Consider the following 143,302-nt stretch of genomic DNA (forward strand, 5'->3'; position numbering starts at 1 on the left):
TGGTTGCTATTGAGGTGTGAGATGCTGAGGGACTCTCTGGGTCTCCACACACATACATAGCTGGGAGCAGGGGAATTAATACTCAACAGGTAAACCATTCCCCAGTGGAAGACAGGGACCAGTGGATGCATTCTTCCCCCTTCCTTTCCCTAGCAGATGTTCTTGAGTAGCAGGTGTTTATATAGCTGATGAAAGTTGGAGATCAAGTGCACTTTATATATCAGCTGGTGGCCACCTTGAGGACAAACCCTCATACTGACTTTCCCCTGCTTTCCTGCCTCCTTTCTGCTGCTCCCTGGGATTACACCGCTGAATAAAGTCTTTGCACATAAGCCTTTGCCTCAGATTCTGTTTTCTGGGGAGCCCAGGCTAAGGCGGATGTTCTGTGAACCAATTCCTAAAAAGAGCATCCAGAGGAACATCACATGCCCAAGGAGGGGCAGGGGGTGGCTATACAGGAGGTAGCAGGGTGGGATGGGTGGAGGGGAAACCAACCCTAACGTCTATGAAGCAGCTAAAGACTGTGTCAGTCTTGCCCAGGCAGTAAGGGTTTACTTCTAGTTCCTTAAACTGTCTCTTTTCCAGTTCTGTGGGGTTGCTTCTCACGATTTATGACACCCAATAAATGTCTTTAAAAGCAGAAGTTTTGGTACAAGTCAAATTCAACATTTTCCATTTCAGTAATCCTTGTTTTCACGAGTGTGACCAGGAAATGGTGGCAGATACGGATTACAACCATGACCTTAGGCAGAGAAGAAATGTTATAGAGCTTTTACTTTAAATCAGTTCTGATCCTGATTCCCATCCCTCTGGATTGGGGGAAAGTTCATTCTCAGAAATTACTGGAGCTTCCACCCAGTGGAAGTGTCCCACGTAAAGCTTGAGAAGTCTGATACAGAACAAAGCATTCGGGGAACCTTCTGGTCTTTGGTCTATGCTGGTTACTCTTCCCATTTGCTCAGGCTCGAGGTGGTCCTGCTGCTTTGTCTCTCCTTGCAGGGTGCGGAAGTCTGCGCTGGGCCTGGAGCCCCTGCCTGAGTCCAGAGAGAGTGGGCCTGGTGCCCCACTCTGTGGGGAGGCCTCAGCCTCCACCCCTGCCTCAGTCTCAGGTGGGCACTGCTCATCACTTGCTCCACCCCCACCACTCTCACAACACAACACAACACAACACACAACAGCACTACTCATCTCTCTCCTCCCAGCCCAATCTCAGAGTTTAGGGCAAAGGTCTGGAGTTCACAGCCTGCTGCCCAAATGCTGCTCATGGCCCTGTTGTATTGTTTTACTCCTGATGTTTTAGAAAACAGGGAATTTTACATATTAATGCAGATTTCTTGCTTCTCTGGGACAATCAGAATATCTGCCAATGCTGCGTTGCGTCGGTAAAGACAACAAAGGGGTCTCAGGCCCCATTGCCTGCTTTAGGTGGGGCATGTTCTCCCCTCGGGGATGGTCCCTACTATCCCCTATTCCTTCACGCTGGCCCCTATAGGCATTTTGGTTCAGGCCTTAAATTTATTTCATTAACTCAGTACATGTTTATTGAGCCCCTTTTCAGTGCCAGGCTTTGTTCAGGCTCTGGGGATACAGAAGTGGCAACAAGGACTAAGGATCCTGCTTTGTGTTTTTGTTCTGTTGTGTTTTTTAAGGATCCTGTTTTGATGGAGCTTATATTTTGATTGGGGAGAGAGATAAAAGAAAATGGTCACATTAATACTGAACATGTCTGTTGGTGACACTGCTATGAAGAACATAAAGCGGCAAAGGGTAATAGAAGGTAATGAATGGCAATGGGGACAGGTGAGGAGCTCTTCTCTATAGGTGATTCTGTAAAGTCTGTGGTGAGGCAGAATTTAAGCAGAGACTGAAGATGGTGAACGCAGGGAGAGAGGTTTTGTCTTCTTGGAGTGATCCAGGATGAAACAAGAGGCCAAAACCCAGAGAGTTCTCATTTGTACTGATTTTTCCATTCCAGCAAAAGCTAAGCACAAATGAATATCTTAATAAAATTTCCAGTCTCACTTTGTTGTAAATGTTTTTAATAAATAAAGCTGAAATTCAAATACATTATTTACCCTTCCAGTAGAGTGAATCAATCCTATTTTATTTCCTTTATTTGGGGGAGCTTTCCTTTCTGCTTTAGTCATAGGACTCATAGAACAAGTTTACTAATTTGATCATTGGATGAAGGTGTGGTGTCTTCCTTTAGGTTCTTTTCTTGGGTTATGATCATAGCTAGTGCTAAACTACTACACGCTGCCTGATCATACACTAGGGTTTGGTCATCCACATAAACACGATGCTGTTGTGAGTTCACTTTTCTATTTAGAGAAGCATGTCAGCTGGAAATACCTCCACCTCATTTCCCAGACGCATGCGTGCTGAGTGAGTTGCCAAAATTGTCCCTTGAGTAAGTGGCAGCTTTAAAAACCATGCAGGGGCTGACTTCAAACTAGAAGGTCAGCAAAGGGAAGTGGACGTTGGATTTTGAATCCCCTCAGGTGGCTCCAGGGATTTCACAGTCGTTGGGATTTTGGAGACTTGAACAGCTAGTTGTCTTTGGATTTCTTACCTGTTGCCCATCTTTGTCTTGCCTCCTCTGACCACAAGATGAATGTGCAGGCTTGCTCTCGATGTGGGTATGGGGTTTACCCTGCTGAGAAGATCAGCTGTATAGACCAGGTCAGTGGACATTTTTTGGCCTTTGAGAATAATGAAAATGGAAAATTTATCTTCTCACATATGGACATGTATTTTTATGCAACCACAGGAAGAAGATATATTTCCCTACCTTTCTTTAGTTGTCCCCATTTCTGTCTTCTAAGTCTTCTTGAAAAAAAATTTAACATATTGTTGCCATGTGTTTTAATTCACCATTTTATCACTGAAGCATAATTTCTTACCCTGAAATACGTAAGAGTCCTGAGTCAGAAAAAAAAGGTAATTTTGCTAAATCTTTTTTATATGATTTGTAGATATGGCATAAAGCATGTTTTCACTGTGAAGTCTGCAAGATGATGCTATCGGTTAATAACTTTGTGAGTCACCAGAAAAAGCCATATTGTCACGCGTAAGTGTTTGATGCCCCTTTCCACCAGCTCTTGGGTTTTGTTTGTTTTTTATCAAATAACCAACTAAAGGTTCAAATTGTACTCTGCAGTATTAAGTCCAAGAAATGGCTTCCCCAAAGTTTTCACTTACATTCTACCTCTAAAGAGACCTACTTTGGGATTTTATGCAATAAAGAGACAGGTTTGAAAATTCTGTATTTCTTATAATAATGTCAAAGATCAAATCTCTCCACTATAATCTCTAATGTCAAATTATTAAATGCTATGATAAAAATGTAATTGCTACAGATATGCATATAGAGTTTTATATTTTTTCTTTTAAATAATTTCAGAACTCCTTTTCTGTTTTTTTTTTTTTTTCCAGAAAGTTTTTAAATGACCATTTCCAGTTAAATTTGGTCTTAAAGTTTCATTTGTGGGATTTGTTTGGTTTGCTTTGTTTTGCTTTTTATTTCTTCAAAACGTATAGCCTGGAAAATCATCCAACCTTATTATTATGTTTTATGTTTATTTATATTTATATTTATATTTATATTTATTGATTTAAAATGGCTGTACCTTTAAGAATAGCACAATCATCTTGGATCATATGCATTTCTAATTTTGATTCCTATGTATTTTTTTTATAGCCATAACCCCAAGAACAACACTTTCACAAGTGTCTATCACACTCCATTAAATCTAAATGTTAGGAGGTCTCCAGAGGCCATCAGTGGGGTAAGTTAAATTTGATTTCCCATTTCAAAATAGCCTTTAAATAAATCCCTCCACTCAGGCACCTATTATGTTTTTAAGAGCCTCAGTCTAGATGTGAACCTACCCACTTCTCCACATCCACGGGCAAAGTGCATTTAAGTAACAAATTTTATTATTTGTCCTCCCACAATATAGGGCCTCACACACAGGATAATCTAGCAGAAATATTTTGAGTCCCTGTAGCCAGGATCATCTCTGTGTCTGACCTGCTCTGGACACATTGATGGAAGTTCTACAATAAACCCTGTGTACACATGGTGCTTAGTGCATAAAACAAAGTTTATATAGTCAGAAAATGTTACAAGGACCTTTCCTTTCTTACTCCTAAAATATTCTAGTGTAGAAAATTTAAAAACAGCTAATTAAACACTCTTAAAACTCTCAGAATTCAGTAGATCCCTAAATCATTTGCAAGCCCCTCCTTCCCCTTAGGGTAGGGGCAGGTCAAAGATTCTTCTATTCGGAAATTATCTTTTGTTTGGGGGGTGTGGGTGGGATAGGGAGGTGGACAAGGGGGCCACGTTGATAAATCCAACCCCATTTGAAAAACCAACAGTGGAGTTTTGTCAAATAACCAATCAAATATTGATTGAACTCTTGCATCAATTAAAATGATGAATCATTTGAGTTGAACTTCTCTCCCCCATACCCTACAAGAAAGTGCTCTGTGGGAGGAAACTTGAGCAGCTTTCTAAAATTAGAAAATTGCACAGGAGGTAGAAGGCTCTCTAGTAATCTCTCTCACCAGAGATCCCTTCCCTAATATTCCTCACCTCATTCTGACTTGTCTGCCCGCCCAGATCATCCTCTTCCTCAAGAAAATGAGGATTGAGGGAGCTAGTGTCCTCACTGCAGGACCCCAACTCACACTGTGAAGATGCCTCATTTTGCTAATTGCCTTGCAGTGTCATTGTGAGTTCATTATCTTATTGTTTTTAATTTAACACATTTATGAGGCACTCACTCATTTAATCCACATGACAACCCAGTGAAGTAGATGTTTTTATTATCTGCATTTTATTGGTGAGGAAACTGAGGCTCAGAGAGTTGCTCATGTATCATTGATTTCCAAGAATTCACAGCCTGGAGAATTCACAAACGATCACAGATTATTGGGATGGCTGATTCTTACAGCTTGCTTTCACTTGTTGAAGTCTGGTGGCTATTAATTAAATTATAATAAATCCTGAGTTTAGCTCTTACTTTAAGAGAGTGTCAAGCATTCCTCTAAGCTCTGTAATATCATCATAATACAGGTGGGGAAGCTGAGACTCGGGGAGGTTGAGTCTTGTTTTTTTTTTTTGTTTTTTTTTTTAATTACTTTATTTATCTTGAACTTGCCCAGTTTTACCCAACTGGTAGGGAAGGTGCAAATCCTGGTCTGTCTGACTTTGGAAACTATATCCTGTTCCACTGGCCCACTTCCATATGTGCAAAGAGGGGGAAACTCTCCAGAAGAAAACAAGTACCTGCATATATTTTCAAATATCCAGGTATTTCTGCTGTAGTGTAGCCACAGAGCTTGACACATTAAATGCAAGGAAATGCCCTGATACATCAGAGTACTATTTGCATATATTACACTTTCTACAAAAAGATCCATATTATCTGTAGTTCTCCAGTCAACCCTAGGCCATGGTAGTCAAGCTGGGGTGACTCTATCTTACAATCATGCAGCAGGTCACACAATATTTACTTACCTTGTAGGTGGTAGTATAATTACTTTTTTTAACTGTGTGTGACAGGCCCAGCCTGGAGTGATCCTAGGATTACCTCTGGTTCTATTTCCAGCCACAGACAGTCATGTGAGCTTCCCAGGAGGCCTGTGTGTGTCTGTTTGTTTTCATGTTTATAAAGATGTGTGTATATGTATATATATGTATGTGTGCATATGGGGACATGCCTGTCTGTGTGTGTGTGTAGATGTGCGTATGTGTATACATGTGTGCATATGTGCATATATGCAGTACACCTGTATATATATCTATATGTGTGCATGTTTACGACTGTTTATGGTGTGTATATGTATATGCATGTATATGCAGATGTGTGTCTGTGTTTGTCTGTGGGGTGTGTCTGTGTGGATATGTGGATATGTATGTCCATGTGTGTATATGGTGAATGTGCATATGTGTACATGGTATGTATGTGTGTATGTCCGTATTAATGTCTACATGTGTATGTGATGTATGTATTATGTGCACATGCATATGTGTGTACAACTGTGTATATGTACCAAGCAATTGACTGCTGAGATCACTTTCCCCTCCTTCCCCACCAGGGAAAAATTCAAATGGACAGCTGTGTCCCCTATAGGACCCAGATCTTAGAACCACCCTAGGGGTTGTGATAGATGACTTCCTTACCCCTTGTATCTCTGAGAGACTTTGCCAATTGAGTAAAAAATAAATTCATTATGCCTGTGCTGAAATAGAAAAGGGGAAAGAAAGGGATACTGCTGTGATGGTACTTCAGTGAGAAAAGAAAATATTTCAAGCTGGCATTTGAAGCAGATTTACATTTTTATGTTTCTGAAATGTCATATTTTCCAAAAAAAAAATTTTAGTAAGTCAGAATTTCCTGTTTAGTGGGTGTGAATTGAATTTTTAGAATAAAACATCTAGGTTCTCTTCTATTCAGAGAATGAACTTTAACCCTAATGCTTCCTTACCCCGCTAGTAACATTTGTGCTTCCTCAGTGTAATCACGAATTCCATGAATGGTCTTGGGGGGAGGCAGACGCTCCTCGCCAATGGTAGATTTGTCCTGTGGGAGGAGGACAGCAACTGCAGCTCCTTGGAGGTGGGGTAGAATGTCTATTTTTGTTGTGTGTTTCTGATTCCTTAAGTCAGTCGTTTTCAACTGAGGAATATTTGGTGATGTCTGGAGACATTTCTGATGGTTACAAGTCAGGGGAGGGTTTGCTTTTGGCATCTAGTGGGTAAAGGCCATGGATGCTGGTAGATATCCTACAATACACAGGATGGTCTCCCACAACCAAGAATGTCAGTTGTGCTGCTGTTGAGAAGTCCTGCCTTGAGTCTGAGTAATGCTCATGGTCGTTTCTCAAAATACATGGAAATAAGCATGCGCAGATGTCTCGGTTTATACACACACACACACACACACACACACACATATTTTGCATTTAGTGGGAACAAGTCCAGAAAGTCAATGACTGAAAGTGTCCTTGATAAGAAACTAGAATTCCTGGGCTTGAAACTTGGCTCTGCTAACCCAACAGTGTGATTTTTGTAAGTTCACTTCTTTTCTCTGAGCCTGTTTCCTCATCTGTAAACGTAAATATTTAAACCTCATTAAATTCTAAGGCAATGAAATCAGAATCACCTGTCCGGTCTGTTAAAGTTGCAGATTTCTGAGGCCCATCTCAGACCTGCTAAATTATGATTCCTGGGTTTGGAACCTAAGAACTTCCATTTTACTTGTTTATGGTTAGTCCTTCTTGTGTTCAATTTAAGAAGTCTTTGCCCATGCCAAGGTTGGGAAGATATTGTTGACATGCTAGTTCTCCCCCAAATTGATCTGTAATGTGATGCAATCCCAATAAAAATCCCAGTGTTTTTTGTAGAAATTGACAAGCTGATTCTAGAAGTGATATGAAAATACAAAGGTCCTAGAATAGCCAAGAAATTTTATGAAGAACAAATTTGAAGGACTTAAACTATCAGACTGCAAGACTTACATAAAAGCAGTGGTGATTGATACATGGGCATGAGGATAGACAAATAGACCAATGCAACAGAATACAAGGTCCGGAAATAGAGCTGCACAAATATGGCCACTTGAATCACAACAAAGTCACCACTGCAATTTAATGTAGCAAGACTGATTTTTCAATAATTGGTCTTGGAGTGATTGGATATTTGTATGGAAAAATTAACCTTGACTCCAACCTCAAACCTTACACAAAAATTAATTTAAGATGTATTAAAGTTAGAGATGTTACAGGTAAAACAATCAAGCATAGGAGAACACTTTCATGAATTTGGGGAGCCAACATTGTGACAACTCCCTGGGTGATTATTCCACAGATTAAAGTGAAGCCTCTTTAGCCTGACATTCTGAGGTTACTCTAAGCTGAACAGTTTGTGTTATGTGATGAGCTCATAGGGAGCTTATGGAGGTCTTAATAATTGCACTGCTGTGTTCTTTTGAACTTTGTAAACAGCAGGCACTCTATACTTGCTGCCTGGCTGGTGGTATATGTGAAGCCATGGGGAGACTGACAGCACAATTTGTATCATATTGCAGTTAAGATGCTTTGCGGTTAAGACTTAAGAAAATTCCAGAAGTTTAACTGTATACCATTCGTTGTTTTTCTTTTCTTTGATGGAAAACATTGCTGACAACATCTTCCTTGTGCAGATTGATGACCAAGAAGGAGTTGAACGATTTCAATCAGCTTTTCACTGGGACATGAAATCCAGGGATGGGGCAACTGCACCTAACAAGCAGCCGATGGGGAATGAGGTGAGAGAAGAGTTGTAAATGGGTTTGGAAGAAGAGAGAACTATGCAAATGAAGTGTGTCATCATTCTTCTAGAGAAAATCAATTAAGTTTTCTTTGATCAATTTGTCATTCTGGCCATCTACATGAGCCCTCCATCAACCTCCAGCAGCTTCACAACGATATGGGCTGCAGTCTAAGCTCCTTGACTTCTCCCACTGGCTTTTCTGCCCTGGTAGCAGTTGCCCGGACTTGTCACCAGGCTGCTCCTCCTTTCTCGGGCACTTCATTCAGTTCCTGACTGAATTGAATGTTCCTGACTCATTCTTCCCCCAACCCAAGAATTTATGGTCACTCTCTTCTGACAGGCTCATCATTTCAAAATTCTTCTGCCATTGATTTTTAACCTACAGATAATACTTGAATTTTTCTGATGGTTAAAAAATCCAAACAATACAAGATTAACCACTTGTCCACCGTCTCCAATGCCAGCCCCCTCTAAAGAGGTACCCACTGTCCTTCCAGATTTTTCTGTTAGTTTACAAATGAATATCATATATGCATGTTATTTGGCATCATACATATGATCATACATATGTTATTGGTGTATATATATCTTAGTACTTAAATTTGGACATGCCTGCTGCCACTTACTGAGGGACCTTGAGTGACTTACCCATTTTGTGACTGTTTTGAGAGTTAAAAGAGCACATACATGTAAAGATCTAAGAACAGTAGCAGGCAGAATAAATATCAGCTATTATTATTCTTGTATTGAAAATTACGTATATATTTCTATTGAGTATATAGAATTTATAGTTTTGTTTTTACATGGAACAAGATGCATTGTTTTGCAGCTTGCGTTTTTCACTCAACAAACATCTGAGAGATATTCTCACACTGACATCCTTTTAAACTGTCATGAAGTGTATCACGTTATCCTATTGACAGGCAAAGTTACTTCCAATTTTTTTTAATTACAAAGGTACATTGAATACCGTTGTTTGTGACTCCTTATAGACATAAGTATGTGTTTCTCTAGCTAATGAGAAGTAAGGTTGCTAGGTCAAAGGGTGTCTGCATTTTAGATTCTAATGGACACTGTAAAATTGCTCTCTAAAACATCCATACATTGCATACTCCCAGAGAAGAGAGCATGAGAATACCTGTTTGCCTGCACTCTCACCAACACGTGGTATTACCAGATAAATGTCTTGACAATCTGTATCTTATTTTAATTTAAATTTCACCATTTGCTGCTGTGGTTGAACATATTTTCATGTGCTAATTGTCTGTCTTTCCAGATATCCAAAGGCTGGCTCTGCCCAACCAGTCTCACTAGCCCTACCTGGTTCCCTTCTCTTCCTCTCAATCCCAGTCACACTCAGCATTCCACAGTCTTTTACACTGAGCCAGTCACTATCTTCAGCCTTTACCCATGTCATTCCCTGCCCCCAGCATTTAGTCAATAAATAATTATTGCATCTGCTATGTGATCACTGTTCCAGAGATACATGTCTTTGGGATACATTGGTGAGCAAAACAGATGATAATCCCTACCTGCATGGAGCTGGCCTAGAGTGGACACTGTTCTTTTCCCCTTTTCCCCTGTTAACTGACCTCAGCTGCAGAGGTTCAGCCCAAATTCCGTCTTCCTGCCCAAAATGGGGTTCACCTCCTATAGTTTGGTTTTTTAAAAAACTTCTGTTTTATTCATCATCAGTACAGTATACATAGGCACACGAATGTTTTCTAATTGCTAATTGTTTCATATGTTAGTTTTGTCTTCCTAGATAAGTTTCTTAAAAGTAGAACTTAGTCTTCCCTTTTTATTCTTTTCTTTTCCCAATGTTAGGCAAATAATGGGTAGGAGGTTTTACAGCTTGTCTGAATAATGCTGATTAACCTCAGATTGCCTGTTCATGGCTACCCCCCGCTCCATGCCCAACCTTGGTGCAATGATGATCAAATAAATCTCCTAACAGATAAGTGACTCTCAGAAAGTTCAATTATTCAGGATATTAGGTCATTTTCTAATCTGGAAAAATGTACATTCAGATTAGCTGAAGACTGCCTCAGTTTTATAGTTTTTAGCCAATTTCTATCTTATATTGACAAGATACGTGAGCGTCGTTGGGAGAGGTAGGGGGTCTTAACAAGCAACTGTGTGGGGAATGTGTCTGTACGCATTTGTGTGCTTCCTTTGTAGACAGCTTATTGGACTGGACACGGAGGAGGGAATGCTTGGTACCCAGGAGCTCTGCCAGACCCTGATATTGTAAGGATGGTTGATGCTCAAAAGGCTGTTGGTGAGGTAAGGGCCCTAGAAGTTATTGTAGAACTTAGTTTAGCGTTAGTTCTGAAAGTTCCTTTATTTTTGATACTGTGGTAGACAGAATAATGCTGCCCACCCCTACCCTTAAGCCAAATCCTAATCCCTGGGACCTGTGAATATGTTACCTTACATGGCAAAGGGGACTTTGCAGATGTGATTAAATTAAGGATTTTGAGGTGGGAAGGTGTCTTGAATTGTTAGGGTGTGCTCAGTGTTATTACAAGAGCCCCTATAAGAGGGAGGGAGGTGGGAGAAAAGGTGATAGGACAGTGAAAGCAGAAGTCAAAGAGATAAAGGACCCAAAGCCAAGGAATACAGGTGGCATCTAGAAGCTGGAAAAGGCAAGGGAGCAGATTCTTCTCTAGAGCCTCCACAAGCAATACAGCTCTGATAACCCATTTTAGACTTCTGATTTCTAGAACCATTAGAGAGACCTTTGGTAGGTTTTCATGTATGAAAGGCGGTTTTGTGCCAGACTGTAGAAATTCTCAACAATTTGCACCCCCAGTGCATCTACCTTTTGAAGCATCTACTTTGAAAAAGACTGTTAGTCTTTGGTGACTTTTCCTTTAGAAAATGGAAGGAAAAAATAGAAATGTAAATGCTAAGGTAATATATCTCATTAGGAAAACTAATCATCTGAAACGAGGTGGAAAACTTAACAGATATGTTACTCCCACAGCTATAGAGTTATCTCTAGCAGATGAGTTATAGAAGTCTTTTGTTTTTAATTGCTGGGTTATCAAAAAAAACTTTGGGTCAAAGAGCATCCCTTGCGTTGTGCCAGGGGCCACGTAATATGATATTATAATTGAAGGGGAAGCCCTTTGACCTGGGAAAATGCTGTTTTTACAGGTCAATGGTGTTATTCAAATCACCAGTTGAATAACATTTTCAAATTTATTCCAGATGATTGAAATATTTTCCAAACCTTATCAATCCATTTTCATTGGTTCTGATGGTGCTTGTCATTGCAGTTTTGTTAGTTCTCATTTAATATTATGTTAGTTCTCATTCTGATGTTGGTTCTAACCAGCAGGAATATACAGAAGACTATGAGCAAAGGAGGGGCAAGGGAAGCTTCCCAGCCATGATCACACCTGCTTATCAAAGGGCCAAGAAAGCTAACCAGTTAGCCAGCCAGGTGAGTGTCTCAGTGCTTATTCGCCATCGATGAGGCCATTTTTTCCATATTATCCATGAACTCCTGTGATTCAGAAAGAACAAATAAGAGATCGATTTGGGACAAAAGGTACTGTTAGTGTAGTATTATGGAGAAAATTGTGTTTTTATCCTCTCCCCATCACTTATCATTGTACCTTGTTTGGCCCACATCTATAATGTAGAGAGAAGACTATATAACTAACCCCAAGTCTGGATCAAATGATTTCTTGAAGTCGCTTTAGCCTTAAGGACACTGATTTTTGTTAATTGGATGTCAGATCCTCATGAAGAGTAGCATAGCTTGTTGGTTGGGAGCTCACATTCTGGAGCCAGAATGTCTGAATTTGAATCCTGGCTTTTCCACTTGCTAGCCATGTAACCTTTGTCAAATTACTTAACTTCTATGTTTCTCAGCTTCTCATTTGTAAAATGGGGAAAATAATAGTCTTGCCTCAAATGATTTTCATGGAGACCGAGTTAGCAGTATCTGGTGGTCTCTTGGACTTATCACTTTGGCATCCATGCTTTTTGAGGAAGAGCCCATAAAGCAAGCCAGGCAAGGCTTGCACAGGTGTTTGTTGAATGTAGCCCAATGGAAGCTCCTGTCCTTCAGCAGAGCTGCAAGGAGAGGTCCTCACAGAGACCATGAGGTGGATGTGACCTTGACTCTTGTGTCTCTTCATCAGGTGGAATACAAGAGAGGGCACGATGAGCGCATCTCCAGGTTCACCACAGTGGCGGATACCCCAGAGCTGCTACGGGCCAAGGCAGGGGGACAGCTTCAAAGTGACGTAAGAAACGATGGAGGCCAAGACTCAGTGGTTCTTGTTCCAGATTCTTCCTTCTTTCCTTACCTAGCAGTGGGGAGGGGGAAAACATAAGAGGCATCCCAGTGCTGTGAGGGTGCCAGGAAGAACCTTCTAAGATCAAAGATGGGCAAGTCAGACAAGTCAGCTAGCATAGACTTGAAAATCCTCTTCTTTGGAAAGAAAACTTTAGATTGTATTAGTACCAAACCATATGTATCTGATTCATCTGGAAGAAACTTCTTTCTGCCACTGCAAATTGGAGGACCTAATTTCTAAAAAATTTCCATCGCTTGCCTTTTCAAAGCTGAAATAATCTATAGCATAATAAGACCAATAACAATGGTGTTCTGAGTGGACTTGGGTATAAATCCAGGTTTAGCATTAATCCAGGTTTAGCTTCCACTTGCCTCAGCCCAGATCCGGTGTTGAGAAACCTCTTCTTTCCCTACCTGACTGGCAGCCCCTAGCAGACCTAAGCCTTGTTCCTGCCCAGCCCCATAGCCACATCCACACCAGGTGCTTAACAAATGTGTTTTGAATTCTACATTGAGTGCCTCCCGTGTACCAGGCCCTGCGTTAGGTATTATGAATAAAAAGGTGACTAAGTTGCACATGGTCTGATCCTTAGCAAACTTAGTGTTGCTGGGGAATCAGACAAAAGAGCGGCCATTTGCATGCCATAAAAACTGTTTCAGGGACATGCAAGATGTTGTGGGAGTCCATAGCAAAACATCTCACTCCAACTGCCTGGGAGACAGTGGGATTGTGGAATGTGATTTTCATTTTCATTTTCATTTTTTGATTTTCATTTTCATTTTCATTTTTTAATTTTCATTTTCCAGGTGAGATATGCCGAGGATTATGAAAGGCAGAAAGGGAAAGGCAGTTTTCCTGCTATGATCACACCTGCTTACCAGATAGCCAAAAGAGCCAATGAGCTGGCGAGTGACGTAAGTGTCTACTGCTATGTTGTCACGTTAGGGGAGGAGGCAGGAAGTACCTGGGCCTGCGTAGCCCAACTTCCTGTCTAGTTTTGCATGATCTCTGGGGCCAGGAAGTAGTTTTCCTTCGTAGTTTGCAATCAATTTTACAAAGACAACTATTTGGCACTTTTATTCTAAGACATACTCCCTGGACCCAAGCCAAAAAAGATGTGGCAGAGAACATTCCATTAGACTTTCATTTTTACCCTTTGTGCCCTGTGCATGGGAGGCTGTGTTCATAGGCCTGTCTTTTCCCTTCAAACAGGTGAGGTACCATCAACAATATCAAAAAGAAATGAAGGGAACGGCGGGTCCTGTCATTGGAGCTGAGGGCATGGACCGGTATCACCAGGTATGTGATCACATGACTTCCTGAGAGACTGCCCGTTTCCATAGAAAGTTCTCAGCCTATGACCATTCAATCAGGGGTCGAACTCAGTTTATCTTTGCCCTGTTTATGAAAGGCAGATTTGATAAACCAGCAAGTGGTAGACATGCAATTTCACAGGGCTCAACTTGACCTACTCAGGAAAACAGATTTCAAGTACTTTTTGTTTATAAAGAAACTTTACCAACATGGTGGATCTGCATTCTCACCTATTCATTGTAGAACAGTCTCAAGACTGCGACTGGCTACAAGTAGTGCATTACTGCGTAAGCACAGAAAGGAATCACGTTGTGTATCTTGAAAAGTATTGAACAGTTCATTGAGGAGCAGAACTCATTTCTTAGTATGTGAAGGTTGTGAGATAATGCAGTATGCCAGAGAATGCAAATCCTTTTCCCAATTTCACTTCTCAAATGAATTACATCTTGACAGGGAGTAAAAAGTTCAAGCTGACATTTACAAGCTATTTTTTGTTTTCACATCTATTTTCTTGTACTAACCAGGTATTGTCAGGGAGAAAGGACATTTTTTTTTTTTTTCCTTCACAGTTATAAGTAAAGAATATTGGAAGAGCAAGTGTGTGTACTGGGGGAATATATTCAGTGGATTTAATTGATTTTTTCCTTAATCAAACAGTTCAATTATCTGACATTGGATAGATTCTCTACAATGTATATGACTTATATAAGGAAACCACAAATAAACTTACTTCTGTTCTTCAGGAAAACAAGTTGTCTCTATTGGGCATACATTCATAAGTCTGAAGCTAGATTGCGTGAAGGTAGATTGTGTCCCATTTGCAAATACCTGTCTGAGAAAAATGCCTAGTCTATTCTATGAAACTCTAAGATGAGTTAATTAAATGTCTCTCAGTGCTTTCAACCCAATGAAAATATGTTTTTACTGGCTTCATATTTTAAATATAGTATAGACTTAGAACAACATTTACAAATCAGTTTTATTAAAAAATATTTACCTTAAGCTTTGTTCTGTAGTTGAACGGGTCCTTTGTGACACTAGTTGTATATAACCCATATACATACAATTTCATATTTGCATCTAGACATGTCTATACACAATAAAAGAAAGTTGACTTCATAGTTTCACTGTTGATTCTTGGTTATTGGGACATTTTGATAAAAGTTTCCAGTCCTGAGAATAACAAATATGAGAATCAAAGTGGGTGTTGTTTGATAGTACCATTACCAGTTGGTGAGAAGATTCAGTCTGGTGTGACATTTCGCTACGTGATTTGGCATGATTCCCCGGGACATGAGTAGGAGGGAGGGAGAGAGAGGTGGGCAATCAAACAAACTATAAATATCTCTAGTACTTAAAATGCCCAACAGTTCATTCTTCTTTCTAACAAGTAACTGTTTCTTTTAGGCTAATAGAATATCTCATGTAACCAACTTATTATTTATAATCAATCAATTTCCAAATACGATTAGGTGATTTACAGAATGATTTACATACCCAATGCATATGTATATAAACAGAGAAGTTAAAACAAAGCTAGAAGCAAATCCAAACCATAGAACAGAATGGGCTCCATCCTTTCATTTGGCCAAGAGCATTCTGGCTGCCAGGACAAACAAGGGGATCTCAGATTCAACAGTTCTCATTCTTGGATAAAAGGAAGGCTGGATATTCTAATTGTTTAATTAGATGTTTAATTTAAGAAAATGTGGGTACCAGACTTGAAGCCCAGGGCTGAAGCAGGGCAGTCGCAGGGAGTGGGAGTCGAGAGCTCAAAGAGGGCACAACAAGGGCTGTTGCAGATTTGTGTGCAAAATGCAGTGGGAACACAGGTGAGGAAGCAGCTGATTCTGCCCTGAGCGGATCCAGGAGTGAGGAGGACTCAGGACTTCCTTAGAAGGTGGCATCTGAGCAAGGTCTAGAAGTACCAGTCATGTGATGACAGTTTCATGAAAGAAAAGGTTTTCCTGTTTTTGTGAGTGGGTGGGTTGCAGCGGGGTGGGGAAAGGTGGAGGAAGGAGGAAAGGTAGATTATAATACTTTAATCTGAAATATATATTTAGTTCCATTTCAGATAATCTTATGGCAATTGGCATTTTCCCCCCAAATTACGAAATAGTTATGTAATGTCCCCTTCCTTGTTCAATGCACACATCACTGAGTGAGACAGTATGTGGGATGTCAAAGCACCTCTCTGCGTAGATCTGGTCCCAAATAAGTTAGTCTCCAAAACTGCCAAAGGACGAAGGGACTGTCCTGATGTCAGGTAAGAACCCAGTACTCCACAACAGCGGGAGCCTGGGAGACTGGTGGTGTCTTAATTTATCTGGTGGAAACAGTAATGATGATAATAGTTGCCATTTATTAGGTGTTGGGTGTGAGGACCTCCCTCCAGGGTTTACCATCTAAACCACCACATGCTACTGCTCCTCGGGTGATCACTGCACGGTCCAAAGTGGACAGGGCATTTTTGGAAACAGACTCCATGGGAGACCATTGCTTTATTCCCCTGACTCGAGGAGGAGGGCGCTACCGATTTCAGTTTTCCATTGACCCAGCAGGGTTACTTGGAGGAGTATGAAGAGCACAGGGGAAAGGGCAGCTTCCCGGCCATGATCACCCCAGCTTATCAGAACGCCAAGAAAGCCAATGAACTCGTGAGCGATGTAAGTACCATGGAGGGACAACCCACACGGCCGCAGAAACAGAGGAGAATTGAGACTTTGAAGGCTGTGCTCACTGAAACCTACCCAGAGATAAATTTATTAAAATGAAACCATAGTATGTTAACGAAGCCCTCAATTAGTATCCAAATTTTTGACATCTTTTGTTTGGACTATTTGGTTACATTTATATGCTTCAAAAGAGATTGATATGAGCAAACAGCCTAACACACTTTAGGTTAGCACCTGGGGGGGGGGTGGTTGATTAAAGCCAGTCATATCATTGTCAAACTGCATATAACCCAGTTGATCACTGGATTCTTCTTTGTGTAATGTTAGCCAGCTGGCAGTCCTTGAAAATAGGCTGTAATTAAACTTTGTGAGGTGAAAGCCTCAGTGCTTTGCTCACTGCAAATCTGAAAATACCAGCGTGAGCTCAGTCTATAATCAGGAGCCCAGCGTTGGTTTCACACCCACCTTTCCCTTCTTTAGCTGCTGCTTTTTATTACCCATTTACCCAGAACAGTGCTACCTCTGCCCTAAGAAGGGAAGAAAAAGACAAATTACTCATTTTGCTTCTCAGGAGCTAGCTAGATGAGAGATGATGTTAAAACCCAGGGCAGGATGGGTTTGAAATTACTCCTTGTGCTATGATGACCGTTTTAAGACCTTTTATTCATGCAAAACCAGAGTGTAAAGTGTAAAAAAGTGGGAAAGGGATCAGTAAAATTTTCATACAAAAAGGATCGAGTGGTATTTATAGATTTAATGGAGGCAAAAAAGCCACATGATTTTTTCTTTCAGAAAATTCCCAAGTAAATGTTGGCATTAAATGTGGGATAACTTGGGAGTCATTTCCTTCTTGGAGCTTGAAAACAACAACTCCAGTCCCTCTCTGTGTGTTTCTTTCAGATAAAATACAGGCAGGACTTCAACAAGATGAAAGGCGCGGCACATTATCACTCCCTTCCAGCGCAAGACAATTTGGTCCTAAAACGGGCTCAGAGTGTCAACAAGCTCGTGAGCGAGGTGCGTGCGGGGGGGATAACCAAGCTTCTGTGCTGTCACCTCTTTTCTCTCCTATAGAGAGTGATTGGGGTGACCCCATAATAAAACAAAAAAATCTGGTTATGAGTGTGGCACCCCATATACTAGATATGGGTTACCGGTTTCCAAAGAACAAAGAAATGTGCAATAAAATGGTATTACAAAGAGAGCTAGAATCCAACAAAATTAAATCTTTCTCTTGCGTTTCAGAAGTTTATTCCAGAGCCCTCGCTGGGCTGTAGCCATTCCTAAGTGCCGAGCAATAGATTTCTAGCTGCTGGCATACTGGTTGATCCAAGTTTTATAGTGATATGTAGTTATGATACAGTAGAAATCAAAGGTAGGAAAGAGCTTTTCCAACATCGACCCTCACTCATTCTCTTTGGTGTTGTAGCCAGGTTTTCAAGAAGCTTGAATGTACATGGTAAATTCTGACCTTTGAGGGTGGTTTTGCTTGGCCTACCCATTTTCAAGATTTTCTTGAATTTGAATCCTATTTTGGCAAGGAAATGTCCCCTGTGTTTTCTCATATCCTTTCCACTCCCTGGTGTCTCTTCAAAGCAGTTTCTATTATTAGCGTCACCCCTCCAGACTCTGAGGGCGTTTGAGTTGGCAATACTTCCAACTGGAAGAATTAAGGCTATTAAAAGTACTAACATATCAAGCTATCTGCAATTCAGAAGCAGATATGCAAATATCCTAAAATCTTTCTTCTTTAACCTCTGAAGTGCAGTCCTTCACCCAAAACTGTTAGTTAACTCACAGTTCTCTAACTTGGAGATTCTCAGAATCACCAGGGGTGACATTCCTGAGCCCCATCAGGAGACTCCGATATTTTGAAGTAATAGGTGGGTGCGCAGGGCTTGGAATCTGAATTTTAGACAAATACCGCAGATGATTCTGATGGTCAGCAAGGTACAAGCAGTTTATCTTTGCCTTGTTTATGAAAGGTGGATTTTCCAAGCCAACAAGTAGTAGACAGGGCTCAACTTGACCTACTCAGGAAAACAGATTCCAAGGAATTTTTTTTCTTATATAAAGGACCTATATCAAATAGTGGATTTGCATTCTCAGCCGTTTATTGAAGAACAGTCTCAAGATTGCGACTGGCTACATTTAGTCCATTACTGTATAAGCACAGAAAGCTAGAGGTCAGCAAACTACAGCCTGAGGGCCAAATCTGGCCTGTTTTTGTAAATGAAGTTTTATTGGAACCCAGCCATGCACGTTTGCTTAAGTATTGTCTATGTCTGCTTTTAAGCTATAGCAGCAGAATTGAGCAGTTATCCCCGAGTCCATGTGGCCTCACAGAGCCAAAAATATTCCTCTCTGACCTTTTAAAGGAAAAGTTTGCCTACCCTGCTCTAGACTCACAGAACGTTAGCTCTCAATGGGACCTTTGCCATCTTCAGGCCCTCCCTTTGTAATAGGCCTGAAAAAGTGAATTGCCTTGTTCTGGTTCATGAAAACTTTTGGGGACAGAACTGGGACCAGAGCACTAAGAGTGAAATCCTACCAATCAGGAATTACCACTGTTAACATTTAACATTTTAGCTTTTTTGTTATATGAATAGAATATAAATGAATATATAAGCATATTCTTATAGAATTAGAATTCAACTGTATGTACAGTTTTGTGCATTGCTGATTTTACTTTATATCCTATTGTGAGCATTATAATGCATTTTGCATACTTTAAGAGGCATACCTCCACCATATATTTTATAAGATATGATATCAAATTAAGTTGTATTTCCTTTGGTAATAGATCATAAGGGAAGCTTCCATTTCTTTCTGCCCTTGTGGTTATTGAGTAAGACTTAGCAGCCATACCTCTGTGAGTGGTCACTGGCCTTCGGCTGACTTCTCCACTTACCTGTGGCGACTTGAAGTCTATTTAATAATTACAGCCCCACATCTTACATTCAACCACCCAGGGGAGCACAAATAGCCAACCCATTTTAGATCAGAAGACACTTTCTGCATCTGTGAGTGGTCTCATTTGTTATACTTCTTTGTAAAGTAAGTTTTTTTGGTTGTTAAATTGTATTGGAGTATAATAAATAGAGAGATGAATATATCATGAAGGTACAATTGGAAGAATATTCACAAGTGGACACATCTGTGTAACTAGCATCTAGATCAAGAAACAGAAACTGACCAGAATTCCTGAAACCTCCCCAGAACCCCTCCTGGGCACTTCCCCCCAAGAGTAACAGCCATCCTGATTTCTAAAATCAGTTATGTTATATTCAAGCTGTGTGAAACCTTACAGACAGCTGGAAAAGGACTACGTATTTTTAATTTCCAGAACCAAACTGCTTATTTATTTCTTTATTATTTTTACAAAGGGAAACGTACTTTTATTTACAGTATCTTATGCCTAGTATTTTTAAATCTTGAGTCGAAAGTTTTGTAAGAATGTCCTACTCCAGTCCTGGAGATGTTTTCAAGAGTGACTCGGGTTTGGTTCTATTGTGCATGTGGTGTTTTGGTTTCCAAGGTGGAGTATAAGAAGCATCTGGAAAGTAGTAAAGGTCACAGTATCAACTACTGTGAAACACCCCAGTTCAGGAACGTGAGCAAGATCTCAAAATTCACCAGCGATGTGAGTGGTTAACACCTTAGCATTTGTTTGGGCATTTTTGTGAACTTAGCTTCTAGGTCTCCTAAGAGACAGTCAGAGTGAATGCATCTATGTGTCTGGGAGGAGCATGGCCTCGTAGGCACAAATACCTATGAGTTTTGATTAACTCTGCCTGCCGACTCGTCCCTGGAGTGTCAATTCTGTCCCTTTCCTCCTTCACCTCCTACTTGACCGTGAGTCCTTAGGGCTGGACTGGTCCTGTTGCATCCCTGCATCGCTTGTGCGCAGCACAGTGTCCGTCTCCTGGTGGTGAATGCCGGTGAGGGTGCCTGGCTGCACGCAGCTTTGGGCTTCTTAATTAACACACGATCTACCTTAATCTCATGGCCAGCTGGAGCAGATGAATGGAGACATGCTAGAGTAGCATTTGCAAATCTGGGAATTCTCAGAGAAGGCCTATGGATGCCTCCTTGAGAACCTCCAGGAGCTGTACTAGATTGTGTGCTGTTACTTCTGCTTAACTGCACATCATAGTAGAATTTAAAATCACAAGGGACCTTGTAAGGCTCAGCTTTGGAGCAGACAGACTTGGTTCCACATTTAGCCAACTGGCCAACTCTGGGCAAGTTGCTCAGCTCTCTGAGCCCCATTGCTCCATCTGTAAGATAGAATGATAATAGTTTTTTCCTCCTCACAGAGAGCTTGTAAAGATTAACTGAGATCATGTCTGATATCTAGTAATAGTATTCTGTTTATATGCTCTTGGCACCTGGAGCTCAGTGGCCTCCCAAGGTAGGTGATTTCAATATAACTGCATTAGAACGTTCTCCCTTAGGGAGTCAAACACAAATCTTCCTCCTTGTGACTTCTTACCCTTCTGTTTGGGTCTTCTCTTTATTTGATAAGCCGCATCTGAAACATAAGGGACACATGGTCACAGTGTTGACTGGTTTTTACACCACAGAATTTAGCAAAGCTTATGTTTTATTCTGTATATATTTTCTCACTGACCATTTAGAAATGGAGACAATGGCATGCAGTAATTTGTATAAGCCCCTAACCTGGGGCTACGCACTTATTGCCTGCACAATCAGTGCTTGTCAGCTGGAGAAGCTTCATGCTCTTGGTGAGTTCTCACACTAGAAAAATCTGCTATATTTACAAATGAAAATGGAAAAAAAACAAGTCTGTTTTGGGTTGTGTATGCTCATTGGATCCCAAGTTTTTCTTGTGTCTTGTCTGCCTGTCTCTAACATCTTATACTCACTTAAAATTTTAAGTTTTTTTTTAAAATAATTTGCATTGTTTTTAATGCAGTGATACATTTAAATAGGTTATATTTAATCATTTATATTTTGGGTTTAGTACATTAAGAAGAGTAGTTTATCTTCAACTAGTTGGGAAGAGATTGCTTTTGTTGAAAGTTTTGTGTTTCCATGTAGAATAAATATAAAGAAAACTACCAGAACCAAATGAGAGGCCACTATGAAGGAGTTGGTATGGACAGACGGACTCTCCACGCTATGAAAGTTGGAAGTTTGGCAAGCAATGTGAGTCCTTTTGTGCAAGCTCCTGTGGGTCCCAGTGACCTACGGGTGCAGGGGGTTAGGGCATGAGGAATTCAGGAAATTCTTTTCCAACCCTTCCCTGCTTTAAAAAAACACAGTGTTCTATTGTGTAAAAATGGACCCATAAGGGTTTCTAAATGTTAAGCAATACAAAATCAAACCTCAGTAGATCCTTGAAAATTTCCAAAAGCTTCAATAAATTTCTCTCACTTTTTCCTGGTTTGAAGAGCCCTTGGATCTATTATTGACCTAGTGTGATAAAAACTTCTAATTTCTGAAAGATAAGGAGAAATGGATGAGCATGATTCTTACTTGAAATTCCTAAACTTTCCAAAGGTAGAGTAATTTATTTGGAGTGGGTTGGTTGGTTGATTGGTTCATTTATTCATTTATGGTATTCATGAAGATCTACTGTGGTCAGACCCCGGTCAAGGCAAGGGGGAGCAAATTAGATCAGGTTCCTGTTTTTCCATATCATATGTAATCTATTAATCCCCCTTGGCTTTTTCAATCCAGTTTATAGGTTTGCAAATGCCAGGCTGTAAATCTTAGAGTTAAAGAACACTTAAAAGAAATAGATTTAATTATCAAAACATACAAATGTCTCACTTCCTCTGCTTAAGAATCTCAAATTTCACCTTTAGAAAAAAATTTAAGTTCTCTGAAGACTCTTAACTCTTCGTTTGTTTTCTTGGAATTAGCAAAGAAGCTCTTTTTGTATAGTCTCATGCAAATGCTTCTTTTCAACAAAAAATATAAGGAGGTCCATAATTAATAAGAAAGGTAAAATAAGTGTGCTGCAGATAGACGTTAACTCATTTGGACTAATTAAGGAAAAGAATTCAAATTAATTAACCACAAAAGTGTAAGCATAATTTAATTCTCCTTGGAGGTAATGAAACTGAATTAATTTTGTTTCTGGTTATTTTAAAAATATTTCTTATGACATTCAAACACAGTCAAAAGGAAGTGGGGACTGATTTCTTTTCTCCAGTTCTTTTCTTTATTTTTCAGATTGCCTATAAGGCTGATTATAAGCACGATGTTGTTGACTACAACTACCCAGCCACTCTCACTCCTTCCTATCAAACAACAATGAAACTGGTTCCCTTGAAGGATGTAAGTTATTTTCCAATAGCCCTTTCTGCTCTGTTATTTATTATTTATTGGAGTGATTCTTAGGCAACAAAATGGAAAGAAACAAGAGACAACAATTTGTAGGAAACAGAGGGGATTGAGAAAGGGGAACTCTTTTCCACTAGTGAGTCTAGTTATGCATGGTTGGAAGCTCTTAGATTTTCAACAGAAAGTGGGGACAACTCTGGTTTTCATCTTCAAAATTACCCAAAGTTCTCGATGAAGAATTTTGTGTTTTCTTGTTTTCAGCTTTGGTGTGCTGTATATTTAAGGATTGAAGGAAGTACAACAAAATTGGTATAAGTTGAGTGGAAGTGCTAATGTTGACTTAATTTTCTTTCTCAGGAACACTTGGAAAAGTATATGCATCCCTTAGGTATTACAGTGGTGATTTTATTTGTTTATAGTTTGGCTTGTCCCAAACAAAATATGTACAATTAATTAAGTTCATAATATTCTGGTTACAAAAATTTTAATACATGTTTATTGTAGGAATTGTAGAAAATAAAGAAAAGTATAAAGAAAAAGATGAAAACCACCTTGTATCTTTAAAACTATTTAAGGTGGTTTGGAAGCAAGGTGGTATCATGGTTCTCCATCAGTGCGGGTTATTTCCAATCAATCAATAATTTAACAAATAATTCAACAAGTGTTTGTTGAGCGCCTGGTGCTGACGTTTCCCTTGCATCTCATTTCTTTCTAATTGGGTTTTGTGAGTGGTAGACAGCTCTTCACATCTATCTCTCTTTTGCTAAATGGTGAACCTTCTGAGACTAGAAGACACGTCAAATTCAGCTGGGTTCTAGTGTCTAGTATGGTGTCCAGGATGATGAGGGACAATCATTGGCAAATGGTAGTTTAATGGATGAAAGAAGTTAGTCAAACACAGAATAAAGCAGGGATGAAGAACAGGGGAGTATAAGGGTCTCAACTTTGCTTCTCCTGTCCCAGGAATTTTGGTTGTGTTGACTTGCCTCACTTTAATGTAATGCAAGCTCAGACTTGACCAGTGCCCAAGCTACTTTATTTCTGTCTTGGTTGCACAAGTTACCTGGGAATCATGAGAATCAAGAGCACCTCATGCAAATTTGTACTTTTGCAATAGAGCTGTGCTTAATAGCCCAAACAAAATGAGATAGATTCCAGCATCTCCCATTGAACTCCCTTTATAATATGACTTGCCATTATAGTTGTCTATACAGGACTCTGATCAAACCATGCTCCTGAAATATACTCTCCCCACCCCCTGACCCGGGAGGTCTGATACAAGAATTAAACTAAACTGGATCATAAATATTATTCAGAAGCAGAGGTTGGTTCTAAACTGCAGCCCATTAGCCAGTTCCTGGTTGCAGAGGTGTTTTGTTTGACCACATGGTGTTTTTTTTTTTTTTTTTTTTTTTTTTAAGTTGAACCAACATTAGAAATTGTGAGTTCACATTAAAATTCATATTTTTATATTTTCAACTTTCCTCAAAAAATATGAAAAATCATGGCAGTAATTGGCTAGGACTAAGTGGTGATTTTACCTTTGCTTCCTGGCTCCGGTGTGAATTCAAGTTTACCACCCCTAATCTAGAGACTCACATTCAGGAAGTTTGGGAAATCCATTTACCACACTTGTGGTCTCTCTTTCTGTCCAGTGGCCATGAAGGTGACCAAATGGCTATGAAATTGAATAAGCAAGTCCAGGTCCTTAGCTCAAGAGCATTTCCTTCAGATGAATTTTATAAACACAAATAGCTTTAAAATGAGATTCTATCCTCAGCAAAGAGACCCTTCAGAATGTAGATTGAAGCAATGACCAAGCATTTGTGATGTTGCAAAGATTTGATTAATCGTGGAGACTGTTAATTATATCCTGCAGAGAAAAGTAATTGTGTTCTGCAACACAGTTAATTTAGAATTATAGGGAAGGAATATGCCATTTAAAAATATACTTTTTATGACATCTTATCATGCATAATTCTAAATTCTAATAGGCTCCTTATTATGAAATGATAATTTTTCCCTCTGAATTAATGCAGTGAGAAGCTACTGTACTCTAATCTCATTAATAGTTGACATTGAAATGACTTTATATTTCCTAGTTTTCCCTACAGACCCCATGTCCAAAATCCAGAATTTGCAAAAACTTTTCTCCTTGAATCATTAACTAAAAAGCACAAAGTGGTGCTGTTCTTTTATTTCCAAATCTGAGAAAGCACGTGGTATTTACTTGGTATTCTGAAAGTACTATTTTCCTAGATCCTGTCCTATAAGTTAATGGTAGGGCATTTGTTTGCACCTGGGATAAATTTCTCTGCATGAACAATGTTCGCTCTGGCTCTTGGGAATCCCTAGTCCATCTATAAAATAACAAGCCATATATATATATAAAATATATAAAATAACAAGCACACTCATTTTGGCAGTACCAGATTAGTCAGGTGGAGGTTAAGAGGCAACGTGAGCGGCAGGCAGCTGGGGATTGAGCCCTAGCTCTGGCACTTATTAGCCAGGTGACCTTGAGCAAGTCACTTCAACTCTGTATGTCGCGGTTTCCACATTGTAAGGAGGGTATCACAGTGTGTAGCCTAGCTAGGGTGGTGGTGAGGATTAAATGTGTTAATACCTATAAAGCACTTGGAACAGTGCTGGGCAGTACTAAGTGCTCTGTGTTAGTCATAATTAGTATTAACAGCATTGGGACAGGCAAGAAAAGAGTGAGTGCAAGACCCAGGGGAGAGATGGAGAACACGGCTGGCAGCCAGCGGGCCCAGAGTTGCCCTTAAGTTACTTCACTCGGCTTATTGGGTGTTAAAAAAAAAATTGATCTATTTGCCAGCATTTAAAAATTACAGATTCTGCATAAAAATATGGATTGCTGGTTTCTCTTGAAGAAGTGGAAAATCTGACTGCCCTGGGCCCCACCTTTATGCATGATAACCATCTGCTAGACCTGGGTAGCAACTGCTGCCCTTTGCCACAGTCCCCACCATTCCTTCCTGTGTCCCTGACACTGAAGCCAGTGTTGAGATCAGATGGTGCTTCACTTGCACCCAGCTGGCAGTCTGTCAGGTTCCCATGGACATTTGTGAACTTGGGGCTACAAAGACTTTCTGAGGTGGTCTGTCATCCCAGGGAGGTGACAATAGGAGTTAGCAGCAGGTAGGTAGAATGGCAAAGGCATCAGGCTCATCTAGACAGGCAGGAAGTATGATGGTGGCTGCAGAGCTGGCTGCCAGGGAATATAGCCAAAGGAAATGGTCCAGGTAGAGATAGCAATAGATAGTGGGGATACAGGAGAGGGGTATGAGGTTCTCAGGCAGAACCCAAGCCTAAAGAGGCTGCTGCAATAGGGGTCCTAGGCTTTGAGCAATAAAACAGTGACGGGAAGACTGTGAATGGGGTGTTCAGTGGTGGCTTGTTGCTATGAACCAAGCCAGAGCCCAGCAGCTAGAAGGCCTAGTGAAGGCTGGATGCAGACAGGCTCAAGTGTCCCAAGGAGAGCCCAGTCAGTTTGGGGTCCTGGGAGCAAGTTCTCATCTGAGTTACCCATGTGGGCAGGAGCTGTGTCTGTTTGCTCACTCTGCACTGAGTAGACACTCGATTGTTGAGGAAGGAATGAATGAAAGAATGAATTAATGAAAGGGGACCAGGCAGGCATGGGGAGAAGGGGAGGTTGAGGAATGAATTTACTTTTTCCTCCTTTACTTTGCTTTAGGGCTAAACTGGGTTCAATTGGGAAAGCAGCCATTTGCCATGCACAACCCACCCCCTCATCTTGCACCCTTTGAGCTGCCCTCCCACTGCTGCAGGTTTCTAGTGCTCTCACTCAGCTGACTTCAGCCCCTCACCCCTCGTTACCTGCCCTCAAGCCTCAAACATATTTCTTTCCTGCCCTTGTCCAAGTTCCCATTCTCTCTGCCATGGATCTTGGTAATTGGAGGAAAATAAGATAATCAAATGAATATATTCTCATGTCTAAATGGTGAATAGTTCTTAACTCTCTGAAGGGCAACTTGTACTTCTAAAAGAGAAAATTCACTAGCAGTAAGTGCATCAGGCTGCACTGGAGATTCTGTCTCCTCGTATTCTGACCCCACATCTTCTACGAAAGTGCCACACAGGCTCAGGGGCTCTGGCCAGGTGGAAGTGAGAGCCAGGCAGGCTGGTGTGTGTGTCTGGCCCCTTTGTAAGTCAGGTGTGTGTGGATTAGAGATCCCAGGTGACGGGATAAGTTGGCATCAACCCATCCACCTTCCCTAGACCCTTGGGGCTTGCCCACTGCTGGGAAATACAGTGGACTGTGCTGTCCCACACAGGAGCCATTCCGCACCTTGGCTTTGCTAACTCCAAACCCCAGCAACCAAAACCCATCCATCCCTGATGAGCCATGAGCTGTTCTCCTGAGTTGCTTGGACCCCAGCTGAGGTCATAGAACACTGAGGGATGACTTGAGCTTTTGGTGGAGCTGGAGGCACGGGGCAGAGGCAGGTTAGCACTGTCCACATGTGGAGCGATTGATGCTCCATCATCTCCCACTAAGACACATGTATGGTCTTGATTGAACTTTCTGTCCCTCTCCCTTTCATTTTTCCTTTCCCTTTTAAATCTCTTATCTTGTGACATATAATACAAACATAGAAAAGCACAATAAACATAGATATGCATCTTGAATTTATATTATAAAGTGGCCTTCCAGATCAGGAAATAGAGCAAAGCCAGTCCGTTCCCTCTTTCTCACAGCCTCGTCCCTCTGCCCAAAAGTAACCACCATCCTGACTTTTATGGAAATCATATCTTTGTATTTCTTTATGGTTCTGCCACCTAAGAATGGATCCCTGAACCATAGGGTTTAGTTTTGCCTCTTTTTTTTTTGCTCTTTTTATAAATGTAATCATATAGTATATATATATACACACACACACACACATATATATATATATACACTTGCATATCAAACTTTTTGCTCTCAACATTGTGTTTATGAAATTCATTCACTTTTTCATGTAACATTAGTTTGTTCTCATTTATTACTATATACTATCTCATTATTTGACTATGCCATGATTTACTATTTATTCAACAGTTGATCAATCAACAGTTGGGTGGTTTCTGTTTTGAATCATTACAAATAACATCGTCATGAACATGCTTATGTGTACCTCCTGTTTCCTTTAGGCATGCATTTTCACTGTGGTGAAAACTTGCACTATGCACCTTGGCATAGGATTGTTGGGATGTAGGGGATGTGTATGTGCCCCAATGCCAAACCATTTTCCAAAGTGGTTGTACCCAAATTCACTGCTACCAGCAGTTCCACATCCTTGCCAACATTTGGTTTTGTCACCACTTTTACTTTTTGCTCCCCAGGTGGGTATGGAAGGATATCTCCTTGTGGCATTCATATGCATTTCTTGATTAATAATGTGGCTATGCCCATTTTCATATGTTTCCTGGCCATTTGGTTGGTCTTTCTCATGAGTTGCCTGTTCAAGTCGCTCACCCTTAGATGTACTGTTTTTCTCCTGTGGATTTGGAGTGTCTGTTGGAATCCATTTTGACTCTTTGATTGTTTTTCTAGTAGGTTTGAGAATCACCACTCTGTTGGGTCGAAGGGGAGGGAGCTGATCAAATCTTTGCAAAAAGAGCAGCTGACACTTTTTGTGCTGCTTTTTTCACAGGTCAACTACAGGCAAAGCATCGACAAGTTGAAGTACAGCTCTGTGCCCAGCACACCGCAGCTTGTCCAAGCCAAAATCAATGCCCAGCAGCTGAGCCATGTGAGTGGTCGTCCCTGCCCAGCTGTCCCCAGGGGTCTTGAGAGATTTGTAGCCTCTGGACATCTAGTTCTCCAAGGATATGACTTTCATTAATGGTGACGTCTTAAAAAAGTATCACAACCATGAACTGACCCCCCTCTTTGAAAACTTCTTATTATGAAATTTCAAATTTATTCAAAAGTAGACAAAAGAACACGATGAATCCTCATGTACCCATCACCCAGCTTCAACAATTACCAGTGCATGGCTGGTGTTGTTTCATCTGTATGTCTGTCCACTTGCCCTCCACTCCATATTGTTTTGAAGAAAACATATCCACACATTTTAAACATATTATACCAACTAACAATAATTCTTAATATCACCAATATCCAATTGGTATTCAAAATTCCAATTGTCACATAATATTTTTTTAAAGTTTGTTTGAATCAGTATCTAAATAATGGCCATACTTTGTGATCGCTTGTATGTCTTTAAAGTCTCTTTTAATCTTCATATTTCCCCCCCCTTATCTCTTTTCTTTTCTGGGAAGTTGCTTGTTGAGGAAACAGAACTGTTTGTTCTCAAACATTTTTTTGAATTTTGCTGATTGCATCCCAGCATGTATCTAATGTGGTCCTCTGGTCTCTGAAGTTCCTATATAATAGTAGTTGATCTGTAGGCTTTTTCAGGTTCAGGTTTAATTTGGGGTAAGACTGGTTCTCAGATGATGATTTATTCTTCTGTCAGGAATTTCATAATACCTTGCTGGCTCTTTTTTTGTGACCGAAGATGGATTTTTTCAATGTGGGCAGTTGACAGTTGCTGTTTGAGTATCTACTCTGGTGAGCGCAAGTTACTCATGCATAGCAAGTTAAAAAAAAAAAATTTAACCCAGACATACTCTTAAGGAACTTGTAAGGAGAGCTGGTGAGGAAGTCACAGGAAAGTCTTTTGCAAACGCATAACTCTGAGTGTGCCTTTGGGTTATTTTACTTTCCATTTGATGTCTTTAATCTATTGACTTAAAACATTCATAAACGATAAGCTTCCTTGTAAAACGTCTTTACCCAAAACTCCTCAGCTAGGGTCTCAGGGGAAAGTAGAAAGGAGAGTGATCCCTCCAGAGTTCTCTTCCTGCCCCTATGAAAATCCTGCCGATTTATTTTTAATCGAACAGGTGAATTACCGTGCTGACTATGAGAAAAATAAGTTGAATTACACACTGCCACAGGATGTACCTCAGCTGCTGAAGGCCAAAACCAATGCCAAACTATTCAGCGAGGTGAGTGAGCAATATGTGGGAGAAGGTGGTGGTGGTTTACTTATAGACATGCAAAGACGAAACCGGGGTGATTCAGCAAGTTAGGGAGATGGTGTTCATTGGGGAAGCTCATCCAGAGGCATCAATCACATTGTCGTTTTGAATTTTGCTGTCTCATAGCAGGTGGTAGTTCACTGGGGGTAAATTGGTCATAGCAACTTAATTCTCATTATATGAGCACGTGTAAGGAACACCACACACATGTGCGCGCGCGCGCGCGCACACACACACACACACACACACACACACACCTTTATTTTGGCCATTTCTAACTGGTTTTGCTGAGTGGAAAACACTTAAGTGTTTAAAAGACCAATTGTAATCATAAGATTCTTCCTAGCGCCACAGGTGGGGTGTGATTGGGTTTCTCATTCTAGATGGGATTTGTGGGAAAGGCAGAAGTAAAAAATAAAAATAAAAAAAATAATCTACTGAGATGAACTTCATATAACATAAAATTAACCACTTCAGAGTGAACAATTCATTATCATTTAGTTCATTCACAGTGTTGTACAACCACACATCTAGTTCCAAAACATCTCCATCCCTGCAAAGTAAAACCCCATACCCATTAAGGAGTTTCTCCCCATTTTTCTCCCAGCTCTTCCAGCCCCTGACAAATACTAATCTGCTTTCTGTCCCTCAGGATTTACCTATTCTGGATATTTCATATGAATATAATCATACAACATGTGACCTTTCATGTCTGTCTGCTTTCACGTAGCATAATGTTTTGGAGACTCTTTCACATTGTAGCATGTATCAGAACCTTGTTCCTTTTTATGATTGAATAATACCCCATTGTATGTGTTCTGGTTTGCTAATGCTGCCAGAATGCAAAATACCGGAAATGGATTGACTTTTATAAAGGGGGTTTATTTGGTTACACAGTTACAGTCATAAGGCCATAAAGTGTCAAAAGAAAAACATCTACAATAGGGTACCTTCAAACAAGGATGGCCATTGGTGTCTGGAAAACCTTTGTTAGCTCGGAAGGCGTGTGGCTGGCATCTGCTTGCTCCCAGGTTGCATTTCAAAATGGCGTTCTCCAGAATGTTGCTCTTGGGGCGTTTTATCCTTTCTTAGCTGCAGCTTCTCTTCAGAATGTCACTCTTAGTTGCTTTTAGGTCCTTCTGTCTGTGAACTCCTTTATACAACTCCAGTGATCCTATTAACACCCACCCTGAATGGGCAGGGTAACACCCCCATGGAAATTATCCAGTCAAACTTTTCACTCACAGTTGATTGAGTCACATCTCCATGGAAACACTCAACCAAAGAATTCCAATCTAATCACCACTAATACATCTGTCCCCCCAAGATTGCGTCAAAGAACATGGCATTTTCTGGGGAACATAATATATACAAATCAGTATAGTGTGAATTTGGAACTATTATTTTTTGAATGCCAGTTCTGTGTGGGGCATGGGGCTAAGCATTTACGTATCAAATTCTTCAATCATCCTAACAACTACCCCCCAGGAGTTATTGTAGGGACACAGTTTATGGCATGGGCTTCGCTGTCAGACAGACTTGGGATCAGATGATGATGGCATTGCCCTTCTTTAGCCATGTGACCCTGAGTGGGCCTCTGAGCCTCAGAGGCTTAGTGTGAACATTAAGTTGAATAGAAAGTTCTTTGGAAGGGACTAGTAAAAAGATAGCTGTTATTACTACAGCAATATCAAGACCTTGCACCTTACCATTTTAGGATCTGTTTTCGTACACTGTATCCAACTAAGCCTCCCAGCAACCCTGAAACAGATAATATGATAAGCATTTTGAAAATGGAACAGTGAGGGCCAAAGAGTTAAAGCAATTTGCCCAAGCACAGGATTAGGAAACAGCAGAACTAAGATGAGTACAAAGTTCTATTTGTCTCATCCAGCTACCAATACCCTGCATGATCCCACAGCTAAGAAATCAATTAAACATGCTAATCTTTGCACTTATCATTTTGATAATAACAGCCCAGATTCTGTCCTGCAAACAGATGAAGAAACCAACTTTGTTATTGTTAAAAAGAATATCCTCCTCGGCTTCTGGCAGGGGTCTGGAGGGCAACTCCCATTCACCTGTGTTTTTGTTTGTCAGGTTAAGTACAAAGAAGGCTGGGAGAAGACAAAGGGGAAAGGATTTGAGATGAAGCTGGATGCCATGTCTCTGCTGGCCGCCAAGGCCTCTGGGGAGCTTGCTAGCAATGTAGGTTTTCTCTCATTAACTTGGAAATGCATAAGAAATGATTCTGATAAAATGCCTGTGGTCCTGCAGAAAAAAAAATGACTGTTAACATTGTAAACATCACAAATACTTTAATCTTCTTCTGGATGTGTTAAAGAGTGGGAGGTGTGTTTTTTTTTTTTTTTTCAGAATGTTCCCCTTGCACTTGTTAAAGCCAGATCCCATTAGATGGCAAAGTTCCTCTCTCACTCACAGATACTTTCTTCTCTCTCTCAAGATTAAATACAAAGAAGAATATGAAAAAACAAAAGGCAGAGCCATGGGAACCACAGACTCCAGGCTTCTGCACTCCCTGCAGGTTGCCAAGATGAGCAGTGAGGTAAACTCTTTGCTACCCGCCCACCCCTTAGAGTTGTGCTAGTTTAAAAGTTTTTCTGGGCCTACTGCACCTGGGACGGTGACTTTTTTATGGGCTTCCACCTAAAATCCTTTTCTTTCCTGACTTATGTTCAAAGAACCCTGTTCAGTTTCTTTGTTTTGCAAAAGCCCAGCCATTCTTTTGAAGCAGGTGAGGAGTGTGGTCCTGGGGTGACCGACATATGCTGAGTAAGGTGCAAAGGCCGGTCAACCACATTTAGTCATTTGACAGATGTTTATTGAGCAACTACTATGGGCAAGACTCTGTGCCAGACACTGGGGCCATAAGAACAAGCAACACTTAAAAGTGGAGCTTAATTCTCTTGGGGGAGTTAGTCAGTAAGCATTCTGTGTATTGCCGCAGCGTTCTGAGTGAGTCCTGTGGTCACAGGCATGAGTGGTGTTTGCAGTGTTTAACAGACAACCAGGACAGCCCTGGCTCTGACCAGTCAGAATGACACTGCTTGTAAACAACTGTGATGGTTGGAGATTAACCTTGGTAAATGCCGCTCACCCAAAGCCTTTGGAGGAGAGTTCTGCTAGAAGGGACAGAGCTGGTTACTAAGCAAGTCTTTCCTGCCAGTGCTGAACTGGCATAAACGGACACATGAGCATCAGGTTTCTGCTTTTCAATTGCCTGCTCCAAGCTTTGGGACCGGCATGTGCTGCTCTGATGGTGCAGTTGAATATAATTACTTGGTGAGTCATGAAGGAGCCACGGCTTGAGTAGAAGAAGAGCTGACATCTGAGCCACCATTTTAAATATGCCTATAGAATAATCCCTATGAGCTATATAGTCTTGATGAGACCTTGAGAATTTGGCTTAAGTTGAGATAGAGAACAAATTAGTATTTCCCATTTGCGGTTGAAGCAACTGGGGCCAGAAAAATTGTGTTTCTGCTCAAGGGCATGTGATAGTTTTTGGTGGTAATAGAGGGGTAGAAAATTAGACCCTCAGCCTCCAATTTGCTGGCACCACTCCTTGTTCTGTAGCACCCTACCCTTCCCCACCACCAAATTATCATCACTATCTCCACCATCATTAACATTTATCATATGTTTGCTATTTGACAGTCTTGGTACTAAGCATCTTTTGGCTACCATTTCGTTTACTTATCACAACAGTCCTATGAGGAAAACAAGCCCTTAGAGAGGTGATGCAACTTTCCAGAAGTCACCCAACTAATAAAGGATAGATCCAGGTTTGCAGTCAGGCTTTTTTGGCTCTGATGCCTAAAGTTTGTTACTCTGCCTCTTAAAGCTTCTGCACAAGCCATAGTTTTCTGGAGCAGCCAGGTAAGGGGATTGGGGTTAGTTGGAGGCATTCCTTCCAGAGACAGAGCAGTGCAGAAGCTCAGCTCCCCAGCAGCGCTCCTTACAGAACCAGGAATGGGGCTACACCTTCCTGACAGTGGCATTGCCCAGGGAGTTGACTCTCCACTAAAGCCTGGGATTCTTTCCTGACTTTCACACCACTCCTTCCAGAGCAGATTTTAAGTAACAGCCCTCATTTTTGTGCATTCAAGGTTGAATACAAGAAGGGCTTTGAAGAGAGTAAGACCCACTTCCACCTGCCAATGGACATGGTGAACATCAGGCATGCCAGGAGGGCCCAGGCCCTTGCCAGTGACCTGGACTACAGGACAAGACTGCACGAGTACACCGTGCTGCCCGAAGACATGAAGACACAGTGGGCCAAGAGAGCCTACGGGCTCCAGAGCGAGGTGAGCCCTCCCTCGTGGCCAGTTCTCACCATGCGCCGCCTGTAATAGGTGCAGTGATGCTTTCAAAGTGATTTTGAACCTTTGTATGAGCCTATTACATAACTCAAAATGGGAAGACAGGAAGCTTACTTTAAGATCCTTTGAGGCACGAATGTCCATGGCATTATTCACATAACCAAAAGGTGGAAACAACCCGAATATCCATCAGCTGATGAATGAATAACCAAATGTGATATATCCTTATAAAAAGAATAAAGTGCTCATACATACTATGATGTGGATGAACCTTGGAAGCATTATGCTAAGTGAAAGAAGCCAGACACAAAAGGGCAAGTATTATATGATTTTATTCATATGGATGGCTGGAACAGGAAAATCTGGAAGGATAGAATGTAGATTAGTGGTGGCCTAGGGCTGGAGACAGGGACTGGGGGTGAGGGCAGCAGGTGATAGCTAAAGGGTATGGGATTTCTTTTTAAGGTAGGAAAATTTTCTAAAATTGGCTAGTGATAGTTGCATATATATGTGAATACACTAAAACCATGGAATTGTATATTTTAAATGACTGAACTGTGTAGTACATGAATTAGGATCCTTTGAGGTTCTGAAGACTAGGACGGAGCTGGAGATGTGCCAGCCCGGGGAGGACAGATGGGGAGGTAGGGATACAATTATATTTGGGAGAAAGGAGCCTGGGGGTGGAGGAGTTAGGGCTCAGAGCAGTTGCAAAAGCCAAGGTGTGTTGGTAATGGGGATGAGTAAAGAGGAAGCAAATGTTAAATCTCGTAAATTTAACAGGCTGGCAAAGAAGGTCCTTGGTCAGAAAAGTATTAAAAGCTGTAATTTTGGTCAGGTTGTGGTATTTGAGCACTAAGGTGGAATGAGATCTTCTGGTTACAAGATGGACCCAGTGGCTTCGCCTCCTAGTTAGAATTTTGCCTGACTATAAAGGAATAGGGAACAGTTCATCCAGGAAGACAAATGCAGGATCCAGGATTTTCCTTACTTTCCCATGGTCTTGCCCTGTCTGCAGGCATCTGTCTGGTTAGAGCTTGGTGGTTTTTGTCTTGCAGCTGCAGTACAAGGCCGACCTGGCCTGGATGAGGGGAGTCGGGTGGCTGACGGAGGGGAGTGTCAATTTGGAACAAGCCAAGAAGGCCGGCCAGCTCGCCAGTGAGGTAACCTGAGTTAAGCCCCTGGCCTTTAGTAGTCTCAGGCCTGACTCACCGAAAGCGATCTTCTCCTATATTTCCTCCCATCCCCACGGATTCCTATTTTGAGTACAATTCGGAGATGAGTGCTTCTTCATTCTGCACCTGTAGCACATCCTGAACAAACTTTTCACAGACTTAAATTTCCTGTGGGGGTATTTGTAAGAAGCCTTAAAGTAAAGCAATTTGCTTTAGCAGTTATAGCCAAGGAATAATTTAGCTGAAAGGTTTGTAATATGCAGTCAACTGGTGCATGGGAAACATTTGTCTCTTGTGTGGGGAGTGTGTGATTCCTTATGAATCAGAGTCTGGCATTTGGTGGTCAGCGTTCTTGTTATGGCTGTTTCACAAACTTGCTGCAGACTTTGGGCAAGTCATATAACCCCTCTGAAACTCTTCCCTCGTGTAAAAATTAGAAGGTTAGACAGGACACTCACCAAGGTCCCTTCTGGCTGTAAGCCTGGGCTTCTGTTTATACGCTGGCCTTGCTGGCACGCAGAGGACACTTCAGAAGGGCATTTTATTTGGAAGTGTGGCTATTTCAGGAACTTCATTTGGGCTCTTCAAAGGGGATTCTTGTTTCCAAGCCAGGAAGACTGAGCCCGCATATCTTTTGCAAACGACAATAATAATAGCTGCCACTGATTGACTGATAATCATTATGGAATCATTGCTATCGTTTATTGACCACCTTCTGTGCTTGAGTGTGTCATGTACATTTGCTCATTTATTGCTCGCAACTCTATGTGGGTGGATCCTACTCCTATCCTATTAATATCCCCATTTTTCATATGAGGCAAGTGAGATTTGAGTCACACATCGAGTAAGTAACAGAGCTGGGATCTGTACCCTTTGTATTTGGTCCGATGCCCCCGCTCCTAACCACTCAGCAATATTGCATCCCCAAAGCATATTTTGTAATTAATTCTTATTTTTCTACTGCACTCATCCTTTTCTCAGACAAAGATATATTTAGGGTTAGAATGTATAGATAGGGAAGAGTCAGAGATGAGAATAACCCTTTAGGGTTCCTATTTCCCAGCTTCTTTGAGACTAACTAAAATCCCAGTGGGGCAGCCAGAGCCCTGTCTCTCTCGGAGTCGAGTGTGTGGGGGGTACCCAACCAGCAGATCCTTTAGCCGTAGAACGTCAGTTTCTATCTCACCTCCTGTGTTAACCTACTAATTTTAAGCTCCTTGAGGACCTTTGCTTTTTTATATATCCCTGTTGTGCCAGCAGAGGGTGAGTTCTTGGCTCACCAGTAAGTGCTTATGACTTGACCACTGTAGGGTCTGGGAGGATCTGGACTCACCAACCATGAAAGTCAATACAACATGATCTCCTTCAGTTGCGTGGGGAGGGGATTTTCTTATTCAACCCCGTGAAACTAGGAAGGAAAATTAGAAGTCTATTCATAATATTTTCTGTAGAATTCTTTTTCTCCCTAAGTAGTTTCATTATTTAGTTGGTGGCTATAACACTCGCACTGATAGCACTGGGAGTTTTGCTGGGACTAGGTTGCGAGCTCAGCTCTCATCTCCCCACTATGTGAAGCTTTTGCTTCAAAGCATCCTCATTGGCCTCCTTGCCCATCAACTCTGGCAACCCCTTTGGAAAAGTCCGAGGCACTAATCTCTGGGAAGGACAAGAAGTCCCCGCAAGGAGACAGAATTAGCATGTTCACAATTGTGCCAACTGCTTTGTGGCTCTGAGACAGGGGACGCTGTGAGGACAAGATCTCGGTGATCTGGAGACTAAAGAACTGTGAGGTCAAATCCCCACCTCACGTCTGACCACCAGACTTCTGTTGGTGGCTTCGGGTGTTTCCTGGATAATCACAAGGACTCAGTGCCAAGGGCTTTACTTGCAGCTTGGCAGTGAAACCTCCACTCTGCTCCCTGAGTGAGGCAGCTTCTATTGTTGTCCCATTCTAGAGTTAAAGCAAGAGCTGGTCAGGTCGACTAACTGATCTGTCCAAGGTCAGGAAGCTGGAGAGAGTTACAGGCAAAATGTGAACCTAAGTCTTGATGAGTGTAAGGCCCAAGTTCCTTCCCCTCACCCTCCTGTGTCAGTTGTACATGTATAAAACGGTTACATCCCAGGGCACGTGGTGAAATACAGGATCTACTAAGGGGAAATATAAAAGCCCCCTTTAGTAGTAGCAATTAAAACGACTACATCAGAGCAGGCTTCCCTGGGGCTACATGGTTCTGTTTAAGCTGCAGGACCAGCTGGAACGTTCCCCCAAGGAAATGCTTGGGCCTCAGAAGACACAACTTGTGTATGCATGCGTGCATGTGTGCTTGTGGGTGTGGTAGTAGGCGGTAGCCCAATCCTGATGCCTTGGGGCCCTTTTTGTTTGGAAACAGAAAAACTACAGGCAGAGGGTTGATGAGCTGAAGTTCACCAGTGTGGCCGACAGCAACCAGATGGAGCATGCCAAGAAGAGCCAGGAGCTGCAGAGCGGGGTGAGGCCCGGGCTGCCCTTTCCCCACCAACCTGCTGTGTCATGGGCCTGGGAACCTCCGGGGAGAACAGCAGGTGCCACCCAGGCACAATCCAGGAACCCGAGAGCCTTCCTTTTAAATAAGCTGGACCCAGCTTTCTGCAGGCTTCCAGGCTATCTCTGGGAACAGAACTCCAGGCCTCCTGCCTTGCCCACACTACTTCTCCCCTATTAGGGATGGATGCAGGACTGACTTTATTCTTTTTCTGCTTTTGGCATTCTCTAGTTCCTTCTTCCTTTCTCCTTCTCTGTCTCTTCAAAGACCCTATAATTCTAGAGCTAGTAGAGAATTGTCTTGGAGGAGGAGAACATTGGAACCTGAGATATGTGCAGGTCATGACCACTTGATCTCAAATAAGGGAGTTAGAACAGCAAGACCTATATATGTTATTCACACACATGTGTTCAACAGTGGTGTATTGTGCATCTATGTTGAACAGGTGCTATGGTTGCTACCAATCTGGCTAGAGCCCCCCTAGCTTTTCTTCCTGAAAGATCAGCACCTGCCATAAATGGTGCTGTCACAGATTTCAGAGTCAGCAGAGAGCCAGTGTTTGGGAACTCAAGTCAGAGGGCAATGGCTGGAGAGAAAGAGCAGGAGTGTTACATTTTCCACTGGGAGATGTTTGTGTGGCGGTGGCCATTGTAGATGGAAACAGCTTGGGGAGGTTAACACCATTCAGAGGAAAGATGTGAGAGCAGAAACCTTGGAGGGGTTTTCAGGTTGGTCCCCTGGCCACCTCCTTGGGCCAGCTCCTCGCTGCTCCCATCACCTTTTCTGCCTTTAAGCTCCTTTTACTATACTCTGCCACCTGGCTTCTAGTCTGGTTGGTTTGGTGATGCATTTCCCATGCAAATCAGAGACACTCCATAAAAATCCCATGGGTGACATCACTTCCCCACCCACCCCTCCCCCCCGCCCTGCTTCCTGCTCCTGACTCAGTGCTGTCTCCCAACAGGTGGCCTACAAGGCAGGAAATGAGCAGTCCATCCATCAGTACACCATCAGCCAAGACGAGCCTCTCTTCTTACAGGCCCGAGCCAACGCTGCAAATCTCAGTGAGGTACAGCAAGAGGAAGTGGGCAGCCATGGTCTGTGTTTCCCTAAGAGGATAGCAACCTGGTCAGCAAAACCCACCTGCCACATTGGCAGTGTCTGTGACAACTGAGGTTGCAACATACATCTAGTTGTTCAAAATACAGCTCACCCAGCAGACCTTGTTCCTGCTCGGTGTTTTGGGGGGCAGGCAGGACAGCCTTTGTAGAATGGGCTTGTGTAGAACTTGAGCCACTGAATATATCATGGGGTAGGAGGTAGTTATTCTAGGGGGTTGGAGTTGAAACAGGATAAGAGTTTTGGTTTAGGGGAGTGGGTGTGGGAGTGGGTTAAGAGGTCAGCCAGTTACCTTGGTCCTTGGTTCTGACACTTACTAGTTTTGTGACTTAGGCAAGTTTTACTCTCAGTTTTCCCACTGGTAAAATGATGATGATACTAGTCTTGACATCACTGGGTTGTTGGGAGACTTCAGTGAGCTACTACACATAAAGCACTCAGAGGAGTGTGTACAATGGTAGCTATTGTTATTAGGAGGAAAGCGTCTGTATTCCCAACTTTCCCTTCTAAGGAGGAGCTTTCTTGGGGCTTCCTGCCCAGTTCCAAGGCCTTCAGGGTCCTGATCTGAGTAATGGGTGGAGAGATTTGGAAGGCACAACAGAGGCTAAGTTAATTCACACACGGAAAGGGAGGGGAGCCTGCCAGAAGAAAGATCTAGAAATCCGGGGGTGGTGGCAGGAGAGAGAATGGGGGGAGCAGAGGAAGGTTCCAGATGGGCTCGAGGCTGAGGGACCAGGCAAGAGAAAGGAGTGCAGCCGGAGGGACTGCTGGGCTAGGTTGGGCACGTGGAGAGAGATGGAGAGCAGGCTTTTCAGAAATGCTTCCATGCCTTGTGCAATGTTCTCCCACCTTTGGCATGTCTCTGAAGCTTCTCTAAAGACTCCTGTTACTGTTCAAGGCTTCTGGAGTTCAGCTGCTGCTTCTTTTGATTGCAGTCTTATGTATCAAGAAGCCTTAAGGCAGGAACAAGAAGACCTGATTGTATTCAGGTTACACGACTTATGGGGCTCTTGGAGTTTCTATGACAGGATGTAATTGGTATTTTCTTCCCAGAAAGTCCAGAGAAGCCCTCTCACATGCAGATGATCTGTTCTCTCCTAAATCCCCTTAGAAACTGTATAAGAGCAGCTGGGAAGCCCAGAAGGCGAAAGGGTTTGAGCTGCGTCTTGACTCCTTGACCTTCCTGGCAGCCAAAGCCAAGAGGGACCTGGCAAGCGAGGTGAGTCGGTCTCCAGCTTGTACAGAGACAGCAGAATCCTGCCATTTTAAGTCTGGGAGAGTCTGGGAGTGTCTGGGCAGGGTCTTAATCTTTTTGAGCCTCAGAGTTCTTATCCCAAGCGGGGATAATATGGAACACCTTCCAGTGAGATAATCATGTAAATGCCTCGTCCACTGCTTGCTACACACTGTTTTTCAGGAAGCAGTGATTGTTACTATAAGTAGCAGGAACAAGAGTAATAATCCAGAGTCTTCATTTAATAGATATTCTGAGGCCCAGAGACAGTCTGTGACTTGCTCAAGACCTTGTGGCCTGTTCATGTTTAAGAGTATGGGTTCTGGCATCAAGCAGACCCTGGAGAAAATCCCAGCTCCATCTCCTACTAGCATTGTGACTTTGGGCAGGTGGTTTAACCTTTCAAAATCCCAGTTAACTCACTGTTAAATGAGAGTAATGATAACTGCCTTGCAAAGTGGTTATGAGGTAATGAAATGAATTCATGTATATTAAGTGTTTTATAGTCTAAAGCAGCCTGTTACAAGTCTGATGTGAGATAAGGAGCAAGGACCAGAATATACATCAGGCTCTGCTTCCTTCACCAAGAAAGTCTTGCTTCAAAAAACAAAAAACAAAAAAAAAATCAGCTGAGCTCAGGAGTAGCTTGATGATGTATTCAACTTACATTCTGATCTGAGCAAACAGCTCACAGACCAGCACTGCTCTGTGGCTGTGCTTTGATAGCATAGCTTGATGCCATGCCTGGCTTAGCAAGTGCTCCATCAGTACGGGCAGCTAGCGAAGCTGCTGTTGTTGGCAGAGATGAGAGTAGAGCCCAAGTCTCCTGGTGGCCATGGTAATGATGGTGTTGAAAATAATGCCATATGTTGGTATCATGTTACGGTTCTCCGTATTTATCCTTTCTTTTGCTACTCATGGCCTAGTGATTTTTCGAGGCCAATATGCTCCCTTTTGTTCCCCATACTCCTAAATACCTATATGTACCCCAGTTGCTCTCTAAGTTGAGCTCCTTTCTTGAACAATTGTATTTTGGATATACTGCACCTTTTTCATTTCACAACTACTTTTTATTTATAATGTTCACACTGTTAACAAAAAGGATTTTAAGGTGGCTTTAATGGAAAACAACAGGCCACTTGAAAATAAATAAGAAAGAGTGGTCACAAATAATGTAGAGAGAAGATGGAATGTCATCAGAAAATTGAAAGAAGGCTTTCTGGCAGCCAAAGCAAAAAGGGAAATAATGGGTAGTAATATTTTATTTCACTTTTCCATGAAAAGAAATATATCAGTTATTCAAAAGAGGCAACTTTTTTATTACACTAATTCAAATAGAAGTCTGTGGTATGGCTTTTTTTTTTTTTTTTTTTTTTTTTTAACTCTCCTGCCTGTTGGTTTGATGCTCAGCGGTTGCCTTAGGAGATTCTAATGTACCCCTCTCTATTCCTCTTCTTTAGGTGAAGTACAAGGAGGATTATGAGAGGTCCAGGGGAAAGCTCATTGGGGCACAGGGGGCACAGGGGGACTCACAGATGAGTCACTCGCTGCAAATGTCCAAGCTGCAGAGTGAACTGGAGTACAAGAAGGGATTCGAGGACGCCAAATCCCAATGCCACGTCTCCCTGGACATGATCCACCTCGTGCATGCCCGCAAAGCTCAGCATTTAGCCACAGACATAGGCTACAAGACGGCGTCTCATCACTTTACTGCTTTGCCCACAGACATGAAGGTGGAATGGGCCAAGAAGGCTTACGGTTTACAGAGTGATGTAAGTTCTGTGTGTGTGCGTGTGTGTGTACCCATGCGTGTGTGTGTGCATCCACACCTGCTGGCTTTGAGGCAAGCGTTTTCCCAAATCCTTTAAGATGATAGTTTATACTTATGGCCAACCTACTGGTGAACCTGCTATTGGATCCCTAAGTGGAAATATTTTCACTTCCTAATGTTTTAATTTTAGATTAAATTTAGATGTCCATTTTAGGTTCTGTACTAACAGAAACATTTTCCTTCTTGGAACTCTGATCTATCTATGTTTTCCAAGTTTCTTTTTATTGCAAGGGGGAATATCTAACAGTGACATTCTTAACTGGAACCTTATATGAGAAGGCCTCTCAGGATACTCATCCCAAGCTCAGCAGTCCCCATTTTTAGAAGGAGCATCTTGCTAAACAGCAATCCCTTCCCCTTCCTCACAGCTGCCACCTGATCTGTCTGCTTTCTATCTTCAGTTGACTCATTGACAAGTGTGTGAACCGAAAAGGCTGGTCAGCTGCAGCCACTCTCCCGCACGCTGGGGTCAGTGTAGACCGCTCTTCCTGGTAGATCTGTCTCCTGAGAGATGGATAATATGCCTGTTTTAGAGAAGCGCCCATTAAATGGCTTTCCATTAAAACCACCTGCTCAATGGCAGGTGAAGAGAATGAGAATCGTTCTCCTCACCCCCCACTGAGGTGCATAGGAAAGAACTGGCGCCACGGGATGCCTCGGATGTCTTGTGAAATTCCCTCAAATTGCTCCCCACCTGGGTTCTCTTGTGAATTCTCATTTTCTTCTCCCCTGCCTGTTATTTTAAACAAGCAAACGGGTACGCAGCCCATGCGGGTGCACTTCTTTCGAGGTAGGAATGCGTCCGTAATGAGGGAGAAGGTTGCCTTGGTCCCCTCCGCGCCACCTGCCGCAGCGTTGGGTGGGGCCTCAAGCCCCATTGGCAGAGGCGACTCCAATTAAAGGGGACATTCATTTACATTTTGGAGCCCTACCTGTGACTGTGCAGAAACGGATGAGACAAAAGCGGCATCTAATTCCACTCAGCTGGCACCACGGCTGCGTCGGGAGCTGCTAATAGCCCTTTAAATGTCTGTGCACCAACAATGGCCTGCCTTTTTTTTTTTTCTTTCTCCTTTGTCAGAACCAATACAGGGCAGATGTGAAGTGGATGAAAGGCACGGGCTGGGTCGCCACCGGGTCATTAAATGTGGAGCAGGCGAAGAAGGCAGGAGAACTCATTAGCGAGGTGAGATTTCCTGACAGCATGCAACAGGGCCGGCTGCATTAGGCGTGCGGCTTTTCTGTATAAAATTAAAATAATTTCCACTCGAAAGGCACAGCAAAAGGCAAAGCCACATGAAAGGCCTCAAAACCCAGACTAGGGCTGGTAATTAGAGGGAAACCACATACCAAACGCACCCCGGTGGGGACCCGTGGAGCCCTGGCGAAAAACAAAGTGGGCGACAAATGATATTATGAATAATAATAACAATCATACGGAGCTCAATTGCTACCCACCAACTTACCTTTTTAATGAAGCCACACCAGAGAAATGATGAAAAGATCAATTATTGTGCCCAGCATCCCTTTTGTGACTTTTCTGCACATTTTCTCCCTCTCTTTTTCTGCCACAGTGTAAACAGTGTTTGGATATTCACATGGTATCAAACATGTGTGTGACATAGCCCCTCTTGTGGGGGTCTCATCTCTATTTAAATCTCTCCTGCTTACTTGTAGCCATACTGGTTGGACCCTCAGGCATTATGGCTTACAGAAAGAGCCATTTCCCTCGCATTTTAGGACAGTATCGTTGAACAGCTCTTTTAAAGATTAGATACAGGTTTCCCAACCTTGGCTCTACTGACATTTTGAGCAGGATAATTCTTGTTATGAGCAGCCGTCCTGTGCATTGTAGGACGTTTAGCAGCAGCATCCCTGACCTCTACCCACCAGAGGTCAGTAGCAGCCCTCCCACACCAAAGCCTGACACCAAAAACGTCTTCAGACATTGTCAAATGTCCCTAGGGGTCAGAATTGCTTGGTGGAGGACCACTGGCCTAGACGCCAGGGAGTTGTTAGTTGCTCCCTGCTCACACTGGGTGGTGAGCACCATCAAACAACCCCAAGTCACCCCTGTTCATGTCTGTCTGGGAAGAGGCTTGCCGAGAAGGAAAGCAAGCATTTGTTTAGTTGCCTTCAGGAGAGCCTGGTCTTTTCTGAGTGCTGAGGAGACAGTAATGGCCATCACCCCAGAAGACTTCAGTCTTGGTGATGAGCCTCCTGGCATGTTGTTTTGAGGAGACTTTCTTACGGAATCCATGTTTGAAACAGAAAGACAACTATGTTGGTTTTTCAGATCATACTTTCCCAGAATTGGTATTTCCCCATGGGAGAGCATTTTAGAGCTGAGTTCAGAAATGGCCTCGCTCTGTCCTGAGTTTTAGGGAGCTTGGTCAAGAACCCAAAGCTCAGAAGACCCTGGGGGCTCAGTGGAGACGCTTCTGCCTTAAGTTGTTGAGTCTAATTGAAGAGAGGCACTTTTTGGATGATGAACATGAAAACGTACAGGAACGTGCTTTTGCTTTAAGGATCTGTGATCCCAAACTATCAATATTGGGTCGATTCATAAAAGAAAGTGGAGAATAAAGACCATTATATACATACTTTAGGTCTCAAGAAGATTCCTTCATGTGTCTAAGTCTGGGAGCCCAGGGATCTTTTTGAACCACTTATTCCATAGTGGTCTCAGTTTTCCACCTCATCTTGCAAACTTGCTAAACAAATTTGCTTATCTTCCTTCATGTCTTTGCTTCATACCAGTCCCTAAACTTTCCCAGCCATCTGATTTCAGACTGGTGCACTTCCAGCTAGTTGTCAAATCGGGCTGACCTCTTAACTTTGAGACCGAATGAATGCCAGGCACTGCTGAAAGAGCCACAAGTACTTACTCACGTTTTGCCTAAAGCACGTGGCAGCACATCTTTTCTGTAAGGGCTAGGTAGTAAATATTTCCAGCTTCGCAGGCCATCTGATCTCTAGCGCAACTACTGAACTCTGCCATTGTAGCACAAAAGTAGCCATAGACATTAACCAAATGAGCATGACTGTGTCCCAATAAAACTTTGTTTATTTATAAGAACAGGTCGTTGGCCAGATTTGGCTGGATCTTGAGAGGTGTGTCTTCTTAAGACAACCCAGTATATGAAAATCCAACCAGATACATGAGGGAATGTTCTTATTTGATTCGAGAAAACATATACCCCATGGTTCTGTTAAAATAACAATTGTTTTAGTCCCCTGGAAATGTACTTTGATGTTTTTAAAAAAGGAATTAATTTAAGCTTGATTTTTTCAGAATACTCCAAAATTGGCTATCTAGGTCTTTGGCAGTATTTAGATTTTTTGTTTGTTTTAGTGTCTTTCAAATTGTGTGGTGGCTCCTTTCAAAAATAGCACCCTTTTTCTTGTTATTGTAATATTTTAAAGAGTGATTGCATATGCTAACTGAACCAGGCTCTAAAGTGATGATGGATAGTATGTACTCGCTGACTGTTCAATACAAGGGTTTGACTGTGATAATCTCTGCCAAATCTTTTTGTGGAAAGAAAACAGAACGCTTTAATTGATGAGTGCAACTATGGATGTTCTTTCTTGCTTAGAAAACCCAAACTAAAACAAATAAACAAATACCAAGACAGTGTCTGAAGCCTATGAAAATACTTCCCTAAGTGTGTACCCTACAGTATTTTACTAATATAAACTAATGTTGAGATACTTTCTTTACACCAGGTAGAAATACTTGAATGTTAATTGACACGAGGTTATTCTTAAATTGAAACAAATATTAACCTGAAGTCACCTAGGATATAAAGATGGAGGAAGCAGAAAAATAATTATGTTCACAAATTCACTCTAATCTCAAGCAACCTATGATTTTCTCTTTTAAATGGCATGAAAGAGCAGCGCAAAATTCACAGCTTTGATCTTTTTCTGCTCAACAGAAGAAGTACCGTCAGCATCCAGATGCTTTGAAGTTTACCAGTATTAAAGACACTCCGGAGATGGTCCAAGCCAGAATTAGTTATACCCAAGCAGTGGATGTAAGTGATAATATATATACATTATGACTAGAAGAGTGGGCTCTTCTTTCAACGTGGCGATTGAAGCGGAGGGGTTCTTGGGCTTGCTCCTTCTGTTGTCCTCAGGACTAAGGAGCTTCTTGTCCTTTGCTGAGACATTCCTTGGTGGGGTGCTTCCTCATTAGGATGCAAATGGGGCGTTCTTATACTTCCATGCCAAGTGGGGCTCTGCCACCCCGCAGCACGGATGCTCTCATTCTTTTCCACGTGCCTGGCTCACAGATTGGTCTGTGGTGGGGCCTTTTTCTTTCGCCTTTTGTTTCAAAGTGTTGTTTCAGCATTGGAACTTTGGGTTGAAATTCTTAGTAATTGGAATAACCTTGAGGCCACAGTGCAGGAATTGTTGCTCTCTGAATTTACCAAAGACTTTGAAAATGATTTGGATCTGATTTATGTATATTCAATTAACTTTAAAAACGTTTTTCCATATCCCTTTTATAATGTGGAATCAAAATTTGACCTTTGGTCCTCCCAAGCACAGGGTTCGTTGGGGACTAAACAGAATGATGAGATCCTGTAAAAATTCATTTTTGGATGTGGGTTAGCCCTGTTTGCCTGGTTCTGCTGAGAGAGGCCCACTGATCTTTGTGCAGTGCAGATGCAGCTTTTAAACATCATCAAACCATATAACTTGCCGTAAGGAAAATTTAAAAACCGTGGGGCAGTCATGTCAAAATTCTCTCCCTTGCTTCCCAATAGAAGAAATGACTCTGTACCTTATTTGACAAACATTATGAAATGGCCCGAGTGCCTGTCAGACTATGTTTTGGGGTGGTTTGCAAGGGTATGGATTTAAAAATTTATAATTTCTTCATGATCAGCCCATCAGATTCAAACTGAATTCTGAGAAAAGTGGATGGTCAAACAAGAACTTGTGTATGAAGAGAAAAAAATACCTGGTTCTTCCTTCCATTAACCAACTCTAGGGGGCACTGCTGTGTTATGCAGAAATGTGGACACAGCTGATGAGACCTGGGACAGGAAAGCCCAGTGGAGAAACTTCCTCTGGTGGTGGGGAAATTCGGCTTATGCCAGCTCCATGGGTCATTGCTGAGCACTAGGATGTCACACGTCCAAATCGGAGTTCAGGTTATAGAGCCCCAGACCCAGCCAGGAGACATTTGTCAGGGCAAAAATCCTAGAGATGGGCAACAGGAGATGAGACTGAAGTAGACCTGGTAGACACTTCACCTGTGGAAGAGTGACCCTCTCTTATGATTCCTGAATCTTGATGCTTCTCAGAGCTGGTAGATAATAAAATTACTAGGTGTTACCTAGAACTCATTTCCTTGTTTGACACCCATCTCAGCAGTATACTTACTACAGGGGAACGTTTCACCCTGTCATGTTCTGAGCTGGGAAGTAGAGCTGGGAGAGGCTGAGGTGCATATCATCATGTGGGTTGTGAAATCTAGGCAGCGGTTGGGAGCTCGTGTTCCCATCCCTGCAGGGAGATGGTGGCTGCAGCTCCTCTGTCGTCTTGGAGTGTGACTTGGCTGACGGCTGTGTGGGGGGAGGCTCAGGCTTTAATCTGCCACCTCTCTCCATCCACAGAGGCTGTACAAGGAACAAGGAGAAAACATAAAGCATCACTACACGCAGACGGCAGACCTCCCAGAAGTCCTGCTGGCCAAGCTGAATGCTATGAATATCAGCGAGGTGAGGCTGACCCAACGGGCAGGGATTTTAATTATGGGAGAGCGGGGTCAGCTTCATGGGCCGCCATGCTTGGTTTAATGCTCTGCCATCACCATCTTGAGACCTGTAATAATTTTTGAACAGGGGGCCTCACCTTTTCATTTGCACTGGGCCCTGCAAATTATTTAACAGCAGGTCCTGCCGAAGAGGTAAGCTCAATTAAAAGAAGGAGATGGGGAGAAATGTCTGTCTTTGTACAGAGGGCATTTGTACTAAGGAGTGAAATGTGATCACCAGAATACAGCTTAGTATATCAGGGGGATGTACCAAGGAGTGAGTTGGGGGCCTCAAGTCCCCTTCTTTGTCATCTCTGTCTTTCCTTTATCTTATATAAAGAGCTGTGTAAATGCAGCCTCATGCCTCCTTCTTCCAATCACATTGTTGCTCAGAGATCCTGGGTTGGTCTGACTCTGAAGCCCTTGTGGTTAGCCCCCGTCCCCTTCTCTGGCTTTACCCCTGACGTGGGCATGAGGCAGGATCGACCTCTTTGGTGGTTTTTGCTAAACTTCAATGATCTCTGAGCCCAACTGGGAAAAAAAAACCCGACAACAAACCACTTTCCCATTTTGGTAAATCAGAGTTTAGGAAACCACCAGGTCACAGAGAAGGGCTTCATTGGTGCACATCTTCCCAACAGACACGTTACAAGGAATCCTGGAGCAAACTTCGAGATGGCGGGTATAAACTGAGGTTGGACGCCATTCCCTTCCAGGCAGCAAAGGCCTCTGGTGAAATCATAAGTGACGTGAGCATCACCCTCCAATACGTGACCATGTTTAATGCTAACCAGATTTTACTCCACTTGCCCCCAAGTCAGATCCTGCCTTCTTTTGCCTGTGGATAATATCCTCTCCTTTCTGAACTGACTGTGTTAGGGCCATCAGATAATGACCAGTGAGGAAGAACATATCTTACAACAAAAAATTCCCTAGCTTGGGGTACAAAGCCAAATGCTGGACTGTAAACAAGGGCCCTGGGCAGATGAAATACACTATCCACCAAGCGCTTTCATAAAGCAAGTCCATGTGGAGAGACTGCTAACAATGCACCCACCTTCCTCCAGCCTGGGCCGCCCAAGTGCTAACGCGTCCTGCCATTTCATATCGAGCCCTTTAGTCATTGGGAGTGTTGCATATGAAAGAATAGACCTTTTGACGAGTCCCCTGCACGATTTCTTTTAACTCACCCAGTTACTGTCAAAAGAACAAAACATTTTTCGCCCAATACCCACCTCTTCCATTCTGTGTCCCTTGTCCCCGAGCTGTTACTCTCTCCTGCTCTCTTTCCCTTTAGTACAAATACAAAGAAGCATTTGAGAAAATGAAAGGACAGATGCTTGGCTCCCGGAGCTTGGAAGATGATATCAGCCTGGCACATTCAGTGTACGCAACCTCGCTGCAGAGCGATGTAAGTTGGAGAAAATGCAGAGGCGGCTGTACGTCCCCTGCCTAACGATGCTCCTAGCACAGCTGGCTAATTTCATTTGTCCTTCCAGATGTGGGTATTGGCTGTATCACTAGCATCACTAACTAGCTATGTGGCACTCTCAAGTTACTTGGCCTCTCTGGGCTTTAGCTGCTGCTTCTGTAAAGTGAGGGGTTGGACTTCTTGACCCTGTATCAGTCTGGATTCTCCAGAGAAACAGAACCAACAAGATATTTATGTATATGTGACTTTACATACATTATATGTGTTATATAGTATATACACACACACACATACATTATATATACACTTATACAAGATTTATTTTAAGGAGTTGGCTCATGTGGCTGTGGTGGCTGGCATGTTGGAATTCCATAGGGCAGGCTGAATTCCATAGGACCGGGAAAGTCTTGTAAGAGCAATGTTGAAGTTTGGAGTCTGAATTTCTTTGGGGAGGATGGCAAACTGGAAACTCAGAGAGTAGAGGGTGTAGTCTTGAAGTAGAATTTCTTTCTGAAACCCTAAGTCCTTTGCTCTTCAGTCCTCCAACTGATTGGATGAGTTCCACCCACATTATGTGGGGTAATTTCCTGAATTTAGACTCAACTGAGTTTAGGTGCTAATCCCAATTACAAAATAACTCCATGGCAATATCTAGGCCAATGTTTGACCAGACAGCTAGACACCATAACCTGGTCAAGTCGACACATAAAACTAACCATCATGACCCTTTAGTTTCCTTCCAGGTTGGGTGTTCTATGATTTTGACCATTGGCTGTAAATGGGTGCCTGTGGGGTCTGCAGAGGTGTTTTGTTTGGTCTGCAGAGTGTTTGGGGGGTGGGGTGCTGAATTAGGTTCGAACTTTTAATAATGGAAAATTGTACATAAAAGTTTTAGACTCTGGGCCAGAAGTTGGATCTGGATTCCTCAAGGCTACAGATTACTGACAGCTCATTTGGAAGGGTCATGTGCTCTCCTGGTCACCAGCCACCCTTGCCCTCCCCCTGTCCACCTCCCTCCCCCATTACTTGTTTCACTTATTCATGTTACCTGGCTGGCACCTGTGGGCATCTGAGTTTGCAGCACTTGATTGCAACCTCCTGCAGGTACACGTGTGTGTATGCTATCTCCTTGCACCTATTTTGGCTAATGACAGTGATGAAAATCCATATGTGTATAGCATGTTACAGAGAACTCAAAATTTTTATATGCGGTGTCTCATTTAACATCATACTACCTCTAGGGACTTGATCTTGTTATTCACCCTGGTTTACAGATAAAGGATGGAGGCTCCGAGAGGCTCAGTCCCTTTCCTAAGGTTAGGTAGAAAGGAGTAGAGCCAGGTCATGGAGCCAGCTCTGCATCTCATGCTCTTTCCACAGTACCGCATGTTCTCTGCCATTTTGTTCTCTGTCTCAGTTTCCCCATTTCTGATATTTTTCCTTTTCTGTCCTGGGTTGCTGGCCCATGAGTATAAGATTGGATATGAATTGTCCTGAGCCTTATGCTAGGGAAGAAGAGGGAATTGCTAAGGATTTGATGGTGGTGGTGGTAGTAGGGTCTAGGAAAGATTGGCTGGAGCTTCAGGGAGCAGTGGGAAGGATGGAGAAAGAGGAGGAAGAGAGAGTGGCTATGCACTTGGTTCCCAAGAAAGCCTTCATAGGCATTTAAATGGGTCCTTAAAAGACTGGCAGTGGAGCCAGTGGTCTGGAAGTTGGCACCCCCCCACTTCCTCCCTCAGGGTGTGTGTTGGACTGTGGAGAATACCCTTCCCTCTGGACTGGATCTCTGAGTCCACCCCACTACCCCAGGCTCCTAGATTCGGAATCAGAATCTTCATCTGGTTCATTGAAGAAGCACTTCATAAACTAGCAGGAGAGGAGAGTCCCTGGTGTCTAAAATCTGAATCTGGGTGGGTGGAGGGGAGAAACTCTGGTGGCCAGTGCAGGTTAGCCAGGCACTTTCTTGCATCTAGAAAATGGCAAGATCTAGAGACCTGAGCAGGGGAATCACTGACATTATATCTATTGCTTGAATTGCTGTGTTTTCCCCAACTGAACCTTCTGCACCCAAACCAATGACCTCCAGAAGCTGGGGGTGGTGAGTGTCAGGACCTGGAAAGAGCCCTGTTAATTTGGCCAGTCTCTGCAAGAAAAGAACATCAGCCCTGCTAAGAACGTCTCCCAGGCTCACCAGGGATAATTGCATTGCAGTTGCTCTCCCTGATGGTCCAGTAGCAAATAGTGGCTTTGAAATAGCTGCTGTTGATTTGTCTGCCCCTCTAGGTAAATTACAAGAAAGGCTTTGAACACGCAAAGGCACAGTTCCATCTGCCGTTGGACATGGTAACCTTGGTGCATGCCAAGAAGGCCCAGACCCTGGCCAGTGACCAGGATTACAAACACCCACTCCCCCAGTACACTTCCTTGGCAGAAGACCTGAGGCTGAGCTGTGCCAAGAAAGCTCACCAATTGCAGAGTGAGGTAAGGACTCCTGGTCTCTCTCTCTCTCTCTGTGGGCAATTTTCATCTCAAATTTGATCACGAGGTCATGATTTGCAAACTCCTCTTGGCTCAGTGGGGGCTCCAGAGGTGAGGGATCCTAAAGCTTGGTCTTCTTTTGGAACACTGCCCCAGTGTTCCTGTCTAGTCCTTAAGCACAATTACACAAATGTAGTGATAGCAACCATTTATTGAGCACTTATGTAACTTCTAAGCATTGCGTTTTCATGCATTATCACATTGAGTCCTCACAATAACCCTATAGAGAGTCTTTGTCCCCATTTTATAGATAAATTATAGTGAAGCTCATACAAGTTAAATAGCTTGCCCAAGACTGTACAACAATAAGAGAGAAATGGGGATTTGGGATTTGAACTTAGAGATGTCAATGGTGTCTTAGGAAGACATCATGGTTTTGAATGTTCAAGACTCACCAGTGGTGGTGTTCTGGTCTCAGCCAGAGTGGAGGTTGTTCATTGTAACTTTACTTCCTGAGCCACCACATTCTGAGGAGGGCTAAGATCTGTTGGGAGAGGTTGTTCGAGCTCCTGGGAAACTGACCCACTTCAGGGAGGAGGGAGTATAGGGAGAAGGGCAAGGATCCCTCCTGGGTCCTCTCAAGGAGCCTGGGAGGGCTTCAGGGTCCCCTGATGTGCATTTCCAGCTCCCCATTTTCTGAGACAGGGAGCCCCTGGAGGGCCAGGAAACACTAGAGGATTTCCTCACTCCCCAGGAGATGCAGGATGTTTCCTCCCAACAGGCAGGCACATCCTGTTGGGTATCACCTTCTTTCCCCAGCTTGCTAAGTTTCCATCCTCCACCATTTGCCAGTAATGGGCCTGCATAGGAAGACAAAACCCCAAATGCAAACTGTTTCCTGGTTTTGGCAGTGCCTGCAAGCTGAGTGGCACTCAGATCGGGGTATCTGTCATCTGTTTGAATGTTATGCCCATGTTCAGCATTTACTGAATGACAGAAACTGTCAGGAGCCTGAGAGCAGCTGTAGGAAGTGGTGATGAGGGAGATGCCACACTCGTCTCGGGGCCTGTTTGTCACTTGAGCAGAGCCCTCGCTTGCCCTGCCTCTCACTGTGAGAGCAATTGGAAGGCAGCACACCCAGGGGGCACCTCAGTGGCTGAAGGGGAGTGAATTTGGGGGTTCTTTAAACTGTCATCCAAAATCACTCAGGTACACATGCTTGCCCCTACCCATACAGACAAGCCTTTGCCAGATTATTCTGGATTCATTTATTGGTTCTTTCTTAACCCATGATTAATTGATGCCACCCTCTGCTGCTGGGTTTTGCTTTAGAAGACCTGTTAAACCATTTCCACATTTGCCTCAAGACGGCTGACTTTCTAAACACAATCCGCTCTAGCGTTTGTTTTTTGATAGACCCACATTAAAATAAAAATCTGTCTAGCTTCCCTGTAACACCTACTCTGAGACAAGTGACAGCAGAATTATTTTTCTCTGACCTACATTTTGTTTCCTCCTTACAAGCATTTATTAAGAAACGTTTATGTGTTAGCTGAGTATGCTATATCTGGAGAGACTGGCTTGGCCTGGAGTTGTAATTATGACACTGTCCTGGTGATATTTCATGAGTTCTTTGGCTTCTCTTTGCTTCCTTGTCCTGAGAGTTTGGCTCTTCTGATTCTTCATATCGTTGCTTACAGAATTTGTACCGGCAGGACCTGAACTTTATGCGAGGTGTTGCCTGTGTCATTCCAGGAACATTAGAGATTGAAGGAAGAAAGAAAGCATCTGAACTCATCAGTGAGGTAACTGGCAACCCTGCAGGAGTGATGGGTGCCAAGCACATTTCCATAGGAGAAGTGCAACAAACAGTTTCTTTCTTACTGATAAAGCAGTTGGATGTTACACTGTTAGCAGTGGTGGCTCCTGACTTAACCACTTTTCTTACTGGTTTCTCTACTCCAGACTGGATACCATTTAAGACAGCTTTGCAAATATAGTAAATCCTCTATTAATATATTATTTCACTGGCTCATAAGATGTGCTTTCCTAATATCCCTTTGAAGAGTGGCCTTGTGGTACAATGAAAAGAGGGCAGGCTTTGGAGACCAACAGATGGAGACTGAAATTCCAAGCCAGCACTCAATTGCTTTGTGACCTGAAGTCAGTGACCTGCCCTCTCTGGGTCTTGGCTTCTTAATCAGTCAAATAGGGATAATAATATGTCCCTCATTTGTTTTTTATGATGATTAGCAATTATCTAAGCACTATGCTTCTCTGACAGCTGTATTTGAAATGGTGGCTATAAACATGGTTATAATTTCTTGGTTAAAAACACAGAAGTCTTGAATTCCAAGCTCAGAATTCTTTTCAGGGTCAAAGAGAATCACTCTTTGAACTCCTGGGGGATCTTGCTCACCCCTGCAAGGGTGTCATGACTTCTGTTCATGGTCAATGCCAGGATAGGAGGGCATAATGGAAGACTCTGGAAGTAAAAGAATTCAGTGTCCACCCTGGGTGAGACAGATGGCTTATTGATTTAGGAACTCAGAAATCAAAATTGGCCTCATTGTGAGAGTTTAACTTCAGCTTTGTGCTTTGTTTTTCCAAAGAGATCTCTATAGTGAGTGATTTCCAAACCTCATGATGCATCAAAATCCCCTTTAGAGCTTTAAAAGAAATGCAGGTGCCTGCGCCCCACTGAGGATGCTCTGAATCCCAGTCTCCCAAGGTAGGGCATGGGCGTGTGTATCTTTTTAAGTTGCACAGCTGTTTCTGCCGGGCAGCCACAGCTGAGGAGCACTGCATCTCCGGTGAGCAAAGGTGGGGAGCAAACCTGGAATTCAAATAGTCGTGTTCACATTCACGGCAAAGGACCAGATCTCCTTTTCCCATTGATAAGCATCTACCTTGGTCTGTCTTCTCTTCCTCTCTGCTTTTTCATTCCAAAGGGTTCTGTGGTCACAAGAGCAGGGGATGGGCTGGATTCTTGAGTGACAGACTAGCTGCCTTTGCAAAATGAGGTTTTATAACTGGTACTTTTTTCCCTTAAATTTTTTTTTAGGACAGTATGATTTTATTTAAAAATTTGCAAAGCTGAAGGAGGGATCTGACCTTTTGTTAAAAGAAGGCCATTTGCACAGTATATATTTAGCCATTTGGCTTTGTGTCAAATAACAACAGACAAGGAAGTTTCTGTTCAGGATCCTCTCACCAGCAAACTCAGCCAGGTGCCCGGGATCTTGTAGCAAGAGAGCACATTCCCTGGGCTGAAGCCCATGGTAAACCCTCTCCCTCAAGTAGAAGACCAGTTCTTCCCCAGGCACACACATGAGGTCTTATGCTCATTGCTCTAAAGAGGGCCCTGAGAATCCTTCATTTTAAAGTTTAGAAAATGTGAAAGGATAGTTGCAAAAGTAATATAAAACCCCTACAGAGAACTACAACATACCCCCACCCACATACCTAGATTCACCAATTTTAACAGTTTGCTACATTTGCCGTATTATTCTATCCACCCATCTATCTGTCCATTCATCCTGCCAGCCAGCCAGCCATCCTTCTGTCTGTCCATCTGTCTACCCACGTATTTATCTATATTCTAAATATTCCACAGTAGGTTGTATACATCATGCTCCTTGAATACTTCCTAAAAGACAAGGATATTCATTTATGTAACCACTTTAAGTACAGTTACCAACTTCAAGAAATTTAGCATTATAAATCTTGCAGTCTATATTCCAATTTTTCACATGTCCCAGTAATGTCCTTTTGGGCCTTTTCTCTTCCATTATTAAATCCAGTCCAGGATCATGTATTACATTTAATTGTCATTGTCTCTGCAGTCACTCTTCTTTTTTAAATTGTAGAAACATATATACAACATAAACTTTCCCATCTCAACCACTCCCAAACAGTGGGCTTAATGCCATCCACAGTGTTGCAGTACCCTCATCAGCATCCATTACCAGCACTTTCCCATCACCCCAAACAGAAGCCCTATGCCCATCCCCCCTCCCCCACCCGGTAAACTGTACTCTACATTCTGTCTCTGTGGATTTGCATATTGTAGCTATTTCATATAAGTTCCTTTGTGTCTGACTGATTCACCATGATGTCGTCAAGGTTCATCCATGTAGTGGTGTAACTAGTATTTAAAGAACTGGTCCTTTTTCTGGTTTTATACCTTACGGAGTCTTCTTATTCTGTTCTTGTGTGTCAATTCAGAGTAAATATCGTCAGCAACCCCAGTCATTCAAGTATACAGCTGTCACAGACTCTCCCAGCCTCCTTCACGCAAAATTCAGCAATCAGATTACAAACGAGGTAAGGTGTCCTGATGGCTTTGGAACAGGCTTTTGAAAAATGGCTAGATTGTTAAAAATACCTGTAGATGTTTGTGGGGTGGGGGAGGGGAGAAAGGAGCACGGACGTTTGCATAGAGCTTTGAAAAGGAAAAAAGCCCATTTTATGGGGCCTAAACATTTTCCAGAAGGAAAGAAGACCCAGTTAGAAATCCAGTTTAGTCCATAGTCTCGCTGCTCCTCAGGTGTTGCCACGGACCACCATCTCCTGGGAACCCATGAGAAGTGCTGAAATCTCAGGTCCCGCCCCAGACCTACTGAATCCAGATGGTCACCTGGTGATTCTCTTGCACATTAAAGCTTGAGAAGTACTGTTCTATAATTCATTTGGTCTGTGTATGTAAATATAGGCTAAGCAATTTATGTTGTTATTCTGGCAAGACTCTTGGTGGTCCAGAGGGTAGTTTATACATTCTGGTGTTTGTCCGTCTTCTTGATTCTCTGCCTCCTCATCTCACTACCCAATGAACACTTTAAAAATTCTCTATCAGATTAAGGAGAAAGGGGGAGAAATCCCATCACATGAAATCATCATTCCACTCTTATTGGTTCTACTTTTTAGTGACTCCCTTACAGGGTTGAAATGGAGGGTGAGCTTGGCAGAGAATTAAATTTTGAATCCTCTCTAGTTTTTACGATTCTTCTCCTAAGTTTTAGAAGTCAGTTGAGATTTGACTAGTTAGGCAATTAGTTCCCCATCTCACCCCAAGTGAAATGTAAGAAGTGGCAGCTTGGTATATTCCTTTTATATCACTCAACTTGACTCATGAAGAACTGTCTTTATTGAAAGCACCCACTTCTTCAAGGCTGACGGTGCATCCATCCCACGGTGAATGGCCTTTTACAAATGAGAATTCTCCCAATCGCAGATCAGGGACCTCTGGTACTGCAGAAATGCACAGCACTTATTTTCTTGCTACTGCTTTTTTGTTTTTCTGCCCAGCGCCTCTATAGAGCAGCCGGAGAAGATGCGAGACACCAGTACACAATGACCCTGGGTCTGCCCGAGTTTGTCCGAGCAAAAACGAATGCGGCCAATCTGAGTGATGTAAGCCTTTCCCCTGGCTGAAGTTCAGGCATGCTCCATAGCCACCAGCAATGACCTTTCTGGTGTTCACGGAAACCTCTTTAAATGCATAGCCTAGAGGCCCATGTTAAAGCTACCTGCATGCAAATGTGTTGAGTGCATGAGTGTCAGAGCCCACTACAGCCTGTGTGCTAATGAGAGTTTCTCCACAAAATAGGAGGCTTCTGCCTGTCAGAAATCGATTCTGGAACACTGTACTACAAATGAAAGGGGTAGCCTTTCTTCATTGATTCATGTGATTTTTTTTTTTAAAGAACTGCTACATGTGTTCCTACTTTAGGCAAAATACCAGGAGTCTTGGCGTAATCTTCGTGCTCAAGGCTACAAGCTGACAATAGAGGCACTCCCCTTTCAGGCTGCTCGGGCCTCTGGAGATAAAGCCAGCGATGTGAGTAGAATGATTTGACCTTCCATCTTGCCTAATTTCCGTTAACTTCATGTAAAACCATGTCTACTGCCGGTTTTCCTGAATTAAAGCAAATCCATAACCATGTAAGACAGGATGTCACCTGCAGAATATATTAGTTATAAATGAGCGTCTTTGACAGAGGGAGGGAGAGAAAGACTCGGTTAATCCGAAGCTAAATTCAGACAAAGGTTGCCAGCAGGAAGGAGATCAGGCTTCATTTCTACTTGCGATGTCTAGCAAATGATCCCCCTGTAATGCAGAACGGCCTGCTTTCTAACTCCACCCAGAATTAGAAAGAGAAATTGTCCTAACAACCGTAGCCCATCACCCTCTCTGCTCTCTGTAATTTCACGCATCTGCGTTAGGATTTGCCAACTGTGTTGCAGCCACTCTGCCGATAACGTCCATAGCTTTGGGACATGAAGGTGACTTTCTCTTTCCCACAAACAAATCACAGAAAAACGTGGACTTCAAATAAATGGATCTTGTCTTTTGGGTTTAATGTTTTGCGGAGTGTGAACAGATAAAGCACAAGTTTTTCTTTCACCCTTTTTGATAAATTCCTTTTGGCCATAGGACACATAAAGGGAATGGAGTCTTTGCTTGGGTTCTGAGGCTCTGATTTTAATTAGATGGGAAGAATGGATCGATGTTTTAATTGTTCATCTCCCTGGGGAGGGAGAAGGCACAATCTCAGGCCATCCCTGTTGGGGCTTTTCTTGTAATCATCCCTTTCTAGTGTAAGAAAAGGCGATTTTTCTAGGGTATGCAATGAAAGTGCATGGATGGACTTTAAGCAGGCCAAATGCCGGCCCCTGACCGGCTGGTGCTTCCTCCCAGTTTCTCTACAGACACGACTTTGTGAAGGAGCGAGGGAGGCTCATCGGGGCCCGGAGCGTGAGCGACGACCCCAGGCTCCTGCACTGCCAGCGCGTGGGCCAGCTGCAGAGTGAGCACCAGTACAGGAGGCGGGCAGCCGGCAGCCAGGCCCGGTACCACCTGCCCTTGGACATGGTGAACATGGTCCACGCCCGGCGGGCCCAAGCCCTGGCCAGCGACCACGACTACCGGACACGGAGCCACGCGTTCACGGCGCTGCCCGAGGACCTGAAGATGGTCTGGGCCAAGAAAGCCCACGCCCTGCAGAGCGAGGTAGGGGGCGGCTGGTGGAATGCAAACAGCCCCCGACCTTCCTCCTCCCACGAGGCTGCATGTGTATCTCTCCTCTTCCTTGGCCCTTTGACACCAACCTGCCCCCCTCTCTGCTCCAAACCACTGTGCGCTCAGTCTATATTATATAGGTTGGAATCATTCATTCAATCATTCAACAAATACTTATTGAGCACCTACTATGTGCCAGACTCTGTTCTAGGCCCTGGGGATACAGCCAGCAGTCACCAAAAGAGTAAAAAATTCCTGGCTTACAGGGGATGAGTAGGGAAGACAGAGGTAAATGAGAACGTGATAAATAAGTAAAATATAGTATGTCAGATGGTGATGCATGCTATGGAGACAAAAAAGGCAGGGAAGGTGGGATCAGAGTGTGTGACTGTGTGTCTGAATATACATGCGTGTGTGTGTGTATGTGCACATGTGCAATTTGAAATAGGGGTTCAGGGTAGTTCTCATTGAAAAGATAATAATTGAGCAAATAACTAAAGATGATGAGGGAATGAAGCATGTGATTTTCTGGGGAAAAGTCATTCCAGGCAAAAAGAACGGCCAGTCCCAAGGCAAGTCTGCATGTCTGATGCCCATGGGAAGTGAGTGAGTGTGCTGGGCATCCTCAGGGATGGGCAGAGAGAGAACAGGGGCTGCGCTGCATTTGGTAAGGATGGTGGTGCTCTCTGGCAAGAATCATACTCATCACTGATGCTGACCGACTGCTTCCTATGAGCTGGCCCCGTTCTAAGAGCTTTGCAAGTATGGCTTACTTTTAGCCTTGCCGCAGTGCCATGCGGTGGGTACAGCTGTTACTTCTGTTTTAGAGAGGAAATCACACAGGAGGTGCTAAAGCTGGACCTGGCTCCAGAACCCGGACTCGTGACCATCCTGCTCTCCTGGAGGGAGCTCAGAGCTGGCAGAGCCCTGCCTTTCATTGTGCAGGGGCAGAGCCTGGGCCTGGGAAGGGCAAGTCACACCTACCCCAGCGGGTGGGTGGGTAGGAACAGCCCCCTTCCCACATCACAGTGGGAGACTCGGAGTCAGCCTTCGGGGGTTCATACTGCAGCACCTTCGCTTACTGACTATGAACCTGGCCAAGTCGCATGTCCTCCGCGAGCCTCAGTTTCCTCTGCTGTGATTGCACGCTGCTGGCCACCCTTATGGGGTCCTCACTTGGGGCAGACACTGCACACACGCATCGTCCCTCCAGGCTCACAGCAGCCCTAGGAGGAAGGTGGTCTCATTTTAGAGCACAACCCCAGGGCTGCTGTCACATCGGCCCTTATCTTTTCAGGGTTTCTCAACCTTGGCAGTACTGACACTTTGGACCTGATAATTCCATGTTGTGGGGGCTGGGCTGTGCACTGCTGAATGTTTAGCAGCATCACCCCCGATTTGATTAATTAACTTAATTAATGGCCTTTATCCACTACATGCCAATAGTACTTCCTCCCCCAGTGTGACAACCAAAAATGTCTCCAGATATTGCCAAATGTCTCCTGTTGAGAACCTCTGGCCTCTGAAGCGCTGCGCACGGTCCCGGGCCCTGGGCTGGCCCGTGTGGTTGTGTTCTCTAGACCACGCCGCCCAGTCTGGTCGCCTTCAGGGCAAGGACTGCTCTCAGCCTGCTTATAAATCGTAACAAGTGGAGTGTTTATAACACACAGTTGATTATTAATTCTGATATTAATGATTTTATTAATTAACTTAATTATAATTTGAGGATCAACCACGATATACCGGACACTGCAATATCGCATTGTTGACTCTTAGGTAGAGTAAGGAGTGGGGGGACTTCACCTGAGCCCTGCCCTGCATTAGGAATCTAGTCACCAAAATGCCAGCTCAAGTTCCACTTGCTAGAAGGCAGTTCTGGGACCCTCAAAAATAGCTCATGGCAGGACTCCAGTGCCCGACCGGGGACCTTCTTGTCCATTGGGCTGTTTTGGGAGGAGCGATGCCTTCTGGGACAGGCCCCTGATGAGGAGGTGGGGGCTCCAGGGAGAGGGGAGGAGACAGAGGCTGTGCATTGGGAGCCCAGCTTGGTCATGAGCAATCACCTTGCTTTCTAGGCCTCCGTTTCTCCATTGGAGAAGCAAAGCAGTTGAATATGATAGGTGGATCTCAGACTTTCGGGATTCACAGGTAAAATTTAAAGAATGAGGGCATCTATATCATGCTGTCAAATTTTAATTTTATTTAGTAAGGGAAAGAAAGATAACCAAGCACTTCCCCCAAATTAACATTTGTCACTGTTATTTCATAAAAGAAAGGAAATTTTAACACTAAAAAAAAAAAGTACATACTCTAAGAAATAAGGAGAGTCCTTCCCAAGAAGCAGAAGTTGGCAATCTTATGCTGACATTTTAAAAAATAGGAAATGTATTAAAATTTTGAATGCTAAGAAATTTTTCTTGAATTTAAAATTATCATATCACACTGCATGCTTTTTTAAAAAAACTACAAGTTTGTTAATTTGGGGATCTGGATGTTGTGAACAGTAAACCTCAAAACGTCCATGTGGTTCTGAGACTTCGGTTAAACTGCAGTCATTTTGAAACATCCAGTTTCACGTGGTTAAACTAGTAGAAAAGGAAACACAAGCTCGACAGGAGGTGGCTCTTTTTAGCATAGTCTGGGGGAGGGACAGCAGCCCCAGGCTTCAGCTACTCCTGCCCTCTCCCTCCCAGGCTGGAAAGAAAACTGAGTTGGGCCAGAGGGAGCTGGGAGCTTCTGGCCCCGGAGCTAAGCTTCTTAAGGCCGTGATAGCTCCAACTTAGCCGATGCCCTGGCCAAGGCAAGGTGCTGTCGTGGAAGGGTGCAAGCTTGACTGCTTCTAATGTCTTCCCAATGTGCCCTTCTACCATTCCCTCCACGGTCTTGCATAGGAACAGCACATGCAGGGACCGCCCTGGGTTCCCATCCTGGCCCCACCCTTTCCAGCCTTCACCTCAGGTTGGCTCCTGGAGCTCTTTGGGTTGCGGTTTTCCCATCAGAAACCAGAGCAGCAGCGATAGCTAACTCTGCCTGAACTAACGAGCTATCTCTTTTAACATCTAGGTAGGTACTAGTGTTGATTGCATTTTTACACATGCGGAACTAAGGCACCGATAATCTAAGTAACTTGCCCAAGGCCACACAGCGGGCAGGGAAATAACTTGCTCAAGACCATACAGCTAGTAAGAGGCAAATCGGCGCTCCCAGCTCACTCTTGACCCTCGGGTCAGTGCTCTGTGGCATCCCAGGCGGCTGGAATAGGAACCCGGCTTCTCTGGCTCCAGGGCCACTCTCTTCACCATGACCCAGTATGTTCTAGAGCACAGCAGAAGCTGGCTCTTCTGAGAATCTGAGCAATCATTTAAATAACAAAATTGTTCTATAAATAGGAATAAGAGCCCCTCCTTTGAGGTTGACCTGAGAACTGAATGGGATTATATATCTAAAGCAACTCATGTGCTATGCAACATAGTGATTATAATGATTCTTATTAATATGACAAAGACATCCCACCCATCCCCTTCCCCTGGCCACCCCCTGAGCATGATTGTTGATGATGTTGTTCCTGCATTAGAACCTAGGGACTGAAAGCTGCTGAAAACAGGGTGCCAGAAAACCCCACAGGTGACCCGAAAAAGGCATCCAGACCTTACTGTCTGTAAGGAAAAATTGCAAGGCTGCCATTGGGAAAGACAGATTCAGCTGGGCAACACAGAAGGTCTCTATTATCTTAGAATCCTTCTTCGAAGCCATCTTTGGGTAGCTGTTTCTTCTTGGCTCCCCTCCCCTCTCCCCCACTTGTTTTGTGAAGTTTGGGGCAGGCGTGTTGTTTTTAGGGTCTGCATGAACGGTACAAGCTGGGCCGGGAGCTGAAATATCAATAGATGATCCATTTATAGGAGAGTGAGGCGCAGCCAGATCTTTGGGGAGCCTGCATCTTGCTTTCTGACTTACCTGCAATCGTACTGTTCAGCTCAACAAAAGGCAAGTTGAAAGAGTGCTCCCCACTTCATCTCGCTTATGAAAGGAGCAAGACCCGGCTGTGAAGAGGCCCTGTAGGATCATTCTCTCTGACTTAGAAATTTATCCAATTTTCTCTGTTCTTTATCAGAGTGGAAGGCAAAAAGCCTTGCTGGTATAGACTGAAAGATCGTGGTATAAAAAGCGATCTTACTGACATGGGGTTTTGAAACCTTCTCCCGAGCTTCAGTGATGCTTCCCTTTGCCAGGTGGATGGCAGTCGGATTTGCACAGGGACATTATCCCGCAGCCAGTAGATCAGAAACGCACCTCTTTGAGGCCAGCTGTGAGGAACACTGTGAGTCCTGAAACGAAAGAAAACGAAAAAGGCCAAGAGGCTGATTTCTGGAGTGATATTTTGCGTTACAGCAGAGCTTATATCTAAATTAGAGAAATACCATTAACTTCGTTTCAATCCAGATTTTAGGTTGCCTTAGAGAGGTTTCTTCCACATTAAAAATGACATAATTTCCATAAAGAGAAGAAGAAAAGTATTCATGTGAGGGTCCTCATTGTGGTTAATGGTGGGCAGATCAAAAAAACAGTAATAAGATTAAACATTTTAGGAAACTGTTAATCAGACCTATTGATTGATTTTGAGCGTGACTTGGTATTTTTCCCAGGAATGATGACATCTCAACTGTAGTCATCTTCTTGAGCCCTTGATATGAAGAAAGGCAATTAGCCCATTTTTGCAATACAAGCAAATTATAATTAAAAGCACATTATAATGATGAGTAACAGTGGGAGGAGGGGGTAAACTGAGGCATGAAACGATTAAAGTGACCAGCTGTATCTAAGTTTGTTTCGGGCTTTAGAGTCCTGCTACAATTGAGTCTCCCGTCCTCACTACCACTACCTCAAGAAAAATAAATCTGACTTACGGAGTGACTCTTGGCCCTGAGTGTACCAAGTGTTTTCCTGAGAACAGATCTTCAGGTATCACAGAGAGAAAAACTGTCACATTTTGCTAAAGTGATTTGCTTCAAGTCACAGTAGACTTGATCCAAAGCTTAAAGCTCTTTTCACAACTGAATAGTATGTAGAATTTTTTGAATTAGTCAGGCAGGCGATTGCCTCATGCCAGAAAAAAACAAAAACATCAGTACTGATGCTCGGGCTTGAGCATCTTCCAGCCTTTTCTTGAAGTGGCCATTCGCATAAGCATTCCCTTCTGCTCTGGATCCTTTAATTCACTGGTGGGGCCCTCTTGTATCTTGTGCACGATCTATTATTTAATCCCTGGTGGAATGCACAAACAAACAGGTTGACTTGATGACATTCAGAATGCACTCCAAATGAAGATGTGGATATGTTGTGATGAAGCATCATTAAAAATGCTATTACAAATTAAGGATCTTCTTGAAATGCCCTAATAGTGTTAGACATCCTGCTGATAAAAGCCAATGATTTTCTTCCTCCAGTTGCGCTACAAATCAGACCTGATGGGCATGAAGGGGATAGGATGGCTGGCACTGAGTTCCCCACAGTTGGAGAGTGCAAAGAAGGCTGGGGAGCTCATCAGTGAGGTACTGTCAACCTGCGTGTTTACATAGAACTGACAAGGGCAAGCTAGCATTTCCTTTGGGGAGTAGAGATCCCAAGAGGACCTAATGGCTGCTGAGCTCCCAGTGTTTTTCTGGGACCATTTGCAGCCAAATCCTGAGACAGAAGGAGATTTCCTTCCAAATGAATTCACTGCTGGGGAACTAAGGGTGTGTTCCAAACTGGGCAGTGAAAGCTGGGTGATGCGTTTGAAGGCTTTCATTAGCTATGTTACATGCAATAATGATTGAAACTGTTCCAGTGTTTTCAGGAGGGGAATTTGCCACCCACCTACTGAGTTTACTTACAGTGTCCAGTGTGCAGGGGATATTGCCTGATTTCAGATGGTTTTAAAAGTTGCACGGGGATAGTTACATTCACTGAACTTCCCGCTGTCTGATGGGGCTTGAGGTCTCTGCCCTGGAATCCCCTCGAGGGTGACACTGCTTTCTTCGGTTTCTTAGTAATAGAGCTTATGTGGGCAGGGTCCAAGCAGGGCCATGATGATACTGAATTCTGCCCTCTACTGAATTCCTCTATTGGGAGGAGCCATGCTATTTTGCAGCCTCTTTCTTCAAGGGAGTAAATATCTGTAAAATGTTCCTGATCACAAAGAAGCTTGGATCTTTTCCGTACTTTTGATTGTTATATGCCTACCAAGAAGGGAGACTTGTTTTCCACTAATGTCATTGGCATATTTGTTGCTGAATAGATGGGGATGAAGTTGCATCCAGAAAAATGCATGATACTTGGATTGTGTTTCATGGGAATCTTTGTTTTCTTCCTATAGACCAAATATCGTAAAAAACCAGACAGCATCAAGTTCACCGCGGTGGTTGACTCTCCAGACCTGGTTCATGCCAAGAGAAGCTACATGCACTGCAACGAGGTGGGTTCTCCTCATCAGTCACCCCAGCAAGCAGTAGGGGACACGTGGGCCAGTGGCCAGGGCCGAGGACCACGGGCTCTGGCTAGACGGGTGTGCAAACCTGCCTTTGCTGTCTACCTGCTTCATGATCTTCAGCCAGTTCTTAATATTTTCTAATCTCGATTTTCTTATTTGCAAAAGGGTGGTGGGTAATAATAGCCACCATTTTAGAGGATTTGATGAGTTAACTGAGAATTGAATAAATAAAAGTATATAAATCTTCTTTAGCAGGTACCTGGAACATAATAAGTCCTCAGTAAATGTCCCTTATTATGGTTTGATTAATAACATACTAAGTATTATTGGTGATCCCTTAGCAGGCACTAGACCAGATACATCTTAATTGGTGATAGATGGTGATGAAATGCACAGTTTAACATAACCCAATTTTTAAAAAAGATACAAAAAAGAACAGCTATATTAAAGTTTTCTTTCTGCCTTTACTTGCTGTAATTTAGCCCCATTTCCTCTCTCCTGTATTTATTTCAAAAAATAGGAAGTTCAATGTTTTTTTCCTTGAAATTGCCAAAGGATTCAACTTTGCATACACAGCAACCAAGCTGCCTTGTTCTCACAGAGAGCCCAAGGCTGTGCTCACTGACTCACATTTGCAAAGTCCAAACGATCTGAAAATGGATCAGAATATTAAGTATTACATGTTCCTCTCTGTTAGTAGATGAGACTCAAACAGTTCCTAAAATGTTTCACAATTCTTAAATTACCACTCTAAAAACTGCAAGTAAAAACACCTACGGAGACATTTTATACTAAAAAGTACTCGATGATTAGTGTTTCATTATTATTACTACTATTATTATTAAAGTTAAACAAAGGCATTGAAGCTTTACTTCATTACTAGTAGAAAGCATATCTGATGCTCAGTCGCAAAGATGCTCTGAGATCTCCACGCATCTTATATTGTTTGTAACACACAGGTATGACCAACTGGAATGTCAGTTGTGGCCCATTTGGAGCAGATCTTGACGGATATTTTTAATAGGGCCTATTTAAAGCCAGCTGCCCCACCTGGCCCTGGCCACACAATCAGCAGGTTCTGGAAGGATGCCCTTGGCCCACAGGGCTGGCTGGGCTCTGCTCTGTCCAGTGGGGACTCGAATGGGAGGTGCAGGAAAGGGAATCACCTGTGATGTCTGTGAACACTTCATTCCAACGAGTGTGGTTCTGCGTTCACCGGGATCCTGTCTTACCTACAGCGCCTGTACAGGTTGGGAGATGTGGAGTCCCTGCACAGATACACCCCCATCCCTGACCACCCAGATTTCGCCCGAGCCCGCCTCAATGCACGTCATCTGAGTGATGTAAGTGAACCGGTGGTTTGTGGGGCGTATGCCTATTTTTGCAAAATTATCTGTCCTACCAACTGGATTTTTTTAAAATTCAGTTTTATTGAGATATATTCACATACCATGCAGTCATACAAAGCGTACATTCAGTTGTTCACAGTACCATTATATAGTTGTGCATTCATCACCAAAATTAATTTTTGAACATTTTCATTACCACACACACAAAAATAATAAGAATAGAAATTAAAGTGAAAAAGGACAATTAAAGTAAAAAAGAACACTGGGTGCCTTTTTTTTTTGCCCCCATTTTTCTACTCATCCATCCATACACTGGACAAAGGGAAGTGTAGTCCACATGGCTTTCCCAATCACATTGTCACCCCTCATAAGCTACATTTTTATACAATCATCTTCAAGATTCGAGGGTTCTGGGTTGCAGTTTGACAGTTTCAGGCATTCACTGCTAGCTATTCCAATTCATCAGAACCTAAAAAGTGTTATCTATATTGTGTGTAAGAGTGCCCCTACCAATTGGATTTGATTTGGTTTAAAAATGTCCTAGGAAGGAGGACTTGGAACAGAAAGCACATTGGGCTGAGAGTGAGATGCACTGTGTGTGTGGTTCCGAGTCAGTTTCCTTCGTGCTCCTCAACGTCCTCAACTGTGAACTGGGGGTGGGACTGGATTAAACGATGTCTGTGGCCCCTTCCAGCTCAAAAAGTCTGGCTCTGGGCATGGCTCCGACGGCCTCAGTCATGTGCTGGGTTATGGTCAGGGAGTGGTCCCAGCCCCAGCGGGTGTAGACACCTGCACCATTGGTTTCTTGGATGCTTCTCCTTAACCACTCAGAGGAGCTTAACTCTGGAGACAGAGTGGTGGCATCTCGCCCCACAGCATGGAAAGATGTCGCAACTGAAGCTCCTAGGGTCCCAAGGCAGCTCACTCCTTTGTGCGTGGGGCTGCGGCCTGCGTCACTTTTGTTTCCCTCAGACGTGTGCCCTTTACGTGCATAACCAAGAAGCTGTTTCCTAAACCCGGGCTTGTTGTTAGCAGGGGTTGAGGCCCCTGGTTGTAACAGAATAGGCGACAGCTCGGCTGGCTAAGCTGTGATCCTTGGATAACAGGTAGCGCGGCGGCGGAATCAAAAGATGCTGTCAGATCAGAATAACACAAGCTAGTGTGTCTGCCTGGGGCAGCACGGGCCTCCCAGAGACGGCCATTCTTCCCTGCCTGGCCTGGCCATTGTGTCCTGGGGCTCCGTGCAGATCAACAGCTGCTACTGCTCACCCCGGAGGTGGCTGCCTCGCGGGGGTTGGTGAGAGGCGCCTTCTAGTTAGCGTGTGTATTAGTTTGTTGCATTTGTAAAGCCCTGTGGGATCCCACGCGGTGAATGCAATGGTGCTTTGTAAATATGAGTTATTATGACCATTTGATGCTTTTGAGGAATGCGAGAGGGATAATTTTAGAACAGCAGCTCTGGTGGGCTGCCCACCATCTGGGAAAGCAGGACCTCCCCCTCAGCAGAACTTGGACAAAACATCGGCCTCATTAATGCTTCAAGGATGGGGGAAGGCAAGGCCTCCACAAGTCCTCCATCTGAGGAACCATCGGAGGCCGACTGCCATGGAAACCAGGATAAGCCACCAGTCCGTCCGGGGCCTAGCTTAAGGAGGACAGCCACCCGGGTTGGTGCCCCCAGCTTCATTGCTCTCACAAGGGATGCGGGTCTGCAGAGTCCAGGAGCTGAAATTAGCCGCCAGGGTGTGCGGATATGGAGAACTCGTGAACCTCTTTTGAAAGAGCACTTCTTTGGGGGCGTGTAGAATGCAACAATTGGATCAAGTGCTCTGTGTGGAAGATGTGGAGGGAAACTGACCTTCCTGGGCAAAGAAAGCCATTGAGATGTATAAGGCAGCCGAAATAACTAAAAATCAAATGACTCTAATGTGTGAGGATGAGGACAAAACTGTGCCCACTGTGATCAAGAAGAGGGATGCCCAGGGTTCCAAATCAAAGAGCCTATGGAATCTAAAGACTCCCAGTGGCAAGGTAAAAACCTCAACAGAATAGAAAAAAAAAAAACTCTGGGAGGAAGTGATCACAATCAAGCAAATAACGTACAGGGAGAAATGACCAGGTGAAAGGCAGCCAGCACAGTGGGGAGAACCCCAATTTGGGTCCCACGCTCTAGTTGACCCTTACAGAGACTCCGAAGCTGGGGTGTACTGGAGACCAAAGTGGGGCAACGTTGGAGTTTGATTCCATGTAAAACTTGATGTCATTACCAAGCCCACACATGGTGTGTTATTAAAAGCCTCCTTTTCAGGGTGTGATAAAGGTTTTGACTTTATTTGCAACTCTAATATTTGTTGACGCACCAAAACAGGAAGCCTGATGCTAAAGGGGAAGGTTGTTCTGTCATTATCTGAATGTTTCTCCCCTGCTATATATCTTTCAGTTCTGGCCACTAAACTCAACAATTGACCCAGTAAACTTAACAATTTGCCCCTGCTGGTGATCCATCAATGAGGGGATAAACCCAGCAATTGTTGCTTCTGTATCTCTAGGGCCTGGAACGTAGTAGGCACTTGGGTCATGGCTTGTAGCGATGGATGTTGGAGTTGGAGACGACGATGAAGGTGCAGGCGATGATGGACGGCAATAAATTAAAAGTATAAGATCCACTATCTGGGCTCAAGCACTCCATGGTCCCCTCTCATTCCAGGCCCAGGAGGGAGGTGGGATGAGGCGCTTTGCTTTCCCTTGAATCTGCCAATCTTCCTTTGCCTAATCCGCAACCCCCCCCCCCCCCACCAGCTGCCCTGGAGAACAGAAGCCCCAGCCTTGACCTCCATTTCCAGGTGATAAAATAAGATTCTTAAGGGTCCCTGAGCTGCCACAGCTTGTGGAATGAGTGATGGACGCGGCCTGGGGGCCGTCACGTTGTCATCTGCTGGAGATGTGGTCTAACCATGCTCTCCTGCTCTCTCCTCGCTCTGCAAATGAATAAAGGACAGCCCTCCACTGGGATGATTCCTTTTATGGAGCATTCCCTTATCTTTAAAAAAAACTATTACCTACATGAAGGCACAGAAGAGTTTGATGCCTCTATCGGTGACATGGATCTACCTGAGGACTAAGAGGATATGATTACAGACTCCCAGAGGGTGTGTGAGAACAACTTGAAAAGGGAAAAAATGAAAGATGGAGATATGAAATACATGGGTCAGGTACTTGGCCAGGTTTTGACAATAAATTTAATTCAGGCAAAGGCTCTTCCCTTAGGGCAGGCACGAGGGGCGCTTGGGAGACTTGGCATGCCTCAGAGTGACGGTGTAGGGCCTGGCATCAAAGCCACACTGGGGGTGGAGAGGCAGGACCCATGGGACAGGACTTTCAGTATGTGGGAAGAAACAGGATTCACAAACTTGGAGTTCTGGCGTCTAGAAGCTGCAAATCTGGGGTGCTAAAAGTAACAGCAAAGACAGGGAAGAGTAAGGGTGTGTGTTTTCTTTGATACCAACAGGATATAGCAAATGAGTCAGCTTCTGTTGGGGGCTCAGGGAAAACCTGCTGAAGCCTGTGTGGCCAGCCCCATCAATCCTGGAGCCAGGGGGGTCTTCAGAATGGACACGGAGCCATGGACTTGGCCATCCTGGGAATCAACAGGGCAGACGACATGTGTTTAGGAATTTCTTCTGAGAACCCAAGGCATACAAGACAGTGTATCCACTCACTCCCTTCTTACACACTGCTTTGCTTTCCCAATCTAGAAAGTCTACAGAAATTCTTGGGAACAGACCCGAGCTGGAGGTTATGACTTCAGGCTGGACGCCATCCCATTCCAGACTGCCCGTGCATCCAGAGAGATCGCCAGTGATGTAAGACCTCACGCTCTTACCTCTCTATCACTGAAAGGTTTTGCTATGGCTTTCCCAGACACACCACCAGGATTCCATGAAGATTGTCTCTTTCTCTGCGCCAAAATTGAACATGTCGTTAACTGAAAGAAAAAATAGTCCTCATTTTCTAGGATCTTAGCCAGAAATTTGGGATCGGGGAGGGTTGTATTTAAAGAGGCACTCTTAAAATTGATGTATGTGTGCCTAGAAATCAATGAACACTTGATTGGTTTGTTGATTTGCAATCAAGGGACTTCTTTAAGCTGAAGTATGGTGTGGCAGGGTAAGAAGAGATTGGGCTTTTGCCCTAGAGTAACTTGAGTTCAAATCCTGGCTCAGTCACTTAAAAAGTGGCTGTGTGGTCTTGGCAAGTTGCTTAAACTCTCTGAACTCAAATTTCTACATCTATGAAATAGGGACCTAATGTTTGTATCCTAGGATTGATGTAGGGATGAAAACAAAATGGTATAGAGATTCTGGCACAAAGCAGGTGTTCAAAACATGACAATGCTTGTTATCAAAGTGGAAGACTTCATCAACTGGATCAGTGTTTCTAATGAGATAAGGATGGACACTTAGAGCAAGCATTTAGAAACATGTTTCGCAATTTGATGTCGCGACATCCAAACTTGTAAAGAGTGGGCCAGCCTTGCCGATAAGGGTAGACGCCATTTGGGTGTGGTCAAAGTCACGTGATTCTACCCCATACTAGCCTTGTGAAGTAGGATGACATATTGGTCTCTGACGAATTGGAAATTAAAAAAACAAAACAAAAGAAAACTGGTCCTTTACCCCAGATAGTTTGAGGAGCATAGGACAAGCTCCCTGAAAGCTGGAAAAAAAAAAAAAAATCACAGGAAGAAGGGACACCTTTCTCTTCCTGTTGGCACATTTCAACAGCGATGACACCAGAAGCTGCCATTCACTGGGCACAAATCTGTGTCAGACAGTAAACCCAGCCCCAGCCGGCTGAATCCCCTCGGCGTCCTCATGGGGTAGAGATTCAGTCTCCCATTTTATCAGATGGGGAAACTAAGGTTCAGAGAGACTCAATAACTGGCCCAAGGTCACGCAGCTAGAAGGTGGTAGAACTGGGCTGCAGATCCCGGGATGACTTGAACCCAAAGCCTGTGCCGTTAACTGCTGTTGAACTTCCCGCTGAGAATCCCAGGCTGGCCCAGGACGGGAGGTGGACATCCATGACCAATCTCTGCTCCTCTGACCTACAGTTCCGGTACAAAGAGGCCTTCCTGCGGGACCGGGGCCTGCAGATCGGGTACCGCAGCATCAACGACGACCCAAGGATGAAGCATTTTCTCAATGTCGGCAAACTCCAGAGTGACAACGAGTACAAGAAGGACTTTGCCAAGAGTCGGTCCCAGTTCCATAGCCGTGTGGACCAGCCTGGCTTCCTCCAGGCCAAGAGGAGCCAGCAGCTGGCCAGCAATGTGCACTACAGGCAGCCTCTGCCCCAGCCCATCTGCGACCCGGAGCAGCTGGGCCTGCAGCACGCGCGGAAGGCCCACCAGCTGCAGAGTGATGTGAGCCTGCCCCCCGGGTGCCTCTTCCTAGGGGATGGCTGTAATCCACACTCCGTGTCACCTGCTGGGTGGAACCAGGCTGAGATAGAATCCAAGACACCTAACACATCAGTGCCAGAATGTCCCTATTATGGGCCATGCTCGGTGCCAAATGCTTTACAAACATTGTGCCATGGAGTCCTTGAAACCCCATGAGTGCCCCATTTTACAGATGAGAAAACCGAGGCTCACAGAGGTCAAGGTCACACAGCAAATAAGTGGTAGAGCCGGGATGTGAACCCCATTTGATTTGATGTGAGAGCCCAAGCTCCTGATTGCTATGTTCTACCATTTTCAAGGGACCTTAGTAGTTACCTAACCCAGGCCTTGTACTTTTCCTCAGAGGAGACTACTGCCCAGAGTAGGGAAGTGACCTCCCCAAGGCTGCAGAGCAGTCAAGGAAGGAGCTTAGACATGAACCAGGCTTTCTAACACCAAGGCCAGTTTCCTTCCCACCCCCAAACCCATTCCAGCCTCCCCTCCCCATGGCAGCTCCCATGACTTGAATGGAAAGGTGCAAGAGACAGCAAGCTGCCAGCCCAACTCACAGCACAATGGGTCCTTGACCCCAGGGGCCTCTACCTAAGACAAATGTGTCCCCCTTGCCCTGGCTTTACTGACAACAGCCCATCCTCCATCTCACAGCTGCCTTCTACATCCTCTTCACTCCATGGCCAAACCACCCCCAATTGACGTATTCCCCTTGCCTTCCTCCTTCCCCCAAGGTCAAGTACAAATCGGGCTTGAACCTGACTAGAGGTGTTGGCTGGACCCCTCCTGGCTCCTACAAAGTGGAAATGGCTCGGCGGGCTGCAGAACTGGCCAACGCCCGGGGCCTGGGTCTCCAGGGTGCTTACGTGAGTAACAAGCTGCAAACCCAACCAGCACAGCTTGCAAGGCCAGGGGGAAAAGGCAAACTCATTGTTTCTTTTCAAAGTTTATTTTTGGCCAAAGGTCAGCTGGCTCGAAAGAAGTGTGAAACGCAGCTCAAGCAAGGTGCCTAATTTCGTGGGTCTGAGATGACCGGGTGGATGACACACGGGTTAAACTTCCTGCAGGGTTTTCTCTGAAGTCACAGCCATTAGTTCCACAGAGGCAAACCTACCCGGGCTACATCAAACCAGGGCCAGGGCAGCCAAGGCTGTGATGACTGCTTGCTCGTTACATTTGTGGAAAGGGTCGGGGACTCGCTGGCTACAACAGTCTGGGTTGTGAACCCTGCTTTGTTCAGAGGAAAGACAGCCATGTCAACAGTGAGAGATTGGCTTTTCTTCTTTCCCACTCTTGCCTCGAGGATCCTTTTTCTTGGGGAAGGGGCAGAGGAGGTACAGGGAAGGGGAAGAGTGGGTATTTTGAATGCCCCCGAGGCTTTTGTCCTGTGGGAGGAGGTGGGGAGCTTCTTTTTAACTCCGGAAGGATGTTTGATTTCTGCAGGGGCGGGCAGAGGCTGTGGAGACTGGAGATAATCAGAGGGGGGATGTAAACCCAGATGCCTCTGAGATTCTGCACGTCAAAAGGAGGAAGGCTCTGCTGCTGTGAGCGCCCTGTCACCGAAGACTCTTGGGAGAGAAGCTCGAGAGGAAGTTTGCACACCAGATATCAGCTTTACGTGGCTTCATTTTGGGCGAGTTGACAAGACGGCACATCCGACCATCCCCAGTCTGCCTTTATTAAAGTCGCAACACTCCGAAAGTGACTGGAGAATGTTGTGGTTTTGGTCCTCTCTAATGCCTAGCAGTAGATGACTGGTTCTGTTGAATTCCTCATGTGTTTGGGGCAAGGAATAAAGATGTAAAGGTGGCTCCCTCTGCTCCCGAGCATTCTGTTACCGTGCCCTTGCAAATGTCTGAGCTGGAGTCAGTCTCTAGGAATGCTGATTTTCTAGAAGATGCAAGTGTTGGAAGGGAAGCAAGCATAATATATTTCAAGTTGAGTCCATCATTCCTGGGGTGACCCAGAGAGGTGGAGGAGCCTGTGACGTGGTGGATGGGCTAGTGCGGGAAGCCCCAGGCTGGGCAGCAGCCGTGTCTGTTTGGACTTCTGGAACTCTCACTGTGAGGCTTCCTGGAGACTCCAAGGGGCGTCTGTTTCTGCCCACGAAGCCTGGCCTGGCCTGGGTGCTAAGGAGGAGGGGCTTTGACGTTTGGGAGGCACCACCTCAAAAGCCAGCCTCTCTTTGGATGGTGGCTCTGATCCAACCCAGGAACTTGGTAACCTGGGTGTAGACCCCCGGCTTCTTTCCACACTCCAGGCCCCAGCTCACTATCCCATAGACGTAATAGGTGCCATCCTTCTCACAGGTCAGAGGGCCTCCGGAGTCACCCTGAAGGAAAAGGTGGCATGAGTTTGGCCTTGTGAGCCAGAATACGTTGGAGAGCTCCTGCCCCCCCAACTATGAGGGTTTGTCAGGGTGTGAGGGGCTGAAATCGCCAGCCAGCCCGCAGTGGGCCTCTCTGGAAAGCAGTGGCCAGGCTCTTCCTAGGCCTCAGGGTGCAAGGCTCTGATGGAAGAGAAATATTATCCGATGTCCCGCGGTCAGTGAGGGCTTGGCCCAGAAACCACAGGGTTGCAGCTCCAGTGCCTGACGTCCACAGCCCCCACACCCCTACCTCCTGACGCAGTCATGAGTTCTCAGGGGCCCTGACTTTCCCATTCTGGCAGCCTGGCCGGGGGCCCACCCCTCTGGGATAGAGCCCTGCCAGGGCCAGCAGGGCATACACAGGGTGAGGAGGACAGGGACTTAGAGACAGCATGGCCTGGACACTCACAAATGCACCTGGCAGGGGTGGGGGGTGGTGGATGTGTGGGCTCCAAACCGGGCTCCTCTGCCCGCTGGTCACGTGACCTCGGGCCTCAGTGCCACAAACTGCAAACTGTGGGAAACAACAGGGCCCCACCCCACCCCCACGGTTCTCATGAGGATTAATGTCGGTAAAGCACATTGAACAGTGACTGGTTCATAGTGAAACTCAAAGTGATGAGGATGATGATGGGGAGTGATGATGGGGAGGAGAGCTACAGGGCACTTACTATCATTTAAGCACTACAGCCAAGAGTTGTCTTTTTTTTTTTTTTTTAAATGAATCAACCCTACAATCTTGTGAGTACGTTATTTCCATTTTATAGACTAGATGCCTGAGATTGGAGAATCACTTCAGTGATTTGATCAAGGTCGTAAGTAAGAGGCAGAGCCAGGTTTCAAACCCCCGATCTCATTTCAAAGCCTGCAAGTGAAGCCCTTGAATTATCCAGGAATGGAACCATCTCTTTTCTTACTCATCTTCCATTAGCTTAGGGCAAATCAGGCCATCTGCCCTGTGTTTTTAAGGATGTGGCTCTCTGTATCCCTTTGGGAAGGGGCAAGGTCACAGATCCTGGAGAGAGTGAGCATGATTTCCCACCTCAAAGTAGGGCTCAGGGCAGGCAAGTCTTTGTTGGGTCCCTTTTGGGGAAGGGTCCCTTGAGGAGCTAGAATTCAAATGTTCCTTGCTGGGGGTTTTCCAAAATAGTTGGATGATCCATGAGGACAGTAGGAAGAAACTCATAAGTGGAGGTGTTTCTGGGAGTCTGGGAAGGAGGTTTGCTGTGTGATCTGACCCCCACCCGAGTAAAGGGACTGTGTGGCAGAGGCCTGAGGTCACCTTAGACCAGTTGATGGAGACACCCCCGTCTCCCTGCCCAGCAGTGTCACTGAGTCACCAATGGCCTCAGCAGACTGGGGTTCCCCAAAGTTCAGAGCCAGGGGGAATGTCAGGCAGGCCCCAGATTGGTGTGGCCCCAGATTGATGTGGATACTTAGTTTGCTAGAGCTAAACCATTCGCTCACTCTCTGCCTAACTCTTCCTCTCACACACCTGCACATATGTGCCTCCTAATGATTAGTTAATGTTAGCATGAATTCCCCAGGCCTCTCCTCTTTCTCTTTCTAGGCACTTGCACTTGTCTTTTGGATAGTCCCCTGTTTACTGGGATTTCCAGGTAGGCTGTCCAGCACTAGGGCCAGGAGAGCCATCTTTACATTAAAATTCAGTGGAGCCCATTGGTGTCCAGCAGACCAGGACTCAAGTTTCAGCCCTGCCACCCAAGTGCTGCAGGACAAGCACCCTCTCTAAGCATCTGTGAAATGGCCATAAGTAGTAAGAATTAAATTAGACAATGCAGGCACAGTGGCAGCTGTCCCGTTCTGCTGGGCCTCTCGGATCACTGTGGATTCAGATGTGCCAGAGGACTAATATGCCCAGCAGTGCCTCAGCTTTATGGCAGGTGGGTGTCTGAACCTGCCTCCCACCCTGGGGCTCTAAGGACCCTCTGTGCCCAGTGTAAGATCCTGCCAGCCTCTCCTTTTCTGACCTGACAGGTGTCTGGCCCAGGCTTCTGAAGGTTCCCTGCACAAAGCATGCTGTCATCGATCATGTGGTCGTAGAGTCGCTGGGAGTTGCACAAAGTGTTGGCAATTAGCTTGACTTTGGCATCCAGGAGCTGACGGGACCCTTCCCCTGTGGGGCAGAGAAAAGAGGTCATCCCTGTGGGTGCCAGGATCCTAGCAGGAGTAAGCGGTAATAATGACAAGGCCACCAACTCTGAGCTCAGGAAGGACTTTTTTTTCCCCAGGAGATGGGCAGAGAAACCTCATCTCACAAGGCTGGGCACCAGCATTTTAGTAGGCAACTTAGAGACTCTTTTTCTTCCACCTTCTTCCACCATAAAATTTCCATCTAAGGATGTCCCTGTGCTGGCCAGGCTGTACTTGAGCAGAATAGAGAACAAAAGGTTTATATTGACTATAGTGAAGGTAGCTACAGAAGGGTTTTCTGCTTGATTTTAAATCCAACTAGGCAGAAATTTCCTTTCCCGAAAGCCTTCTGCCAAATCTGTATATTACATTCCACCTCCTTCATGAATACAGATTTGTTTAAAGTGAATCTTGCCTTCCATTATTAAGAGCAAGCTTTGGGGAGAAGAGAGATCTATTTTGAGTATTTGAGAAAGACTTGAAATACTCTTCTGAGTTTCTTTGGATTAGAGGACATAATGCTTCAGTAATATGAGAAAAGGAATCTTATTTTTAGGTAAGACCAAATCCTATAAACAAATCAATAATTCAATTTAACAAAAATTTATAGAACGTCTCTTTTGTGCAAAACTCTATGCAAAGGCCTGTGGGAGAAACAAAGATGAATGAAACCTGACCTCTGCCCTCCAGGGGTGATTTAATGAATATCTCTCGAGAATTCTGTCATCTCCTGTGATCATGATTCCAAATCTGGGAGGTAAGTAGGGTTATTGGGGAGCTAAAAACTCAGTTGTCCAAGTGACAAGGTCAGGAATCTAATGCAACTCTGACTGACTCCAAAACCCGTGTTCTTTCCAATTCACTTCCCCAACTTAGGTCAGGAGACAGAGCTCCGTGGATACAGGATCAATGCTTGATAAAGATCAGATATGTAGGGGCAGGGGACAGAGACAGATTTGGAGATCAGGGGAGACTCCTTTGGAGGTGGTGAGATACAAACTGGAGTTTGAAAGTTGAGGCAGGCTCTTTTGATGACACGTTTTGAATATAAAACTTATTTCAAGTTCAGAAGGGTGGTTGAGATTGGCTCTTTCTTCTCTGGTTGTTGTAGCTCACTTGTCCCTCTGGAGAATGCACAGCCAGACTTACCTGTCTCTGTAACTCCCCAGCCAGAGATGTGGCACTTAGTCCCAGAGGGAAAAGGACCATCAGGCAAGCAGACAGTCTTCACATACTTGGATTCCAGAGCACAGTGACCATCTACTGGCTTTAATTTAATCAAAGCTGGATGGAGAGCAAGAAAGAAGAAGTGAGTGGCCGATGTTACCTCTTGTCAAAGCATGAGCTTCAACTGGATTGGAAGGGATCATAGCAAAACCCCATCCCCCAAAGCCTGACGACTTTCCAGATCATTTTTTTCTTTACTTTGTACCTGGGGAAGAGTAACACTTCAGGATGAGAGTAGTATCCCCAGAAATAATAGAGTTTGAAATCTTTTCCAATCCATCTTTAAAAACAGACTTTAAGATATGGAAAAAGAATCTACTGAGGAAGGAGAGAGAGAAAGAGGTCCTGTGAATGGGGAAATAGTTTACAGAACTGAGCAGGAGGTAGCTCAGGTGTGTCTACCTGCACATCATGTCATTTAACACATAGGAAACTGAGTGTTACACGTCAGCATCCTCACTGTATACCAGAGGGAACCGAGGCTCAGGGAGGTGAACCTGGCTGCTAAGTGGCAGAGCTGGGATTCAAGGTTGAGCTCTTTCTACCACGCAATCTTCTGAGCATCTCTTCCTCTTACTTTATGAATCTGTGCACATTTATCCATAGCATTAGCACCCACTTTTAAGAGCTCAAAATTTCTGGAATAAATTCTTTACCTCACAGGGTCTACAAGGGACCCATAGGATCAAGAACACCTCCTAAAACCAAACCTCAGCATTCCATTGTAGAGAGATCCACCCGGGACAAGACAGGGAGAACCACGCTAGAAGAGACTTGCCAATATCATTGTGGGGGATCCCATCTCTTTCATTATAGTAGCTGTACTTGACTATCTTCTCCACCCCGAAGATCTGCTCATGGAATTCTGTCTTTTTCAGGTCCTGGTCCCCTAGAACCACTTTTAGATGTTTGATTTTTATTCTGTAAGGTGAAAAAAAGATGGTCAGGAAATAAACTCTGGGACTTCTGAGACTGAAGCCAAGCCTGGGCACTGCTCCTAGTAGCTGTGTGGCCTTTGGCAAATCGCCAGGCCTTCTGCATCCCCAGCCTCCTCATCTCTAATCATCATCTGTTATCCAAATAAGGTAATGTAAGGAAACTGTTATTAAGGGAATCAATCTTCAAATGTATGTTGTAACCTGCTTTTCCCAGGGGCCCTCTCATTCTCCCTGGGCCTTGCTAAAGAAAAGCCAATTGACCTCATGAACAAATCTAAAACCAATTGGTAGGTACTAATGACTGCATGTTTAATCTCTGCTGGGGAACATCTCCTAGAATCCCAGGGGAAATTGTTTAATAATGGGGTGGACTGGAAAACCTTCAAGGTCACCTACAAAACTTGGATTTCATGGTACCAGTTCGGAACATGAATTTAGAGAACTCTGAGGAGGGGGTGATTCTTCATGTGCCCCAGGAGGTACTTGCTTCTCTGAGGCACACAGGAGGCCTGGCTGGAAGACACCTGGCTCCGAAAGACTCATTGGTGTTGGCATCATGTTCTTTTTCTCTGTTCAGGGCAGGACTGAATAGATTAAGGAAGCAGATAGATCTCCCACACTTTTCATGTGACATTAGACCATGTGCCCAACCTTCCCAAGACTCAGGGTTCTCATTTTTGAAGTTGGGATAACAATAACCTCTTTCACTTATCAGATAATTCCTGAGAACTTGCTATGAACCAAGACCTGTTCTAGGCACTGGGGATACTACAGTTAACAAACCAGATAAAAATCCCAGCCAACCCTCTGCTTGCCTTCCCATAGAAAGTTCTGAGGATTAAATGTCCCAATCCATGCAGTGCTCATGGTAAGCATTCTAGACCTGGGAGCTGTTTTCCTTCTGGTTTTAGGAGCCACTTTTTGACCCTTGGGCTACACCAGGCTCCCTAATCCTGCCAGAGCTACCAAGATGTTGCTCAGATGGGAAGGGGACAGTACCCCATGCATTTGAATCACCCTGGCCTCTGCTCCCAGCGGGGACCTACTCAGTGCAGTGGGCGGCGGTGAGCACCCAGCAGGGGTGGATCAGCGCCCCCCCACAGAAGTGCCCCTGGGGCATGGAGATGGTCAGTTGCTGTGAAGTCTGCAGGGATGCCTGCCACGGGTTCTTGCCCGCCGTGCTCTTAAAGCCTCCGTAGATCCTCTTGATCATCCTTTCTGCTGTCTGAGTCCTCCCACAGGAGTCAAACCCTGGAAGCTTGGTCAGGGGCTCTGTGGGGCTTGCCTCTGGGTCAGCAGTGTCTGTGGGACACAATCAAGACAAACCACAGCTACTCACCCTCAGAAAGACCTAGGCAGAGGGGTAACTCCAAGTCAAGGAGCTCAGCAAGTGTCCAGAGCTAAGCTACCACACTGGTGCACACAGAGTGGGCATGCAGTGGGTGCATGATTCATATTTGTGGAGTTGATTGATGAATACAAGCAAGTCTAAAGAGTTAGTGATGAAAATGTTGCTTTTCCCTTATTTCAAAGTGTGCTACTCCTAGGATCGACATGTATACATGTACACAGATGTGTTTGTAAACAGAAAAGTCCATCACTGGATATGTAATTAGGTATTAATTGATCCACATATATACTTTGTGTGCCTTTTAGGTGTAGAGGGGAGGATATACAGATGAAATGGAGGAGGGGAGATGAGATATTTGCACAAATAATTGAGACTCAAAAGAGAGAGCAGCACCTGCTGTGTGGGTGATGCTTCATTCCGTGGAATTTGTGAGAAAGGAGAGATAATACTTTACTTGGGAGATCAGAGAGAACTTCCTGGAGGAAGTGGCATTTGATTTGGGCCTCAAAGAATGGTAGTACATGGCCAAAGAGAGGATATGGGATGGAGTATTTTGGGGATTGAATCATTTCCTCCACAAAAGGCACGTTCAATTCCCAATCCCTGATCCTGTGGGTGTGAACCCACTTATAAATAGGACCTTAGAAGATGTTATTAGTTAAGGTGTGCCCAAACGGAGTGAGGGTGAGCTTTAATCCAACATGGCTGAAGTCTTTCTAAGCAAAGGAAACTTGACGCAGAAAGAGAAGCCACAGAAGAAGTAACAAGCTGGCAGTCAATGGAATCTGGAAGAGAAAGGAAAAGATGCCACCATGTGCACTGTCATGTGACAGAAAAGCCAAGGAACCCCAAAGATGGTAGCCAGCCAAAAGATACCAACCCTGGGAGGAAGCAAGCCTTCTAGCCTCTGTAACTGTGGGCCAATAAATTCCTATTGTTAAGCTAACCCATAGCATGGTAGTTATTGTAGCAGCTAAGAAACTAATACACAGTATTATAGACAATGGGGATCATAAGAGCAAAGGCACAGAAATGAAATTGTTCAGGGAAATAATCCCATCGTCCAGGGTGAGTGCATCATCCCAGCTATGGGAGCAGAGGTGGGCCAGGGCAGCCTGGCAGGGAGACCGTGAGGCTGGAGGTCAGACCATGTTTTATCCTGAGTGTCTATGGGGTCCCAGCCAATGTTGGTTCACCATCGTATATCTGGGGCCTGGCATTGGGCCTGGAACACAGCAAGTGATCAATAAATATTTGCTGAGTGCACTGACCTGGAGTCAGAAAACATGAATTTATAGTTTGACCATACAGCCTGAGTTTACAAAGGTATCCTGGCTGCTTGGCCTCCTGGAAGGGGAGCAGAAGAATTGGGCAGCCAGGTGGCTACTGGGGTGGGGATTGGTAAAGCAGGTGGGGTAGGACAGGGGTGGGGAGTCCAGGGTGCCAGGAACATCTTCTGTAGATCTGCAACCTCCCCACCACCCGGGGCTCCGGAGAGCCACAGTCTTACCTTGGGCTGAGCAGGGAGAGACGTCACAATACTCCCATTTCACCTTTGCTTTGTTCACTTTAATGAAACACCAGGGCTTTTTGTCTCCATCTGGATTTCTAAAAACACAGAACACAAGCAGACAAACCAAATAAAACAAGGTCAAGTCTTGGTGAATCCACTGGATCACCTTAAAGGACCTTTGGGTAAGTGAGTTCCACTCCCCCTGGGAAACACATTCCATTTGAATCCTCCAACAGGTTAGCATCCCTGAGATGTAAGGGTGGTCACAGATTTTCAGCCGAGCTTTAACTTCAAAAGAAGAATTCCCATTACCAGGTAGTAGTTCACAAGACTTGTGCCAGATCCATGGGACATAAATTATTAGAAGGAAAAGAAATGAGATCCCTGCTGAAGACCATTTTTCCAGGAAAGAGAGATGGCCATAGAAACATGGTGAGAGTAGGGTTCATCTGCTAGAACCTCCAAATGCCATGTATTGGAATCCTCTGAGAAAGACTGGCAGGTGGCCACCCTGAAGAAAGCTCCATGAATGGGACAGCTCAAGGTGAGTGCAAGTGGAAGGCTAGTTCTGTTTTGTGCAAGGGAAATTCTCTTAACCAATGGAACAAGTTTAAAGACATGCAAAGAACCTCTGCCCCTAATATACTAATAATATATGTCCTTGGTCTTGGTTAGCCAAGAGCAGAGGAGGAAGCCAATGGAGCATTCTGGAAGTTGCAAAAGGGGAAGATATTAACTAGAGCCATGGCCAGAGAGTAAAGGCAATATCATTACTGGGGAACAACTGAACATCCTTGTAGCAGAGACTGTTCTATTTCTTCTCTATACTTCTCCCATGAAGTTATGTGGGGCTATTTGATGACCTCTAGAAAAGAAAATATAGATCATGCTCCATTTTTCAGCCTCTCTTTGCCCTTCCTGTGTATTTGAGTAACTGTGGAGCAGCGTCCCTTCACTAATCTACATGATACAAGTAGCATTAGTGAAAAATATCTTTGGTGTATTTCAGCTGTTGAGACTTAGGGGTTTGTTTGTTACAGCAGCATAAACTAGCCTGTCTTGAGTAGGATAATCCCCATAGAAAGAAGGCTGATTATTTTGATGATCAATTCAAAAATTTCTGCTCTGGCCCAGGAACTGGGAGCAGGAGAAAGGAATAAACTCTTATGCTGACAAGCAGCTGGGACCGAGCATAGAGAAGAAGGTAATTTTACCTGCAGAAGTTGTGCTCCCCAATCCCATGTGCCTCAGCATCCTCCATAAACATGTTGTAATTCTCCTGCAAGAGGAGGTGGGAGTTCCAGTAAAGGCATGAGTGCTGGTTGACCGTCCTACTCACTTTCCCTCGGTAAGAGTAGCCATCACCAACATAGCAGTCATCAGAACCTCGGAGAGAGCAGTCAGGGATGTGAGAACTGGCATGTTGCTCCCGAAAAGGACTTGGTGGGTGTATCAAGTGGTGATAGGATTGAGCCTGAATTTTTACCACCCTGAAATTTCACCACAAATCCCAGAAGGAAGGTGGCTTGAATGTTTCACTTTCAACCCATGTTTAAAATTTGACATATGGAGGCTAGCTCAAGGGTTTGGTTCACAACAGTTGGAGGTTGGGTGGAGGCCCAAGGTGGCCAAGTGAGTTTACTTTGCCCTGCACTACATCTAAGTTTATTACTTTCTTTACACGGAACCAGATATACCTATGTCTTTGGGTTGGAAGGTTGAGGCACTAACAAAGTTTGGGAAACTTGACTTGAATCACATTCTGGCAACAAAATCTAAACAGAAAAGAATTCCAGAGGCCCCACTTGAAGCTCTGAGTTTCTGTTAAAGTGGTGGCAAAGACCCATACCTATTTCGCATAATTTTCCCCTGAATTGGCCCGGACAGGTACAGGTAAACTTGGATCTCCGCTTATGCTGGGAGCAGGTACCACCATGTTGGCAGGGGTTTGGCCTGCACACAGGAACCACTGTGAACACAGGAAGTGGGGCCAGGAAGGTCCTTCAGAAAGAGTTCCAAGTATATCCAAGAGGAGATATTAGTAGCCCTCTTCTGGTGTTCATACTTTCACAAAAGATGGATCATCAAAGGGGAAAGGGCAGACCCACCAACACTCTAGTAAATGTACACATGAGCCTTAGGAACATAAACAAACAAGGATGAAACAACATGGATGTAGACTATGGCAAAAGGGTAGATGGGTCATTCAGTAAGGAATAATGAGAGGCAAGGACTGAGCAGGAATTTGGGGGCCAATCTAAGCTAGGTTGAATATAGGGCCTCCCCTTGCTAGCTGTTTGACATTGAGCAAGTTGTTAATATCTTTAAACTTCAGTTTCTTCATCTGTAAAGCTCTTCCTGTGAGTGTTGTTTGGAGAATGTGAGCCAGACTGTAAATATCTTGGAAAGTGGTTGGTTCATTGCAGTGGTTCAATATATATTAATTCCCCTACATAGTCAATTTCAAAAATAGACCAGGGCCCACCTCCTAGAGGAAGTGAGTTTCAAGATGATTCTTTTGGGGTTGACAGGGACAGAGATCATTTATTTCTCAGGGCCAGGAATGCCAGATCTTAAAAGGTCCTAGTTAATAGGGCCATCCTGAATGCCATGGAAACACAAGCTGCATTTGGACTTCTACATAGTAGGATGCAGATATCTCAGGCACAGGCTAAGGCAGAGAAATCCTAGCATAGAAGGGGCCTCCACCACTCACCTCTGGAGCAGTCTGGACCTGTGTAAGGGTGTTTACAGGCACAGCGGTAGTAGGGAGGATTCTGAGTAATGAGGCATTCACCCCGGCTGCATGGATTGTTCTTGCATTTGTTTTGCACTGTAAAAGATCAATAGAGAAGCGGGGACAAAGTAGCAGGCCATTATTTGGGGCACTTTTTACTTAGAGGGATACCTGTGTATCATAAGCATAGCACCAGTGGAATGTTCAGGGATGATGCATGGAAGAGCGCATATGCCCTTGTCCGTGGTCCTGAAATACCTCCTGTGCCAGTTTGAATGTATTATGTCCCCCAAACGCCATTATCTTTGATGTAATCTTGTGTGGGTGGACCTATCAGTGTTAATTAGACTGTAATTCTTTGAGTGTTTCCATGGAGTTGCGCCCCACCCAACTGTGTGTGATGACTCTGATTGGATAATTTCCATGGAGGTATTGGCCTGCCCATTAGGTGGGTCTGAATTAAATTACTGGAGCACTATATAAGATCAGACAGAAGGAGCAAGCTGCTACAGCCAAGAGGGACACTTTGAAGAAAGCACAGGAGCTGCAGATGAGAGACAGTTTGAAAATGGCCGTTGAAAGCAGACTCTTGCTCCGGAGAAGCTGAGAGAGGACAAAATATCCCAAGTGCAACTAAGAGTGACATTTTTGAGGAACTGCAACCTAGAGAGGAACGTCCTGGGAGAAAACCATTTTGAAACCAGAACTTTGGAGTAGACACCAGCCACATGCATTCCCAGCTAGCAGAGGTTTCCCAGACACCATAGGCCATCCTCCAGTGAAGGTACCCGACTGCTGATGTGTTACCTTGGACACTTGATGGCCTTAAGACTGTAACTGTGTAACCAAATAAATCCCCTTTTATAAAAGCCAATCCTTCTCTGGTGTTTTGCATTCTGGCAGCATTAGCAAACTAGAACACCTCCTTATACCAGGACAAGGGTTTTCTCTTCTCTTGGGGTCACTGATGATTGCTCCCCAGTTCCTTCCAGTGCTCAGAGCCTTTCTTCTCTATCCTAATAAAAAGTTTGATTTCTTTACACTTTCAACAAACAAATAAAGCTACAATTGAGTTTATCCATTTTGTAGTTGATTTCATATTCCTTTTATAGTTTTCATTCTTCTGAGAAGTTGAGTTGAACCTTCACACTATGTTTATGATGGATATCCCCAACTATCCTGAAATGTTTATTGAAGGAATTTAAAGATTTAAAATGGAAGGAATAAATGAAGCAAGCATAGAGAAAAGAAATCAACCATAATATAAACCCCACACTGCCCCTTCAGGAAGAGGGCTGTTAGATTGAACAGAATCCAGATCCAGATTCTGTCTAAAGGTGCAATTGTCCTATAGGTGCTCTAATCCTGATGATTCATCCCCTGGTCTCATGCTACACCCCCAAGAGCTCACTGAAGGCAGACACAGCTTTAATCAGGGTCTCCATGAGTGAGAATGGCAGGAAGAAAGAGCACTGGACTGGGAGTCAGGCATCTAGGCTCTAATTCCCACTCTACTTCTAACTAGCTGTGTAACCTTGAGCAAGTCCCTGGCATGCTCTGGGTTCCATTTCTCTAAGTGGTTGGGTCTATGTGCCCTGAAATTCTTCCTGCTCTCCCATTTGAGGATAATGTTTCTCTGTTGTAGTTAGTCTAAATACTCTTTTTAAATGTCATGAGTTTGGGTATATACATACAATGGAATAATATTCAGCCATAAAAAGGAATACATGAAACAAGATATACATGAAACAACATGGATGAACCTTGACGACATTGTGTCTAGTGAAATAAGCAAGACAGAAAAGGACAGATATTTTATGATCTCATTGATACAAAATAATTAGAATAAACAAAATCCTAGTGTCATAATCTAGAATATAGATAACAAAGGGATTGGGTGGGGATAGGGAATAGGGAATTAAGGCTTAAAATGTACAGAGTTCCTATCTGAAGTGATGGAAATGTTTTGGTAATGGATGGTGGTAATGGTAGGACAACATTTTGAATGTAATTAACAGCACTGGAATATGTATCTGAATGTGGTTAAAAGGGGAAATATTAGGTTATATATATGGTAACAGAATAAAAATTTAAAAAAAATACATAGAACTACACTACACAGTGAACCCTAAGTTAAATCATAAACTATAGCTAATAGTATGATTATAAAAATATGCTTTCATCAATTGTAACAAATGTACCACACCAATGCAAGGTGTTAATAATAGGTGGTATATGGGAATCCTGTATTTTATGCATGCTTGTTCTGTACATTCACAAACTCTCTAATAAAAACATCCTGAGTCTGGAACACCTCTTGATCAGAGTCCAGCTCCTATTTCCTCTTAGCCTCACTCTTCTCCTCTTTAGAATAGATATACTAGGTCCATCTCACAGTGTGGGGGTGAGAATTCCATGAGACGCTACCTGTAATCAGGTATGAGGAATCCATTACGCATAATACAATATGTAGGTTATAATCCTTTCCATGGGATCATTCAGCCCTTCTTTATCCCCTGGAGTTGGAGAAGGAACTGTCTCTTGTTCATCTTGGGAGGAAGCATGAATCTGGTGAAAATGCGCTTACCATTCTGACACCTGTTTCCAGAGAAAGGGGCTGAGCAGCTGCATGTGAAGGTGTCCCCACTGATAAGGCAGTCCCCACCATGTTCACAGGGGCTGGACAGGCAGGGACCTAAAACACATGGACAGATGTCAATGTTTGCAATGAAGAGCAGGTGAGAAGCCCCCCCCTGCTCATCTAATTTCAGCCTCCTGCCCCAAATGAAAGAGCAACTACATAACCAAAGATTGTGGAAACAGGGAAATATATGTTGCCCGTAAAGAGCAAGGACAACTGCAGTCATGTGGCCAGAGAGAGGGATTCAGAGTAGTAAGAGGACAGGCAAGAAGGAATCGTGACTCTCTCCCTTCAGCCTGGCTTTGGATGGGGCCTTTCTCATTGAGAAATCCTCTTTTCCATCATCAGTGTTTTTCTCCTCCCAGTCTTGCTGGGAGTGCCATGGGGTCTGTCTCTGATGCTGAAGGCATTTCACAAGCCTGAAGACCTCCCCTACTCCCAGTGCCCAGGGTGAAGGTCGACAGTGGGGAAAGAAAACCCACCCCTAATGAAACACGAGCTCTCTGAACATCAGGAAGGGAGACCAAAGGCAAGAAGAGGGTGACAGAAGAATTGACGGCGAGGAGGAAATGACCCAGTGGCCTTCATCTTTCTTCAACTACTTGTTCAGTTAGATTTTGTCATATTTCATCTGTGCCTTTGGCTTTTCATGGTTGTCTGAATGGATCTTCCCTTGGGGAATTCTTTATCCTTCTGTTCACTCACATTGTTCTTTGGTTCAGGAACGAGGATCCCTGGGCCTGGCTCTTGTTTTGATGGTCCCCTCTGATGTTCCCCCAATGCCCCATATCTTGGCCCTGCCTTCCAGGCCACTTTGCACAGTTACACAGCTTTTATTCCAGCTGCTAAGTGCTTTCCATTCCTTCTCCTGGTTTAGTCACATGGCTTTGCTTGGGCCCGGTTACTCATTTTCCTTTCTGTCCTTATTGCTTGTGTTACCAGAGTCACAAAAGCAAATGTGGGAGAAGCACACATGCTTGAGTACACACACACACACACACACACACACACATGCACACACACACCCCATAACTGTGAAAGTTTCTGAAGAGTGAAAAGAGAAAGAAAAATACACAAAGGTGGAAGGGAAAGAAAGCCCCAATGCCAAGTTTGTTCATGTTACAGCCTAATGCCAAATGCTGACTTTTATGTGTAATTAGGACCTGACTTATAGTCAAAGCTATGAGAATGGTTCTGTACATGACTCCTGCTCACAGTGTCAGGCCACGGAAAGCTTATTATACTGGGAGTCTGGAGACTGGGGTATGATGTGCCAACTTGCTGTATGTGTGACCTTAGCCAAGTCAGTTCCCTTCTTGGCCTCATTTATGTCATCTATCATTTGAAGATGGGAGCAATGGCCTCTAACAACCTCCCCCCTCCATCCTCAGAGGGTATGATTCGCAAGGAATCTAAATTGTTTCTTTGATACCTATTTTAAGATGCTGTTCAAAGAGGAAGAGAGGGGCTCCTGCATGTGGCCACACATAAACTCCCCTGCAGGAGCAGAGGGCTTCCCCAAACAGATTTATTACCTACCGTCCTCTGCGTAGTACCAATCAGGAGCCTCAGGGTTATCAGGCACGCTGATGGTGTCCTCAGTCTGGTCGTAATACTCGTAACCAGACTCATAGTTGTCAGGAGTCCAATCTGCAGGGGTGGGAACAGGACAGAAGAAACCTCCTATAGAACCAAAGAAGCCAGCATTTTATGTAGTTGAACACCTTTTCTCCAAAGAATTCAAAGTCCTGAAAGAGGAATCATTTGTCTTTCCAGCTCCTCACACTCCTGAGGTGGACATGCAGGGTCGGGCATTGTGAGTTTCCGTTTGGGGAATGTCAAGATCCAGGAAGGCAGCGTTGGCACTTGACTGGAAATGGGGAGAAACAAGTCAAGTCCCGCGCTCCAATAAACGTGTCACCTAGGATACGCCACTGTGTATTTTCAGTGCCATGTTTTTCTCATCTGTGAAAAGCAAGAAGAGGGACAGGCCTAGAAGGTCTTCAAGGTCCTTTATGTGATATGCCCATGGTCAGCTCAAGTGGAAGTTGGGTGCCTTCTTGGATGATTTTGTGAATAATATTTCTCCATTGGACTTTATTAATCACCCTGGTTTAATGAAGTCAAAGAAATTCAAAGCAGGTGTGTGTGTGTGTGTGTGTGTAGGTAGCATTCCCACAGAGCCAGCCGATGACTTGGGGGCTGGCACTTCACCTAAGCCTGATCATCAACCACATTATCTTACTTGTCTGTCATTCATTCTGTTATGGTCTTTATCTCTTTGGCTTTTGAAAAATCAGCTTTTGCACAATGGCTGTTTTATATTTCCTATTAGAATGGAGCTGTCTTTTTATTTCCTTTTGGAATACACCAACTCTGGTTCCTTGCCAAAGTTCCACCTCATTTATCACAGTGTCAAGTCAAGGCTCCTTTTGCTTGCTCATTATTTCTCCCGAGCTACTTTTCCCTACTCTGAAAATGCTCCCAGAGGAGGCCACCTTTCCAGGGATGAGGATCTAGGTTGAAGATAAGGCCATTGTCTTCCTGAAGGAAATAAAGTTTCCTTCCATCTAGCTTGGTAAAACAGAAACAGTGAGTGAGAAAGTGGGGAAAAAAAATGTTTTACTGAGTTTGACATGAAAGATTTCAAACTGACATTTGGGAGAGACATTGGGATTTGGTAATGAGATGATTGCATCACTTTTTTTTTTTTCCTTTGGATAATTTATTTTTGCTTTTTCAACAGTTGTTAATGGATAAGTGGCCCTCAGTTTGCTCCCATAACCTTTCTCATCACTCTCACAGGTTGGGGGTCAGACTGGCTGGTCTTGGCTGGCACATTTAGAATCACCACCTTTGCAGCTATTTGGAAATGGGGAAGATTCTCACAGAGATGGGTGGAATGACATTTCCAGGTGATGGAAGATGGAAGAAATGTCTGTCGGAGGATTTTGACTTCAATCCAGCTCTATTAGCAAGGTTTGCTCATCTCTCAGTGAAATTAGAGAGAGAATAGAACATGGAGGTTTTGAATCCTATGTATGCTAAGGGCACAGGATCCTTCGTTGAGATTGAGAGAACTAGTAGAGGTTTTATGGTCCCATATCATGAAGGCAAAAGAAGCTGTCCAGTTGGATGGTGGTGTGAGCGGAGGCACCAGGCTCCTTTACATTTGGGGAGGGCAGCAACATGTTTTGAGGGTATTTTTAGCAGCACCACTTGGGAGAGTTTCTCTCCTTCCAAATTTAAAGCTCATTTTGTCTTTTCTTTTATGTTGGCACTTAATCTGACTTCTGTTTAAGAAACTTTTATTGTGCACCTTTAATGAGCCAAGTATTACACCAAGTGCAGGAAGGCACTGGGGAGAGTGGAAAGTTATACAAATAACAGTGCCCTTACAGAAGCCCCCAGTCTGGATGGGTGGGAGAAGAAAGCCAGCCAAGGAAAGAGACAAATGGATAATGAAGAAGTGGGGGAGGTAAATACAGCCAAGGCCAAGCCTGAGAGCCTCTGTTGAAGTATGAGCCAATTTGAAATCCCGCTCCAAGGTGAGGTAGATTGATTAAAAAAATGACTTTGATTGTCTGCCCTCCACATATCAGCACCCTTTATAATGTGACTGTGCAATTCCTCCCACCAAGAGATGGAGTCAATTTCCCCACTCCTTGAATCTAGACTAGCCTGTGACTTACTTTGCCCAATAACATGTGGCAGAAGGACAGTGTGCCAGCTCCAAGCCTGGGCCTCAAGAAGCCTGGTGTGTTTCTGTCTCTATCTCCCCACTATGTCTGCCATGGAACAAATCCAGCCTGTTCTGCAGGAGATTAAGAGACCAAGCCAAGAAGCAGGAAGCCCGGTGGTCCCAGCATCCAGACACAACCAGAAAAATGAGACTGTGCTGCTCTAGCCACTCACTGAAGACACCTGAGCAAGACTGGCCAAGATCAGGTGAACCTGGTCCAGACCAGAACCCAGCCTAAACAGCCAGCCCGAAGACGTATGATCTAAATACGTGGTTAGTGGTTTAAGCCACTAAGTCTTGGGGAAGTATAATATACAATAATAGTGAACTGATACATAGGGCTTGATTCAAACTATGCTGCTAATGGATAGGAATCTCAGACACAGCAGCATTTCTCAGTGGCCCCATTGGCTCAGACTCTAGGTTTGATGGCCAGAAAAAAAAAGCCAGGTGGCACCTTGCTACTAGGATTAGTATTTAACACGATCTATCATATTTGTTTCCCCAACTGGAGAGTTGGTTTCTTATGAGCAAGGGTCATGTCTACTCCTCTTTCTGCACCCCCCACACCCGGGGCCTAGCTCAGATCCTTACATGCAGTTAGTGTCAGTCATGGACAGGTTGATATTTCCCTGTGCGGTCACCCCTCCCTGCCTTCCGACTGATGGCACATGGCAGGCGTGCAGCTCTGCCAGCAAAGATGGCGGCTGCCTAAAGCAGAATGAATGGGGGAATTTGGGAAAGAAACTCCATGAAATTTGGGTCATAGGATTTTGGTGAAGAAAATTCCGGATGAACTCTGTAGGAGTCTAGAAATCTAAGTGCTTTACTGGGTACAGAGGGATCACAGCCTGACACGAGATTGGGTTCCATTGGCAAATTGTAGGAAACACTCTGAACGTAAATACAGATTATTTGAGACTTTTCTTCAGTCTATAGAAAAGGCAAGAGCTTTGGGGGAACACTGGGGCAGCTGTCAGAAGCATTTTACATTAGGTATGAAAAGAAATCCTGTAGGATTTATCTATTTATCTGTCAGTTTCTAGAATTTATTGGGAAGAAAGATGAGAGTATCCTAAGTGAACCCAAATAATCCTAATAATAGGTTATTATGTTTCGAGTATTTTCTATATACTGGACAGTATACTAAATAAATGTGCTGTAACCACAGTCTTACTTGACCTTAAAACAACCTCATGGTGTAGCTATTATTCCTGTTTTACAGATAAGGAAAAACTAAGGCAGAAGGAGATGGTCTCATAACGCGGGTCTACCCAACTCCAAGTTTTGTTTGTCTTTTTATCAGCCCTGGAGCCTCTTGTGGGCTGGTGTTTCATAAAACGCCATGGGTTTTAGCTTTCAGGAAGTAACATGCATTGAGATATCTTGTTTAGCACATGCTCCAGGTCCCTGAACCGGGCTTACCGTAGTCCATACCCAGGGTCTCCTGGAAAGAGCTCAGATGGCCTGTGATGGGGGCTTTGCAGCTGCTGCAGCTAAAGAGCTTGCCAGATGTGTGGAATGGAATAAAAATCCCTGGAATGCTGTCCCTGTTGGCGTCATCCATCATCATGGCACAGACGGCTCCTCTGAGGGTCTACCCCAAACCCCAGCCCTGTCGGCCAGCATTTGGCGCCTCCCATCGAGCTGACAGGGCAAGCCCAGTGGAGACCCTTGCTGGCAGGTGGCAGGACAGCTGATGGATGGGCTCAGCCTGTGTTGCCCGGCAGAGCCAAGCCAGCTTTGCAGGCCTGTTGACTGTCACATCACCTGCTTCAGGAAGATGGCAGAGGTTGTGCTGTTTGGTGGGACCTCTTCGAACACCAAACTGGGGACTGAGTACTGGGGACCAGTTACCTTCTGCTCCAGCAAGGCTTTGTCATGCACTTTCCCCAGCAAGACCAACCAAAGCAGCAGCCTGCTTGCAGACATGTGCACGGGGCTTCCTCAGCCACACTCTTGTCTAAAGCAAGTGGGAATCTGACAAATACTGTCAATGCACGACAACCATATGAATTAAATGAGACACCTACCTAGGATGTTTTTAAAACCTAACCGACTCTGCAAAAAGGCACAGTCACTACATCTCACCCCACTTCATAGCCAGAGGCTGATGGAAAACCTCGAGATAGACTGTGGAGTGCAGGCGGGGGCTGCTTCTGACCCCCCCTCATCTACTCAGAAGCTAAGGGCAGAGTTCTTACAGAGCTCAGAATTTCAGAATGGGAAAGTGATCTAGTCCAATACTCTTTACCTCCTCCCAAACAGTTTTTCAGCCTCTGCTTAAACACCTCCAGTGACAGGGAACTCACTGCCTCCCAAGACAGCCCATTCAGTTTTTTGTTTGTTTGTTTGTTTTTAATTCTAATGGTTGGAAAGTTCTTGGTTTGTAGATGAAATCTGACCCTATATTACTACTCTATTTAATTGAAGCTATAAACCTTATGGATACATGGAATGAATGCCGTCCCTTTGCCGTGACCTCTGTTTGGTAGGACTGCAGTTTTAGTTGTTTGAGTTGTTCACTACACAACTCCAGGGGTGTCACAAATTCATAGTCACTATAGATGTCTATGACAACCTTCTGGCAGATGGCAGTAAGATGTTTTGGGGTAAAGTTGCCTCTTAATTCCCGCAAAATCGGCTCATGGGCAGGACTGCTTTTCAGACACGTGATGGGAGCGAGCCTTGTGAGTCTTCAGTGAGGTCTCCATGCAGCTCAAGCACAGCCCAGACCAACACAGCCTCCTCCAATGGGGCCCGGGCCCCTTGTTCGGAAATGCGGGAAGGCGGCGGGTCTTTGAGCCTCTTGGCTTTGGACCCTCCCTGGGCCCTACGTGTGGCCGCTGCTGTGGCCATCAGCGAGGGGGTGCTTGTGGAGCACGATCCTTCCCAGGAAATGAATTACTTCGTGTTGAACTGAACCCTCTCCTTTGCTTTTAGGAAAGAAGCAGATCCCCTCAAAAACCCACACACCATGCTGTTCTGTATTTCTATTCAATTCCATAAACATTCCCTGAGCGCATGGGCCCAGGTAAAGACCTGGCACCTAGTGTCACTTGTCTTGAGCTGGTTGGTACAAGTCTGTCTGTCTGTCCAGGGCTCTGCTGGAGGAGACTATTGCCTGTTGAGTTGAATGTGGCCCAGTTATCACCATCTTTGCTCAGAATAAGTCCTTGATCCAAAGTTTAGACTTGACTGCAGCCTCCGTGTGCTGTCTGCCTAGTTCTGTCCACGGGGAGCGACCAGCCCAGGCCACGACCAGAGGGTGCTGGCCTCTGCCCTGATGGGTGGTGAGGAGAGTTCTCTCCCCTGGGATTCAGAGCATCAAAGGGAGACTCAGACCCAGGGTCAGGGACAAGGGTGCGTGACGTGGCAGGAAGGAGCCGAGGCCACCCAGGCACGGTGGAGTTGCTGGGCATGGGAGAGAGGAAAGGGAGAAGGTGAGGGTGAGAGGGTGAGCCTGTGTGAGACAGGAAGGTTGTGTGTGTGTGTGAAGTGCAGGTGGTGTGCGTGGTGAGTGTGTGTTCGTGTGGTGTGGTGCATATGTGTGTGATGTGCCTGTGGTGTGGCATGTATGACCTTGGAGGTGGCTTTTCTGCTGGTGAAAGAGCAGAGCTCACAGGACATGGACCCCCGAGCCTTGAGGAGGCACATGGGAGAGGCAGAGGTGGGGGTGCTGGCTCCCCACGTAACGGGGTGGAGGGGCTGGGGGTGACACGGCCTGACCCGGCTGGCTGTTCAACCACACCACTTTTTCTTGGCCTTTCTGTCTCAGCTCAGCCACTAAAGGACTGTCTGACCTGGGCAAGTTGCTTCCCCACTCTGGGCCTTAGTTTCCTTCTCTGTAAAATGAAGAGGTTTAACTACATCAGAAGTTTGTCCCTCCATGTTCTGAGACTGGGCATCAGGGGTGTCACCCTGGACAACTCGAGATTGTGTGAAGCCTTATGCATGTGCTGCACACACAAAGTCCCAAGTGTGCATTTTCCTGGGCAAACTCCCAAAGGAACCTGTGACCACTTGAACCCTGAGGTTCCTCCGACACTCACATGCTCGGGCCCTCTTTCCTCTACCCCCGCACCAGCCTGTGGTTGGCAGAAGTCCCAGGGGGACGAGCAGACTCACCTGGGTCCAGGTCTGGGAGCAAAGACATCAGGGAGAACTGAAAAACAACACAGGGCAGAGCAAGGTGAGTCTGGGGCTCAGCCGAGCCAGCTGGGTGCCTTCCTGAGCTCCGGGGACGCTTTTGCAGGATGGCATACAGGCACAGAACCCCGGGAGCTTTCTGGTGGTTGTGGTTTGGAGGTGCCCCTGCCCTTCCTTTCCTGTGCTGGGTGGGCATCCCTTCCTGCTCAGCATGCACTCATGTCCCTTGCACCGACCTGTTGTCACGTTGGAACGTGGCTGCAAAGGTACTAACAGCCTGGTCAATTATGTGATTGTTGTATATTGAGCATTGACCCTCTGCCTGCCTGTGCATTGCTGGGTTTGATCCTTATAACAACCCTATGAGGGAGCTTTTTTCAGCTTTGTTGATACATGAGGATATTGAGGCTCAGAGAAGTTAGAATCTCTTCCTGAGGTCACACAGCTGTGAGAAGACTCAGATACACCTTCCAGTCTGGGTGATCTCCTCGGGTGACAGCTCTAAGGGGCTGGGGATGAACAGATACTTAAAACTCTCTGATGACATGACTTCTATTGTTCTTGGAATAAAAAGCAAACTCTCTCCTTGACCTACACATGCCCCCCAAACCTTGTCCTCTGTACCTTGCAAACATGGTCCAGCCACACACAGCCTCCTCTCAGAGTTTCCAAGTGGCACAAGCAAAGCTCCTCCTACCCCAGTGTCTTTGCCCCTGCAATTCCCTCTGCCTGGAATGTGCTCCCCCATGACCTTCGCTGGCTGTCAGCTGAAATGTCATCTCCTCTGAGAGGCCTTCCCTGACCACCCTATCGGCAAGACCCCCCAACCCAACCTCTAACTGTTCTGTCACTGCACTCGTTTCTTTCCTCCATGGTCCTTATCACAGTGCTCAAGTTTTATATTTGTTCATTTGTGTGTTCCCTCTCTCACTTCACCCAATTCCTAGCATGGTGCTTGGTGTATGCATCCTTCAAAAAGTGTTTGCTGAATAAAAATATAATGGCCTAATCAGTTCCCTTTAGAATGCAGTACTTACCAGGAAAAGAAAGCTTCACCTTCTAATAACTGGAATAGCTCCTTTCACTTAGATCCTGGGTGGGCACTTTTGTTCATAAAGTTTTATGGGAACCCAACCACACCCCCTCATTTACATTTTGTCTATGGCTGCTTTCTTGCTAAAGTGGCAGAGTAGTTGTGACCGATACAGTCTAGCCCCAAATATTTACTATCTGGCACTCGGCGGAAAAAGTTTGCTGACCTCTGATGTAGAGAATGCGAGTTTTCTCACTCGACAGGCTTCTTTTGGGGTCCCGGCTGCCAGAAAGCTGAGGGCAATGCCATGCATCTTCCCATCCCCACGTCGACCCGGGCAGCTTGGGATGACAGCTTCCCTGCCTGCAGCAGCAGTTTTATTTTCTGTCTTATATGAACCTTTTATTCTAGGCCACCCTAAGCCTTTTTGGAAAGTAGGCAGATGATATATTGGGAAAGATAAAAAGAAAGAATGCATCCTGATACGATGCACCAAGGGCACAGTACAACTAGCATCCTTGACAAAAATGCTAACCCTGACTCAAATTGGGAGGTACGTGTCCTATCCAAACTGTGAGATGGAAACTGTGGGTTCTTCTACAAAAACCGGCTAGCTTAGGCACTACAAAAATGCCAGCATCGTAAAAGACAAAAAGGATGGGAGGTTTGCTCTTTATTAAATGAGACTAAGGAGACATGACAACTAAATGCAGTGTGTGGTCCTCGATGGGACTCCGGATTTCCTTTTAAAAGCGATAAAGGACATTATTAGAACAGTTGGGACATTTGAATGTGAACTGACATTTTCTAATATTATTGTAATTTCTTGGGAGTGATAGTGGCATTGTGGTTGTGCAGGAAAAATGACCTTTTTCTTAGGAGATCCTGAAGCATTTAGGGGTAGGGTCTATAATTTACTTACAGATGATTCCGCAAACAAAACAAAAATAAGCATTAGAGTGAGAGCGCACAAATGTGGTAAAATGTTCACAACTGATGCATCTGTCTGGGCAATGGGTGTTATTGTGTTATCCTTTCCACTTTTCTAAAGATTTGGGGAGATTTAAAAACAGAAATTCAGGGAAGGGAAAGGAATGCAAAAAAAGGCTATTTGTGATCTGGGGCTGGGCCTCTATTTAATTACTTTGAGGTAATTTGCAGCCCTGTTTCTGCAGAGACTGAGACAACAGGTGGGTTTTGTGTTGTGGGGGGCTGGGGGCTAGGCAGCCTGCCACAGGAGGCGGGGTGGGTTCAGGTCTGTGCCAGTTTGAGTGTATTGTGTCCCCCAAATGCCATTATCTTTATAGTCTTGTGTGGGGCAGAAGTTTTGGTGTTGGTTAGATTTGCTTGGAGTGTGCCCCACCCAGCTGTGGGAGATAATTCTGATGAGATGTTCCCATGGAGGCGTGGCCCCGCCCATTCGGGGTGGGCCTTGATCAGTGGAGCTATATAAATGAGCTGACTTGGGGGGAAGAAAGAGAGTGCAGCTGGGAGTGATGTTTTGAAGAGGAGCAAGCTTGCTAGAGAGGAACGTCCTGGGAGAAAGCCGTTTTGAGGCCGGAGCTTTGGAGCAGATGCCAGCTGCCTTCCTAGCTAACAGAGGTTTTCCGGAGGCCATTGGCCATCCTCCGGTGAGGGTACCCGATTGCTGATGTGTTGCCTTGGACGCTTTGTGGCCTTAAGACTGTAACTGTGTAGCGAAATAAATCCCCGTTTTATAAAAGCCAATCCATCTCTGGTGTTTTGCATTCTGCAGCATTAGCAAACTAGGACAGATTTTGGTACCGGAAGTGGGGTGCTTTTGCTGCTGAGTTTGCAAATACCAAACATGTTGGAACGGCTTTTTAAATGGATAAGGGGGAATTTCTGGAAGAGTTGTGAGGAGCTTGACAGAAAAGGCCAAAACTGCTTTAAAGAGACTGTTTGTGGAAATATGGACTCTAAAGATACTTCTGATGAGGACTTGAACAGAAATGATGAATGTGTTGTAAACTGGAAGAAAGGCGATCCTTGTTTTAAAGTGGCAGAGAATTTGGCAAAATTGAGTCCTGGTGTCAGATGGAAGGAAGAATCTGGAAGCAACAACTTGGAATACTTAGCTGAGGAGATCTCCAGACTACGTGTGGAGGACGTATCCTGGCTTTTCCTTGCAGCTTATAGTAAAATGCGAGCAGAGAGAGAGAAACTTAGAACTGAACTCTTGGGTTCAAAGAAACCAGAAGTTGATGGCTTGGAAAATTACGGGCTTCCAGTGGGTAGAATCCCAGAAGCTACAGCCCAACCTGAGGACAAGCCAAGATTGGATAAGGAGTTAAGCAGAAAGGATTTGTGGAAACTCCTATTGTCTGATGGCTTTGACCCCTGCATGCTTCATGCAAAGCCAACAGAATTTTTGCGAGATCTTTATAGACGGAGCCATTGCTGGTCTGGACTGGAGGAGACAGACAAGGAAAAAATTAAAGGAAAAATCTCTTCAAAGACAGAGCCATGGAGGTTGAGGTCTGGAGTCAAGAGGTTTAGGGCTGGGAGAGCGGAGCAGCCCACATGCATGGAAAGGGTGAGTTTGCCCTGGAGGTCGAGGGCGGGCTTTCCGCCTCGATGCTCTGGAAGAGTTTTGCCACCTCAGGTCCCAAAGAGGGTGGAGCACATTTCCAGGGAATTGGGGAGAGCCTGGCTGCCACCACACTGTTCTGAAGGGGTTGAGCGTGTGACCCGGAGATGGAAGGGAATCCGGGAGCTGCCCCGATGTTTGAGGAGGGTGGGGCCGAGAAGGTGGTCTCCCCAATGTGTGGAAATGTTGGAGCACTCACCCAAGCGTTTGGAGAGGAACGGGCTGCAGAAAAGGCCCTTGGGAAGGGTTAGCCTCCCACTCTCTCAAGCCCCAAGGATGCAACATTATTCTGTAAATGACTCTCGGACTTTGAAATCTAATGGACTTTGTCCTGTGGGTTTTAGGAACTGTTTTGCTCCTGTTAACCCTGTTTTCCTTACTGTTTCTCCTTATGGCAATGGAAATGTTCATCCTATGAATGTCTCTCCTTTGTGTATTGGAAGCACATAACTTGTTCTAGGTTCACAGATCCACAGCTAGAGGGGAATTATGCCTTAGAACTGACCAAGCCTAAACTGATTTTGATGGGATTTTGTACTTAACTTTTGTTACTGAAATGATTTAAGTTTTTGTGAAATGAATGTATTTTGTATTTGGAAAGATAATGCCATTTTGGGTTCCAGGGGGTGGAATGTGCCAGTTTGAGTGTATTGTGTCCCCCAAATGCCATTATCTTTATAGTCTTGTGTGGGGCAGAAGTTTTGGTGTTGGTTAGATTTGCTTGGAGTGTGCCCCACCCAGCTGTGGGAGATAATTCTGATGAGATGTTCCCATGGAGGCATGGCCCCGCCCATTCGGGGTGGGCCTTGATCAGTGGAGCTATATAAATGAGCTGACTTGGGGGGAAGAAAGAGAGTGCAGCTGGGAGTGATGTTTTGAAGAGGAGCAAGCTTGCTAGAGAGGAACGTCCTGGGAGAAAGCCGTTTTGAGGCCGGAGCTTTGGAGCAGATGCCAGCTGCCTTCCTAGCTAACAGAGGTTTTCCGGAGGCCATTGGCCATCCTCCAGTGAGGGTACCCGATTGCTGATGTGTTGCCTTGGACGCTTTGTGGCCTTAAGACTGTAACTGTGTAGCGAAATAAATCCCCGTTTTATAAAAGCCTATCCATCTCTGGTGTTTTGCATTCTGCAGCATTAGCAAACTAGGACAAGGTCTCAAGTGGTTCCTGGGCCTGGCGGCTTGACAGGGGAGGGTCTGGAGCCTGGACCCCTCTGTGAGCGAGTGCCAGGGCTGTGCCGAAAGAAGGGACCCGGGAGGGTTGAGTAGAGTCCTGACCCCTGGCTCACATGCACCTGCCCCAGCTGTCGCACTTGGCCTGGATCCTGGTGGACAGGGCGTGTCCCTGTCTGCCGGTCTCCACCTTGCCCCCAGGAGATGCGGCTTCATGCTTCTATTTGAGCCATGCCTGGCTATCTTTAGCCCTGGAGAGTGGGAAGGACAGGAGGGAGGACATCTGGGACCTCCCTCCTCAGGTCGCAGTAGGGAAGGGTCCTTCAGGCCCGGTCCCGGACCTTGGCTCTGGCTGGAGCCCAAGGGACAGCCAGGTGCTGTGCTGCCCACCGCCAGCAGGTGGCAGACGCGCTCTTTCCAGGAGCTGGCACGCAGGAACCCAAACAAAAAGAAAGCTGGACCTTCCCGGCTGGGCTGGCCCTCCAGATCCCAGCAGCTCTCAGCTTGGGCTGCATTTTTTGGTGTGGTCTCAGGAATCCGAAGCAAGCCCACTCATCTTGTGAATCACTGTGTCCAGCTGGCAGCCCAAACACCAGAACTGGACATCTGGGGGATGTGAAGGGAAAAGCCAGGCCAATAGCCGGTTACCTAGACCTCGTGATGTCACACACCTGTATCGCTGAAAACTAGTCTGGATGACAGTGGGGGTGAGATGGAAGGACACAGTATTTCCCTCCTTTCATCCCATCAATCTGTCCAATTTTCCACAAAGACAGGAAAAGGGTAGAAGAACGCTTACTCCTGGGACTTGCAAATCCAAAGGGGAAGATTGATGATGATCGTTGATGATTGAAGAAGCAGCTACTGTTGATGGTGACGATGACAGTACGATCTCAGTTAACATTTATTAAGTGCTGACAACGTACCAATGACTGTGCTAAATGCTTTACATGAATTTTGTTTCCTTTATTGAACACAACTTGATAATTTAGGTACTATAATTATGTCCACTTTAGAGGTGAGAAAACTGAGGTTTGCAGAGATTAAGTTGCCCAAAGTCACTTAGCTAGTAAATGCTGGAGCCCCAGGCTATAACGGAGCCAGTCTTACACAGAGTCCTTGACCTTAACTGCCCTTGCCATGTGGGTGAGAGAGCAGAGAATATGCAGACGCCCACGGTGTGCCTGGGTTGCAGTGAAGAAATGGAGGGGTGTTAAGAGAAGAGTTCCCTAACCATCAGCGTGCCAGGACCCTGGGCTAGGGAAACGACGGGGGTTCCTGTCCTTGGAAAGCTTGAAGACAGGCCTGTCCAGACTGATCCAGAGCTGGCAGGCCACAGAGAGCCACCCACCCCCTGTGACAGCTGCAGAAGTTATGAAAGTCAACTCCAGCCTCAGCCAGGCCACCACAGCAACTACATCACAATGAAGAGCTCCCAGATCAAAAGACAGGAAAGCCTTTATCAGAACCCACAGAACTGTACATGCAAAGAGTGAACTATGGACTTCAATTACTAATAACATATCAATATCTGCTCATCAACTATAACAAATGTACAACACCAATGCCAGAGGTTAATAGTAGGGGAAGCTAGGTGTATATGGGAACCCACTGTACTTTCTGTACAATTTTTCTGTATACTTAAAAATGCTCTAAACATATAGTCTTTCATTCAAAAAAAAACAAAAAAAAAGCATGCAAGCCCACTTCTTCCTTCCCATCAGTTCCCATTCCCAACTGGGCTAAAGCAGCATGTGGTCACAATCCACCCAGCTCCTTTCAGAGGACCAGAAACAGCTGCTTCTTGCACATGGCCTGGTGGGCTCCTTCCAATAGATCAGAGAACTATAGATCACACTGCTGGTCCATCCACCCCATACCTGGGCTTTCTCAGTGGAACGGTGGCTCAAGGCTGTGGCCTTCCTGAGGTTAGGAGCAGGCCCTTGGCAAGGCTAAATGCCCCCCAGTTGCTGGTCAGCACATCTCAAGGCTTGGGTGCCTTCTAGGATAGGGTTGGTAAGTGGGTCTAAGGGGTTGCAGGGTGGGCCCCCAAAAGATATGTCCAAGTCCTACCCCTGGAGTCTGGGAATGGGAATTATCTGGAAAAAGAGTTTGCAGATGTAATGAAGTTATGCATCTTGAGATGAGATTGCCTAGATTATCTGGGTGAACCCTAATAATCACAGTGTCTTGTGAGGGAGATGGAAGGAGATTACACACACCGACAAGCAGGAGGCCTGGTGAAAAGGGAGGCAGAGATGGAGTGATGCGGCCACAAGCGAAGGAATGCTGGGAGCCACCAGAAGCTGGAAGAGGCTGGGAACGGATTCTTCCCTCAGTCCTCCAGAGCGAGCATGGTCCTGCCAACACTTTGATTTCAGACTTCCAGCCTTGCAACTGCATGAGAGTAAATTTCTATTTTCTTAAACCACCAAGTCTGTGGTGATTTGTTATGGCTGTCGGAAGAAAACCAATACAGTGGGGAGGGCAGGGAAGGACACAGAGGGAAGGGATCCAGGTCTGAGTCTTACTGATTTATGATGTAATCTCTTCTTGGGGGTGGGGCACCCCAAGTTCTAATCCACTGTGCTCTGTCTTTAATCCAGTGAATAATTCAACTCAGGTTCTTCCCCTACATTTCAGAACTCCAAATCTTCTGGATACCAAAATGGCAGAGGCTGAAAGTTGCTGTATTCAGGAATTAGCTGATAGAAAATGTTTTCTTCCAGTTTTCTCAGAGGATCGGGAGGTGAAGATGTGGGGCCAGACCTGTCCTTTGGGGCCAGTGGCTCATCTTGGAATCAGTAGCAGAAAAATCTTCCATTGGTAGTTGAGAGGTTGGAACTCATTTCCCACAATGCCTTTCTCTCAGGTGTGCTACCACGTGTCTGGGCCACTGGTCCCCAGGAAAGGATTCCATTACTCCTGAGGCCAGCCAGGCAGGAGACAGCCGTACACCATGGCCAAGTATGGCTGCCAGGCTTGAAGGTGGACCAGGGCCAAGTGTGCAGAGCTCAGCAGGGCAGGCCCTACTGCTGGACAAAGAGCTCCAGGCCAAGAAGAGTGGCAGAGGTAGCAGAGGGTGAAGCAGCCAGTGCCTGGTCACCAGCTCAAATCCTGCCTTGTGCCATCTTCCCGCCCCGGCATCTGCAGGCGGCATGAGCTGTGCCATGAGAACAGTTGTGCCAAGTCCCTGAGTCCTTTGATTATGAGGAATCCTATCCTTCCTGCTTTCTATACAAGCTACTCAGTGCTGCCTTGGGATGGGTGGGTTGGTACACTGTGGGTTTGCTTTAATCCGAAGCTCAGGGCAAGGAGGAGAAGGCTATGATGGGGGCATTTGGAGGCCAAAGGAGAAAGCACTGGCCAGCAGTCACCATGGGTTCCTTGTTGGGAGCCTGGGTGAAACCATCCACAGAACCACAGAGATGAGCCAGGAGGTATTGTGCAGAGGAGCCGGCCGAGACCCTTCACCTACAGCAGAGAAAACTGAGACCCAACAGGGTGATGTGGCTTGTGCAAGGATGCGAGTGCATTGGAACAATGTGTCTCCTGGCTCTGAGACCAATCACCTGTGCCTGGCTCAGAGGGACTCAGTGTGGCTGAGCTCAGAGCTGGCCCTCTCAGCCCCCGGCCCAGTTAACTGACGACTGGGCTGCAGCTTCCGTGGCACTAGCAGGTGGAGATGGGCAGGGGCAGGTGGGCAGAGAGAAGAGCCCTGTCTGCAGACCTGGGGAAGTTCCAATTTTAATGCACTGGTTCTCAAACACGATGCACATGAAGATCCTCTGAGGAGGATTCCCTGGCCCCTACCTGCAGAGGTTGTGCTTCCATGGTAGGTGTGGGGTGTGTCCAGAACATGCTTTTTCAACCAGCATCCAGGTGACGGCTCTCAGCCACACTTTGATTATACCTCTTAGGTCTGAAGCTGCTGGCCAGGGAGACTTGCAGGCCTATCTTTCCCCTGGTGCAAGTTGCTGAATCAATCTGGGCCTCAGTTTCCCCAACTGTAAATGTTAGCCTTCCCTTAGCCAATCTGGTGTTTTATTCCAGGGCATTTGGCTTCTGAGGAGCAGTGTGGCACTTGCATTGGATTACTCTTCAGGAAGCACTTGGTGAGAGAGAACTGTACCAATTGATTATCCCAGGGCTTGGCTCAAACTGACTGGGTATGGGGGAGATGGGGTTTCAAAGGTTAGAGAGTGAGACCAGGACAAGGAAATTAGATAAAAATACGCATTTCTGGATGTGATGATGCACTTGGAAGCCCTTTGAAAAGGCAAATGAGCAAAGAAAATCTAAGAATGGGCTATGTCTGACACCCACCAGGCCTTGACTTTCTTGGTCCAATCACCCTCCGTAAACAGCCCAGGGGGTCAGAGAAGGAACTACCCACTGCCATAAGCCAACTCCGTGGCTGAAGCCCTCTGCTCTTCTGCCTTCTCCATGGTGTGGAATGTGAAGCCCCGGTGGTAGCTACTAGAAATGATTTGGGGGAGGTGCCAAGCCAGGGCACAAAATAACAGAAGCACAGTGTGAGAAAGATGTTCCCTTCTCATGCTAACCCCAACCATTCCCATCCCAGCACAGGGCAAGACTTGGGGTGGTGTTGCCGTGTCTCTAATGCACCTCCAGTGCTTGCTAATCTCCCTTTTCAACAAAGAGAAACGGGCTCCAGGCTCCATTTGAGTATGGCAAACAGTAGCCAGTTAGAATTCGATGACGTCATTTTGCTTTCTTTGATTTGCCATTTATAGTAGTGACAGTTTCCTTTAAAAATAAATGTATTTAGGTAGAGAAAAGGTGAGTCTGTTTAACAAAAGTATTAGGTAAATAGTTCAGACTTTGGCAAATTTTCTGAAGATAGATCCATTCAAGACTTGACATTACTGAACTAATTGTTTAGCTCCCTGGCAAGACGTGATCCTTTAGGCATTAGAACGAAAGGTATCCGGGTCCACAGAAAGAGCCTCGAGGTATGAGGACGCTCATATTTATCTGCTGCCCGAAGCTGGCGTCTGAGGCCAGGGCCCAGGATGACAGCTTTGATATCACATTGAACAGTTTCATTTGTTTTGAGCCAGGGCCTGGCAAATCGAGCTGCAGAAGAGGGATTATGAGCATGGAATTGGCATGGGGCAGAGCTGGGTTCGAATCCCAGCTCTGTTACCTCGCACAGGTATGATCTTGGGCAGATTATTTAACTTCTCTGTAGCTTAATTTCTGAACTATAAAATGAAAACAACAATAGTCCCTGCCTCATAGGGTTGATGGGAGCTTAAAAGTGATAATAAATGTAAAGCACACAGTACCTGGAATATAGTAAAGACTTAAGTTGATGTTGCTGCTTTTGTTGTTATTATTATTATTACTAACCACTGTTGTGAGTGAGCTTGGATATATATATATATTACATAAATACATATATATGTAATATATACATATATACCTGTGTGTGTATGTGTGTGTGTGTGTGTGTGTGTGTGTGTGTGTGTGTGTGTGTGTGTGTATGTATCCCCAAATTGCTCAGTGAGCCCTGGGGAAGTTTCCAGCTGGGGAGAGCTCACTCAGCACAAACTCTTCCTGGAACTAGTTTGTCAGGTCATAGTCACATCACACCAATGCCCTCCTCCCACCATTTTTCCTGGGATCTTTGCCAGGTCCTAAGCCAGGAAACCTTGTTATATTAATTATGAAGAAAAAGCATGTTTTATTTAAAATCCCGGCTGCCGAATATTCTACATGCTGTTTCTCTGTGACAGCAGAATTGCTTTTGCATTTAGGAAACCCTAATGAATTTAAAATATAAATATACCCATGCCTATATACACACGTGATTTCCTGCAACCAGGTTTCCCTGAATACCAGTATACGCTGCCAAAGCTAATGAGTTGGACTCATGCTTAAGATCAGTTAAAAAAAATAATGTCTAAGAAGTTGCAGTGAAATCCAATCCCTCCGTAAGGCCGTATGGATTAAACATGGAGGCTGTCTCTCCTAGGTCTGGAAGAGACCCTGACATTCTGAAGTATTACGGCTTTGTGAAGGGTGGCTCGAATTTTCTCATCACAGGCCTTGCTTGGTCCTGGAAGCCGTGCAGATTCGGAATGTTTGAATTAGTCAGGATGCTGAGCCCAGGTACTTGCCCATCCAAAGCCACCATGCACCATGGATCCAATGCTCCAACTTCCAGACACACACACACACACACACACACACACACACACACACACACACATGCATACACATACATACATGCTCTTCTCTCTCTCTCCAAGGCAGAACCTGCAGGTAGCCTACATCAGCCCAGCAGAAAGGGTGTCTGCAGTAGGGAGGGGTGGTGACTGTGGAATCTGGGTGGCTCATGCCTCTTCTAATAATGGCAGCAGTTACTGCTTTGCTGCTCCAGGGAGGGTGCCATGCACAAACGTAAGCCTGTGTTACCAGAATGTTGAATAGTCAAGAAAAGCTAGAAATCTGTGTCTTTGTGTGAAATGTTCTGATTTTCAAATGTCACCAAACAAAGTCAAAGAAAATTAAAATATTCTTCTGGCCAGCCTTCTACCCACCAAATAAAACTTGGCTGTGGACAGAGTGTATCCCCACACTGTCAATTTGCAACCTCTGGTCTATGCAAATAATTTGAGGCTTTATTCCCGGAGGATTCTAGGGATCCCAGGATTTAAGTTCTGTGGTTTAAAAAAGCCCAGAAATGCAAGAAAACAACCATTTTAATTTTAAGTCCCCTTCCTGGGAGAGGAGAAGCTATTGTCTTCCCCCATCCCCGGAACAGACCCAGATAAGCCAGGACAGGTCTGATGAGCTCTGTCACCTGCTTCTGATCCTGGAAGAGGTCAAATTCCATTCGGCAAGGCCCGAGGACCCCAAGTCACTTTAAGAACCACAACAAGAGGAGATTCCTAAAACCTGGAGGCACTCAGCATCTTTCACACAGTTGAGCCGTCCTCCTGCAATGGACAAGGCAAAACCCCGGAGTGGGACAGACCTGGATGCAACTCTGGCCGGGCCTCTTACTCGCTGTCTGACCGTGAGAAAGCTAGTTTAACATCTCTGGGCTTGCTTCATTGTCCAATACTCTTCCGGGGTGAGGTTAATGCACATTCAGAGCCTCCCAGCAAAGTTTCTGACACAGGGCAGGTGCTCAAAAACCCTAAGTAGGGAGTAGAACAAGGAGGTTGTGAACGATATAGTCCTGGAGTTCATGCAGTGATATTGGACCCATATCTCTTTGGCTGTTCTAATGAAGTGGATATTGGAACAAAAATCTAAGTTAGAGATGATCCCCAAAGGAAGTCATCATAAATGTGTGATCTGAATTCATGGGAGAGTATCCAAGCATCTTTCTAATGGGCGGCAACCACAGATCTTGGTTTTCCTGAGAGTTTCCAAGGCACCTGGAGTCCATTATGCTCCATGCCGCAGAGAGGCTCCTTGTTCCTTTGGGGAGGGCCGGGACCTGCAGCTATGTGGACTGGAGAAACCTCCTCCTTGGCCAGGGCTCCAGTGGAGGAGACCCAGTCTGGATGGACACAAGCTCAGCTCTGTCACTTCCCAGCTGCAGGACTCAGGGCCCAGTTTTGCACGCTCTCTACAGCTCAGCTCCTCATCTGTAGAATGGGAACAATGACAGAACTAATTCTCTGTGCCTTCCAGGGGATGAGCTGATCCATGCAAGCCCAGGGCCCAGGACTTGGCACACAGGACTCCTCATTTAATGGCAGCAGTTGGCTATTGGGTTTAGCTACGTGGGCGGGAGAGGCTGCTCAGCCCATCTGGCTGTGTGGCTCTTTCCCCACCACATGATGCCTTGAACTCTCCAAAGCATCTCAGCTAATTGGCCCCTTTCCCCTGGATTTCTGTACGGGCCTGTGGAACGCAACCCGCCTTCCCGACCACCTGTCTGGTCCACATCTGGGTAGGAAAACATTCCAAAGCCCTGACTCCTCCCTTTGGAATTTACTAAGCTCATAGCCTGAAGCCTATCTCTCATATTTTCCCTTTTATCCATTATTGACTTATAATTTCATCGCTAACCCTAAAAATTCACTGGGACTTGCAAAAAAAGGGATTTTTTGGGACCATTATCTTTTTTGTGAACTTCAAACAGACTGCGTCTGACTCTTCTCCTTGTCTGCGAACTTTAGGATCTAATTCTTTCTGACTGGTACTTTCTCTGGGCCCCTTGTGGGCCTCTGATAATTCCTACCACCTCTTTCTAGACTGATGGAGTTTTTACTGGTGTTTTTATCGTGTCTCAGCTCCAGATGTCCAACAAGCAATCAAATGAGGACGAGGGCTTGATAACAATCTGTAATTGCAGCCACTGCACACACACAAGTCATAATTTGAAAAGAAATCCCTCTCAGAAGTGAGTCACCTGGCAGCTTAATCTGGGGCTAAGGTGTTTGAGTTAACCTAATGGGGAGGAGAAGCTGTTTTAAAAACATGCTAATCAGAAAACCTGGACTCTAATCTGCTTCCTGCAAGAACAGCTCTCTGGAGAAGAATGGTAAGTAAAATGCAAAGGTACTTAATAAGATAAGGAGATTATGAGTGCTATTTCAGTTCAGCCCCTGCCCGCCCTCTACCACCCCTTCCCCGCCAAGGGGCACAGTCTCTGATTTTTATAGCTCAGTTGTGTTCAGTTTTTGGAAATTTTCAAGGAAAGAAGCTAACATTGATTGAAAGCCACAGGCATTACCTCATTTAGTTATTTATCGCTTGTGTTATAGAAGAGGAAACTGAGGCTAACAGAGATTCCGCAGCTAGAACGCTGCAAAGCTGCGATTCAAGCCCTGGCTCCAAAGCCCACACTCATTCCTCAGACCATGTCCCTAGTGGAACTTCCAGGAGGCTCCATTTCTGTTGAAGGCCCTCTCTCATGTGCCCACGAGATCCAGCAGATACTCTTGGACCACTAAGGCACAGCGCAGGAGCTGACATGGCAACCCACAGGGTCCTCGGGGCTCCACTCAAGAATCTCCGGTGTCTCTTCCCTGCTCACCACAACCACCCCCGGCCCCTGCTCATCCTCTCTGCCCCATCTATTGTGGGCATGCAGAAGAAAAAGGAGGAAAAGTACCAGCCACAAAGCATTTCCCCAAACATAATCCATCTGAGCAAAACTGCTGCCAGGATCATTTGCAGCCAGCAGGTTTCCTCTCTGAGGCCAAAGTTTGGGGGTTCTTACCCTGGTGCCCACCAGATGTGGTTGGACAACTGGGTGTGTGTGTTTGCATGTGCATGTACTTGCGTTTTTCTGGGGGAAGGGTTTGTTGCTTTCGACAGCTTCTCAAAGGGGTCTCCATGATCCACCCCATTACAACATACTACCTTAGTGGATTGTCCAAGCTCTCCCCCTTTGTTGGAAAGCATTCACTGAGGCTGTGCTCCCAGAGGGCTCAGCTCAGTTGCACGTCTCCTCGGAATTGGCTGCTCAACAGCAAGCCAGGTTACAGGGTATTAGCTCTTAAGCTCTGGACATATTCAACTTGGCAACACCAACAATTCACAACTACAGTGGGTCACCACTCCCAGCTGGTTTGGTCTTCCTAAATAACCTCAGTCTCCCAACTCCAGATATTTGGAAAGAACACTTACCCCGAAGGTGGCCTTTCCCATCAGAGCCATTAGAAGCAGAACGCGGAGATGAGACATTCTGGCAAACACCTTTGCAGTTTAAGGACTCGTGTTTTGCTCTAAGTAGTTTCTTCTGTTGTCTATGCCTTTGGGTGGGGGTGGGGGGTTGTTAGTGTCTAAGGATTCAGGAACAAATGAAGAGAATGCAAATTATTAACTCAGCATCAAATACTGTTTAATGTTTAATGTTTTGCAAACCACCTATCTTGATTAAACAAATGGTAACTTTGGGGTTGGGCTGAGTCATGGGGTGGTTTCTTTGCGGGGTGGGGAATGTCTCCAAAGAAAGTGGCATGGGTAAGGAGTCCCCTGGTTTCTGGGTGCACGGTGTGTGTGTGGTGGTGGTGGGGGGGTGGGTAGGTACCAGGTTGGGAAGTAGGGACTGAGTGTTCAGTGTGGAAAATCTCACGTATAATAGCATCCCAGCCACAGGGTGACAAGATTTATCAGGGAATTCTCCTGCCACAGGCTCCTGCCACTGTTGATGCAGACAGAATGTTATCTGATTCATCAAATCTCAGACAGAATTAAGGCATGGATGGGCTCTTAATAACATCATGCTTTATATTCATGAAAGATAAATTAAAGGATGCAAAACTGCTATTGACAAACATTGATTCCGGATCCTTTGAAGTGTTGCCCATGGTTGCATGTCTGCTTCAAAAGATTTCTTTTAAATCTCCTTACATAAGGTTTTAATTTTTATTTTTTTCCTCCTTGCATTAAAGTCTTTCTTTGATCAAAAAACAAAACAAAAACCACAATGGTCATATTTAGGGGCAATTGTTTCCTATGTCCCTTACAGAGATGAAGGAGGCAGACATGACCTTTACCCTTAGGGCAGACACATTCTGGCAGATGGGGAGATGGGGAGGACAGCAAAAAACTAAATTATATTAGTTAGCGATAAAATGCTAAAAAGAATGAGTGGGAGGTTGCCATAGGCTGGGAGGTGGCAATGGTGGCTCAGCAGTCACTGGTGTGATGCAGAGGAGACTAGTGGTGCTTATTCTGATCACAGAGCAAGACCCAAAGAGGGGTGCACGTGGGGTGTTGGCTATTTTCCAGATTCAACACTAGTGTCCTCATAGCATCTGTACAGTAGAAAGCATAGATATGGAAAATTTTCAGGCACGTCAGATTTCTCCATCACTCATGTGACCTAAGTGTCTCTTTTTCCCTCTACTGACTCTGGTGAACTGTTGACCTTCTGACTTTGTGTAGAGAATCACAGAAAACAAACCAGAAGCTTTTCTTCCTGTGGCAACAGGAAGTGACCTGGTGAGTTTGCTGTTTATCTTCGTAATCCGGATTATTTTCCCTGACATGTAATCTTCCCTTTATTTCAAGCAAAAAGGGAACAATTTTGCTCTTTCTGTAATAACCACAGGCCCCTCACGTATTGCCTCCTATTTCTCTAAAGTTTTGTTATCATGACAATGTGAAATTGAATAAATCTCTACTCTTAGCCCCAAAGGAGAGTATCTCTAAAAGATACTTAATCCTTTTAATTTAGGAGGACAAAAGGGCTGGTTTATCCTGTAACATGTCTTTATCTGAGGAGTTGGAACAAACACACCCGAATCTGTTTTATTTAAATCCAAACACGGAGACTTTGCCCTCATCCCAGTGGGACTTTCAGGTGTTATCTAGATGGTCTATTCTCTCTGGCACCCTGGGTGACATTTTCTCACGTGTTGGGTTACCTGTGGCTGAAGGGGACCCTGTCCGGCCATTGGGAGGCCTTGGGAGTCTGGGTCTCTAGTGGTCTGAATTTTCCACCCTAAGGAAATGCTTTCTCACAATGCACTTTCCAGATACCACCCTTTGATGTACGGGATTAGGGATTGCTTTTATACAGCAGCCAACTGTTGGGCCCGAACAGACCCATATCATGTTTATTTGTTTTTCCTCCAGTGAAAGTCATCTTCCTGCCAAGGCTTCGGTGTGGGGAGGCAGCATCGAAGAGTTACAAAAGCACAACTTGGACTCAAAAGAGACCTGGAGTTGAGCCCCAGCTCTGCCACATCCCTGTTGTTTGATGTTGGATAAGTCGTTTACCCTCTCTGGCTTCAGTTTCCTCACCTGTAAAATAAGGATAATATAGTTCTACTTCATGACATTCCTGAGAAGTGTATATGTGAAAGCAAAGGAATAAGGTGCTTAGTGCAACAGCTGACACACAGAAGAACTTTGCAGAACACACTAGCTTTGATGTCAGGAAAGTTTTTTGGGGATGGTACTTGCTGAGCCCCCAAACTGTCCGAGACGAAAGGCCAGGTGCTCAAGGAGTCCAGTCTCCAACCTAGGGGAGGAATGACTGCCTTCTTGGAGGGAACCCTTATCTCATTAGATCTTGCTAAGACAGCAGCCAGCAAACCTGTTTTGCAAAAGACAAGAGAGTAAATACCTTAGGTGTTTTTGAGCCCTATATTTCCTATTGCAGCTACTCAGCCTTGCCATTGGAGCAAAAACAGCCATAGACAATACTTATGCATTGCTGTGGTCCAATAAAGCTGTATTTACCCAAACAGGAGGCAAACTGAATTTGGCTCATGGGCCGTAGTCTGCTGTCCACTGCTCTAGGAGAACGTAATTCAAAAGCAGTCAAAGTCTTGCACAACCGAAGGGGGCACCGTTCACATGGAAAAGCATTGTGAGGGGCCCTGGACCGTTGGCAACACTGCAGCACTGTGTCACATCCCTCAGAGTGTTGACCTAGAAGTTACACGCCACGCCCACTCCCCGCCCCGACCCTGGGGAACCATCAGTACTTTCTCCTCTAGATCATTAGTCATTCATCCTACAGCACTTATTGGGCACCTTCCATGTGCTGGGCACATTTTGGATGAATAGCCCCAGTCTGTTTTTGGTCTGATCAGATATGGCTGGAGCCACAAGTGTGGCCAGGCCGGCCTGGGCCCATGGGGCAGACATGATAGGTGTTGTGTTGGAGTAGGAGTGTGAAGGCAAAAGCCAGACTGCCATTACAGAAACCATAAACTCCACAAGGTAATTAAGCTGAACTCCAAATTTATTGTCAATCTTCCTGTTGGTCAAAGAAAAAAGAAAAAAATTGATAATTTGACGTGATTTACATCCTACATAAGTCAGTTTTACAGGAAAATTTAAGTTTTTTCCTATGGTCAATTCCAAGTCAGTTTTGAGTTTTAAAAAACCTTATCAGCTGGCAAGCACAGGTGGAGCTGGGTAAATAGGGTGGAGAGCCCAGCTGATGCTTTGACAGTCTGGAATTCCAGGCGACTCCTTGGCATGGTCCGAGGCTGAGCCTAGAGGACAGATGAACCAGTGATACAAACCCTTACCTTTTTCTGAGCAGCAGATGTTCAGTCTCCAGCACATAGCAGGTGCCCAAGAAATACCAGTGAGATGATGGCAGGAATGAAGAGCCTGTTCCAGTCCTCTCCATCTGATAAAATGGCACCAGTATACACGGGGCTTTTCAAGTTGGAAAACTGGAAATCATATTGGTGTCCCCCTTTCCTTTCCTGCCCCAAATTCAACTCAACAGCTTATGTCTACCTCCAGAAAGAGCCTCGAATCCTTCCACCACCTTGCCCACCTTGCCCCCACTCCTGTCCAAGCCACAGCGTCTCCTGCGAGCCTCCTGCAGTAGCTCCATCCTGCTCCTCCTGCTTCCACTCCTGCCTCGTGGTATATCCATTCTTCACCATCCAGGAGAGCTTATTTTATACAAACCAAATCAGATTATGTCACGCCCATTCTTGAAGCTCTTGAATATCTCCCATTGTACTTCACTTAGAATAAAATCACAGATTGTTGTCAAAATCCTGCTTGATTTGGCCTCTGCTTAGTCTCTGGGCTCATTATCACTCATGCACTGTTCTTCACCGCTCCGGGCACCTGTTGTGCACCCTGCTGTATCCTTATCCCCTAGCACGGGGGCTGGAAGGGAGTTAGTATCCATAAATATTTGTTGGATGGATGGGTGAATAGGGGGAAGGAAGGAAGGAGGGAGAGAGGGAAGGATGAAAGAACTCTGGGCAGCCACGTTTGATCAGAAGACAGAGACCTCTCTTTTGACAAGGGCTTAGAGCCAAACCATGGACTCCAAATTCAGAGTTGCCTCCTCTTACCAAAATAGACCCCAGCTTTTCATCATTGGTGGTTCAGGCTCCTGTGGCCTCTGGGGTTTGGAAAGATATAAGAACTCAATGTGGTGCAACTGTGCAGCCTCCAAATGCAGCTTAGCTCAATATGAATTAAATAATACCTCAGGATCTTCACACAATAATTGATCTGCCCATTTGTACTTCTTTCCTTTCTTTAATCTTTCCGTGGAGTTTCAATCTTCCCTCTTGCATTTTAAATTTTCTCTGTTCAGTGGTTGTCTATGGCAGTGATTGTATTTTTTTGTCCCAATCTCTCCCCTCCCTTCAATCAGTTGTACAGAAACACGAGTTCCCCACCTTGGATCTCCAGCTTCACAAAGAACTATCACCTGGGCTCTGTGATGCTTCTTGTTCTAAGTGCATCTTTGATTTATTAAACAGTATTCAATAAGATTCTGCATGCATTTTGCATGTTGGAAAGTTTCCACCCCACCCCACCCCCCCTTTTTCATTGTATTAGAAAATCTGAAAGAGAGGAGGGATCTTGAGATTTGGGTGTCCCTTCTGTCTAGACTAGTCGGCTGTCTGAATAAAGAGTGTGCTGTGATATTTTCAAAAGCCTTTTCACTTTTGGGGAAGGCAGACTTCTGAGAACCTCTTTAAAACATACTTCTTCTAGACACTGCCCAGCATCATACTCATCGCTAAGCGCACTTGCATGCCAGCTCTGCAGCATGGTGGCAAGAGCCTGGGTTTGACATCAGACAGAACCAATGGCAAAGCCATTTACTTGCTGTGTGATAGTGGGCAAGATGCTTAACCTCTCTGAGCCTGGCTTGAATATGTTTTGGTGTGGATTAGATGAGATGATATATGTAAAAGTGCCTGGTACACAATAAGTACTCAATTTATGTTAATTTTTTAAAGTGGTTTTATTGAGATAAAGGCACATACCATACAATCCATCCAAAGTGTACAGTGTCTTCTAGTATATTCACAGAGTTGTGCATTCATCACTACAGTCAATTCTAGAACATTTTCACCCTCAAGAGGGTTCATTATGTTATCCTGTTCCATGTTTCATCCTCTGGATTTCCTTCTAGTGATATACATGACACTAAACTTTCCCTTTCCACCACAATCACACCCACACATCATCGCTGTTAATTATACTCACTATAATGTGCTACCATCACTTCTATCCATTTCCAAACATTTACAATCAACCTTCTTACATATTCTGCACAAATTAAGCATCATCTCCCCATTCTCCGACCTCATTCTATCTAATGGTGACCTGTGCTCTAGATGTTAACCCCATGAGTTTGTAGTTACATTTAGTTCATAATAGTGAGGTCATACAATATTTGTCCTTTTGTGTTTGCCTTATTTCACTGAACATAATGTCCTCAAGGTTCATCCATATAGTCATATGAGTCATGACTTCATTCTTTCTTATAGCTGCATAGTATTCCATTGTATATATATCACATTGTGTTTATCCATTCATCAGTTGATGGACACCTGGGTTGCTTCCATCTTTTGGCAATTGTGAATAATGCTGCTATGAACATTGGTGTGCAAAGGTATGTTCGCAGCCCTGCTTTCAGTTCTTCTGAGTATATACCTAGTAGCAGGATTGCTGGATCATATAGCAATTCTATACTTAGCTCCCTGAGGAAATGCCAAACTGCCTTCCACAGTGGCTGTACCATTCTGCATTCCTACCAACAGTGAATGTGTCCTTACTTCTCCACATTCTGTCCAACACTTGTAGTTTTCTGTTTGTTTTTTTTTAAATAGTGGCCATTCTAGTAGGTGTAAAAACAACAAACTCACTGTAGTTTTGATTTGCATTTCCGTAATAGCTAGTGACGTTGAACATCTTTTCATGTGCTTTTTAGCCATTTGTATATTCTCTTTGGAAAAATGTCTATTCATGTCTTTGCCCATTTTTAAATTGAGTTGTTTGTCTTTATATCACTGAGTTGTAGGATCTCTTTATATATCCTGGATATTAAACCCTTTTTAGATATGTGGTTCCCAAATATTTTCTCCCATTGAATAAGCTGCCTTTTTTACCCTCTTGACAAAGTTCTTTGAAGCACAAAAGTAATCAGTTCTGAGGAGGTCCCATTTATCTACTTTTTCTTTTGTTGCTTGTGCTTTGGGTGTATGAGTTCTAAGAAACCACCTCCTACCACAAGATCTTGAAGATTGCTACATTTTCTTCTAGGAGTTTTATGGTTCTGGCTTTTATATTTAGGTCTTTGATCCATTTTGAATTAATTTTTGTAGATTTGTGTTAATGTATCTTCCTCCCTTTTCCCATTCTATTGCTTGGTTTGTTATGTATGGAAACTATACATATTCCTCCACATTGGCATGATAATCAGTGAAGCAAATTTTTATAAAAGGAGTTAGACAAGAGTGGAAATAATAACATACACACACAGAGCTGTGTGATTCCTCTCCCTGAATCATGCATTCATTCACTCATTTTAGGAGAATTCGCTGAGTGCTGGGCACTATGGCATCCCAAGACGCAAAGCTCCAGTCTCTATTGAAGGAAGAAGCCCAAACAGGCAAATCTGTACTCACGTATGAAACCAGACCCTTGCAGAAGACAACTCTGAGCCAGGCTTCAGGACACCTAGGAATCAGAATGATGAATACAAAACAGGGATTCAGTTAGTCGTTGCAGAATAGCTCTTAATTAATACTCCCACTTAATCACACACTCCAATCTCAGGCTGCTCCGTACAAATCGATTGACATCTTGGTGATGGTGATCTGTTACCAACAGATATTCAGTGTGTGTGCAGCAGTGAGCCTGCAGATGGAGGTGGAGAGGCAGACACTACCCACAGTCTGCTTTCAAGGCCCTCACACTCCAGCTAGAGAAACAGCCTCTAACTTCTCCAAGCCTCAGTTTCATCTTCTGTGACATGAAGGCAAGAGTATGTACCTCGTGGAGCTGTTTTGCCAATTAGATGGGCTAAGAGGTACAAAGTGCACAGTGCCTGGACCTGTGCTGGCACAGCCCAAATGCTCTAAGAGTCTTTGTTGAATAACCCATCCTCCAGCTGTCTATGGCTTTGGATATTATTATCTAAAGCTGTACCAAGGGCTCAGTCCAGTAGCATAAGGGATATTAGAAATACATTTTTGTGGATGAAATGAGTGGTGTTCAGGATAGAAGGAAGACTAAAATACCTGAATGGTGTCTTTTGCCCTGGCATAAAACAAAAATAGAAGAACCTGGCAAAGCTGGCAGCCCAAGGCCATCAGAGTAGAGTTCCAGGTCCAGACCTGCATCTGGTCTTGCCTCGGACCCCTGGTCTACCTGAAGGCCAGTTGACCCTGTATTTGAGCTGTGATTGCCCAGTGACCCTTTCCTGCAAAGTGCACGTCAGAGTGTGTGAAAAGGTGGAATGGGGACTTGGACAGCTCTCGTGAGTGATTGTATGCCTCTTTGAACGTCTGGCAGAACTACTTTCATTGAAGCACCTCCAGGTGGGAAGGACTTACCACTCCTACCTTGCTCTAATTATCAGGAGCCTCTACTATGTCCAGAAGAGCCTGACAGCTGTTGAATGGACAAACTGGCTTAGGTCAGTTCACAAAACATAACATGCTGAGCACAGCTCCTATCTTAGAGCAGAGGCCTCGAGCGTTAATCCATCCCTATGCTATCAAATAATTATAGAATGGTCAAGTGTTTCAGCACATGAAACAGATGATGCAAGCTGCAGAATTTGAGAAGGGGGAGTCTGGACAGTGAGATCAGGACCTAAACTTGGTCTCCAGAGATTGGGGTTTACTTCGCCCTCCCTCTCCTCCCAGCTTTGTACCCCTGGGCAAATCACCAACTTCCCTGAGCCTCAGTTTCCTCAACTGTAAAGTGTGTTTAATTTTACCAATTTTGCCAGGGTAGTTCATTAATGGCTGGAATGCTTTGTAAACACAAAGCTCTTCCAAAATTTAAGGGCCTATTATTTTCTGGCCCTTGCTGAGCGCTCTTTGCCCTGAACTGTAGAATATTGATTCATGGGCTGTCACTGGGCTTTGTCCCTAGCAGCCATGTCTGCAATTGCTTGTGCAGTTGGTGCTTATCAGTCAGCCGGGAGACAGGTGGTTTTGTCTTAAATAGCCTCCTTTTCTTCCAAGCTCTTCCTCAACTTGGACCTGCCTGAATCTGCTGAACGTGTTTCTTCTGGTGCACAGGCCTAGTCCACCACAAGGAAGGGGTCTCTCTGGAGGGCACATGGGAGTGAGTCAGACTTTTGTGTGCCCGCCAAATATCTTTCACATCTCTCCTCTCAGCAACCCCTCATAGCATGCTTGAGGCTCAGGCCCTCAACATCCCTGCTTGGATCCTTGCAGTGGCTGCCAATTTCTCAGTGCTGCCCTCAAACTCAGCCTTCACTGGGCCAGAAACTCATCTGCTTAAAACTCAGCAGTGGTGCCTCCTTGCCTGCAGGGCAAAGTCCGAACTGATTAGCGTGACATAGGAGGCCCTGGTCATCTGGCTCCTGGTGACTTTGGCTTTCTCCACTCCCCACCCTGCTTTATGCCCCACGCACCGCCCCCCCCAGTCCCCTAACACCTAAAATCCCCCTTATCCGGTTACGGGCCTGTCTTATGCCTTCATTCTTTTACATGTGAGGGTCCCCTGCCAGCAAGAGCCTTCTCCCACCTCCAGCACTTGGAGATCGCCTCCCCTCCCCACTTTAAAACTCAGCTTGTGGGTCCTCCTGAGGACGGCTGTCTTCCCCTAGCAGTTAGAGGCAGCCCTCTACCACGAGGATGCCTGCGGCACCTTGGGATTTAGGGCCTTAGGACCCTGGTGGGCCACTCTTGGGACACCTTGGGGCCGAAACTGTGATTCCCTCATCTTTGGGTGGCTAGTCCACACCACGCAGTAGGTGCTCAGTAATTGTTTGCAGAATGCAGTGGAGCATGGCTGTGTTGCCTTAGGGTTGTGTGAGGTAATGGATCTGGGGGGGGGGGGCACGTTTGGAAGGAGGCAAAGGGGAGGAAGAGAATGGAGACAGGCTTACAAACAGAAGTTGTGGTAGCCGCTGGAGATGGCAAGGTGAATAGTCTGAGTCTATTCAGATGTTTATCCTTGACCTCTATCCTTGGAGCTAAATAAATAGAAGGGGCAGTAACAGCAAATAAATAAAAGTCGTAGCTGTCAATGGGCCCATGGGAATTGATTCTCTCAGAAACTGAGGCCTCCCCAGACTGTCAGTGCACCTGTTCCAGCTGGCTCTGGCTCCAGCCCGGCCTCTGCCACTGGCCTTAACACAGATCTTCACTGCGAGCTCGTCAGGAGAGCTTTTGCTCACACATGGGAACCACGTCCTGGAGTTTGGGGTTTGGCTCCTGCTGCCCCCATTTTATAGCCCAAAGATCTTGGACTGGAAATACAGCCAATTGGGAATAATAAGGCCAATCAAATTAGATAAAATACATAAAGGTCTTTGCACAGTGTCTTGCTCGTAGTAAACACTCAATACATGCAGTTATTACTCTTCTGGGCCACTTAAAAGCAAGAAATTCAACGACCACAATGAATGCACATGTTGCAGAAGAAAATTATTAATGTACTCTCTATAACATCTTGATTCATTTGAGGTCAGTGTTCTTTATTTGAGTCCTCTGCTTGATTATGTGCACCCAAAGAAACCACAATAAAAACATTATGCATTTGAATTATTTTCTACAAAGAAACCATGCATTTTCTTGAAACCAAGCTCATTTTGTGGTTGGATTTGGGACTTTGTGATCACACTGAAGCCAAGAGACCCCTGAGGCATCCAGGTCTCTGTGTCTCTACTAGGCAGAAGTTCTTCCAGCCCTTTCCAATGAAACCAGTTCCCTTATTGCTTCTTTGCAAGGCATCTTTGAAATATTTACACTTGTGACAGTACAGGCAGCCCCAGAGAGGAACACACTTATATGGAGAGCTATTAGAAGTTTCCAAGTTTTTGCAAAATCATTGATTCACCAATGACACTCGTGTCAACTAGTCAATTCCCCATTTTACATACAAGCACTGGTGTCCTGGAGCAGGCTCATACTGGCTCACAAGAGCTGATTGTGCACATGTCTTCCCAATTTTACATTCATTCAACATCAGGTGGGAAGCTTGAAATCAACCATGTGAGAGTATTTACATCCCGGGAGCCAGCAAATGCTACAGATCAGGGCTTCTCTCCCACTCTAGAAATCTGGCTGTTAAATGTTTACCAGTATGCCACTGGAAATGAGAAACAGAGAGATCAAGTGACTTTCACAATATCACACAGCACAGTAGTTTAGATAAGATTGAGCAGGGCTAGCCAGAAGATGTAAGACTTGAATTGGGCTACTAGGCACGATAAGCAGAATAACAGCCTCCAAAGACATCCACAACCAATTCTCCTGGAAGCCCTGAGCACATTACCTTACATAGCAAAACGGACTTTGCAGATATGAGATGGACCTTGAGATGGGAAGATTATCCTAGATTATCTGTGTGGTCCAAATTTTTTAACGATCTGAGTCCTCAAAAACAGGGAACCTTTCCTGTGGGTCAGAGAGATGAGACAGAAGAAGGAGAGATTCAAAACGTGAGAACAACTTGACCCACTGTTGCTAGATGGACAAAGGGGGCCCAGGCCCAGGATGGGGTGGCCCCCAGAAACTGGGCACAGCTCTTCTCAGCCAGAAAACGAAGGTCTCAGTTTACCAATTGCATTGTCTGGAGCCCCGCCAACACCTTGATTTTATCCCACAGAGACTCATGTCAGACATCTGACCTACAGAACTAAAAGATAACAAATTTGGGTTGCTTAAGTCACTAAGTTTGGGGTAATTTGTTGCAGCAGCAGTCAAAAACTAATATAGTGAGGCTCAAAATTATTTGCTAAAGGAAAAAACAGGGAAAGCACAGCCAAGCAGGAGTAATGGCGTGGCAAAGACTCCGAGCTGGAGCCAGGAGCACTGCATTTTCAAGAAGCAGAGAGTGAGCCACTTAGTCCAAATGGAGGCCTCGTGTGGAAGCAAAGTGGAAAGTAACTTTGGAAGGACAAATCGGGGTGGGGTGAGGACTCTATGTGGTCCCAAATTTCCCCAGTGGCACTGGTGGCAAGTGTCAAGGACAGAAACAATGTCAGCAATAAACTGATGAGAATGAGATGGGACTGCACACATAGATGCCTGTAGGGGTCAGGCAGGGAAATGAAATGAGCAGACTGGGCAAGATGTAAGGAGAACTGCATGAGGGTAGCAATGGATGGCTTAGAATCAGGCCTGCAGAGAACGTGGGGAGCTGGAAAGCCAGAGTCCACCTGAAGGGGGCAGGCTCCCCCAGCCCCAGCACCCTTGCCCTACAGGGACGTGGGCCAGGGTAGGGGTGGGGAGTGATGGGAAGAGTCTTGCTTTTTCAGAAGCCAGAAATCCTAAACACTTCTGGTTTTTAAACATCAGTCACAAATCCATTGAATTTTATTTTTTTTATTTTATTATTTTATTATTTTATTTTATTTTATTTTATTTTATTTTAATTTTATTTTATTTTATTTTATTATTTTTTCCCATTGATTTTTAATCTCTGTGGGCCAACAATGTTTGTGTCACGTAAAGCACACCCACGGCCGGCTTTGGCCCAGGGGCCACCAGTTTGCAACCTTTGTTTTCCACTTCCCAGCTTTTTCTCCTCCTGGCTTTTGGAAGCAAAGTGGATTCCTGGTTTTGGACTAAGTAAGCCCCCAGGGCGGTTACACAATCCAGCAGCCGGAGGCCTCCATGGGAGCAAAGTCTGAACTTCCTGCCGGGATGGGTCCAGGTGATTAATTACAAAAATAAGAGAGGCATTCCTCCTCCTCCTTCTCCCACCCCCTCCCCCCAGCCCCTCCCCAGAAAAAAAAACAGGGAAACATTCTGCTGGCCTACTTGCCTGCTTTTAAATACCTGCTGATTATCCCTGAGACTCTGGCCTCTTGGTGCTGGGGAAGGGCAGGCCCAGCTGATGATGGTCCTGCTCCTTGGGTGGGTGACTGGGCAGGGGACGGGCGGCCACAGCCCTCCCCTTTTTGCCCCCACCCCACCCCCCTCCCCCAATGTTCAGCTGTGGCCCAGACTTACCTGGAGCCTTTGGGCCAGAAGGGGGATGATTTGAATGTCTTGTCTGAAACTTATTTACACTGTGTTTATCTGAACAGAGTTCAATATTTTTCTTCCCCAAAGCTATGATTGATTGATTGATTGATTTTTGGCAATTGAACCTCCTTACTTTCCCCTTATTACTGGCTTGAGTGTGGCTAGGGAAGCAATTCTAAGTGGGAATGTGTGTCTCTATGAGAGATTACAGCAGGAGGGGAGGTTGCACTGGGCCATCTGCTTCTGCAGGTTTATTTGCTGTCTGGAAGGAATGGATCCCTGATCCTGATGGAGAGAGTGTGGTCGCCATTGGCCCCCTCACAACACAATGGGACAAGAGTTTAAACGAGAAGGGTAGCTCTAGCCAGCGTGGATGGGGCTGAACGAGGCGGGGTTAAAGTACGCTCTGCAGTAAGACTGGCTGAGTTGCCACTCTGGATCTGCGGCTTCCGAGTTGCATAACCTTGGATAAATTAATCCCTCTGAGCCTCAGTTTTCTTACTTTGTAGGGTGTGTTTGAAGATTAAATATAATATATCATGTAAAGTGCTTTGCTGTTGTTTCTCAATGTGTTATATTTATGAACATGCAACCTAGACCACGATTACAAAGGATGTGAAGATTCGCACGTGTATGCACGCTGAGGAAGGATGTCTGTCTGTGCGCTTGTATCCGTTCCCGTCCTGCCACTGCTTATCTTTGCACTGGAGAACCACATTTATCAGCTCCGTTGACTTCTGGCTTCAGGGTGGGTTCGGCCATTAGGAGAAGCTAGTGGAAGATCAGAAGATGGAAGGAGGGAAGAAGTCAACACATTACCCCTTCCCCTTCCTGTAGCCTCTCTGACGGCTTCCGTATCTCTTCCATGATCCCAGCTCCTGCAGAATCTGGTGGAATTTCACTAAGATACTAGGGAACCTCCTGGAATGCTTCCGTGGGTATGTGCTTGGCTTACATTTTAATCTTACTTAATCCTCTCAACAACCCTATGAAAAGGATATTACAATTCATAGCCCCATTTTACAGATGAGGAAACTGAGTCTCACAGAGGTTCATTTACCTGCTGTCTGTCCCTCTGCTAGTCATGGTGTAGACGCCCAGGCAGCCCAATTCCAGGGCATTACAGTGTCTGTCCCAGCCATCTCCAGCCTGTCTCTAATTAGCAAGCCCTAACCCTAACCACCAGTCCCCTGGTTAGGGGATGATGTCAATCAGCGCATGCTGAGCCTTTCCAAGTGTTACTTCTGCCCTCCCGCTCCCAAAGGCTGCTGTAGTTCAAGTTTTGATAGAGGCAGTTGGCTGGGCCCGGGAGAGGCTCTGCGGCTTTGATGGGAGAGCAGACCCCTTCCAGGCAGTTCTGGGCGACGGCTTTGCTCTGAACAGATAACTCAGAATAAAGGAGAAGAGGACAAAGTGGAGGGGTGGAGGGAAGGGGGAGGGAGGGAGGAGGGCAGGGGAGGAGAGGTTGGAGAGAAAGCCCCGGATTTCACAGAGCCCAGCCCGAGGAGACACTCTCTGATGACCAGGGGAAAGTCTTTGAAAAGTGGAGGGGCTGTGCCTCAAACCCCGCTCCCTGAAAGTGGGGGTGGATCCCGGCAGAAATCACATGGGACTCCTGCTGTGGGAGCCGGGGAGACTGGGGAAAGAGTTCAGTGATAAAAAAAAAAAAAAAAAATGTTAATCGCAGACTGAAATGCATCTGACTGTAATTCCAGTCTTTCAATTCCCGGGTTGAAATCCTAGGTAGAGAAATCTTGTCAGACTGCTACTCCTGCCTGCCAGCCTCCTCTCACCTTGTAATGATGATGCTTGCTGCTGATCGCACCTTTTGTTGGGTTGTGAGGTTGTGAAGTGAGGGACACCACGTTAAACCATCATGACGGTATCTTGGCTTGAATGGCCCTGCTGTTAAGCTCCTTCCTTCTTCCAGACCCTTGAACCATTTGCTGGCCACAGACGCTGGCAACACCTAGCGTGGAGATGGACCCTTCTCACAAAGAAAGATGGGGTGTCCAGGTCATTGATTAGGAAACATAAATACCATTAATGCTTCCAGGCCATTCTCTATGAAGAACATCTTAAAGCACAAAAACTGGGTCTTGTCAGTTCCCTGCTGAAACCCAAAGGTAGCTTCCAATTGTGCTTAAAAGAAAATCCAGACTCCTTTCTCAGCCAACCAGGCCCCTTAATGGCCAGACACTTGCTGTCTGGCAACCTCACCTTGTACCACGCTCCCCTTTGTCTGCCAGTCTCCAGCTAGAAGGCCTCCTTGAACACATCTTGCTCCACCACTATCCCCAACCCTACCACAGGGCCTTTGCACATTCACTTTCCTCTTCTTAAGTTGCCTTCCAGGCTGCTCTTTGGAGCCCTGGGTCCTTTGCACTTTCTGGTATCTGCTTAAATGCTGCCACCTCTTTAGAGAGAAGAAGGCCTTCTATTATTTTGTTTTGATGTCCTTTGTGGTGCTCCCACAATATGTAGTTATGTATCAGCTGTCCCTCTCATTGGCCTCTTAAGTCCTAAGTGTTCGGGGACCGCTCTGTCTTCCCCACTCCTATGTTCGCAATGTCAAAGCACAAGATGGATGCTCAGTAAATATTTCCAGAATCCACGACTGCATGAAGGAAAGCAGAAGGCAGAAAATCAGAGTCCAGAACTGCTGCAAGGGGGGCTGAAACTGCCCAAGGAGACTGCTTCTGGAGGGAATGGGAATAAGGAGTCAACAGCTAAGAGCTGGCTGGTAAAGAGGGATGGTTATGAAAGGGGTTCCATGTAGGCAAGAGGGTGTCTTGGTTTGCCAGGCTACTATGACAAATAGCGCACAATGGATTGACTTAACCAACAAGTATTAAGTAGCTCACAGTTTTGGAGGCTAGAAGTACAAAATCAAGGTGTTGGCAAGGTGATGCTTTCTCTCTGAAATCTGCAGCATACCAGTGCTGGCTTGCCACCATCCTTGGGGTTCCCTGGCTTGCATCTCTGTCTTCCATCTCATGGCCATCCTCTCTCCTTGTGTCTGCTCTGCCCATTTGCGCTGACTTCTGGCTTTGCCCCGTAGCCTTCTCTGACTCACTGTGTGGATTTCTTCTGCTTAGAAAGGACTCCCATAATCTGGATCAAGGGCCTACCCTGACTCAGTGGGGCCACACCTCATTTAAAAATAACATCTTCCTGAAGGCACTATTTTCTGTGGGTTCACACACACAAGGATGCGTATTAAGATTAAGAACATGTTTTTGTTTGTTAAGGTACACAATTCAATCTACCACAAGGGGCCCTGTGTAGATCTGCTCCCAGGGGATTTCTGCAAATAGTGCAAAAGTGAGGTTGACCTTGATTCCTTCTTCTACTAGGGCCATTTTCCAGGACTGGGACACCAGCTCCTCATACATTTTACTCTTCCGTTCTTTTTGCCTATCTATGTGACCATATGTTTTCAACTATTTTGAGATCATGTCGATGAAGACATTGTAAGAAAAACAGATGAAATGATGAAACAGAAACAGACAACACTACAGCACATTGGCAATACAGATAGGCCTATGTAAACATAATTAAATCTTACTAATAGTAGATGCATTATTTCTGATAATCTGCATGCATTATTTAGCTACAAAGGTGACCGATAGAGGAACTAAAAATTGTGGTTTCACTATATTGGGAAAGAGAGAGAAGAGGTGGGTGAACATTTCAGACTTAGCTCAATTGTCATCTATCCAAGTGAATAGATACAGTGCATAACTGATAAATCAAGAAAAGGTGATAGAAGCAGATTACTTGGGGCTATGGAGGTGATCACCAGGAGAACTAAAATCAGAAACAATTTTAAAAATTAAAAAGGAGTTGCCTCTGGCCTTCTCGTTACAAGCCATTTAGTGCTACTTATTTTTAAAAATCGTGTGTACATATCACTTTGAAAAAATTTTTTAAAAAGTAAAAAAATTTTCAATTATACAATTCAGTGATTTTAATAAAAATTTTTTAAATGTTTCATATTTCTAAAATGTTGACACATTTAATGTATTTTTCAAAGGAGATAAAGGCAGGTAAAATTGCATCAAGGAGAAAGGAATAGATTAGAACAAATGTGCTGGAGGCTACTTAAAAATCTGGAAAACACGCTAAGGCTCTGTACCTCTCCATCAGCGCAGCTCTTCCAGGTTTCCCAGGCTACCTGCATGGACTGTGGCCTTTTCTAGTGTGTTCCCCTGCCCCAGACCCCTGCTCCTGGGAATATCTCACATCTCAGACAGGCCTGCCAAGTCCACCATCTTTCTGCAAATGCCCTTAGCACACAATTGTGTGCAGAGAAAAGAAATTACAGGAAGCACATGTGAGTCAATAAGCAGCACATGAAAATCAAAATGTTCCTGTGGTGGCAAAATCCCCATCAGAACGGAGCGTGGGGGGCTGGGTGTGGGGCTCAGCATCTCCTTGCGGCATCTTCCCCACTGGCCTTTGCAGTGGTGCTCCTGGTTCTCACCTTCCCACATGCCCACCGCCACCCACAGATGCCTCTCCCATTTCCCAGCCTCCCTGCCTGCCTCCTGGACTTGTTTGGATTCAATCTCGCTTTCTTCGAAGCCTCAACAGAGTGGAAGAGGAGGAACTGCTGGTCTCCCTTCTAGCAGGAGCCATCTCCCTCCCCTCTGACCACTACGCTCTTTCTCTCCTCTCTTTTTTGCTTTTTAAAAACACTGGACAATTCACTCTAGCTGCCCCTTGGGAGACCGCTTCCCTGCCAGCCCCCTCGCTGGGGCTCTTCCTGTGCCCTGGTTTTCATCACATCCCTGCTCCTGACAGCTGGGTCTTGCAGGGTCATGTCTGTTTGCAGACCTTGCATTTTGGTCTTTATAGGTGTGACTATAAAATCTTGTGATGGCCATTTTAAGTTGCCAACATCTCCGAATGAATGCCGTCCTCTTGGAAGCTCTCGGGCCTCTTGAAAGGCCCAGGAATTCCAGTCGGGCTCCTGTGGCTCCTCTTGGGACCCACCTTGAGGTCCCATATCCTGCTGGTCCCTCTTGTGTCCAGCCTTCATCCCCCAAGCACAGACTTGAGGCGCTCTGGAGCTAGAGCCTGCCTCTCGTGGAGAAGGCCAGGGTGCTGGGGCTGGAAACAAGAAAGGGGGTGCTGGCTGGTTGTGTGAGTGCTAAGGGCCTCTGCACAGGCCTCGAAGCAAAGCCAGCCTGGCCATTCTTCCATCTTTGCAGAACAGAACACTCACGCTTTTGAGTGTGTGGAACAGGGCAATGGGCCCCAGGATGAGAATAAAGAGACCTTAGTGCTTTGACAAAGCACGCAACTCCCTTTCCTTTCCCTCGTCCACTTCCCCTGGCCATCCTTAAGGAAACTCTCATCCTCTATTTGTCCTCCCCTGGCAGGTCTTTCTGTCTTTTGGCTGCAGGGGAAGGACAATCTGTATTTCCACAAACCGCTCAATACTGGCCTTGCTTAGGGGCTTGCTCTTATCTCCTGGCTCCCCTTTCTCAGAAGGATGTTGAGGTCGGTTTCAATTTGGGGATTAGTCTAGCCCAAGCACAGGAGTCTACCTCTCTGCATGGAGAATCCGCCCCAGTCTGTTGTTTATCTGTTCTGCTCCCTTCTCCCTCCCTGTTCCATCCTAATCTTTGGAGCTTAAAAAGGCTTAAACTGCTTCTTAGGCACAGAATAGTTCTTATAAGGCAACTATTGATGAGCTAAACAGAAAAGACTTCAAAACTTAGTGTGTGAACTCTCCTCCCTGACTGCATTGCCGTACGTTAAGTGAGAGGAGAAGGAGACAGTCCCCCTCCTGCATTGGGAGCTCAGATATTTTCCTCCTAGGGAAAGGCTGACCATCAGGATATTCATATGTGACCTTGAATCTGCCATCGAAGCCCCGATGCAGAGCTAGCCCTCTCCTTCCCTCCTTTACCCACGCAGCTCATACGACTGTGACATTCAGGATGGTCTTATCCCAGCACAGACCCAGCCCTGGGCACTTTGACCTTAGCCTGGGAGAAGAAACTATTTCCTTTCATATCATTCTACTGCATCTCATTCCATGGATTCACAGCAAGATGACACCCTAAAATAGAATCCTAACATCCAAGTTGCCCAGTTTTCAGACTGCTTTCACATGCATTATTTCACTGGATGCTCACCACAACCCAATGAGCTGCACAATCGTTCCATTTGTCAGATGAGGAGACCAGGATCAGAGAGAGGAAATGGCTTGCCCAAGCTATCTCTGTTAATAAGGTGTGGTGTGAGGATTTGAACCCACGGCTCTGACTCAACAGTCTTTCTGTGGCCCAGTCCTTGTCCAGCCGCTTCCCACGGCGAGGTATAAAGCTGCAAGACAGGTGATGATTGGCGTGCTTTGTCAAGGTGCGTGCACTTTGTGGTATTGTAAGAGAAGAAAGATCAATGGACTGTTTCTCAAATCCAATCAATGGGGTGTGGTGGGGTGGGGACGACCAAGAAGAAAGGCTCTTGGAGCAGGATGAACATGCAAAGAGCAGTTCAGCTTGACCTGGGGACTAGGACTCACTTTACATTAAAGCCTGCCCTCCTGCACCTGTGAGAGCTGCAGCCCCATGCACGGGAAGGGGGTGGTGGAAAAAGGGCAAAGGAAAGAGGGCAAACGAGTGATTGAGGGGGTGATAGGGGAACAGTGGCTGCAAGTCTCTTGATAATTCCTGGCTTTCCCCCCACTCTGCATGTTTAGACAGGGTGAGCTGAAGGAGGAAGAGAATTTATGACATGCTAACCTGCCTTTGCAGCCTCCATCAGTGCCAGTTTCAGAGAGAAACTGTGGAAACACAAGTTTTGAGGTTAGAAACCTTTACCGTGGACATTAACTTTTGAATCAACTATTCGCATTGTTGAGAGGGCAATAAATGCATGCTGCTTTCTTTAAAATATTTGTATATTCCACTGATGTGGAAGGACAAAGTCAGCCTGAAGTGAACAGAAGGAATTTAGTACTAGGGAAGAGAGCCTGGGATGTACTTATAGAAATCTGTGGATACTGTCCGGAGTTCTGGGAGGAACGAGGCCCCAGGCCGTCTCCTCTACATCATCCAAGAACATGCGATATCCACCGAGGGACCCCTCGAATCCCCAGCGGTGTCCTAATGAAATAATAATGGAGCATATCCTCCTCCCAGTATTTCTATGGGGGAGACTTCCCGTTACCCCAGGCAGGGATTAGGCCTAATAAATTGCCCGTCAGGATGCAGGATGCGCACACAGCATCGGGGTTGCATACACACGCCAACGGCCCTCGGCACAGAAAATTTATCATCCTCGGGTTAGATACACAGCAGGCGCCGAGTGGCAGGAAGTGGCTGGAATGTGTCCCAGGGAAGGGCTCTGGGAGCAGAGAAGGAAATACCGACAGCAGTGCAGGGAATATTTATCACCGAGGGATCCCTCTTCCAGAGAGCAGATCACTCATCTTTGGATCTACGACGAGATCTCCCAACCTCCCAGCAATGATCAACATCATGGGCTGGGTAATTCTTTTTACTGTGTGAGGGGGTCAGTCCTGGGCTCTGGAGGATATTTAGCAGCATCCCTGGCCTCCACCAACGAGATGCCAGTAGCACCCTGCTCCCAGGTGAGACAACAGAAAGGTCCCCAGACATCACCCAGTGCCCCTGGGGGAGTGGGGAGAAACTGCCCCCAGTTGAGAACTAACACTAGGAAAGACAAAGGTTGATTTTTTTTTTTGACTCTGCTCGACTACCACAGCCTCCAGTGGCTTCTTGCCCTACTCAAAGTAAATGCCAAAGTCCCCCATGTCCCCCGGGCCCTTCAGGATCCGCCCCTGCTTCCCGCACCACAGCCCTACATCTCCCCCTTGCTTGCGCCAGGCCAGACACTCCGGCCTCCTTGCTGCCCCTTACAGGGACCCCACATGCTCCCCTGTGGGAGTTTTGTATTTACACTTCCTCTGCCTGGAATGCTCTTTGTAACCCCTGCCCACAGTATCCACATGGTTCACTACCTCATTTATTCAGGGATCTGCTCAATTCTCACTCCCTTGGAGACACCCTCCCTTGACTAGTCCAACTTAAACAGCACCCCATGCCTATCACTCTCTAACCTCTTATTTCTTCTAGCTTATTCTCTCTGTGACTTTAATTACTGGCAACCATGATGTGTCTATGGCATGTTTTCCTCATCAGAATGCACACCCCATGAGGACAGGACGCGTCTCTGAGGTCAATGGCTATATCCCCAGTTCCTCCAACAGGCCTGACCACCCTAGGTGCTTAGAACGTGCTGGTTGGATTTGGACAGGAACTGTGTCTGCATTGCTCAGCAGTGTGTGCTCAGCACTTTGCATAATGTTAAAATGGGTTTTAAAGTTATGATTAATGAATTCTTATATAGTGTCCCCTCATGCAGATGTGAGGAGAAATAAAATAGAAATTGGAAGTAAGCAAACTCATGTACTGGGCAGCTGCCTGGGACCGACTCTGTACAGGGCTAAGAGCTTGGTTTGGGGTCAGATTTGATTTGGGATCAAATTCTTGCTGTGCATCCCAGTGAAAAAGTTACACACTGGTTGTTTGATCTATGGCAATTTGGTTGACTCCTCATCTAGACAGTGGGTATAAAAATAGTCCTTTCTTTGTAGGGTCGTTGGAAGGAGAAGATGAGATGATGCCTACAAAATGCTTGGCACATCCCAAGCACAATGAATGGTTGCTCTTAGTGATAGATCTAGAAGCTTAAGACATGGGGCTGGTCCTCAGGGGACATAGCATCTCATTACAGATGAGTAGAAGTTAAATGATGAAACCAGGTACAAAGACTCAATGCAAAAGAAGGGTTAGAAGATCTCAAAGGAGGGGAGAAAGGCCAGGGAACTGGAGGTGTTCATCAGGGAGGTGGGACTGAAGCTGCCAAAGCACTAGGCTTATCATTGTCTCCATTTACACCATACTTGACAGCTCACAAAACTCTTTCCCATCCATTATCTCATTTGATTCTCAAATTACACTAGTGCAGTCATTACTTCCTCCATGATGAGGAAACAGGTGCCAAGACATTGATGGACATAAACAACAGTGAGGAAGTGATAGGACCCAGATTTTAATCCAGGTTGTCTGACTCTAAATTCACTCCAATTTTCAAAGAGTCTGAGTATTAACAATTATAAAAATAGCTTCCATTTGTTGCAGGCTAAAGTGGGCCAGGCGCTAGGCCAAGGGCTTGCAGACGTCATCTTATTTTGTCATCACCCCGTTCCTATGAAGGAAGGACTCTTATCATCCACCCTTTGCAGTTGGAGAAGCTGAAGCTCTGGGAGATTAATACACTTGCCCAAGTGGTGAAGTTGGAATTACAGCCAAGACAGAGCTGGCTCCAAATCTGTGTGTTTAAGCTCTGAGAGATTCTGTCTTCCCCACTCCAGAGCCCGGTGCCCCTCTCTTCCCTCGGCCCAATGCCACATTGTTTGAGCACTGGTGGGAACAGAGGGGAGAGGAAGGATGGCTCCATGGTGTCGGCCTGGGCAAGTCTCGCCAACCGTGCCCACCAAAGCCTCCCATGAAACAGGGAAGGAGACGATGGGCAGAGAAGCGGTGCTAGCTGAGTTTTCAGGACTCAGGTTCCGTGGGCACTGGCAAAAGAGGGAACCCGGAGTGATGCCTGCTGCCACCCTCCTCCTTGCCAACGGGAGTTCCCAACAGAATCAGAAGTGAAGGACCCCATGGGTCTCTCAGTTTCTAAACAGCGATCTGGGGCTGAGTTGGCTGCCATCTTGGTGCCTGGGGCATGCTCTCTCTCCACTGCAGGCTTCTTGGGGACCACACCCATTTAGGCTTGGTATCCCCAGCTCACAGTAGGGGACACAGAGAAGGCTCTCTGTCAACATTTGTGGAATGAATAAATGAATCTGTGAATGAGCTGGTCTTAGTTTGCCAAGTCTGCTATAACAAAGTACCATAAACTAGGTGGCTTAAACGACAGAAATTTATCATCTCACAGTTCTGGAGGCTGGAAGTCTGAAATCAAGTGTCAGACTTGATTTTCAGAGGACACGTTTCCTCTGAAATCTGTAGGGTTCTGTAGGTGGCCAGAAATCCATGCTGTTCCTTGGCTCGTGGCATAACTCAATCTCTACCTCCATCACACGCTGGCTATCTCCCACTGACTGTCCACTTTTCCTCTACTTATTAGGCCACCAGTGATGTTGGATTAGGGCCACCCTAATCTAGCTTGGCCTCATCATAACTAAGAAGGTCTTCAAAGATCCTGTTGACAAATAGAGAGTTAGAACTTGAACATGTCCTTTTGGGGGACACACTTCAGTGGACGGCTGTCTTTCTCAATGACGTTCCTCTGCCAGACTTGACTCAGAGTGCACCAGGGACAGAAGAGCATCAGGAGGTCCCTGGGGGCCTTTTCTCCTTCCTAGACCTTCGACTCTAATATTCCTACCAAGATTTGTCTGAAGACTCCAAGATTCATCACCATATTTACTTGTATGATTTCTCACCCTTGAAAAATAGTATTTTCATGCCAATGACAGCAAGAGAATATTGTAAAAATATATTTCTTTGTGTCCCCCACCTGGAATGGACCCGTTAGCTCCTCTCCTGAAGCTGGGAGCACGAGAGCACAATTCCCTTTCCGCCGCCCCTCTCTTGCTCTCTGTTTCTCAAGGGCAACTTTAGAGCAGATGAAGAGGCAAGAACGGTGGTCGAGCATCCTTGTGTCCACCTTCGACAAGGAGAGTCATTCAAGTGACGTCCCCTGGGCTGTGGCCCAGTTCTTCTGCCAGTTGGGAGAAGAATGAAGTGATGGGAGGTTTAACATTTCTTATTTTTAAAAATGTTTGGAGTAGAGAAGAATGTATGAGTAAATATAGGAATTTGAGAAAGTCTCTCAATGTCCTATTTATTCCCAGGACAGGGACAAGTTATAAAAGAACAGAGGCCCCTAGAGATGTCCAGAAGCTTCCTGAGGATGCCTAGTATTGAGAACATCATTCAATTCTTCATCTGGATGCCTGGCACAGGGCAAAGTATTCCACCAAGGTGGGTTCAGGCTCTGGAAAAGAGGGCCCATGGCCGATTCTTTGGCCAGCAGAGACTTTCCTCAGGAGGTCAGGTCTCGCACTGTGGCCCTTCCCATGCCACATCCCCTCAAGCCTGGGGCCCAGCCTTAGCACAACGTTATAGCACAGCGGGTAAGAGTGCAGGCTCTGAAGTCAGACTGCCTGGGCTCAGACCCTTCATCTGTCACCGAGTAACAGGAGACTTCAGGCAAGTTACCTCACAGGCCTCGGCCTTGGAGACCCATCTGTGATAACCAGGTCATGGTGAGGAGGGAGTGAGTTGATACATACTTAGAAAAGTCCCTGGCACATAGAAATGGCTCAGAAATGTTAGATATTGTCGGAATTGGGGAGGTCACTCAACAGCAGACAGCTGCGCCCTCCAGACCCTGCCTGGGGTGCAGATCCACAGAACATCACCTCTGAGTTGTTCGGAGCCTGAGGAACTCCTGGAGCCTCTCATACTTGTTTCCTTATTGGACGACGAGATGGACTTAGATGAAAGAAGCTTACCTTGTTGGTTCATATCCATGTGGAGGTTTGCCTTGTCCCTCAGAGAACTTCTTGGGAATCCTTTCAGCCATGATAAGATGCACTGACTCTTTAAAATCTGTTCCTAAAAAATCAGTCAATAGGAAAACGTGTTAACTCTTGTACAGTGAGTGCTTATTATGTGCCCAGTACTGGACTAAACTTTTATATGCATTATTTCATTTGATTATCCCCACAGTCCTGTGAACTAGGTACTCTATTATCTCCATTTTACAGATGACAGAACTGAGGTTCAGAGAGGTTAAGTATCCTGCCCAAGGTCACACAGCTAGGAAGTGGTGGAGCTGAGGTACAAATTCAGGTCTGTTTGACCTTTGAGCCCAAGTGACTTTTTTACCCATTAGGCAATAGAGCTTCCTAATAAAGGAATTGTGTCTCTGACCTCTCTTCTGACTGCTTGGGTATTAGAGTTAAATATGTACTTTCTTTCTCAGCAATAGGCACATTGGGGGTCCTTGTGCACGAGCCTTACTGTTCCCTATTACACACAAAAATGTATTTCCTACTCACTCTATGTGACATTGTGAAAAGGACACTTAACCAAGATATGAGGTGTCTTTTGGAATAAGCAGATAACAGTGAAGGCCTTTTAATTAAGCCATGCCCTTTACCCAGTTCATCTTTTTCCTGAACGTGCTTTCTCTCTCTTTCCTATCCAAACTGCTTTGAGTTAAAGCAAGGCTGGATCCGGAAAGTATTAACCTTTTTCTCTCTTTTTCTAATGTCTGTAGCTCCAGCTCTGGCTCCAATCTCCCATTTCCAGCTGCCCACAGGAAATTGCCAGTGAATGTCCCAAGGACACCTCCAGCTCCACAGGCCCAAGACAAAGCACATCCGCTCCTCTGTGCCCCAACCCCCTTCCTGTGGGAGGCGCCATTTTTCTCCCCACCTGCAGGGCTGAAGGTCAGAGAAGCCTTTTTGATGGCACCGTTTCCTGCATTCCTGATGTGCCAGGAGTTTCCGGGTCCACTAAGCCGTCCTTCCCAGCCTTAATATCCCTCAATACCTTGTCCTGAGTTCCAAACTTCCCCAGCTCTCCTGGGGACTCTGTCCCCTTGACCATACACCCAGCACTGGCGGGGTGTACTTACCCACCAAATTACCTTTCCCACATGCCCACCTGCCCAACAACCTATCGCTTCACATCAGCCTGAGGTCAAGGTGCTCCATAACCAGCTCTTCTCTAATTTACTTCCTTTTCCTATCAGATCGGTCTTCTCCCTAATAACTCAGCTCACCTTACTCCCTCTGGCTAAAATGCTTTCCCCTGTGCTCTGCCCTTTCTTCTTTAATCTACCCACGTGGCAAGACTGGAAAGGCAGATTAGATCAAATGCCATTTTCCCACTTTGCTTAATAGGTGTAACCACCTAGAGCTCTATGATGATAAGAATTCTGAGATTATAGCCATGCTCTGTATGAAAGAGAGCTGAGATTGATTAGCGATGTCTGCCATGGGTGCAGGCAAGTAGACTGGCCGGAGCTAGCTGACAGCCTGCCTCTTGCCTGCCTTGTGACAATAGCAGCCTTATGAATGCACATGCTGCATCATCATATTAATAAACCCCTCACTGCAACAGGCTCCAAGAACATAAAGCTGAGGAGATCTGCCTTTAAGAAGGCCACAAATAGGAGTATATTTATCCAGCTCTTTATTATATTCTACTCTGTTCTCTATCTGCACTGGACAATTAAAAACTTTACTACTAATAATAATGGCTAGCATTTACGAGAACTTCGCCTGCAGTGGGCGCCATGCTAATCTCATTTAATCATCATAACTTCGAAAAGGAGGTACTCCTAAGAGGCCCAGTTTTCAGATGAGGAAACAACATATAGAACAATGAAGTGTCTTGTCCTGGGTCACCTGGTAGTAAATGGTGGGACCAGGAGGTCCTCTCCCAGGACTGTTAGCTCTTACGCTAACAGGTATTTTTATGTTTCTTTATTAGTCTACAATGTTGTTCCTTGGGATCCTGACCTACTCACTTTTGGTGAAGGTGTTACAAATAGACTGTGAGGTCTTTAAGGGCAGAAACCTGTTGCACACTTTGCTATATCCTTCCCCTCCACTCCCAAAGTACCAAAAGTCCTAGGCCGGAGTTGATGGACACTTGGGAGTCTCTTTGATGACTATTTTGAGGCTGCTCGAGCCCTATTAGTTATCTATTTTTCTTTTACAAATTTTCAAGGCACTGGGAGGAGGATCACAGGTACATGTAGGGTATGCAGGGCTGGGCTCAAAAACCACTCAGAAATCCTAAAAGTCCTGTGTTCCAAGAGGCAAAAATATCCCTCTTTCTTTGGCTTCAGTAAAGTCTCCAACTTTTCCAGATGCAGCAGCAGCTTCAGGCCACAAGAGGGCAGTAAAGACAAGGCTACCAGGACCGAATGAACCAGTGGAGCCCTTGGCAGCAATGCGTTCCTTTCACTGTGGCCACTCAGAAATTTTCAGCTGGAACACACCACAGCAGGCTGATGCAAAGGTCTAATCGATGACTTCTCTGCAACTTTCAGCATAAACTAAGCTAAAGCTGGCATTTGTTTGTTCATTTATTTGTTTCCCCATGAATGTTCTGTCTAATGGGGATGGCAAACAAGTAAACTGACAACTCTAGGACAGGCGGATGTTTCTGAACTTCAGAGGAGGCACTGACTATCCCCTTCTGGAAGAGTCCAGGCGGGCTTCTCGGAAGAGGTGACGTCTGAGCTGCGTCTTGGAGAAGCTGTGGGAGTTCACCAGGCAGAGAAGGTGGGGTTGGGGCATCTCAGACCACAGAAGTCCTTGGAGGGGAAACGAATCTTTTTACAGCTTGCCATTCAGCTGGAGATTTCTGAAATTCTTTTTTTTTTTTTTTTTTTGGTCAAGTTAATAACCACCCAAGGGAACAGAGTTAAAGGCTCCGGCTAAAGGGGAGCAGTGGGAACCCTCTTTTCTAGAGAGTTCTTGTGATTGTAGTCTGTTCGAGTAGATTTGTGGGCCCCCCCAGAAGAGGGCATCAAGGATCTTCCTCTGGAACAACCCAAAAGGGGCCGAGGCTGGGCAGGAACACGAGAAGCCCTCCAGCTCCAGCTGCCCCCACCAGGCTGAGGGCCCAGCTCTCTCCCCAGGAGAACAGGCCGTGGACCCCAAGCAGCTGGATTTCCAGCCCTGCTTTTTCTCCCTGAGCTGTTTTTCCAAAATGGTGTTCTTTTTTCTCTCTTGCTATAGGCCTTGCCTGGCTACCCAGGGTGAACAGCAGCCACCTGGCAGTGGACAGGAGCCTCTGGTGTAAGGAAGGCAAGGAGCTCACAAACTCACTGTGGTCAGCCTCATGCTCAAATCCAGGTGGTGTGACTTTGGACGCGTCACTTAACCTCTCTGGGCCCCAGCATCTTTACTGGGAAATGGACATCATGTTCCCTGCCTCTCAGGCCGGGCTGAGGTGTAACAGAGGGAGCTGTGTGTGCAAGGTCCCAAGTGAGGGCTTTGCCGTGGATTCCAGCATGCCTCTTGGGGCTGTGGCTGGGCATGTTGGGGTGTCAGGGGCGCCTGGGCAAAGGACATAGCTTCCCACCCCAGGGGGCTCCCTGGGGTGGGCTGGGTGCCCCCCCTCCCTTGGCATCGGGACAACACCCAGAAGCAGTGGGGGAGGTGGTCACTGTTCTCTCCTCCTAAGCCCAAGGAAGCTGGGAGCCGAGAGGACAGCCTCCGAGCGTTAACAGAGAGGGCGTGTGGGAGCTGGCCCCTGGGACACCTGAGGGAAAGCCATGGCCCCGCTGGGCCACCTCATTCTGGAGGAAGAGTGTTAAAGATGCGAGGCTGTTGAGAGAAAGGTTGTATTCATAATAGTAATAATAATAACGAAATAGTAACTTTAATTTACAGGGCACCTACCATACCCAGGCGTTTTCCATGCATGAAATCCTCACACCAGTCCTTCCAAGCAGGTGTCACTATTCCAATTTACAGATGAAGAAACTGAGGCTCAGAGATTTTAAGGAATGTGCCAATTTGTAAACAATCAGCAAGAGCCACAGTTCAAATCTGGATGCATCTGACTTAAATGTTCCAGCTCTTTCCATACTCCTACTGCTTCTGTGGAAGAATTAGTCACTCTTCATCCGGAGGAAAAAGGCCCCACTATGTTTTTCTTTGACTGTTTACTCAGAGGCACATTCTAAAAACCAGCTGATGGTTAAAATCTGAGCAGTGACAAAGGCAACCCAGGGTGAAGAAAATTGGGGGCTCCCCAAAGACCTGGAGGCTGTCTCTGAGCTATCCTGTCCCCCCTTTCCATCCCATCCTACAACAAGCAGTCTAGGCCAAACCTCCCAATGCTCTGTTTCCCTACTTAGACTCCCAGGGATGGGGCTTCCAGATCTGGTCCCCCAGAAGCCAGGGACTAAGAGCCAAGCAGAACTTGTTTCAAGTCCTAGGAGTGGCTGTGTGGCCTTGGGCAGGTCTCTGAATCTCTCTGAGCCTCAATTTTCTTATCTGTAAGATGGGGATAATACCAGATTTTGGCAAATCTAAGGTGCCGCCGGGTATAAGAGGCATCATTATTTTATGTACCACTGAAAATAAAATGTTGCCAACTAAACTATGACTCACTGCTGAGAAGGCATGAATTCAAAGACACATCCAAAGGTTGGTGATGTTTACATAAGGAATGAATGTTCGCCTTAGAGTTGTGGACATGGGGTGATTGTCCCCATCTCCCAGGGTTGGCGTGAGAAGACGGTGAGATGGTGCATTATAGCTCTGGCACAGAGCTGGTGTGGGGCCACGGCCCAGTCCATGGGAGTCAGGCAGTGCTTCGTGCCTGGCACCCCCTCTTGCTTAAGGGGCTCCCATCAGAATTCCCTCTGCCCTCAGGGGCATCTTCCCAAGTGAGCCGCAGAAAGAGCCCCCGTGGACCTCTTCTCTCCTCAACTCCCTGAGCTCTCAGGAGCAGTTTCTCCCCAAGAGCTTAGACCCAAGTCCCCTCAGAAATGGAGAGAAGAAAAATAACTTTAAAAGTTCCCAGGGAAGATCTTACTTCTCTCTCTCTTTCTCTTTTTATTTTCTGGTGAGCATGTCAGACTCCTACCTTGTTCTTCGAAAGTTGGAGCGTGAGCTGGGCCAGCAGGGAAGCCAAATACACTGCAGAACTTCTTCACTTCTGCCCAAGTTCCCTTCCTCGGCAGCATGAGTGGGCTCTCTCCTTTCCCTGGCTCACGGCTGCTCACTCTCTGAAAACTGAGGCTCTTTTACCCTCTTGAAAGACATTCACCATCTGCCTGAGGAGGCAGAAGTCAAATTTGATGGTTCTCCAACTCGCTGCAGCCACACCCAGGGCTGCAATCCTCCGCCACACTGTCATGGGTGATTCCTTCCAGAGCCGGCTGTGACCTGTCACCCAGGCGAAACGGGGCCACCGGCAGGACAGGGAGTGCCCCTGCTCCCAGCCCCTTGCACACCCGCAGTTCCCCACCCCCCAGCTCTGGCCTCTGGTTCCGGGCTCCCTGGCTTCCCCTGGGCCAGCAGTTAGGGAGCGGGGAGGTCAGGGACAATCCAAGAGGCTTCTGGTTGTGAAAAAGGACCAGGTTATGGAGACTACAGCTTGGGCTGTGCTTCTCAGCTGGGCACGCAGCTCGGACCCAACTCGCCATCTCATACCTGCTGGTGGCTCTTCAACTCACCTGAGCCTCACCCGCGAATCCCTCATTCCTGACTGAGTTGTGTGTGCTCCTCGGGGGGGTTGGGGTGGTGCCCACCGGCCTCTCTGAGCGCCCTTTGATTTCTTTCTCCCCAGCATCACCTGCGGAGGTGGGCTTGTTATACACTGAGCCGGCATCTTTGTGCGCAGGTGGACAGAGGCCCTTCTGCACTGCCCTGGAAGCATTTTACCATCCAACAGACACAGAATGTTCTAGACCCACAAATGATAGCTTGCAAGCCCTTGAGGCCCCAGGCAGGGGTTTGGGACATCAGTGTTTCATTTTCATAAAAATGGGCCATAGTTTTGCCTTTTGTTCGTCCATTGATTTTCTTTCTTGAGGAGAAACGGAGGGAGAGTCGTGGGTCCAGGAAAGGTGGAAGGCGAGTCCCCATGAGACTGGAGACTCAACCACAGCAACCAGACCCAGGGAGAAGAGATGGGCAGGGGCTACGGGCAAGGCCAGAACAGGCTAAACTCAAATTCTGAAAACACCCAGCACTGACCTAAAAGTGATGGAGTTAATTTTGAAGCAATTAAGATTAGAAGAGACTGAGATGCAGGAAATGGTCAAGTCTGAGCCTTAGTTTTCTGATCTGTTAAAGGGCATTACAAAATGCATGCAAAATTCCTTCCTGTCCTTCTGAAATCCAGAAAGCTCTGAAAACAGAAAGCCTTTTCTTTTTTTTCCCCAGAAGTTTGCAACAAAATTCATTTGGTGGCAAAGGCTGACTTGAATTGATGGGAGGCGATTTGAATAGTCATAGTTTTCATTGAAAAATACCGACATGTTCCATCAAACAATAAAACTACTGATCCTATGGGGTGCTAAGTAATATATGGTATATGACCCATATTCTTTTCCTAAAATCTGAAAAATGTCTGAATTTTGAAACATACCAGGCTCCGAGGGTTTTGAATAAGGGCCTGATGACCTGCAATATCTTCCTCCAAAGGCTATTCTGCAAATCAAATGAAAGAGCACATGTAAAACATTTAACACAGGACCTGGCACCCACCAAGTCATTCTCAGCTTACCCCTAACTCCCAAATGGCATTCCTGCCAGGTTTGGGGCTCAGACAGAAGGAACAGAAGAGACAGCTGGGCACTGTTTTGTCCAGGGGCCTCTTCCCCAAGGGAGCAAAACACACTTTGTCTGTAAGACCAGGGGGAATCCCACCATGCTCCTTGCACCTCCCACTTCACATTTGCCCAGTGAGCAAAAATATACAGCCTTGATGCGCCCCAGTTTGCCCATTAAAATAAAAGTCAGTTTCTAGAAATCATGCAGTATGTACATGGCTTTCTTCTCTAGCTGCTTTAGGTTGCAATACTCCCTGTTGGTTATGAAGTTGAAAAATACATTCACATCTGTCCTTGATCTGGTAAGTCAAGAACATAAAAACTCAGCAACACAAAGGCATTCTTCTGCACCCCTTCCAAAAGGGCAGTTCCCATCAACCGCGTTAGTTAGTAAGAGCTTCTTTACATATGTTTCTGATGCTGAAACTATAACATTTTGACTTTTTTCTCCTGCTCCAAAGTGTAAGCCAAATAAATAAGAATTAGATGATGTTTGTTTAAACTTAGATACATGACCTCAGATTCTTGTTTCTCTTCTGACTTCAGCATAAGGCTTAGCTGCTTAATCCCTACACTTTAAAGTATATATTTTATTTTTTATTTTTTTTATCAAATCCATTTATGCTGTGAACAAGCTCTTATTGGCAATTGTAGAGGGAAGGAGGCTGTTTTGTGTTCTCACCAAGGTGGGGTGAAACATACGTTGCTCTGTAGGTGTTGGACGATTTTAGTTCCTCATCTGTGTCAATGTAGACCCTTTTCTGTCCTCCTGACCTTGGCCTCCTGCCTTCCAGCCACTGACTAAAGGGAAGAGGGGTGCAGGGTAACCAATTTAATTTGCCTGAGACTGAAGGGTTTCCTACATGTGAGACTTTCGGTTTTTAAATTGGGGAATTCCTGGGCAAACTGGGACAAACTGGTCATCCTAGCATGGGAGAGAGACTGGGGATCGTCAAGGCAACCCGTCCCATCTCGTGGGTCAGAATGCACAGCCATTGCCTGTGGGGTCATCTTTGATGCTGATGGGGTGCACTTGCCACATGGTCACACAACCAGGGAAAGAGAGAAAGGGGAGAGGATGGAGACTACTGAGGCTGGGGGTTTTGGCCAGGAGCCACTGTGACTCACGCAGGATTCAGGAGGAACCAGGGGCCCAGCTTCATCTCAGCAGGTACCAACCCAGCCCACCAGGGACCGCGGTATCGGGAGCAACCCTGGAGAAGCTGGTGAGGACCCTGGGATGCACAAGGAGGAGAAGACCATTGGATACACCTCTCCCATAATGGCAGGATGGAACAGAAGCCCCATAACCCTAAATAAATAAACAAACAACAACGATCAGTTAGATTGCCCCAGAGAGCAGGACTAGAGAAGAGGGAGAGGGAAAATCCAGAACTAACTGAGATCAGATTCTGAAGAATCCAAGTATGTATCTCAAAGAGCTAATCCTAATAAGATTGTTTTAAACTGGAAGTAACTGAGGTGCTAAAAATATCAAGTATGAGGTTTTTTAAATTACTCTGGGTGGGGGTACAAGATCAGGTGGATAATAATTACAGAAAAAGTTCATTCTGAGTCTTAGTGTGTAAGTATTGACAAACCCCACTCCCATCCCTGGCTTTCGAACTATTGTAGGTTCTACTGCTTTTAGGATAATATCCAAATCTGTACCACAAGACCCTGCATGACATGGTTCCTGTACTGTTCCTGTGCTGGTTTGGATGTATTATGTCCCCCATAACGCCATGTTCTTTGATGCAATCTTGTGTGGGCAGATATTGTTGGTGTTTATTAGATTGGAATTCTTTGTTTCCATGGAGATGTGACTTAATCAACTGTGAGTGAAACATTTGATTGGATAATTTCCATGGAGGTGCTACCCTGCCCATTCAGGGTAGGCATTAATTGGATCACTGGAATTCACAGACAGAGGGACTCAGAGCAACTAAGAGAGACATTTTGGAGAGAAGCTGCAGACTAGAGAGGAATGTCCTGGGAGAAAGCCATTTTGAAACCAGAACTCCAGAGCAGACACCAGCCACATGCCTTTCTAGCTAACAGAGGTTTTTGGACACCATCGGCCATCCTCCAGGGAAGGTACCTGTGTTGATGCCTTACCTTGGACACTTTATGGCCTTAAGACTGTAACTTTGTAACCAAATAAACCCCCTTTATAAAAGCCAATCCATCTCTGGTATTTTGCATTCTGGCAGCATTAGCAAACCAGAAGAGTTCCTTTCCCAACATCATTTGGTGCCATTACTTTCCCTTCCTCTCCATGCCCAGTCACACTGGCCTGCTTTTCAGTCTCCACTGTTGGTTGGATTTCCTCCTGCCTCAGCACCTTCACACACCTCCTGGTCCTGCCTCCTGAACATTTCCCTTACCTCTTTTCCTGGATCAGTCATGTTCTCTCTCCTTGTCCAGTGTTACATGTCCCTTTTGGGGGGCTCTTGAGATTAGGTTACAAGATTCTATTATAATCTAGGTTCAATAGTAATTAATTATTTGTGATTGTCTTAATTTCTGACTGTCCCAACAGATTGTAAGCTCAATGAGGGATGCGACCAAGTCTGTTTTGATTACTGCTTTTAAATTAGCATGCAGGCAGTGACTAACACATCTTATATTTGTGGAAAGAAGGAAAAAGGAGGGACAGAAAGAAGGAAGGGAGGGAGGGAGGGAAGAAGGAAGGAAGGAAAAGAAGAAGGGAGAAAAGGAGGGAAGAAGGAAGGAAGGGAGGAAGGAGCCATAGGTAACAATTGGGGCAAACAAGAAACTTACCAAAAAGCTTGGGAGGAAAGGCTGGTCAATGAGATACTTTGGGGAATAAGGGCTTTGAAAAGCTTTGACATTTTATTGGGAATCTCAAAGGCCACCTGCATGTCCAGGGCTGGGTACATGCTCAAGAAAGTCCTGAGGTGGTCATAAGTGCTCACCTTTGGAAAACCTAAAGTCCTAACTTGGCACAAATAGGAAGAGAAGGCTAAGACAGATTTGTAAATTACCTGGCTGAGTGGTGAAGGCATGCCCCAACACATACATAGAGCCAATCTGCAAAGACTGGAAGGTTTGGTTTGGTTTTTGTTTTCCTTTGGCTCTAGGCATTTAAAGAGACCTCTGTCAAATCATTAGCTGATCACTAAGCTAATGGAACAGATTTAA

At 45.3% G+C, this 143,302-nt stretch overlaps 2 protein-coding genes and 1 long non-coding RNA gene across 7 annotated transcripts; 2 read left to right on the top strand and 1 right to left on the bottom strand.

Moving 5' to 3' along the window:
* Positions 1 to 2,610: 2,610 nt before the first annotated feature.
* Positions 2,611 to 74,026, top strand: LOC119510374 (nebulin related anchoring protein). Of its 2 annotated transcripts, none has more exons than XM_037804654.1 (41): positions 2,611 to 2,682; positions 2,976 to 3,070; positions 3,701 to 3,788; positions 8,214 to 8,318; positions 10,505 to 10,609; positions 11,670 to 11,774; positions 12,481 to 12,585; positions 13,446 to 13,553; positions 13,852 to 13,938; positions 16,515 to 16,619; positions 17,529 to 17,645; positions 20,167 to 20,271; positions 21,693 to 21,800; positions 22,833 to 22,937; positions 28,625 to 28,723; positions 29,883 to 29,987; positions 32,121 to 32,228; positions 32,485 to 32,586; positions 34,151 to 34,348; positions 35,422 to 35,526; positions 37,929 to 38,027; positions 39,025 to 39,129; positions 40,291 to 40,398; positions 41,874 to 42,185; positions 43,326 to 43,430; positions 46,186 to 46,284; positions 47,878 to 47,982; positions 48,659 to 48,766; positions 49,315 to 49,428; positions 51,733 to 51,930; positions 53,628 to 53,732; positions 56,155 to 56,253; positions 57,235 to 57,339; positions 57,659 to 57,766; positions 58,628 to 58,939; positions 64,393 to 64,497; positions 65,304 to 65,402; positions 66,656 to 66,760; positions 70,522 to 70,629; positions 71,880 to 72,191; positions 72,956 to 74,026. In XM_037804654.1, exons 1-41 carry the CDS (start codon positions 2,611 to 2,613, stop codon positions 73,232 to 73,234), a joined length of 5,217 nt encoding a protein of 1,738 aa, XP_037660582.1. In that variant the 3' UTR covers positions 73,235 to 74,026. The 2 variants fall into 2 exon arrangements, with proteins under 2 accessions (XP_037660582.1, XP_037660583.1); XM_037804655.1 differs by lacking the exon at positions 20,167 to 20,271 and having other exon boundaries at positions 72,956 to 73,087; positions 73,665 to 74,026.
* Positions 69,988 to 109,634, bottom strand: HABP2 (hyaluronan binding protein 2). Of its 4 annotated transcripts, none has more exons than XM_037804658.1 (14): positions 109,476 to 109,634; positions 95,021 to 95,057; positions 88,690 to 88,800; positions 87,097 to 87,204; positions 84,489 to 84,605; positions 83,622 to 83,741; positions 82,987 to 83,158; positions 81,770 to 81,867; positions 79,955 to 80,210; positions 78,749 to 78,891; positions 77,893 to 78,027; positions 76,581 to 76,726; positions 70,650 to 70,751; positions 69,988 to 70,403 (listed from the first exon to the last, which is right to left on the bottom strand). In XM_037804658.1, the coding sequence occupies exons 1-14, from the start codon at positions 109,530 to 109,532 to the stop codon at positions 70,308 to 70,310; spliced, it is 1,698 nt and encodes a 565-aa protein (XP_037660586.1). In that variant the 5' UTR covers positions 109,533 to 109,634; the 3' UTR covers positions 69,988 to 70,307. The 4 variants fall into 4 exon arrangements, with proteins under 4 accessions (XP_037660586.1, XP_037660584.1, XP_037660587.1 ...); XM_037804656.1 differs by having other exon boundaries at positions 88,690 to 88,833; XM_037804659.1 differs by lacking the exons at positions 69,988 to 70,403; positions 70,650 to 70,751 and adding an exon at positions 73,155 to 74,553 and having other exon boundaries at positions 109,476 to 109,633.
* LOC119510377 lies at positions 108,272 to 112,137 on the top strand. The gene is made up of 3 exons (XR_005211907.1): positions 108,272 to 108,384; positions 110,739 to 110,795; positions 111,432 to 112,137. It is a non-coding gene; the product is annotated as an uncharacterized LOC119510377 (long non-coding RNA).
* Positions 112,138 to 143,302: the final 31,165 nt, after the last annotated feature.

The sequence above is a fragment of the Choloepus didactylus genome, chromosome 15 (assembly GCF_015220235.1).
Source record: "Choloepus didactylus isolate mChoDid1 chromosome 15, mChoDid1.pri, whole genome shotgun sequence".
NCBI lineage: Eukaryota > Metazoa > Chordata > Mammalia > Pilosa > Megalonychidae > Choloepus > Choloepus didactylus.

What these genes read in the sequence shown, in the direction of transcription:
- HABP2 (XM_037804656.1), bottom strand. Translation starts at nt 109,532, where the DNA reads ATGTCTCATCTCCGCGTTCTGCTTCTAATGGCTCTGATGGGAAAGGCC. An exon ending in ACCGCCGCCCACTGCACTGA is followed by an intron (nt 78,892 to 79,954) that starts GTAGGTCCCCGC and finishes TTCACCTTACAG; the next exon opens with AATAAAAATCAAACATCTAA. An exon ending in GATCCCCCACAATGATATTG is followed by an intron (nt 78,028 to 78,748) that starts GCAAGTCTCTTC and finishes CTCTCCATCCAG; the next exon opens with CTTTGATTAAATTAAAGCCA.
- LOC119510374 (XM_037804654.1), top strand. Translation starts at nt 2,611, where the DNA reads ATGAATGTGCAGGCTTGCTCTCGATGTGGGTATGGGGTTTACCCTGCT. An exon ending in ATGCGGCCAATCTGAGTGAT is followed by an intron (nt 57,340 to 57,658) that starts GTAAGCCTTTCC and finishes TTCCTACTTTAG; the next exon opens with GCAAAATACCAGGAGTCTTG. An exon ending in CTGGAGATAAAGCCAGCGAT is followed by an intron (nt 57,767 to 58,627) that starts GTGAGTAGAATG and finishes GCTTCCTCCCAG; the next exon opens with TTTCTCTACAGACACGACTT.